Here is a 143,005-nt window from a genome sequence, read left to right on the forward strand (position 1 = left end):
GGACTTCAAGCTCTATTACAAAGCTGTCATCATCAAAACAGCATGGTACTGGCACAAAAACAGACACATAGATCAGTGGAACAGAATAGAGAGCCCAGAAATCGACCCTCGACTCTATGGTCAACTAATCTTCGACAAAGCAGGAAAGAATGTCCAATGGAACAAAGACAGCCTCTTCAATAAATGGTGCTGGGAAAATTGGACAGCCACATGCAGAAAAATGAAATTGGACCACTTCCTTACACCACACACGAAAAGAGACTCCAAACGGATGAAGGACCTCAATGTGAGAAAGGAATCCATCAAAATCCTTGAGGAGAATGCAGGCAGCAACCTCTTCGACCTCAGCCGTAGCAACATCTTCCTAGGAACAACGGCAAAGGCAAGGGAAGCAAGGGCAAAAATGAACTATTGGGATTTCATCAAGATCAAAAGCTTTTGCACAGCAAAGGAAACAGTTAACAAAACCAAAAGACAACTGACAGAATGGGAGAAGATATTTGCAAACGACATATCAGATAAAGGGCTAGTATCCAAAATCTATAAGGAACTTAGCAAACTCAACACCCAAAGAACAAACAAATCCAATCAATAAATGGGCAGAGGACATGAACAGACATTTCTGCAAAGAAGACATCCAGATGGCCAACAGACACATGAAAAAGTGCTCCACGTCACTCGGCATCAGGGAAATACAAATCAAAACCACAATGAGATATCACCTCACACCAGTCAGGATGGCTAAAATTAACAAGTCAGGAAATGACAGATGCTGGAGAGGATGTGGAGAAAGGGGAACCCTCCTCCACTGTTGGTGGGAATGCAAGCTGGTCCAACCACTCTGGAAAACAGCATGGAGGTTCCTCAAAATGTTGAAAATAGAACTACCCTATGACCCAGCAATTGCACTACTGGGTATTTACCCTAAAGATACAAACATAGTGATCCAAAGGGGCACGTGTACCCGAATGTTTATAGCAGCAATGTCTATAATAGCCAAACTATGGAAAGAACCTAGATGTCCATCAACAGATGAATGGATAAAGAAGATGTGGTATATATACACAATGGAATACTATGCAGCCATCAAAAGAAATGAAATCATGCCATTTGCGACGACGTGGATGGAACTAGAGCGTATCATGCTTAGTGAAATAAGTCAATCGGAGAAAGACAACTATCATATGATCTCCCTGATATGAGGACATGGAGAAGCAACATGGGGGGGTAGGGGGATAGGAGAAGAATAAATGAAACAAGATGGGATTGGGAGGGAGACAAACCATAAATGACTCTTAATCTCACAAAACAAACTGGGGGTTGCTGGGGGGAGGTGGGATTGGGAGAGGGGGAGGGGGCTATGGACATTGGGGAGGGTAAGTGCTATCGTGAGTGCTGTGAAGTGTGTAAACCTGGCGATTCACAGACCTGTACCCCTGGGGATAAAATACATTATATGTTTATTAAAAAAAAAAATTTGGAAGGGGAGGCGAACCATAAGAGACTATGGACTCTGAAAAACAACCTGAGGGTTTTGAAGGGTCAGGGGTGGGAGGTTGGGGGAACAGGTGGTGGGTAATGGGGAGGGCACGTTTTGCATGGAGCACTGGGTGTTGTGCAAAAAGAATGAATACTGTTACGCTGAAAAAATAAATAAAATGGGAAAAAATAGTAAATGCTTAATAAATGGTGGCTATTACTACTTTCTGGATTATTATTATTTGATAAGTCAAGCAAATTGAAAATTTCCCCATCTTTACTTAAGTTTATGTGGACTGAGTAAGAGGAGAATGGTATTATGAAAAAAATATTAAATGTGGTTATTTTATAGCCCCAGAATAATAACCAGTGACTATTAAGAATTGCTGGCCCAACTTGTTTAGACCTCTTTATATGGACTTTATTCATATTTATTTTGCCACATGGGCCAATTATTAAATAAGTAGTAGCTTCCAAGCGTTTTTTTTTAAGATTTTATATATTTATTTTTTTGTCAGAGAGAGAGAGAGAGAAAGCACACAAGCAGGCAGAGAGGCAGGTGGAGGCAGAGAGAGAGGCAGGCTCCCCCCTAAACAAGGAGCCTGAGGCGGGACTCGATTCCAGGACCTCGGGATCATGACCTGAGCCGAAGGCAGCAGCTTAACCCACTGAGCCACCCAGGCATCCCTAAAAATTTTTTTTAAATAAAAAGTTGGGGAAACCTTTACTGAAACATTAAATTAAAATTAACTAAATTGAAAAATGTAAAATTCATATTGAAAGGACATACCAAATGTTGGAAAAATTTGCCTGGAATGGCCACACAAAAACATATTCTATTAGTTCTATCAAACTTTAAACAAAAATAAAAGAAGACATGTTTTAGATATTCAAATAAAAAGACTAAGTCCCTGATAGGGGAAAGAAAATCAAATTATCATGTATTTTTGTCAGTAATATGACATACCAGAAAATAATACAGTAAAAGTTTACATATTCAAGAAAATAAAATATAAGCCAAAGATTTTATATCTGGCCAAACTGACCTCAAGAATAGAGGACACAGTGTCCTGCCCCTGGCTAGCTCAGTTGGTAAAGCATGCAACTCTTGATCTTGGGGTTGTAAGTTCAAGCTCTGTATAGAGCTTACCTTAAAAAAAAAAAAAAAAGAATACAGGACATAGAAATTTTAACTTTTTATTTTGAAATCATTTTACAGTTGCAGAACAGTTGCAAAAAAAAAAAAATACTAAAAGAGTTCCTGTATGTTGTTCACCCTGGTTGCTCTAAGAGAATATGTCTGTGTCCTTATAAGAAGAAGAAGAGACATCAGAAATGCACATGGACAGAGAAAAACCATGTGAGGACATAACACAAGGCAGTCATCTTCAAGCCTATGAGAGAGGTCTCTGGAGAAACCAATCCTGCCAGTACCATAGACTTGAACTTCCAGCCTCCAGATCTCTGAGAAAATAAGGTCCTGTTGTTTGAGCCACCATCTGTCTGGTGTTCCGAGCAGACACACAAGGAGTGATATGGTCTGACCTCCATTTTTCAGATAACAAGTCATTTATTTTACTATATGTCTGCCAGAATCTTCACCTCTCACATGCTAGGCTCTTAGGTTCCTTGGAAGGGTCCACACATGAACTAATTCTTGTTGTCTTCTTTCAAGCTGGTATTTAAATACTGCATACATTCCTTCGTGTTTCTGGCATGGAAAGCCATCATCTCCAACTTCTAGTACTGCTATATTTTTGCTCGATTTTATATTCAAATAGCCATTTCACTGAGAATCTGCAAATATGGTATTATAGACACATACTTCTTACTCCAGCTCTCCAGGAAATCTGATGAACGGTCTTCCTAAGTGAATATTGGTTAGAGTAACAGATTTGCTAAAGATTTCTTGATGTAGCAAGGTTATGTATTTAATAGTCTTTCAAGTTTATGAAAATCTTCTAACCTACCTGGTAATGAAGCAGCAGACAAACAACATCTGGGCAGATATTTATCTTGTTAAGTTAAACATGCACCTGGCCCCTTAATTATCAACTATAATTGACAACTTCATCATTGCAGAGCACTTTTCTGTCCATGCCACAGTGGTGCAAGTAATTAGGTAATAATTAATGATTCTTTAAGTGCATTATTTCCTAAGAGTTCAATTTGCACTGTATGTATATTTAAAGAGCAAAAACTCTGTTTATTTTGTCCATACAGACAAATGTTAGAATAAATGAAAATTGCCATGCTTATCATGGGTAAGTCAAAGTATCATCTATAATCATTCTTAACCTTTTTCTACTCCATAGAGTGCTTATTTTCATTCAGCCTTACCAAATAACCATAAAGTTTTAGAGCTAATTATAGAATCCAAATGAATACACATTCACGAAGATACTCAACCCCATGTTACACATAATAAGGAAACATATAAATATATAAATGACCAACACTGGGGAAAGGATTAGTAAATTATGGTACATGAACTAAACAAAATATCATGCTAATTTGAAGATAATTTTGAACATTATGAAAATATGAAAATTTGTATTTAAAAATAACAAAATTCTGGTTATAATTATATAAAATATGTATATTAGTAGAAAAATAATGGAAGGTAATAGGTAGTATAATAATGTCCACAAATGAAGATTTTAGAGTATAGTAAAGTGAATGTTTCCATCTAAAAATATTTTATTTCCATTATTGAATAGGTTACACATGCCCACGGTACAATATTCAATAGATAAAGAGTGATATGCATTGAAAATTTAATGTCCATCTGAGACCTATCTCCTAGCAGCCTCATCCCACTCCCTAGGAGTAACTTTTTCTAGAAAGTAGCAAATTTTACAAATTTTTGTATATTATTTCAAAGTAAATATTCCAAAAAATATATTTTGTATATTATTCCAAAGTAATTTAATTACTTACAAAAAAATGCATAAACATTTTTCCCACACAGATAGTAGCAGTAATAGCACACACATTGTTCCCCATCTTGGTTTTCTCACTTAATACCTCTTGGAATAATTCCATATCATTACATAGAAAGCTACCTAATTATTTTTAATGGTTATATTTCATTATATGATTTTATCACAATTTATTTAGCCATCTTGCATTCATGTACATTCAGGTTCATGCCAATCTTTTACTATTTGAAATAATGTTCCAGACAATAGCCAGAGTGATACATCTAAAATGAAAATGAGATCAGACTTCCAATGTGAAGACAGCATTATAAAGTTAGAATTTTTCCTTCATTTCCCTTAAAGTCTTTGTAAAGTAAAAGGAAAAGTGAGAAACATAAACACAGAAACCATAAATATTTTCTTTGAGTGAAGAAAAAGAAAAATCCCATACACGTTTACCCAGTTCACAGAAAGGAAATAAAAGTTAAATGAGCTTATATACCAAACCCTGCATCATAAGAAAAATTTCACCTCGCTTCACACGGAACACTTACCATTCTTCTACCTCTTATAAAAGCTCCTCTGGGAAAACTGTGCATACTATAAAGATAAGTAATCAGAAATGAATCCTTCTGGTAACGACAGAGTAGCTGGTTGCAGAACAACTGTCTCACTGAAATCACCTAGACATGCTCAGGAATATATTTTTAAATATGTATTTGAAGACATTGGAGAACTACAAAGGCAGTGAGAACTTGAAGAAACAAGATTCTGGAGATAAGGAACTTACAAAGGGGTGAGCTGGGCATTAATTTCAAACTACTCTTCTGATCAAGGAATTTGATGATTCACCAGTGGTTATGAAGATACAGAGAAGCTAAGCAAGGATTTCCTGTATTCTTACAAGTCTTAAGGGAAATAAGTGGAGGAGGAGCCCTGGTAAACACCCAAGGATTTCCTTTGAGAGACCTAAATGACCTACATGGCAGGAATGGAGATAAACCAGAAATAAAGCCTCCCTTACAAAGACTGAAGCCTGACTTCAAATTAACTCAATATCTGATTGGATTAAAATGATTGTATCTTACTCTAATTTCCTTACAGAGGTGAAACTAAACCATCTCTAGGCCTAGATAACACCATCCAGAGCATCTCCAAAGTATTGTGTTCAATAAAGGAATTTAAATTATTATCAAAAATTGTAACATCAGGAAATAAAACCAGATGATTTTTATCATGAGAAAGAAAGAAAGAAAAACAGGGTGCCTGGGTGGCTCAGTTGTTAAGTGTCTGCCTTTGGCCTAGGTTATGATCCCAGGGTCCTGGCATCAAGTCCTTCATCAGGCTCCCCCCTCATGGGGAGTCTGCTTCTCCCTCTGCCCCTCCCCACCGCTTGTATGCTCACTTGCTCGCTCTCTCTCACAAAAATAAATAAAATCTTCTTTAAAAATCAAAAAAAAAAAAAAAAAAAAAAGAGGGGCACCTGGGTGGCGCTGTGGGTTAAGCCTCCGCCTTCAGCTCAGGTCATGATCTCAAGGTCCTGGGATCGAGCCCCGCATTGGGCTCTCTGCTTGGCAGGGAGCCTGCTTTCCCCCTCTCTCTCTGTCTGCCTCTCTGCCTACTTGTGATCTCTCTCTCTGTGTCAAATAAATAAATTAAATTTTAAAAAAAAGAAAAAAATCAAAAAAAGAAAGAAAGAAACAGATAATAACCCCTGAGCCACAGGTGATTCAATATTGGTTTATCAGATATGGTCTTTAAAATAACTGATTACTGTTGTTCAAGAAATTAGACGACAAGATGGTAGATTTTGTTAGAGAATATAAATTGCACAATAGAAAAATAGAATTAAAAATGCAAAACTGAAATTAAAAATCTCAACTAATGTGTCTAACAGCACATATATAGAGAGAGGTCTAGGTCTATATCTAAAATAGATGGAGACAGAGATGGGGGAGGGGGAGAAAAATTAGTTAGCTGGCAGTAGATAAGCTGGAAATATCAAAAGTGAAGCCTGAAAAAGAAGGAAGGATGGAGTGAGACAGGTAAGACATGGCAAAAATATATGTAGTCTGGGAGGGAATGTAGAGAACAAAAGGCACTGAAGCAATATGTAAAGTAATACCAGATATAAATTATCTTCAACTGATGAAAGACATCAAGTCACAGGTTTGAGAAATATTATGAGCCTCAACCAGAAAATTCCCCAACCAGGAAAATATAAAAAAACAAAACAAACAAAAAACCCCACACCTAGATTTATCACAGTAAAACTGCTGAAAACAAACAAACAAAAAATGTGTTGAAAGTAACTAGAGGAAAAAGAAGACATTTTCTTCAAAGAAACAAAATAAGAATGACAGCCTACTTCTCAATTTCCATAATGGAATACAGAAGACGATGGAGTGACATCTTCAGGTACCGAAAGAAAATAACTGCTGAACTTGAATTCTTCCCCAGAAAAAACATCCTTAAAAAAATAAGACAGTTCAGACCATGGAAAACAGAAAATTCATCAGCAGATCTACAGTAAACAGAATGCCAAAGACATAAGGAAAATAATTCCAGATTAATCCTGGTAATACAGAAAAAGATAAAGAGCAAAAATAAGAAAGGTCCATATGAGAGTGAATCTAAATAAATATTGATATTGATTGTATAAAAATAATATTTGTTTATAGACATTAATAGGTATGTAAATTCAAATATGTAATTCTAGGGGGTTTTTGCATTAACAGAAGTGTGGTAAAAGTACTACTTTATGTTGCATTTTATTAAATCAGGATTTACAGACAATATGATTGTGTGCAGAAATGTTTTTAAAATACAGATAATGTATAATGCTTAATAAATAAATTTAACAAGGTTATTTTATGCAAAAAATTAACTATTTCTTTAGACATGCAATGAAAGATGGAAAATAAAATTTTTAAATAAAATGCCGTTTTCAAAAAAATAAAAAAGTTAATCACCAGAATCACCACAATAGCTTTTTAAGAAGATGTTATTTCTTCACAGAAAACTATGATACATTACTGAAAAATATTAAAAAAAAAAAACAAATGGATGAACATTACCACATTCATTGACTGGATGACTTGATACTGTTGAAGACATCAGTTAGCTCCTACATGGATTTTTAGATGCAAAGGAATTTCAGTCAAAAAAATCCTAGCCCCAGTTTTTGACAAGCTGATTCTAGAATTTATCAAGAAAAGTAAAAGGGGGAAAAGAAGCCAAGACAACCCTGGAACAATAAAAAGAATTACCAAAAGACACCATCAGATGTCAAGATATATAATAAAATCAGTATAAAATAAGATCACCATAATGTGATAACAGCACAAAGAGAGACAAATGGATCAGTGGAATAAAACACAAAGTCCAGACACATATATATGAATACCTGATTTATGATGGTTGGTGACTCTACTAGGCTGAAATTTGTACCCCCAAAGATAGCAAATCTTAGTCTCTAGAACCTGTGAATGCTACTTTACATGGTAAAGTTTTTGCAGATGTGATTAAGAACACCGAAATGAGGAAATGATCCTGGGTCATCCAGATGGGCCCTAAAAGCCATCACAATGTCTTTATATGAGACAGGCAAAAGGAGGCTACACACACACACACACAGGAGGTCATATGAAGATGGAGGCAAAACTGCAGTGATATGTCCACCAACAGGAATGCTGGGGCGAGGAATCCTTCTCCCTTGGAGTCTCTGGAGGGAGGGCCGCCCTGCCAACATATTGATCTCAGCCCCGCAGTAGTGATTTTGAATTTCTGGCCTCCAGAACTGTGAGAGAATAAATTTCTGTCTTGGTGCCTGAACTCACCAAGTCTGTGGGAATTTGTTACAGTAGCCATAGGAAATGAATACAGAAGTACCATGGAACACTGGGGAAAGGATGGTCTTATCAATAAATGGTGCCAGGTCAACTAAATAGCCATATGGAAAAAAATGAATGTAGCCCTTGACTTCACCCTTTACACAAGTATAAACTTGAGACAAATCAAAAACTTAAATGTAAATGATTTTTAAAAGAACATCAAAAATATAACATAGGGAAACATTTTCATGAACTTGAGAAAGACTATTTCTTAACTAGAACCTCAATAGAACTAACTATAGGAGAAAAGACTGGCAAGTTGGGCTACGTTAACATTAAGGACTTCTATTCATGAAAAGACTGTATCATGAGAATAAAATTAAAAATCAGGTAGTAGAAGAGGATATTATCATATATCTATATAACTTTTTAGAATAGCCAAAATTAGCAAGACAGGAAACAACGTGTGTTGGAGAGGATGTGGAGAAAGGGGAACCCTCTTACGCTGTTGGTGGGAATGCAAGTTGGTGCAGCCACTTTGGAGAAAAGTGTGGAGATTCCTCAAGAATTTAAAAATAGAGCTTCCCTATGACCTTGCAATTGCACTACTGGGTATTTACCCCAAAGATACAGATGTAGTGAAAAGAAGGGCCATCTGTACCCCAATGTTTATAGCAGCAATGGCCATGGTCGCCAAACTGTGGAAAGAACCAAGATGCCCTTCAACGGATGAATGGATAAGAAGATGTGGTCCATATACACTATGGAGTATTATGCTTCCATCAGAAAGGATGAACACCCAACTTTTGTATCAACATGGATGGGACTGGAAGAGATTATGCTGAGTGAAATAAGTCAAGCAGAGAGAGTCAAGTATCATATGGTTTCACTTATTTGTGGAGCATAACAAAGAACATGGAGGACATGGGGAGATGGAGAGGAGAAGGGAGTTGGGGGAAACTGGAGGGGAAAATGAATCATGAGAGACTGTGGACTCTAAGAAACATACCTGAGGGTTTTGGAGGGGAGAGGGGTGAGAGGTTGGGTAAGCCTGGTGGTGGGTAATATGAGGGCATGTATTGCATGGAGCATTGGGTGTGGTACATAAACAATGAATTCTGGAACACTGAAAAGAAATTTAAAAAGTAAATAAAAATTAAATAAAAAAACCTATATAACATTCAAGAGATTTGTATACAGAAAATATTTTTAAAACATTTCCAAATCAACGCAAAAAAAGACTGTCAACTCAATGGAAAAACGGACAAGAAATTTTAGCAGGCACTTGACAAAAGAGAATATCCGAATGTCCTAGTAAACCTGTAAGATGCTCAGTGTCATTATTTAATAGAGGAATAAATACTGAAACCATAATGTAATACACGGTTCCACATCCACAAGAATGACTAAAATTTAAGAGATTGATAGTACCCACTCTTGGTGAGGAAACAAAGCAGTTTTAAATTTCATATAATACCAGGGGAAGCATAAAGTTATATAATAAGCACCTCTGGAAAAGCTTTTGGCCCCATCTCCTAAAGCTTAACATAATAAAGACCAACTGTCTGAGCACTGTGGTCCAGCCATGTTGATGCATTAATCATCACACTTCCTACTTGTAAAAAAGAATCCTAACATTTTTGGAATAAATCTGTATTAGTTGTTGAATATTAGTTGCATTAATCTACTACTGAATTCTCTTTACTCTTTTGTTTCCCAATATTCGAAATAAAAATCGGTCTATAATTTTCACTTTTATCTTTGACAGTCTTGATAACAAACTTTTCACATCATAAAATAAATGTGGAGATTTTCTTGTTTCCTATTCTAGAAGTTTAAACAACATGGGAGCTTCAAGTTCTTCATAGATACAGTAAACTATTTCCATGAACCCATCTGGGTCTGGAGCTTTTTGTGGGAACTGATAGTACCTCTTTGGGAAATTTCTCTATTTCTTCTATTGTACTTGAGCTATATATTCTCCTTCTAGGATTGGCTTTGTTACTAGATATGTTTCTAGAATATCAACTAATTTCATATCACTGCTCAAATGTAGTTCCATAATATTAAGCAAAAATAGTATTCTTCTGATTCTTTTAATTTCCTCTGGTTTTGCAATTAGTACTACCTTATCTTTTCTAATATGTGATTTTATGTTCTCCTTTTTAAAAATTAGATTGTTTAACAGTTTATCTATGTCTCTAGTTTTTCAAATAACAAAATTTAGAATTTCCAAAGATTTTTGTTTTCCAATTTATTAATTTCTGCTTTTAATTCTTTTTTTCTGCTTTTCTTGGGTTCTATCATTTCCTAACTTTTGAAACAATGCCTAACTCATTTGTTCTCATCATTTATTTTTGAAGACCATAAGTGTTTGGGGTATGTGAAATTTTTTCCCCATTCTTTTAAGATATTAATGGATTATAGTATTTAAAAATAAATACACATATGCAAAGTTGTCCAGGAAAGGACATGAAACCTGTGTGTTATTTTTCAAGACTACTGGAAATATACAAAAGGTGAATGACTACTGACTTCTCATTTCTCTTTGGAAATATGGCAAAATCGTCCAATGACAACATGGCTTCTGGTTAAGAACCTGAGCTGTGTCTTGCAGCTCTGGGTGAAAATCTTGAACTTACTACCAACCTGCTCTGTGACGTTTGGAAGGTGATTTATCCTCTCACTGCTTCTGTGTCCCCGTCTGAAAAAAAGCAAGGATTTAAAAGCAAAATTTACAAGGTCCCTATTGTATAAGGGTGTTGGGAGGATAAAAGGTAAAAACCTTTATGAAACTTAGAACAGGGCTTTAATATATAAATTCAATTAATCTGTTTGTTTAGTGAAATAAATGAATATAATTACGTCCAGTTTACTTCAGAAGGATCATGGCATTCCTATACTTGATCTACAGAGGTCTGGACAAGGATGCCTTGTTGACGCCAGTGACTGAAACTGTGCCTTTTCATTCACTATTTCTAAGGCTCCAGTGGCTCTCAATGATCCTTAGAATAAAGTGTGTGGCTCCAATAGCTGTAGGGGGTCTCTGGTGACCTGAGGACAGAGTCTACACTCCTGAGTGCAACTCTGCACACTCGGGTCACTAGCTATATCTCCCCACCATGCCTTCCCACCATAACAAGGCTATCTAGTTCCTCAAAAAACAAGCCATGTTCCCTCAACCCTGTGCTGCTTTCTCTGGGAGCTCCTCAACCCAGGACTACTGACATTTGGGGCCAAATAATTCTTCACTGTGGGGGTTGTCCTGGGTGTTGCGGGATATTTAGCAGCCTTCCTGGAGTCTACCCACTGGATCCCAGTACACGTACCCCTGGTTGTAACAACCAAAAAATGTCTACAGACATTGCCAGAAGTCCCCTGCGGGGCAAAAATCCAGGAGTGCCGGGTTAGGAACCACTGTTCTATGGAGAATGTTGTTACCTGGCTACTCAGGTCAACTCACCCTACATTTTTTTCTTTCTTTCTTTCTTTCTTTTTTTTTTAAGATTTTATTTATTTATTTGACAGAAAGAGATCACCAGTAGGCAGAGAGGCAGACAGAGAGAGGGAGAAGCAGGCTGCCTGCTAAGCAGAGAGCCGGATGTGGGGCTCGATTCCAGAACCCTGGGATCATGACCTGAGCCAAAGGCTGAGCCACCCAGGCGCCCACCCTTAAGATTTCGGGTTAAACGTCGCTGCTGTGGCCCCAGTGTCAACACCACGGCTATGTTCTAACGCGCCGCTGTGTTGGGGCACAGGGACGAGAACGTTAGGACGGCACAGGTGGCCGTCCAGTGGGACCGCGTTAACCGGGGACAGGTTGGATGGGACTGGGACAGCTAGATAGGTCGCTGGACGGCTTTTCGGGGCAATGACTGGGTTGCAAGGCTGTAATGAAGGAGAAGAGGACTCCACAAAGAAAGAGTAGGCTGGGGTGCGACAGGAGGGAGAGAAGGAAGGAATGGGTTCAGACTTTGAAATGGTAGTAGGCTAAGGTGCCTGCGGGGCAGCCCCAGGGGGACACTCCAGAGAGAAGAGGAAGCAGTTGCCATACCTTCTTTCTCGCCCGGAGTTAAAGCTGTGCCTTCAGAGAGGCCGTCCAAAGATCTGGTGGTCCCCGCAAATCTCCCCTCCCTCCCCACTCAGCGCCATTCCACGCCATACACGCGCGCACGCGCGCGCACGCGCTTGTTTCCTCTGCTTCGAAATCACGCGTGCACTAGCTGCTGCCGGGAGAAAGAATTTTCTCCATGGGGTGGGGAATAGGTGAGAAGGTGGAGAGAGGGGAAGTGGGAGATAGGGCAGTGGCAGAGCAGAGAAGCCACCCTCAGACCTTGCGTTCTCTGCGAGGACCTGCGGAGCTAGCGAAGGAAAGCACTGGAATCTGAGCATCTGGCGCCATCTAGTGGCTGATTCTTATAACGCGTGGAACTATGGTCTGCGGTAAGGACCAAAGCCAGCACAGGCAGACAAAGGGGAGGAGTGAGGGAGTTAGGGAAGCAAGGGAAGGAGAGAGATAATGATTGAAAAGGCACATGCAAGCTGTCCTTCTGAGACCTAGGAATCACAAATCCGGCTTGGAACAGGGCACCTGAACTACATTCAGGCTGCCCGTTGGTGGTCCTCCATCTGCAGCAGGCCCTCTCCTGGGAGGCTGGATTCTCAGAACCACATCATTCCTCCTACAATCCTCTCCAGATCCCTGGTCCCTTTCTTGGGCTGACCAGAAGATCCCTCAGGTCTGGTTAATGTCGTCCCTTGCTGACGTTTTTCTCCTAATTATTAGCAGTCTTTATTGCTAGTGCTGGGATATAGTATTTCTTATTTGGAAATCCAACAAGCTTTTAATTAGAGAAGCAACAGGAAGAGATATTAAGCTGTATTAATGCATCTGAAAACCCAGCACAGTTAAAAGAAAGACAATCTCATAGATAACAGCACTATTGAAAATTACAGGAACAGCTTCCAGTAAATAACTAAATGGAAAATCCCAGAGAGGGTCAATTGTTGTTAGTTAATATTTGTAGCAAAGTACAGCACTTAATAATGCGACTGTTTCTTATCCTTATGGGAGGCAAATAACAAGAATTGGGATTTCCACATTAGATTGTAATTCTGGCACATTTTTAAGGGCCCCAGATTTTGCAATAATGAATCCAATGAAAGTTGGTCTTAGAAATAATCCCTTCACCATCAACTCTCAGGGAAAGGGTCTCTAAAAATGCTTTCCTTTCCAAAAAAAATTCACAAGATGACCTTAGGCCAGGTCAGAAGACAGATCTTGCAATAGCTTGTAAAAACGGCCACAATTATTCTCCTTCCTGCATTTACTCCTTGAATCCCGCCTGGGTTTGACTTGTTTTTCTTTTTTGTTTTTGTTTTTTGTTTTTTCCCCTGATAAAATGCAATGGAAAACACTTACCAATTCTGAGCCTGGATCCCAAGAGACCTTGCGTACTTCAATTCAATCTCTTGGAACACTGCCAGCTGCCAACAACCCTAAGCAAACAACCCCAAACCAGCCTTGTGGAACATGCAAGGACATATGGAGCAGAGACACCATTGTAGCAAGGCACTGAGAGATGAGGGAGAGCCCAACCGAGATGAGCAAAGCCAGCAACAGAGGTGTGAGAGGACCCAACAGGAACCGCAAGAACCACCCAGCTGATCCCAGCCCATATTGCTGGTCTTCCCAATCATGAGCTAAATAAAATCTAAGTTTCGGGTTGGCTTGTGATACAGTAATAGGTAACTGATATAAACATCATGGCTAAAATTGCATATAGAAAATATATTTCCTGACTGCATAGGAAATCACTATACAAAAAAAGGGGGAGGAGGGGGAGTACATTTGAGGGACAAGTCTGATGGAATTAAGGACATTGATCCTTCTCATGTTGCCAGTCAGAGAACTCTTGATCTCCTTCTGGATGATCTAACCTGGACTGAAACTAACTCTGTTCCATCATTAGTACATTCTAGTTAAGCAGAGATGAAATTTTAATAAACTGCAATTCCTGTTGTTACCACATTGCTTAAGTCCTCATTTATTTCACACCTAACTTATTATAACAGCTGATTTTTCTTACTCTAAATTTATTTCTACTCCAATTCATATTGTTGTCTTCAATTAGAAGACAAGTGGGTTTTTTAATCTTTTTCTATATGTTGCTCCCCTTCTCGAAATGCTTCAAAATCTTTCTGTTTCTTATTGCATAAAATGTCTCTGAAAACAGAAGTAGCAAAATTAATTTTGCAAAATTAAAAAAATGATAAATCGAAACTTATAAAATTTTTAAAAGTCTGTTCTTCTAATGATGCTGTTAAGAAAATGAAGATGAGCTGCAGACTAGGAGAACATACGTGTCAAACACACATCTGGTGGGGCGCCTGGGTGGCTCAGTGGATTAAGCCGCTGCCTTCGGCTCAGGTCATGATCTCAGGGTCCTGGGATCGAGCCCCGCATCAGGCTCTCTGCTCCACAGGGAGCCTGCTTCATCCTCTCTCTCTGGCTGCCTCTCTGCCTACTTGTGATCTCTCTCTCTCTGTCAAATAAATAAATAAAATCTTTAAAAAAAAAAAAAACACACATCTGGTGAAGAAATTGTATGAAGATTTTTTTCAAGAAACTCTCAGAACTCAATAGGAAGGAAAAAAATCACCCAATTGTTTTTGAAAAATGGGTTACATGAGCAGACATTTAACCTAAGCAATGATACGAGTGGCAAATAAACACATGAAAAAATAGTCATCAGCATAATTCATTAGGAAAATGCAGATTAAAACTGCAACTTCAGTTGCACTACGTGCCTATTAGAAAGACTTAAAGAAGAAAAAAAAACTATCACGTGCTGGTGAGGATGGAGGGCAACTAGAACTCCCATCGGTTCCCACTGGCTATGCGAAAGGGCACAGAGCCTTTGGAAAAGAGTTTGATGCTTTCTTACTAAGGGTAGGGAGAATTATGACCTAACCTTCAGCATATTTGCACCTTAAAATTTCACACAGCTTTTTAAAAAAACTAATCACGAAAGCTAATATGAAATATTTTTTAAATGCTGAAAACAGATCAAGCATAAAAATCTATGATCATATTTATTTACACAGAACAAGTACAGCTTAAGTTGAGTAAAGTTAAGAAAATCTAAGCTTCTACTATTTACATTTATTGGTAGTAGTAGTAGTTAAGCCTGAATTTACAGATCCACCCAAATATGTCTGATCAAATGTAGTTAAAGCTACTTAGAGTAATGTTTCTCTTTTATAGTGGTGTTTCATTTTTTAACTTTAAAAAAAAAGGTTTTATTGAGACGTAAGGCATATACCAAGCAATTCACCTATTTAAAGTGTACCATTCAGTGATTTTTTTTTTTTAGGGTATTGACAGACATTTGCAACTATCACTACAGTTTTAGAACATTTGCCTCATTTCAAATAAACAAACAAACACCTCCGAGTGTTTTCACTATCGTCCCTCTGTGCTCGCAATCCTCCCCCAGCCCCAAAAGTAAGCATCATCTCCTTTATGTCTCCATAGATTTCTGTGTTCTGGACATTTCATATGAATGGAGCCAGGTAATCTGGGCCTTTTGTGATTGGCTTCTTTCTCTGGGCATGTTTTCAAGGTCTATCCACATTGTAGCATGTATCAGTACTTCATTCCTTTCTAAGGCCAAATAAGATCCCATTACATGGCTATACCACATTTTGTTTACCTATTCATCAGTTGCTGAACATTTGAGGGGGGGATGTCCATCTTTTTGTGGTTGTAAATAACATTGCTAGAAACAATCATGTATAAGGTTTTTAAAATCTTTGTTCTTTCTCAATATAGAAATTTATAGCGATAAGTTCTCAAGCCTTGGTTTAGCTGCATAATATAAGGTTTTGGTATTTTGTTTCTTCGTTTTCATTCATCTCGAAGTAGTTTCTGACTTCTTTTGTTTTCTTCTTTGACCCATAGGTTATCTAGGAGTATGCTGTTGAATTTCCACAAATTTGTGAGTTTGCCAATTGTTTTCCTGCTATTGATTTCTGATTTCATTCCACCAGTGGCTGGAGAGCACACTTTGTACTATTTCTCTCCTTTTACATTTATTGAGGTATATTTGATGGCCTAACAGTTGGTGTCCTGTGCACTTGAAGAGAATATATATTCTCTTGTGGGGTGGAAGGTCCTATACATGTTAGGTCTAATTTGGTTTATTGTGTCATTCAAGGCTTCCATTCCCTTATTGATCTTCTGTCTAGTTGCTCTGTCCATTATTGAAAGTAGGGGTGGCTCAGATAGTTAAGTAAGGAAAGTTGGTGGCTCAGTGGGTTAAAGCCTCTGCCTTCGACTCGGATCATGATCCCAGAGTCCTGGGATCCAGCCCCGCATCCGGCTCTCTGCTCAGTGGGGAGCCTGCTTCCCTTCCTCTCTCTCTGCCTGCCACTCTGCCTACTTGTGATCTCTCTCTGTCAAATAAATAAATAAAATCTTAAAAAAAAAAAAGAAAGAAAAGTAGGGGTATTGACGTCTCCAACTATTGTTGAAATATTTCTCTCTGCATTTCGGTCCATTCTACCTCAGGCCCTTTAGTGCTCTGCTGTTAGAGGCACATCTTCTTGATCGATAGACCCTTGTATCATTATAAAACCTTTATGTCTATGTTGTCTGATATCAACAGAGCCACTCCAGCTTTCCCGTGGTAGCTGCTCACATGATGTCCCTTTGCTCACTGTTTACTTCCCATCTACTTATTGCCTAGAATCTGAAGTGTCTCCAGGAGGCAGAATAGAGCTGAATCATGTTTTTTAATCCAATCTGTTAATCTCTGCCTTTTGATGGAATTGTTTATTCTGACCTTTTTATTGTAAGATAAATGCAGATACAGAAACGATACAAAAATTACAAATCAGGGGCGCCTGGGTGGCTCAGTGGGTTAAAGCCTCTGCCTTCAGCTCAGGTCATGATCCCAGAGTCCTGGGATCGAGCCCCACATAGGGCTCTCTGCTCTGCAGGGAGACTGCTTCCCCCCTCTCTCTGCCTGTCTCTCTGCCTGCTTGTGATCTCTGTCTGTCAAATAAATAAATAAAATCTTTAAAAAAAAAATTACAAATCATAAGATGAAAACTCTCATTGCCAGCACCCAGAACTTTCCTTAGCTGCTTCAGAAGCCCCCCCCCCCCCACCATGTCGCATTCCAATCACGGTCTTGTCCCTGCCCCCCAAATTAATGACTATCCTGACTTTTATAGTAATCGTTTCCCTGATTCTTTAAAGTTTTATTACACCAATGTATACCCACAGATACTATAGTTTAGCTTCTCCTGTTTCTTTTCATCTAGTAAGTTTCTTCTTGAAACCTATGCTCTTTGGTTCAAGCCGGCCTATCTGAATGAGAATGGAAGCAGGATTCAGCCTTGTTGAGAAGAATCAGAGAATCAAACACCTTGTAGAACCACAAAAGCTAAATGTCTGCCACGTGTATACTAAATCCTGTTTGAACAGAGGCAGGAAATTGAAAAGTGGCAGAAGGAAAGATTCAGGCCAGGGAAGAATCCAAGAAATGGGGGACACGATATTCTCAGTCCCCTCCTGCCCCCTGCTGTCCGCCTGAGGTAATGCCTGTTGCCATCTGGGAGCACCAGCTGGAAATGGGGTCTGGAGGCTGGAACAGATGGGTTCTACTCTCCCCCACAACACTCAAACATATTTCCTAACCTTTGGAGGCAGAGGTCAGGAAAGTAGCCACCAAGATGAGACCTAACACAGAGCGAGAGCCTGTGCTGGGAGATAGGAACCCGACAAGATGCTGAGTGGCCACTGTCCATGATTTAGGACATTGGAGAGCAGAGCACAGCCTTTCCAAGAATCAGATGTGCAATCAGCCTTTTATCAATTCCCCAAAACTGGTAAATGGGGGTCAGGGATTACTAATCCCCAAGACCATCAGACTAAGCATTTACTATCTAATTACAGTGGAAGGACAAAAGGTGCATCTCCTATTCCCCCTTTCCTTCTTTTGGCTCCCTCTCTTCCTACTGACACCCAGCAACCCTGGCAGAGGAGAATCCTCCCAGAGCTTGCTTTCCAAGGTAGCTATGGAAAGCAAGGCAGGAGGGAAATCCCTCCGGGGTGAAGATGAGGACAGCTGGGAATGGTGAATGGTGGGTCGGGAAAGGAGGGCACAGAGAACCGCAAGAATCTGGGAGCACCATAATTTCCAGAAGAGCTGAGAGCATGTGCTGCCTGCAGTGGATGTGAATAGCTCGTTTCTGCTCCGCCGATCCCGCCCAAGTGCTACTATCTCCTGCACCAAGTCTGAACCGTTCAATACTGGGAAGGCACTGGAATGGGGTAAAAATGCCAGACAGCCTCCTGGGAGGTGTGGAAATGACTTGTATGATGAACTCTAACAACCAAATGAGTAAAAGGTGCGGATGTTCCAGAAACGTCCCTGGCATTTGGCGGTGCTGGCCAGGAAGTTATGGCATACACAGCCCTCTGGGCAGCAGTGTGCTGCCCTATGTCCCCGTTCCTAGTGCCAGAGACAGAGTCCTGGAGGGTCTGGCCCTGGGAGCAGTCCTTCAGTATGTGCTAAGAAGAAAAACTCAGTTTAATAGAATCAGTTTTAGAAAATCAACTCAACGGAGTCAGAAAGCTACCATTGATCTATCTCAGTGCTGGGTGGTATTAGGTAACCCGAAGAAGGGTAGAGCAGCATCCTTCTTTAGAAAGACAGGAGAGCTTTCAAGGAAGGAAAAACCCAGTCTTGAAGTCTACTTTGGAAATTTTGGGGGGCGTTTCTGATGATCACGATGATGAGAGCTGGAGTACAACTGGCATCCCTTGAGCAGGGGCCAAGAACAGCGGACATCCTGAGGTATACAGGGCCGGTCCACACCCTGAACCCCTGCCCCACACCCTGCAGAGCTTTCCAACATCCTAACAGACCTTTGTGTAGGCAAAACATGCAGGTTTTTACTGAAAACCTAGGCCAAAATAGTTTGACATCTAAACCTGGACTGAGAACACAACTCCTGTTTATATTTATATTTAAATGAAAAGTATTAGGGGTATAGTTTTAAAATACGTTGCATTTCCTGGAAACTTTTTTAATCAAGGGAGAAGTAAACCCTTGTCAAAAACTCTACTGAAACTGGGGCACCTGGGTGGCTCAGTCATTTAAGCGTCTGACTCTTGAGCTCAGCTCAGGTCACAATCTTGGGGCCCTGGGAAGAGCCCCCAGTCAGGCTCTGTGCTCAGCTGGGAGTCTGCTTGATGATTTCTCTTCCTCTGCCCCTTCCCCTGCTTGTGCTTGTCAAGCACACAATCTCTCTCTAAAATAAAGCAAAACAAAACAAAACAAAAACCCTACCGAGATGCGTTCCTAATCTTAGATAATCTTGCAATGGCGCTACTTTTGTACGACTGCTAGTGTTGTTAGGTAAGGGCATTTGCTTATTGAATATATATCATTACACTTCAATGCCCTTTTCTTTCTTCTCTATATAGCAGTTAGACCATTCTATTGCTTCTTAAAAATGTAAGTAAATATAGATGCATGTACATATAGACACATACATACTATGGATTTCATTTTAGGAAAATAAACTGCATCCATCAGTCATAACGCACTTATTAGGCCACAGAAATCAACAACGCTGTGCTAATCTCTGTGATTTAAAATAACCAAGGTTTCTTTCTGGCACAAAGGGTGTTTCCACACTGATCTTTGCTCCATCAGAGGGAATAAGAACATGACAAATCCCCCACAGCTCTTGAATGCTTCAGGAGCAAAGTGGCCCAGCTCAGTTGTGTTCATGGGTCGTTGGCTAGAGCGTGTCACATGGCCATGCCTGATGTCAAGCCATCCAATTTCTTTTCCATAAAGAGAAAGATCAAAATATTTAGGAAAGCCTTAATAGCCCCCCAAAGCATGATGAGAAAAAAAGTTGGATTTCATAGGATTGGTAACCGCTGCATTAGGGAGATCCTATCCCATGCAAATTATAGAAGACGAGAAAACAATTAGCTCTAAGCCATCCCAACAACCACGAGAACCTCTGTGGAAGAGGAGGCACTGGAAAGGTGAGTGCCTTTTGGTTATTGGGAACAGAGGAGAATATTTCAAAAGCAGACTGGGTGGAAGATGGGAGCTGGAGAAAGAAATATGTCAAGATCTACTCCGTACAGACAATACTGGGACACTCTATGTAAGATTCCTGTGTAGAGGGGCGCCTGGGTGGCTCAGTGGGTTAAGCCGCTGCCTTCGGCTCAGGTCATGATCTCAGGGTCCTGGGATCGAGCCCCGCATCGGGCTCTCTGCTCAGCAGGAGGCCTGCTTCCTCCTCTCTCTCTCTGCCTGCCTCTCTGCCTACTTGTGATCTCTCTCTGTGTGTCAGATAAATAAATAAAATCTTAAAAAAAAAAAAAAAAAAAAGGCTGCTACTGAGCTCCAGCCAGTTATAGCCATAGAGGAATGCAGCCTCAAGATTGCCTGATCTTTGAATTAAAAAAAAAAAAAGATTCCTGTGTAGAAGCCATTTTCCCTAAGTCACATGCTCTGGGATTCCAGTGCAGGCCAGAGGTACTTCCCCAGGCAGCCACTGACCAGGAGAACAGGCTGAGCAAAGGCATGGTGCTGGAAAGGCCATGGGACTTGTCAAATGGAGAAAGGACTGTAATCTGGCCTTTGAGAATCATGAGTCAGGCAGGCAAGCAGGGATTAAAAAGTGTCCTGGAAGTCACTTATTTCCACGAATGTCAGTAGTTAACTCCTGTGCAGTAAGATTTGTTTTGTGCCCATCAGGCGTAGAAACACACATTGAAACACACCCTGCCTGGGAGAGCTTCCAAGCCAGTAGGAGATTTTACCTCCTAAGTCTGTATGTGTTTGTGGAATGAACGGTCATCTCTAACGTGCTTGACTTTAACCTAACCTTCCAGGCACGTTTTCCTGATCCAGAGAATAGACATCGTCTTTCCTGAGCCTTTATGATGGCCTCTGTTTTTGTCTGGATTCTATAAAAGCAGAGCCTAAAATGGAGAATCTGGAGCAGGTAACTTATCAAGGGGTACCCTCAGAGAAATCATAGGGGAATGAGGAAAGCAGGGAGCGGCAGAGGAAGGGGCTGGGCAGAGATGTCTTTTCAGCTGAATTGGTCTCCTCCCACCCCTGCAGGGAGCTCTGGCATGTACCTCATCCCACGGAGCTTGTCCCACCCAGGGGTTAGGGGCCCGGGCTCTCCTACCATAGGCCACCCCAGATGGGAAGTGTGGAGGGAGGGTGGTGTTACCCCTTGGGTATCCCTCAGCGATCATCTGGAGAAGGGGGCAGATGAGCGCCACGAATACCCCACACCTGCAGCCACTGAACCTGGGTAGGGAGAAATAGCACCCGCCAGGGCATGTCTCCCTGCGTGCCTTCCTCCCGCAGATTTATTCACTTCCTCACAACCAGCAAGCTCCTAGCAGTCAGTCCTTATCTCTTTCACGTTGGTGTCCCTGAGGGAGGACGTAGCAAACACCTCAGTGGCAATCCGAGAAACGGAACGGATGAATGAGTAAATGAGTACATTCATGTTTACGATTGAGTGTGAAAACCTTCATCCCATATTCACTTCCTAAGGGACACAAAACATATGTTTCTTATATTTATGTGGTTTTCAGAAATAAACTTTCTGTATGATGGGGAGTGGGTGGGGGGTTGGGGGGGAGACGGGGGCGTGGGGAGTACTCTAATACTTCACAACTGAAAATGCAAAGGGTGAAACCCACTGCCAAATCTTCTTTGGGCTACATTCTCTCCACAGGCGATTTGAGATGTAAGTTTTTCCTCCTGATGTTAATTATAGTAAATATTTTAGCTTGCTCTTGCCCCTCATTATCTCATTTATGAGTCACTGTGTGGAAACAAGCCCGGATGGTTGAGAAACAGGCGCTGGGAAGGGTTCCTGCAAGTTCCAAAAGGGAGCAGCACCGTGCTGCCTTGTTGATAATTAAGAGACCAGCAGGGGGCAGTGCAGGCCCACGCACTGATTTTCCTCTCGCCATTTTGGCTGGAAGAGTTGGTTCTCAGTGCCTGGACTTTTTATATTTGCTGTTGCCTCACCTGCTCATTCAGGAAATGACAGGTTGGGTCATGACTTGTTTTAAGTATTTCTCTACTCGAGATGCAGACGTATGAGGAGGCAGGGCCACCCACGGGGCCATTTGCAGAGCCCAGGACACCTATCTTCTGCACTCTGTGCTTCCATGTTGCCCGCTCTGTGGGACAGCGCCCAGTCTTGGATTCTGTTGTTGCTGGGGGGCTCAGTCCAGCCTGGATCTCACTCTTCCAGCCTTTCCAATGGTTCTGTGAGGCCCTAGTGCCCCCTATTAAAACTCCTCATGCTTGGAATACCCACAATAGCTTCTCTTTTCCTGACTCCTTAATGATGGCCAGTGACATTAAAAGTTGACCTTTCTGTACGAGAACTCTTCAAGACTCCTCCTCAGTCTGCCCACCTGTCCTCCTCATCTCCATGAATGGCACCCCCACCCCAGCCATTGCTCCAGCCAAGAACCTGATCATTGTCTTTCCCTCATCATTCCCAACCCGAAAGCAGCTCCTGTCGGTTTGAGCTCGAAATGCCCCTCGATTCAGTCGTTCCTCACCATCTCCAGCGCTACAGCTCCACTCCAAGCTATAAGATCATCCTTTGCATCTGGACAATGGCAGCAAGACTCCGGATCAGCCTACATTCCGTTCTCTACAAGGCATCCAGAGTGATTTGAACATATAAACTGCATGACCTAACTCTCCAGCTTAAAACTTTCTCAAGACAATCCATTGCACTTGAGAAATATTCCAGATTTCTTTTTTTTTTTTTTTTTTAAATCATGGCCTACAAGATGCTACTTGACCTGGTCACTGCCTGCTTCTCAAACAGCATGACCCTCCCCCTCACTTGCTGCATTTATTGCTTTATCTTTTAGATCTCTCCTTATTTCCATCACCTGGAGATCTCATCTTTTTCTTTTTTTTTTATTTATTTTCAGCATAACAGAATTTATTGTTTATGCACCACACCCAGTGCTCCATGCAATACGTGCCCTCCATAATACCCACCACCTGGCTCCCCCAACCTCCCGCACTCCGCCCCTTCAAAACCCTAAGATTGTTTTTCAGAGTCCATAGTCTCTCATGGTTCATCTGAGATCTCCTTTTCTTATATTGGTACTGCTAGATTTCTAAACATATACGTGTGTGTGTGTGTGTGTGTGTGTGTGTGTGTGTGCGCGCGCACGCCCTCACGTGTATAACACAATTCATTCAGAATATCTATGTATTTGAAATTGAAGTTTGCTTAACAGTCTTTTTGACCAGACATTCTAGCCACACGGTCTTTTTTCTGTTTCTAGAAACACCGCTTAGTCTGCACCTACATCAGGATTTTTGCACCTTTCAGAATATTATTCTTTTAATCTTTGAATGCCTATATCCTTGTCTTTTAGGTCTCAACTCAATTGCCACCTTCTTGAGAGAGCTATCTGGAGCATCCTATTAAAATCTTCTCTATCCCATTACCTTCTTTTGCTTTCTATATAGTACTATCTAAAATTATTTTATTATTTGTTGGCCTATATACTTTCTGCTTTCCTGATTAGAATGTATTCCCTGAAAGAAAAAAACAAATCTTCTTCTTCACTCGTGGTTTTATCCCAGGCATCTAAAGCACATAGAACTTAACACTGACTTGCCATTAATATTTCTGGCATGAGGGGCACCTGGGTGGCTCAGTGGGTTAAGCCGCTGCCTTCAGCTCAGGTCATGATCTCGGGGTCCTGGGATCGAGTCCCGCATCGGGCTCTCTGCTCAGCAGGGAGCCTGCTTCCCTTCCTCTCTCTGCCTGCCTCTCTGCCTACTTGTGATCTCTCTCTCTGTGTCAAATAAATAGATAAAATCTTAAAAAAATATATATATTTCTGGCATGAGTGCTCAAAGTCAGTGTGACTTCAGTACAAAATTCTATGAGAAAACATCAGAGAGGCATTTCACCAGATTTGGGATCATGGAAAGCTTTTCAGAAGAAAGTGAAGCAGTCTTTGCTAATACTATTTTCTCTGCTTCTAATGCCCCCCTCCCTTTATAGCCATTTGCTCATCAATACTTGGGCTCAAGAGCATTCTTTTGGAAAAGTTTACTGACCAAACCCCTCCCCCAGCTATTATCAGGTGCCTCTAACAGTAAAGATACTATATGTTACAAGAGACTGAAAACCTGACACCATCTCACATATTGGGGAGACCGTGAGAATTTGGGGGATCTAGCTAAGGTCAAGTTAGAGATACTTTCAGTTTGGCTTACAGTTAAGTACCATATTGTTGCTTCATTATATAGATTATTACTAAGTCATCTAGGAATACTCCTATATTTCATTCAGCATTACATGCAAAAACGGGACTAGAGATCACATCATAATATGAAAGCGTCTGGCATTGTGAATAATTGTGAAGAAACAAAGTTTGACATATATGGAGCCAGGCACTAGTCTATGAAAGTCATCTTCCAATTTATCAGGTATGTAAAATTTTAAGTGGGAGATTCTGTTCTCATTGGTACTGAGTCCAAATTATCAACACTAAAACACAAATTTTGATGAACCATGTGACTGAATTATATTTCAATTATCTGTATAGAGAATGATAGAAAAATTACTATCTAATAAAGACAGAATCAAAGAGTGAATCACCAAAAAATTAAAAAAATAAGACAGAAGGGTCAGAGTAATTAATATATACGTTATAAAAATTTTTTTGGATTTTGAAACATTTGTGATAGTTTCAACTTTTCCCATTCTCAAATGAGAAATTAAAAAGTCTCAAATGAAATGAAAAAGTCATTTTTATATCAGTTTTAATTTAAATCTTTGCATTTTTTTTCTTTTATTTTTTTAATTAACTTATAATGTATTATTTGCCCCAGGGGTACAGGTCTGTGAATCATCAAAAAATCTTTGCATTTTTTATTAAAGAGGACCCCCTCTCCCAAATTTTGTGTGCTTCACACCCTCTAAATCCTAGATCTGCCTTTGTTCAAGTCGGATAAATTGAACACACAAAGATTTGGCTTTCAAGTAGGTATAGTATCTTGGAACTGTCTGTGGTGTTGGACCTGAGGTTCACTCAGCTTTCCCCATGGTACTTATAGCAGAAGTCCCACCCCCCTCCCCTGCCCCCCACAGGCCTATGCCAATAGATTGTTGGAAATGAAGAATCAGGACTATCAACTGAGGTCATGGTTAATGAATATGAATGAGTGCTTTTGCCCATGGGGAGAGTGTCTAAAAACAAGAGGGTTGAGGAGGAAACCACTGATGACTCTCAAGTGTCGGGGAAACACAAAGAACCAAAGGACAGGGACACCAAGAGGGTATCAGGTCAAAGAAAACACTGAGCACCAGGCCATGCCTGAATCCAGATCAAGGGCAGAGAGGAGGGACCCAGAGTGAAGGAAAGTAAGTAAAGAGAATAGAATAAATCAGGGGTTGGACTATCTGGAAGGGGAACAAAGAGAGAATGACTGAGAGGGGTGGGCTGAGAGAAAGCCTGGAGGGCCAGAACAAAGACCTTTTCCAATGAGTTGGTGGGACTTCACTCCCAAATCCCCATGTGAATGTCTGTATGAGTTGGAATAGATGTAAATGATGGTTTTGTACAAGTATTCTGGCATCCATGAGTACGTGTAGCTGACTATACGAATATTTTTTCAGTTTGCCTTTGCTTCTGCTTTGGAAAGGAGACTCAGTGTCTTTGGATTCTGGGGTTATTTGGAGAATGAAAGAAGGTCAGTGTCTAGCCTTCCTCAATGGATTTCATCCAGCTTCACCTGCTGAGACTGGGCTCCCTAAGCATTTGGATGCTGCTGTGGGAATTGTGATCTGGAAGGCAGTGGAATCCTAGAAGCCTGCCAATTTCCATGGGAAACATGAGAAATGTTCAACAAAGGACCAGACCAGGGCTGGCTGGGCCAGCCCTGGTGCACATTTATTACAGTGGCCTTGGAAGAAAAGACAATGGCCAGGGAAGAAAAGTCAATTAAAGTTTATGGTGCTGATGTCTGTGCTTGTCCTCCCTCTCTTAGGAAGTTAATCATTGTCCAGGTCCAAGGTTCACAAAAAGGGACTGCGATGTCCCGCCAATGTCCTCAGTAGAATATCCAGAACAGTGGTTCCTGTTGTCTCCAGACCAAAAACAGCAATAGCAGCAGCACCTGGGAACTTTTTAGAAATGCAAATTACCAGGCAGGCCTTACCTCAGACCCACTGGACCAGAAATTTTGCATCCTAATGCTTGCGAACCACAGGGAACCTGGGAGGGATTGCTCACACTACCATCAGCAAAGAGCATCATCAGGAGTAACCAGGGTTGAAGGCATTCTTTTAGGAGGCTTGGGAGAAAAGGGGACTGGAATAGTTGAGAGATGTGGCAGAAGGGATAAGATAGGATTTAGTAAGTGTTCATAGACTGAGTAGTTTGATAACCTTCACAGCTGCAGGTGCCAAGAAATTCAAGTCTAATACAGAATGCAAGGTTTTCAGCTTGCTTTTGGCTCCTTATCTTTGCTACTTGAATGTGACCTCCCTCTAAGAATGAAACCTATGGAACCTCAATGTATCATGGTCAAACCAGTGAGGATATTTTTCTAGACACTAGAGAAGTCTTCTGCCTGAGTGGTCAGCCATCTGACACGCAAAGAGATCGATTTCCCCCTATTGAGGGTGGGTTCCATTTTGGAAGCAGCTCAATGTACCTGCTGATTGGTTGAGTGATATAGCTGGTAATAGCCTTTAGGGCTCAAAGAAGAGATGGACCTGGAGAGGAAAGAGCAGGGGCAATCTCAGGAAACAGAAACACCTGGGGAACAGCCCCACGAGACACCTGGTGCCTTTAGCAAGTGGTCTATCAAGTTGTAGGGCTCCCATGTTATCTAGTTGGGATGTATCTTTTCATTGGCTTAACTTTGTCCTCGCAGCCCACTGATCACTGGCGGAAGCTGGCTCTGCAACAGGCCTGCTGGAATGGGCATTTGTTATTTTAAGGCTTTCTAATACTATTGTTAAGTTCCAAACATCTCCAGATTTAGGAGCCTGAGTTCCCCAACGTAGAATCTGGAAACGTCAAATTTGCAGCCTCCTTGGCAACCAGAACACAGATAACCTAACAGACTCGTGTGGGCTCCTGGCCGCAGCAGACAACAGCTTCATCACCAGCCCTGCAGCATGCTCGGGCTCGAGCCACCTTTGCTGGTTTCTGCAGCCCTGAGAGAGTTCTAGGAGATGCCCAGGGACTTTCCCCTAAACCCCATCTTTGCTCTGTCAGCCAAAATTACCTTCTGTTGCTAGCAATTGTAAATTCCAATGAATACAAGAATGGGCACTGGAGGTTATGACCATCAGTAGAAACTTGAGGAAATTGAGGTTACCTGGAATTGGTTAACTGGGCTGGCATGGGCTGATGGCTCAGAATATCCAGATGACGGGGTGGGATTCTGGCAGCCAAGATGCATCTGTGCTTACCTGGGATGAAGTTCTCACTGCAGACCAGCTCCGAGATATCCGGTAACCACACTCATAAACAACATCAGGCCATAGGGCATCAAAAACCTGGGATGAGCTACGTCCATTTCTAGGAACTCAAAACATCCAACAGGCCTTGTTTCCACTCAGTTTGCACGATGCTTGGAGGTCCTTTTGAGGCCATGACTTTGCTTTCCCAAGCCCATAGTTCTAAGCTCATTCGTGCTTGTTCTCACACCTCTCCCTTGGAATCCAGAAGGCCACAGGACTGTGTGGACTGGATCACTCGGGGTGATCAGATTTCCTCCCCTTCCACCTCCTCTCCTCCCTGCCCACCACTTCTGCCAAGTTACAGCCACCAGGAAAAATGATAAGACATTTATTGACATTTATCTACAGCACGGTGACATCCTTAAAATCCTGGACAAGATCGTGAGCACAGCGTTAACAGCGGCAGCAGTCGCAGTGAGGTCTTCGGGGCTTATCTTTATTGTGGGAGATGAAATATGGGAGCGGGGGTCTGGTTCCATAAGTGAGCCTAGAGCCACGTCTGGGATGCTGGGGACTGGCCCACTTCAGCCCTCCGCAGGGGCAAACCACACAACACAGACATAAGACAAGACACAAATAGCCAAGCACAGACACATCCCAGGACCTCACATTTAGGGAAAGAATAAAAGAGCCCATAGTCCACTTGAGGAATTCCCAGATCCTTGAAGGATTCCCATGGAGGTGACAGGGAAATCACCACCCACGTGCAATTCTCCCCATCCTAAGCCCAAGAGCAAACTGAATCCACTGACAGAGATAAGCCTGGAACCCTGTGTCCCTCACAGCCCACTGGCCTCCCTCTTGCCCCCAGTGCTGGTGGTTTTACAAATGGGGCAAAGGTTAACCCAGGATGGCTCAAAGCAGTTGATAAATAGCACAGGGTCCCTTTCAGGGGTCTTCACCCCAGTACCAGCCCATACCTGTGTAGTTTCCAAAGCCCTTTTACACACAAGGATGTCGCACTTCAACCTCATCTCTGGACTGGGGAGCAGACTGCAAATCATGTCCTCCCATTTCTCAGGAAGGGAAGCAGAGGCTCAGAGAGGCTGAGTATTGGGTCACAAGACTCCAAGAAAACCCCAGGCTAGAACACAATTCTCCCCATCCCACAGACTCTATTGCTCTTCCTACAATTTGAAATCCTAAACACTTTGGTAGCCAGAGCCACTTTCTTGCACGTGACTGAAAGTTTTCTGTATGGATGCTCTCGTTGGGCTCACATGCAGGGCTGGGCTCATGCTGGTGGGCTCCTTGCCTCATTCAGGCTTGTGAAGCATCTTGGATCCCAGCACAGTACAGGCACTGTGCTAAGCCTGCCAGTAAGGGATTTCTCATCAGCCCAATGGGGAGGTTTGACCTGCAGATGTCTGTTTTTCTTCCCAGCTCTAGTGCTTTGTGAGTCTCCCTAAAGAAATATGGGGAAGGGGTCAAGGCCAAACAGCAGGTCACTGGCAAAGCTGAGAGAAGTCCGGGTTCCCCACTCTCTGCTCAGAGACCTCTTGGCAGGCTTCCATGGTCACTGAGCTCAAGGAGGAATTTATGATGGCAAAGCACTCACTGCTCTCACTTTGGAGTGGTCTTGAGGGGATCAAGGGTACTCACAGAATCACAAAGGAAGCTTCTGCTAGCTTTCCTTTCAGGAAGGGCAATGGTCAGAGGGAGGAGGTGAGTCAGAACACTTGGTGGGTGATGATGTGTATTTCAAGCCTTGGGCCCGGCTCCAGCTCTCTGGCCCTGTTCCCCGAAGAAGCTGGTTTGGGGAGGGGTGAGGGTAAGAAGAGGAATCACTGCAGACCACTGGACAGGTCAAGGAGAGTCACAGGGCCACCCACTGAGACAGAAAACGTGGCCTAGCCTCACGTATGGTAGGGAGTTAAGAAGCCCCCAGTGCGGGGACCACCAAGAAGCTACTGAACCCCCTCCCACCCCCAAATCGCACACTCTGTCCTCTCACAGGTTCCTTGGCAGCCTCAGCATCCCTAACTTGGATTCCCACTTCCCCCGGGGTTGGAGACTCTCTTCTAACATGGCCTGTCCCATGGTGGAGCATTCATAAAAGAATCTGAAAAAATCTCTTCATTCCAAGAAGAACTCAGCCTGGGTGACCGTTGACCTTTAGGATTGCATAAAACTAGAAAAACCCCCTCCTGGTAATGATCTTCTAGAGTCATGAAGATGGAGAACTCCGCTCCTCTCCAGCATGACCATTCCCGAAGACCTCAAACCCCTCCCAGCTCACAACTCTTTCTTACCCCTTCCCAGGGAGGCAAATGTAACTCTGCCTGGGGCCCATTCCCATTAAGTAGATGGCTGGTGTTTAGACAGAGAATTCCAGAGATGCAATGGGCTCTACAGATCACCTAGTCCTACTGCCCATTTTACAGATTTGAAAACAAAGACTCAGAGAGGGAAAGGTTTTGTCCAGACCTTATGCTATCCATCCCCCCACCCCCACTGCCTATGACCCTGCAGGCCAGCTGCTTAACCTTCTGGAACATTCAAAATACATGGGGTATATCTGTTCACAAGATGGACAATTTTGTTCAGATAGAAAAATAAACCAACAAACCAATAGGAACCTGGAACCTCTACAAGGATGCACCCCAGGGCTCAGGTGGCAACACAGCCCATAGGATTCTAAGCTGATGATGTCTTTGCTATTTTGTGAGGATATCTGTATAAAATCAAAGTCTCTTTTTCCACAGTGAAGCAGAGCTGCTGGTGGGGACTGGGACGAAGAAATGAGGTCCACTCAGGGCACCGCTCGTAGGATCTGGAGGTAGCCACTGTCCAAGCAGCCTTGGCACCCTGCCCAGGCTAGGGACACAGCTGGATCTACACATCATGCCCGAGGCCTCTGTCCAACTGTCCCTGGCATGATCCCTCCCTCCAGCCCACCAGCTTCCACTATGGTGTCCCAGTGGAAGAGAGAGATACTTCCTAAGAAAGGGAAAATAAATGGCGTTCTCCCCTCCCACCACATATACACGAACACATACACTTCAAAGCCTTAGATGATACATATTAACAATGATGCATGCCCTTTTATCTGCTTAGCTTTGAAAGCAACAATTGCTGAAGTGCAGAGCTTGGAGAAGCTTTCGAAGCCACTGCATCTCACATATGGAACAACTGAGATCCCGAACAGGGAGCTCTGTGTCCATAGTCTGAGCAGTAGAGGCCCAATGGGGGGCAGATTCTAGGTTTGCCAAAGACCCAGGGGTCTACAGCACTTCACTGGCCAAGGACACAGGGCTCATCTCTAAACCATGCAAATAAGTCCTTCTCCAGTCATCTAGAGGATCTCTCTAAACACGGACCCCCCAGGTCCCCCAGGCCCTGTGCTCTTTATAAAAACAAGCTAAGCAACATTCCCTCTCCACCCAAGTTCCCCAAGCATTCCAGAACATGATCACGAAACAAGTCTGCAAACACACTTGGACAGGAACAACACCAAAAGTTGACATGGAATGAAATGGGCCCCCCACATGGGCCACGGCACTCTAGCACTTTCTCCCACCTTCCCTCACAATCTGGTTCTACACCATTTTGAATTCTTAGACTGTGGCCAAGCAACTTGCAACTGGAGAACCACAACGGGAGCTGGGGAACTGCCATGCCTTCCATCTGTGGCTTCTTCTAATAGGCATGGTGGGTGTGGTTCTCCTCCCAACATCCTAGGCCACTCTAGCATCTGTGGTGATTCAATGTCAAGAACACACAGAGAGCAGTCTTTGCAAAGGTCTCAGAAATAGTTCAGTAGCTGAGCCCAAACCCAAGGAGCTGGTGGCCGGGGCTCCTCATTGTTCATGAGGGTGGGGGGAAGGGGAGTTATGAGGGCCCTGACTCGGGCGCAAGGAAGTAAGGTGATTCGGGATTCATTGACATCACAGGAAGGCGGCTGGTTCATCCTATTCATGGCTTTGACTCGTGGAGAAATGAGGAGGGGGAGGGCTTAGGGGTTCCTTGTGGTAGGTAGGAGTGGGGAGCAGTCTCTCTGAGGCATGAGTCTCTCACCTCCCGCAGCTGATGCCTAGGGATGGGAAGTGTAGAAGGGAGGCTACCCGAGGAACCCCCGCCCACCTCGAGTTGGGAGCGAAGCAATGGAGCCAGTGAAGGTCGTCTTCCACGGGCCCCCAAACTCTCTCCATCTCCTTTCCAATCACATCCACATTGCTGGATCTTGGCAATTTTTCTTCTACCAAATGAAGAGCACCAGAACATGCCGGGACCCTGAGCCCCACACCCAAAATGAAGTCTCTGACTGGAAGAGCCCTGGAGCTCTCCACTGCCCTGACACCCAGGAGCTGGGCAGCTGGACACACCGAGATGCTGGGGGCGGGGGATGGGGGAGTCTCGGCTCAGGTCTCACCTCCACTAAAGGATGCTCAGAGCACCCAAGCCGGATCTCTGGCAGGCCTCAGGGGCTGGGCCAGGCCTGAGAAGGGCCTCAGGTGGTGAGCAGATTCAAGGAGTCCACACTGAAAGTCAGACACTGTGGGGGCTCTCGGGCAGGCCCCTTCCCAATCCCCTCCCAAAGCAAGGTCGTCAGCCTCAGCTCACAAGGCCTCATTCACAAGGGCAAGGAGATCACTAAGGCTGGTGGAAACAGGATAGGGTGAAGCTGGGGACTTGCCTGAGGTGAGCAGGTACGGGGGTCAAGGGGTGGGGATAAGACGACTTTTCAAAATTGGTGGAGTATTTACAGGTTGGAATCAGGGCCCAGGGGCCCATGGGGGTGGGGGGACAGTGCCAGATGGGGGGGGGCAATACCCGGGTTCACCCTGCATCCTTCTCCCACCTCGGGGAGCCCGGCCTCCAGCCCAGGGCCTGCCCGAAGTGAGAAAAGAAGCTGAACATGCGTGGGCCGGCGCCCGCCTGCGGCCCCAGCCTGTGTACGGAGGAGAGAAGGAGGGGAGGACGGGCTCAGGTGGCCAGGTTGTCAGCTGGGAGTCCGGACATGCGGATCTGGGAGCTGCTCTTGCTCAGGATGGAGAGTTGGGTGCCCCCGTTCACCCCACTGCTGGCCAGGGACGGGTGCCGGTGCTTGAAGTCCACGGCGAAGTAGCGGTTCACCTTCCAGCTCCGCCACTTACGCTTGATCTCCGCCTGCACCTGCAGGGAGCAACTGGGATGGTCACTTCCAGACAGCCTCTTCTACCTGACTGCTCTGCTGGGGCCCCTCCCCGGCACCCACTGCCACCTCCTACAATACCCACAGACTCAGACGAAGGCTTGCAGCCCTCCAGGCCACCAGTGGGGAAAGGAATGCCTCTGAGGAGCTGACTTGAGCTCCTTTCCCAGGGCACTGTCTGAGCAAGGCGCCCAAATGGCTCCTTGTTCTCTGCGGGCTTCTAGTCCTGGACCTTGGCATTCCCCAGGCCGTCGCAGGCTCACAGGATCTTTCCGGGAATCTTAAAAAGCAGTCGCTTGGGGCAGACAGACCAGGGAAGGAGCCCCTCTCTCCCAGACCACTAACAGTGGGCTGCGCATCAGAATTACCTGGAGAGCTTTACAAATCCAGATGCCGCCACCACAGCCCAAGACAATGACATCAAAATCTCTGGGGTAAGGCATCCGTATGTTGTAAAGTTCCCCAGGGATTCCAATATGCAGTCAGGCTCGAGAACCGCTAACTAAGGTGCTTTCTGAGTGAACATCCCCCCGCCCATGTTGCCCTTCCCCTGGTATGCACAGGGCATGGCCAGCTTCAGCCTCTCTACGCCCTCCCCAGTTCAGTACCTCTGTGTGGAGCACAGACTGCATGCCTGCAAGTGAGTGGTCCCAGCACCCAGACCTCCAGTTCCAGCTCCCACCTTCCCCACCGGTCTCCTGGCCAGCTCCCTGTGCCCCACCCCCTGCCTACCCAGCTGCTCCCTGCCCAACGCTGTTGCCTCTCATCTGACCTTGCCAGAGGCTGTCTTGGCAATCTCCGAACCTAATCTTCTTGTTTCTCAGATGCAAGAAGGGGAAGAGCCTGCTGTGCTGAGCCAAGACCCAAGCACAGGTACAATGACTCCTGGTCACTCTGCACACACCCATCCCACCCATTCAGCCCCCACTCCTGTCCCAGCACCTCTGTTCTAGGCTCTGTTCAAAAGCATCACCTTAACAGACTGGAGCAGGAGGCCCTGAAACCAGAGCTCTGGAAATGACACGCTCTGAGAAGTTTCCAGGCCTCTCCCAGGGTTTCTCCCGAGTTCGGAGTCCCCACTCTACAGGGGATGGGTTTGGGCAGGCAGACAGGCCTGCGGGGGGCAGTGCTGAACTTTGGGTAGCTCCACACTCAGCATCCCTGTCTAGCACAGCCTCATAAACTATAGGTGCCATTTTTTTGTGCCTTCCTCTTTCCATTTCTCTTTACTAAGGTGTGTCTTATAAGCAGGGTTGTGCTCAGCAGAGGACGCCTTTACAAGTCCAGATCATGCCTTGCACAGCAGACGAAGTGAGAGATTCCGGCCCAGGACAGAGGCTTCCAGGAGACTCTAGCACCACTGCCTTCCCCCTCCTCCAGGTGCTGGGAGCCTGGTGCGGCCCTGGCCAGGAGCATCAGCTCTGGTGGGCAGCAGGCTATGCCCCTGTCTGCTCCCCAGCAATTCCCACCTCCACTGCTAAGAAGCCAGAGGGCCAGAATCTTACCTCCCCATTCAGAAAACAGTAGAGAACAGCCACCACAAAGCCCTACGGAGAGAAAGCAAAAATAACCTGAGAATGCTAGCAAGGGACCTTGGGCACAGCGAGCAAAGGAGGCAGCAGAAATGTGGAATGACCCCAGGAATCAGAAACATACAATGACCTCGATGGGGGGCCCTTGCCCAGGAATCTGCGGTAAGATGGGAGAGGTTCTGCTCCACCACGATGGCCATGCCCAGGAGGCCAAGTGGCTACAACCTGGCTTTGGATCTCACATTCGCTAGGCAGATCCTTCACATTCCCAGAGGCCAGCTCCATCCCATGTGCTGCAAGAAGCCTTTCATGCATGTCCCTGGGATGTTCTCGGGCTCCCTAACCAGCCTGCAGGACCCTGAGGGCGGCAGCCATCCGGGATAGAATGGACCCATGTCTTTATCCCCACCCCCTCCCCATCCCACACTTCCTTGGCCAGATACTCTTAACAGCACACAAAACACCATGACCAACTGCCTGACACAGAGGAGGCAGCCGGCTACCCTGCATATCGCCTTTACATGTACTCTTTGCATTTAGAATTCCTGTGCTAAGACGGGTACCCTGGGCTCTGACTCCTAGGCTGGGGCTGCGGCCACACAGCTCCCACCCACGCCAGGCTAAGAACCATTAACAGGGAAAATGTCCTTGAATTAAAACTGGGGGAGGGAGAGATTAAGTCAGATGCACAGAGTAAGCTCCTGACCCTCAAGAAGCTGTGGCAAACAGCTGGGTTAGGGCAAGGTGCCCTACCGGGGGACACTCAACTTTGCCCTGGCACACCTTCACGGACCCACTTGTGCAGCCGTCCATTAATTTACTCACTAGGCATCCTCACGCCCACTCGCTCACTCCTTCACTCACATGTTGACAACCCTATCCACTTATGCCTGCAGGGATGGAGCTGTGGTCCCTCTCTCACTATTCTCTGGATCATCTGTATCTCTCTTTGCTCATCCACCTCTTTGGTTCTCTTTGGCCAGGTCCTGTGCTGGGGACACCAGAGTAGGTAAGACTGAGTTCCAGGGCTCCTAAGAGGCGTGGTCTACAGGCTGGAGTCAGGGTGTGGACACAGAGGTCTCCGGAGAGCACCCTGCTCCCCCACCCAGGCTGAAGGGGAGGGATAGGATACCCAAGGGAGGCCTTGCTCAGAACCCCCAGATGCAGCCACAGGAAGATACCAGCACCTGTTCTCACAGGAGCCCACGGTAGACAGCAGAACGGGCTCTCCCAGCTCCCTTCTTTCTACTGCTATTCCAGACATGGAAACACAAGGCTGAATCTAGGTTAGAGAACTTAGAACCACCAGCAGATTAGAGACCGGGGCCCTGGCTCCCCACAAGCCCCCACCTGCCCTACCCACCACACCTACCTGGAAGGAGCCCAGCCCCAGCTCAAATACAAGTCTCTCCCTCTTGCTGACATTCTCCGGGGAGAAGGCGAATACCGTGTAGTGGATTCCAAACAGTGGGATGAGCAGCAAGGTGGACCGGGCTAGCCGTCTGTCAGGAGAGAGCGAGAGAGAGCTTGCTCTTAGGGTGGCCAGGTCTTGACGCTGGAGCCATGGAAGGCAGAGACGCTAAGTCCCAGCTCCCCGCTCCCCCCTGAGCTGGGGCTCCTGTCCACAGACTCTCTCAGGATTCTCTCCAGGGCATGGGGGCTGGGGGAGAGGGTGGCCAACCCAACAGGGATTCCAGAACCCCCTGGGAGGTTCTGGGTGGACATCCCATTCCTCTAGGCCATGTCAGTGTCCTGTAGAACCACTAAATGTGAGTGTGGGTTTTACAGACACCCCTTGTGAGAGGTACAAAACCCTTAGCAAAAGGGAGATGGGGACCAATGTGGGACTCGAAAGGTTTGTGACGTCATGGACCCTCAAGCAAAGCAAACTGTCCTCTGCTCTGGATGGAAGTTCCACATGCTTGGAAAGAGCAGCCCCTGGGGGGCCACGGAGGCAGCCGGCTTTTCTGAGCCTGGGGTTGCCACACACATGGGGAGTGATGGGGAAGTGCTGATGAGGGAGGGGGTGGGGGGCACCGGGGGTGGACCACAGAAGGAGAGACCCAGGAGGGATCCAAGGAAAGACTGACTGCCTCTGGGAATAACAAGCACCGGCTAAGTGGGAGGAATCCACCACCTGGGGAACAGTCAAGGGAGAGGAGGCTGCCTACTTGGAACTTGCAAGTTCTTGGAAGAGAGTGATGGAGCCAAAGGGCCCTCATTGCATCCTGAGGCTGCTCTTCTGGGATTCCTCTGTTAACCTCTGGTTACTAGGCCCAGCAAGGTGGGGCTCTGCCCTGAGGGACAAGGGCACAGAAGCCACAATATGACATCCCAAGGGTCCACACTGCATGTGCTTGCGGGTCGATTTCTGTCAGAAGGGGTGTTCCCAGAGGGTCTCCAAGTGGGACTCCAGCTTTGACCACCGCAGGGTTCTGGATCTCCTGGAAGACCCAGCCCTGCCCCCTGAGCCATCAAAATGGGGGCGGTAAGTGAGAGGTCCGGCTCCCGTCCCTCTCAGTTCCTGTCCATGGGGGAGGACATTGGGGGGTGAGGGTAGCCCTTTGATTTGGGGGCATTGCATGTACCCTGCCCTCTTCCCCATCCCAGACTTTCTGGGAGAAAATGTTCTGTTGAATGTGGGGGCTCCAGATTTCAGGAGGTGAATCCATGGGGTCTGCGTGAGGCCCTTGGCTTCCCAAATGAGAGAGAAGGAAAAAGAGAGAAGGAAGGGAAGAAAGAGAAGCAGAGAAGGAGACACAGAGGAAGGGGGAGGAGTACCCTGGGAAAACCTTCAGGTGGACAAAGGCTGAGCCATGGAAGCAAGAAGCCCCACGCGTGCAGATGCCCAACGCTTCCACCCCTGGAATGGCCACAGGCAGGCAGTTCTGCAGGGCCCCGGTGCCCTGAACCAGAGCTGGCACCAACAGGATGGGAGTAGGTCCCACCCTGAGCCCAGGTGTTCTCGAGTGGGCTGTCCTCTCTCAGACTGTGGATCCTTGAAGATGCTCTTGGTGCTTCCCTTATCGGTTAGCTTCCCTGGTCAGCCTGTGCCAGGCTGGGGGCTCACACTCAGAAAGTTCCTGCCCAGGAAGGGACAAATGAACACACAGGCTATGGGAAAGCCTCAGAGTTCTGAAACCTGAACATGAGCTGGGGCTCGGGTCCTGCTCATCTCTGTGTCCCCCCTGGTAAGGGGCGACGGCTAAAGGACGAAAGCCTGAAAAGAAGTGGCAGGTAGCCTGGAAACTCAGGCATGTGGGCACTTGTGGGCTCCTTTATGACCCTGCCCAAAGGGGAGGTACCCCACAAGCAAAGTTTAAGTGAAGGGGCTTGGGAGGAAAGGTGGCCCTCAGATACACCTGTGGTTTGTGCCCTCTTTCTCCCTCCCTCCCTGGGCCTGTTTGCAGGGATTCATCCCTGCAGTTTGAAAGTTCTTAGAAACCAAAAGGCCAAATCTCTTCAGCTTTCACATGGCAGTGGTTGGATGGTTCCGTGTGTGAGAAGCAGGGACCTTCCAGACGTGAGCTCGGGCCCTTCCCAGTCCCTGGCCAGGTGGCAAATGGCAGCAAGGGTGACCTTGATGGCCCAGCAGCACCCCTGGAATGGTTGGGGACTTCTGCCAGGGCAGATGGTCACCCTTTTGGTAGACAGAGAAGTGGGGCACAGACAAGGAGGGCACGAGGGCCCAAAGTTCTGGGACCTCTACATTTCAGAGCTGACCAGAGGCCTTGGAATGGGGATGCATGGTGTGAGCCTAGGGAACCCTCTGAAGACAGTCGCAGAATCACCCTATCTGATTAAGCCACAGAGACTGTGACACAAGCTTTAGCCTCTGTCCTTCTGCCCCCAATGGGGCATCAATGGACAGAAGAGCCCTAAAAAAACACAAGGAGGAATTTCCAATGGTCAGAGCCGCCCAAATTACGGTGGGCTCCCCCACATCAAGGGATTTCCAAAAGAGGACTGATCTTCGGTTAGAAATGCCCTAGGGCCTTCGTGCTGAGGACTCCCTGGGTTCAAACCCTCACCCTGCCAGGGATGGGACCTTGAGTATTTCCCCTCTCTGTGTTCAGTTCTCTTATCTGTAAAATGAGGTTATTACAAGGACCCACCTCATAGGGTCACTGTGGGAATTAAGCCTCTTAGCACAGGAAGTGTGAGCAAGGTTCCTTGGGGGTGAGGGTCCAGTGTATAGGAACTCAGGCTCTAAGACTCTTAGAACTAATTTGGTGGGTGCAAAGACTGAAGCCCAGAAGAGTAAGGGATTCAAGGGAAAACCACGCACCATGACAGCAGCAAGGAGGCTGCTCCCACAGGGCCCACAGCTCCGTCCCCACAGCACCCCCCCTCCCGCCCCGATGGCTTGAGGTTGCGGAGAATTCACAAGACACACAGACACCAACATGCAACAGCGGAGAAACCGCTGGGCTGGAGGCACAGGCTCGCTCTCTGCCCTCAGCCAGCGAGCAGTGCAAAGCTCCGGGCGGCAGCGGCAGCATGCGGCCCCCTCCCCTCCGGGACCCCCGGCCGCAGCCACGCCGCGCACACTTACAGAGTTATGGTGGACAGTTCTGACATCTTGCAGGAGTGCTGCTGAGCCCGCTGTGGCTTGCAGTAGCATTTCTGCACGCAGCTGCTGGGTGTGACAAGATCAGCACTTCTGTCAGCTGGGGGCATCAGGCAATGAAGGAACTGAGGGGAACCTAGAGCGACGCGTGGCTCAAGGGAGGGCAGAGGAGCCCAGGTGCAGAGCCAGGGCGGGGGCAGTGACACAGAAGAGAATGAGGAAGCCAGGGGTCAAGATGTGGTCAGCTCTGGACATAGAAAGGCATGCCCAGACGTGGACAGGTGTGTGCACGGAGACATACGCACACAACGAGCACTCACACTGGGTCCGCAGCAGGTGAGGGGAGCTGGAGGCCATGGGTGTTCTGAAGGTGGGGGCAGGTCTGGGTCTCAAGCAGGGCCCCCCACCCTGGAAGCTGTCTGTTCAGTCAGCGCCAGGCCCGGAGCACGGCCTTGCCAGAGGTCACGCAACAAGACGGACAGCTAGAAACCCATGCCGTGGACCTCGTGCCACCCAGACTGGGCCGACCCAGCCCAAATCAGGCCGGTTCTGGGCTTGGGTGTCCACTGGTCTTCTTCCTCTATACCTCTCCCTCTTCTGCCTGGACCTCCTCCTCTCTGAGCTCTCAGGCAGCTCGACGTGGGCATACAGGGGCAACAGGAGTGGGGTGGATGGAAGAGACAGCTAATTAACCTAACTGCACTATCCAACAGGACAGCCATGACCCATCTGCAGCTATTTGAATTAAAATTAAATCAAGCTAGAAATCTACCTTCCTCAGTTACCCTAGCCACCTCACAAGGGCTCAACAGCCACACGTAGCTAGTGCCTCCCATATTGCACAGCACAGTCCAGGGCATGTCCATCCCTGCTGAGGGTTCCATGGTACAGTGCTGGGCTGGGCTTCCTGATCAAAGTTCCACAGGCAGGGGCTGAAGGCTGGAGGGGCATCTTTTGGGCGCTTGCCCACGGCCTGCAGAAACAAGCCATCTTAAAGGGGCATCCATAGGGGAGCCCCGGGGGTCAGGCTCGCTCTACATTCTGCTGGGTAGGGCACAGAATTTCCACCTTCTCAGAGAGGTCAGGCTGAATTTCCATCTGTCCCAGCTCTTTACGGTCCCACTTGCACTTGGGTGGGGACAAGCCTTAGACACTTCTTTTCCTTCTCTGATAAACATATAAGGCCCAGGTCAAGCACTCTGTCACCTCATCAGACAGCAAAAGAGTGGCCTCCTCCACAAACCCTCCTCGGGCACCACATGGCACGGAGCCCCTAGTACCTGCCAGTGACCTGAGCTGAGGGGCTCTGATGCACATGAGAACAGAGACACACGATGAGACCAGACCTTGGGCATTCACCGATTCATAATTTGTGATTCCAGCTCTTTGAGAGGAAGGCTAAAGGTCCTTGACCTGGGCAGACATGTCATTTTGCTGAGGCAAGAATCAGAGTCACATACTTAAAAGATGAGGCAAGCCGGGATCGCCCCAGGACCCTTGCCCCCATCAGGTGCGTGGTTCTCATTTAATAACCAGCACCTCGCGGTCTGCACCACATGGCAGGGTGGGAACCACCACTGGCCCACCTGACAGACGTGGGAAGTGAGGGACAGGACAATGCTCGGTGCTGCCCAGACCAGTGGCATCAGCACCGCCTGCAAGCTCCTTAGAGATGCAGAATCTTAGGTGCCCATCTCCCCCCCTCCCAGCACTGCTGGCTTAGAATCTGCCTTTTCACAAGACCCGGAGGTGATCCACAGACAGCTCAAAGCCTGAGAACCACTGTCGTGAGGAAGTCATGTATTTGAGAAGTTTCTTCGTGTGTCCTCATGAATGTCAAAGGTCTGCTTCATATACATACAAAGAGATGGATAGATACACAGAGGTATGTTTTTCTCACAACTTAAAAGAGCTTAATTGGACATTCAGGAATGGGAGCCCTCCTCATCTCTAGATTTATATCTGCCTGGCCCAGATTGGAAGGCTGGCTACTTTCTCCTACAGCCAGTGGCCTGGTTGGTGCCCAGGAGCCTGAGAACCCAAACCTCAGATGTGGCCCCCTACCGTGCCTGTCTTAAGCCCTCACCCCGAATTCTAAAGCTCCAGCTGCTTTCCTCTGAGACCACTCCTCCTTGAACTCCCAAAGGGTTATCCCTGCCCTTCCTGGGCCCTGGCCACAGTAAATACAGACTCCTCTGATTTCTCCTCCTCTGATTTCTTACACTAGAGGCCACTTAGTGGCAAGTTAGCTGGGAGTTCAGACCCCTGGTCAAGATGTGGGTCTCTGCTGGGAGGGGCAGAACAAAGTGGGGGGGGTCTGATGCCTGGGAGGGCTCTCTGGAAAAGGATCTAGGGACAAAACTAAGTGTCTTTCTTCCCAAACACCACTTCTCCCAAAACCTCCCTGGCTCTGCACAAAAGGACCCATGGAAAAGCATACAAAAGGGTGGCAGAAAAGCCAGAGACCGGTGTGAGAAAGGAAGAGATGTCGCAACCTCTCAGGAGTTTCTACAGTTGGTGAAAAAGGGGAAAGGAATCAAGAGGACGACATAACCCCAGACTGGATGGTGAGCTCAGTTCTGATTTGGACCTGAAGGAAGATAAGAGACAGGCCAAGGTGCTGGGTAGGAATGGATCAGAAGGCTGGAGAGCCCCATAGCAGGTACAGGGTCCACGCCTCCTTCTGGAAACCAGGGAGCCCTGGCCTATAACTCAGGGAGGCAGCACATGGATTTTCGAGGCCTGCTTTGGTCACAGGCTAACCTCCATGGAAGTTCTGGTGCCTTTGTGTGCGGCGTGCCTTGGGCTATGCGGCCCCAGGGAACACCCCACAGAAGGCTGGAGCCCCCCTCCCCCTCCGCCCGCCCCAGAGGGCAGCACTGTGTCTATTCCACCCTGCTCCTGGCCAGCAGTGTGGTGCTGGGTCACTGGGCAGGCCCGTGGAACATCTCAGCCTGAGCCAAACACTCTCCATAGGGTCCCTCGTGGCCCTGAGATGCCATATCCCCCCAGAACCCTGGCCCAGCACCTGGGGAAGCACTGCACACCATGCCAGCACTCCAGCTAGAAGCTCAGCTCAGTAGATCTTGGAGCTCCTCTGCCCGCTCCTACCTCCTCCCCCACCACTGAGGACAAGCTCAGGCTCTGTGCCCCTCCCCAGCCTTGGCAACAGGCAGGGAGTGAGGGCTTCTGAGCTCAAGGCTTTGTCTAGACAGTGACTTGCTGGGTGGTCTCAGGCCTCAGTTTCTCACATCTGCAAAATGCGAGTAACCATTCCCCGCTGCTGATCCTTAACAAGAGTTATGAGGACGGGGTGCTCCCCAATAGGGTAGGGGTGCTTTGGAAATGGAAAATGGACCTCCATGTGAACTGGGAGCCTTAGGCTGTGGGCTGAGTTCCTGGGCTGACAGCTTCCTGGTTGCATTTCTGCCATGACAGAGCCTGTCTTTAGAGTCAATGCCATCCTTCAGACACTGGGTATGACACAGCCCTGCTGACTAGCGACATCACTAGCGACAACCTCCTTCCTTTACCCCAAGAAGCCATGCAGACTGGCTCTGCGAGGTCCCCAGGGAAGTACGTGTGGGGTTTCCCTCCCCCACCTCAGACCTGAGAGGCAGCTTCCAACACCCGCTGGGAGCAGACCTGGGGAGCCCGCTGGGAGGACAGCCAGCTCCTGGAGGCGGTCTCAGCACAACTGGTGCCTGTGCGGGGACCTCACCCTTCCCTTTCTGAGCCAGCTGGCGCCTCACAGAGCTCAGGGCAGGCAAGGGCAGACTAACCCTGACCCTAGCCTCAGGCTGAGCCCTAACCCCAACCCCAGACCAAAGGGAACCAGAGCACATGCCAAGCCTGATCCAGGCCCACACTCCATGCCTGGCCACTGCCCAAGGCCTGAGGCCAGCCCCTCATTCCATCAGAAGCCTCAGGTGAGAGTGTGGGTGGCTCAGTGTTGCCGCCCCCTGAGGGCCTCCAAGCCCCCAACAGAAGCCATGTCTCAAACCCTTATCATCTGAGCAGCTGGAACCAACCTACAGGAAAGGGAGTGAATGCTGGTCTGAGGGCACAGGCAGGGGGTCCTCTTGGGCTTTCTTGGGGACTCCCAGGCTTAAATTTTTTCTGGAAACAGAGGAAAAAACCGGAAAGCTGTTGTGGGCAGATCGGAAGGGGCTTCTCAGCCCCACACATACCTCTGGTGGACCAAGGGGACTCGGGCACAGCCCTGAAATCTCCTCTCCCACCAGGTCTTGGCCCTTACCCTCCCTCTGCCACCCCTGTAGTCTCCCCTCCCCTCTGTAGCAGACACCTCCCGGGCCCAAAGCACTCCAGGTGGGGGTGTTCTCTACAAGGCCGGATCCCACTGGGGCCTCTTCTTCCAGGAAGCCTTGTTTATCCCCTTATTTAGGGATCATCTCTCGTCTGTAACTTCCTGGAGGACAGGAAAGACAGTGCAGTCAAGCTTAGAGCCAAGGGCCCCTGCTGTCCCAGAGCTGTGGCTTCACTCGTTCCTACTGGATTCATTTCACTTCACTGACAACTTGTTCCCTCAGCTGTAAAATGTGGATTATCCTGAGCAGTTGGCAACTCAGCCCATCAGATTCACTGGGTGTCTGTAAGCATGAATTGTGCATAGTCAGAGCGGCAAGTGTTGCTAGGAACTCTGCAGTCCCCAGCAGCACCGTCACTTTGATTGTCCCTCCCTGGGTCTCCCTGACCCTGCCAATGCTCAGAAATGTTGCTAAATTTCATAGGATCAAACTGATCCCTCATCCTGCGTTAGCCCTCCCCACTGGCTTGCAGACCACATCTGAGTGTTCCATCTCTGGGGCTGGAGACGAGTACAGGTTTTCTCTAAGAAGAGTATGTATGGAGATAACAAGAGGATTTTTTTTTCCCCCAGAACTGAAGCAAACCAACCAGCTGGTTCTTTCAACATGGGCACTTAAATGTAGAAACCACTGTGAGAAACGGTCATCTACACGTCCGGAAGGCCCAAAGACTACAGCTCCTAGTCGGTGGTAACTTGAAAGCCCCCAGCCCCACACTTCCTTCTCTCCACCAGCCCCTGGGGCTTCCTACTGCCTGGGACAAGATGTCTGAGCTGAAGTGCGGGGTTAGGCTCCGTGGAGTGTTCTTATTTAGGCTGCAGCTGGGTCCCTGTGTGCGTTCCTGCACAAGCAGCGTGAGGGGAAGTGGGGAGAGCCTCCCAGAGAAGAGATCCCAGGAACCGAAGAAGGGAAAACACTTCCTATCAGGAAGCAAAGAGTTGGGGGGAATGAAAGCTATAGCTCAAAGGAGAGAAGAGGCCCCCTTCACTAATGCTAGCCTCCTATGTCTGAAATAACCATCTGGGTGCAGACACGAGGGCATGAGTGCCGACAGCAGAGGGGAGGGGAGGGGAGCAGGAAGGCCCTGTTTTGTGGGTCCTGGAGACTAAGACAGGGATGACTCCTCAAGGGCACTTAGTTGCAGGGAGCCAGCCCCACGGACGACCCCCCAGTACAAGGCCTCAGAAACTTTATGATTTATGTATAATTTTTGACGACATAATACATACACATAAGCATGGGTTGGCAAAAACATGAAAAAAAAAAGACAGTAAATGCATAGCAAAAAAAAAAAAAAAAAAAAAAGAGGGTCTTTTCTAATGTAATGTAATCATCCTAAATGCAGGGAAAACAAGGCTGACCAACCCAGGCCCTGGGCAGAGACTCCACCCCCACAAGAAGGACTTCCACAAGCCAAAGTGCCCAAGTTAAACCTATAGACCAAGGGCAAGCTCCACCCCCTGGGGAAGCCCCAAGGAGTGGAAGGATCTGGGGCTGGTCTCTGGGTAGTTCCTGCCCCCCTTTCTATGCAGGACAATGGTCAGCTCTGGAGAACCCTCTGGTGGGTCTCTCTGTGCTGTCCTATTTGTCCACTGGTAGCCATCAGGGTTCTGAGCTTGGGGTTGGAGTGGCTGATGAAGGCAGGACCAATCCCCCACCGATGCCGTGAGAAGACCTCAGCTCCTTCTAACCTGTCCTCTTCTTGAAAAACTGAGGAGGCAACACATTTTCTACCTTGCCTGTGGACAGACCACTAGACTGCCCTCCAATGTTCTGTGCCCATCTGACCCTTCCAGCCAGCCACAGGGGATCGACCTTCCTCATCAGCATCAGAAATGTCCCCAAACCCCATACACCCAGCTTGTCAGTCTCAGGATCATCAGGCAAGACGGGTGAAATAGAAGATGCTTAGACTCAGAACAGGTGGAAGGCTGGGGGAAGGCTGACAGAACGAGTGGGACAAGCTGTTAGTGACTCCAAAAATACTTGTAGAAAGCAAGCCAAATGGCCATGGAAGTAGAGAAAACCCATGCTCAATGGTAAGGGTTGCCCCCAAACCCCCGAATCTCAAACATATCAGTGTACCTTTGCTCAGGGAGGAGGAGGGGGGAGCAGAGTAGCAGCTGGGTTGGCTGAAGGATAGGCAGGCAACTACATTTTAATGGCACTTTAATCAGAAAGAAATCTTGCAAATACCCTGTCAGCGAAACCTAGGCCTTCTCCTGTGACTCGAGTGCAGGGCCTGCACAGATGTTGGAAGTGACAATGGCATTCACATGAAGGTACTTACAAGTAGATGCTGGACTCATTGCCTCCCATGTCCGGAGACTGAAGTTTCTGCACAAGGATAACGATGATGCCAATGAAGAGAACAAAGTTAACCTGAAGAGCAAAGAAAAATAGAACTGATTCCGGGCCAAGACTTTCCACAGCCCTGCCACTGCATGGCCTGTTACAGCCCCAACCCTCCCCAATCCACTCAAAATCCCATCTAGACTTATAATTCAAGATGGTGGCAGGAGAACACGCGTTTGCCTCACCACTTACTAGTGCTAAAATGACAGAAAAGACCAAAGAACAAGAATTTCATAGGAATCATGAGGAATAGGAAAGATTATCCGGAGTGAGCCAGAAAAGCAGGCAATTTCTGGTAGAGAAAGAGCAAACAGGATCAGGGTGATGGAAAACAACGCCCAACAGATAGAGAAGAGGCTCCCGCAGAGGTGGGAACTGTCCTCTGGAGAAACTCCAAGTTCAAAGAATGGAACATGGGGAACCAGAATGGATGGCCATAAGCATTATTAATTAAAGGGATGCCCGGGAATAGCAATAATAGCCTTTACCTTCAGAGAAAGATCAGGGACAAAAATCTCTCTAAACAGTGAGAAAGTGGGGGGAGGGGGATGGGGAGCAAATAAATGGAAACAAGGCACAAGGAGAGGATCACACGGCAACAGCCTCTGAAAGTAGCCAAAGCAGCTACAGCCAGAGGAAAAAAAATGTAGAGCTTGACACTAAAAAATGTAGAGCTTGACACTAACTTAACAATAACTTGACACTAAAAATAATAAATACTGAAGATAAAATAATTAAGCATTCAAATCAAAAGCTAAGGGGAAAGTGCCACACATTTAACTTATACAACAAGGAAATTAATAAAGATAAAAATTCATTATAAAAAGTTGGGAAAAAGTAGACTTGATCAATAAAAACTTTATTTGGGGGTCTGGCTTTGTTGGTTTGTTTCCACATTCTCCACGAAGGGCGTTCTCTCAGTCTTCTCCCCCACTCCAAGCCCAGTGCCCCAATAGTCCCGGGAATTCAGCACAGAACCTGCTGCTCCCTGCAGAGGTTAGTCAGTCCAGAAGGAGAAAATACAAGTATACAAAATTAGGGATGAGAAGGAGAACAAGACAATAGATGTATAGAATATTTTGAATCATAAGAGAGAATCAAACAAAATGGGAAAGCAGAAAATAACAAAATCAAATCAAGGAGGTATAGAAAATCTAAGTAGACAAATGACCTCAGGAGAAATTTTAAAAAGTAATCAAAGACATAAGCATTCAAAGGCTTCGGGGCCAGTTAACTTTACAGACCAGTTTCATAACACCTTTAGGGAAGATGTCATTTACAGACTATGTCATTGTTTAAAAGCAAATAAAAAGACAACCTCACAAGTTGCTTATTAGGCTAACAAAACTCCACTACAAATCCCAGACAATGGGGCACCTCAGTGGCTCAGTAGTCAAGCATCTGACTTCAGCTCAGGTCATGATCTCAGGATCCCGGGATTGAGCCCCGCATCAGGCTCCCTGCTAAACGGGAAGCCTGCTTCTCCCTCTCCTATTCCCCCTGTTGTGTTCCCTCTCTCGCTGTGTCTTCTTCTATCAAATACATAAAATCTTTAAAAAACAAAACAAAAAAGCAAATCCCAGACAAGAAAGAAAGCATACAGATACACACACACACACACAGACCCAGAGAACTTACAAAGAGTAATGCAAAAACTATAAATAAGATACAAACAAATAGAATTTATCATTGCATTAAAAGAACAAACAGATCATGGCCTAAAGGTTTTATACCAGAAATGCCAAAAAAACTCAAAAAACAAAACCAAAAAAGTCAAAATCTACTAATACTTCTTACATTAACAGATTAAAACAATAAGCTACCCTTATCCGCCGTAAGACTGGTCAATAGTTCAATGATCAAAACATCAACAAAGACATGAGAAATGAGCACTCTTGGATTCTGCTCATTTAAGATTGATTTATTTATTTAATTATTTATTTATTTGAGAGAGAGAGAGATCACAAGTAGGCAGAGAGGCAGGCAGAGAGAGGGAGAAGCAGGCTCCCTGCCAAGCCCAATGTGGGGCTCAATCCCAGGACCCTGGGACCATGACCTGAACCGAAGGCAGAAGCTTAACACACTGAGCCACCCAGGTGCCCCATCTATGAAAATGTTAAATATATATACCCTTTGTCCCAGAAATTCCACTCCTAGAGATTTATTCTAAAGACATAAAGACACACTCAGATATGCACAAATATATCCATCATGGCATTGTTCATAAGAAGAAAAACTGGAATATTGTAAAACTCCATCACTAAGGAAAGGGACCACTTTAAAAAATGTTTCCAAAACACATTTGATTTCCTGATTTTTTAAAAATACACACTAAAATGAGCCAGAAATAGAAACTTCCCTAATTCAATGAAGAATAACTGCTCAAAACTATATAGCAAACACCATCCTCGTCCAGACCAAGGAACAGGGGTGCCTGCATGGCTCAGTTGGTTAAGCATCTATCTGCCTTTGGCTTAGGTCATGATCTCAGGGACATGGGATCGAGCCTTGCATCAGGCTCCTTGCTCGGCAGGAGGCCTGCTTTCCCTCTCTCACTCACCCGGCTTGTGTTCCTGCTCTCTCTCTGTCAAATAAATAAATGAAATCTTAAAAAAAAAAAAAAAAAGAAAGAAAAGTAACCAAGAAAAGAAAAAATACACAAAAACAAACTGCTTCCCTACGCACCAGCTGTAACCCACTAGAACATTCGATGACAGAACGAGTCCAGACACAATACAAACCCAAACTGGAAAACACTCTAAGATTTTATTTATTTATTTGACAGACAGAGATCACAAGTAGGCAGAAAGGCAGGCAGAGAGAGAGGAGGAAGCAGGTTCCCTGCTGAGCAGAGAGCTGATGTGGGGCTCGATCCCAGGACCCTGGGATCATGACCTGAGCTGAAGGCAGAGGCTTTAACCCACTGAGCCACCCAGGCACCCCTGGAAAACACTCTAGAGCTAAACTGAACAAGACAATAGAAAAGCTGTTAATAGAAAAATGACTCCATGGGAAAGACTGAATCAATGGAGAAGGATCAGGCCATGTTCTTGGAGAAGAAGACTCCATATTTTAAGAAAATTACTTCTCCAAATTAATTTATAGATTTAATGCAATTTCTCTAAACATCTCCACCACACTCTTTTTTAAAGCTTGACAAGGATATTTGACAGTTCACCTAAAGGGTGAATGTGTAAGAAAATTTTGAAGGAAAAAAAGAATGAAGAAGAGAATATTCTAACATATTTGATTTAGACATCAAAACCTGCTACCAGGTTATAATAACTACCACAAGGAGGCATTCACTGCAGAAACAGCCAAATAGATTAGTAACATAGCACTGAATACCAGTAGAATATACTGAATATTCATGATAGAAGGACATTTCAACATAATTGAAAAACAATGGTCTATTTAATAAAAAGAATTGAGAGGGTAGAATATCTATCCACTGGGAGAAAAAAAAAACTAAAGATGATTAGATATCATTTCAGATCAAAGAAATAAAAATTCAGCTAGATTTGGGACAAATATATAAAAATCTAACCTATAAAAATGTTATAAAACAACTAAGAATACTTCTATGTCTTAGGATGGGAAAAGGCTCCCATAATAAGATACCAGTTTCAGAACTTATGAAGACAAATCTTGTCAGTTTGTATAAAATTATGCAGACTTGGAAATATACTTACAACATACTTAACAAATAAAGACAATTAGGAAGACAACTGAGCAAAGCAACCAAAAGAGAAATGAGCAAGAGAAATAAACAGGTAATGACCAGAATAAAAGCAAATTGTCAATAAATGTCTGGGGAAAAGTACCTCACTGCACTAGCAATATGGAGAAATTCACATTAAAACAATGAGCTACCATTATTCCCCAGGACCCTGTGCAAAAATTTAAATGATTGATATTGTAAGCACTGACAAAGATAAGAGGTACTCTTTCCAACCCAACAATTCCATTTCTAGAGATTTAGTCTAAAGAAATACTCATGTTCAAAATTATGCACAGAATTGCTCCTAGTAGCATTTTTTCATTATGAGGAAAAAATGAGAAAATATAAATGTCCAACACTAGTGGACTAGCTATATAACTAGTGTCTCCATGTTGCCAAATATAATGTAGCCAGGAAAAAGGAGAAGGCTGGCTTGTGCAGTGGCCTCTGTATTTGTCCCCTTCTCCTGCTTTCTGTCCAGGCCGCTGTCTCTTTCCCATCCTTGCCCAAGGATACTCACCATTATGGAGCCAACCACAGGGCCTTTGATCACCCACCACAGAGCTGTGTTGTCATTCATATCCCAGCAGCTGAAAGACAGAAAGATGAGAGATTAAGCTCAGTGCTGGGATGCCTAGCCAATGGTGACAGCCCCACTGTGGCCCTTTTCCCCTGCAGCTCTCTGAGGACAGGCTGGCTGGAAAAAGAGTTTTCAGGCATGCTGCAGACTGGAGCCCAGCTCTGGTTCTTCCAGTGTCCTGGTCCTTCCCTCTTAGAATCACCAGTGGGCTCCTGGGCAAGGGCCGTGTTCCCACTTCAGGATTGTGAAGGTGCGACCTCACCCTCAACAGCCTTCCTCCCCTCCCTGAAAGGCAAACAGGACACTCAGAGCTGGACCCAGCCATGGAGAGGGCCTCTGAAACCTTGCACATTCTCACTAGGATCCGGCTGAGATGTGGCTGGGTAGGTCCACCCGTGGAGTGATCAGGATACAGTTGGGGGCAGGGGATTGGGGTGCAGTCAGGGTCTATTAACGTGAAGTCAGGGGAGCCACAGAGGCGCATCTGTAAGAACCTTCTTGGGGTTCTGGGCCCTGGCTCTTGGGCACGTACTCACCCTGTGTCATCAAAGTAGAGCCTCAGCATAGCCCACACAGACACACACACAGTTGGGGTCCCTGGGAGAACAAGAAAAGAAGCCTGGTGACAACAAGAAAACCAACAGGCCCTGGGGTCCCCTCAGATTTGGGCTCCCAGGGGGTTTCTGACCCATGGGGCAGGCCTCTCTTTCAGACCTGGAGTCTTGGGGACCCTAACTGTCCCTCACACCTCTGCCTCTGTGGATCCATGTATCCCTCAGACCTTTGTCTATCTCACTTCTCAGAAGGACTCCTGTGCATACCATGTCTTTCAGACAGTGGGCTTTCAACGGGCAGGAAGAGCAAGAAAGTGTCCAAGAACCAGAGATGCCATCAGCTGAGGACAGGGCAGCGCCTCCCTTCCCTGATCTAAAATTCCCTGACAGCAGGACCAAGGACACACCTGGCCATGAGGCCTGAGCTTGTCCAGGCAAGTCAGTGACCTACCCCAGCCTATGATGGTGTACCAGTAGAAGTATCTCCTCTCAGGAAAGAAGGTCTCCACTAGCAGGGTGAAGAGGTACAGACCCTCGATGAACAGCCAGAAGTAGTTCGACACGACACAGTAGTGGAAGAAAACCATTATAGCCTTGCATTCCACCTGCAAAGAGGGTGGGGAGGGTGAGGGCGGCATGAAGCCCCCACTGCTGGTTCCCACCCAGCCCTGAAAACCCAGCCCAGCAGGAGCACGGAGAATCCTGGGGGTCCTTCTGCTCAGGCATGCTTGGGCTCAAGCATCCCACAGATCTGCAAGACTCAACCAACGTTCCTGGATTTCAAGAGTTAAAAATGGCAGCATCCTATGATTCTGAGTTCAAGCTGTCCACAGAGGCAACTCTAGGCATGTCAGAAAAGGATGGGGGGAGGGCGAGCAGGGGGCCCGCTCCTCTCCTCAGGTTCATTCTCCCCCAACTTTCCTGCTCCTTGTCCAGCCCCTCTGCTTTTCCAACCCTGCATCTCGTCAGTAGGGGAGTACAGAGGACCCTGCAGGAGGCTTCTTAGTCAAATGAAGTTTTTAGTCATCAGTGGGGAGACTCCTGGTCCCCAGAAATCTTGGACAGAGGGGCTCCCCCGGCCCCTCCAAGTGTGCTCTCTTGGGTCAAGCCCCTATGCCCTGGGATGTTCTTTCCATCTTATTCCACCAAAACCTATATCCTCTGCTTACCTCCAAAGGTATGAGAACTGGGGAGACGGTCCGGAGAGATCCCAACCAAGCAGTCCCTCGGCTCTGTCACCAGTTAGTGAAATGACCAGAGGCCAGGCAAACCCTCTCTCCTTGGGCCACCGAGACTCAGTGTTTCGACCCGACCCTCCACATCGGCTCTGCCATGTGTGCCAAGTGCACTGTGTGTCAAGTACACACCCAGACTGAGGGACAGGAAATGACATCGAGCTGGGGTCTCGCTGGTTGCTAGCAACTCACGGTCCTTCCTGGATTTCTGCGTTCCCTGGGGACAGTCACTGTCCCAGCAGGAAAGCACCTGGATGGCAGAGTGGGTGGGGGTGGGGGAGGGTCACAGGGAAGGGAGCCCTGGAAGGGCTTTCCTGCCAGGGTTCCACACACTCACAGTGGAGATGAAGCAGTGGTTGCTGTCCTGCTCTGCATAGAGGATCCAGTCTTTGATGAAGACAGAGATGGCCCTCAGCATGAACGACACGAACAGGTTCATGTGGATGAAATTGCGGGTGCAGTGCAGCTTCCTACACCAGCAGGCCAGGGGAAGAAGAGGCCTTGAGGTGAGGAGACCCATGGCACCCCCTCCTCCACTCCAAGCTCTGCTCTGGAGAGCTCTGACGAGCCACTCCACGGCTCTGACTCGGGGGCTCCCCACCTTTCCACCTCTCTACATCCTCCCTCACAGCCAGACCCTTGTTGCCTCGCTCCATGACTCTGAGACACCAGACTTTCCCCTCCTGTGGCCTCTGTCCCTTTGGACCAGGAAGATAAAAGTGAGGCATGGGGGTCTCCTGCCCAGGCTCCCCTTGCTGCGTGGCCCTGGACACATTAGTTGCCCTCTCTTGGATGGAGTTTCCCACCTGTTAGCATAGGGGTCAGGGAAACACCTTCTAAGGTCCCTCCGGGGCTGACATCCAGGGGAGAGGGTAGGGGTGGGTGGGACAGAGCCAGGGCTCTGAGCTATGGTGCTGCTACTCTGAATGCTGCTGGTGAAGGTGGTGGGGGGTTGGAATCTTACCGGAAACGACAAAGGATGACCATGGCAGTGGTGAGGGTGACAAGGGATGTGCTGTAGCCAACTGTGTACAGGGCCTTGACCGACAAGTAGTAATAATCCTGGAGCAAAGCACAAAACATCCAGGGCTCCTCATGGAAGCTGCCCCAGCCACCAGCTCCCTCAGGCCAGGGCCTGCCTACCCTGGGGGCCCACCACTCAGCGCCACCTTCCTTTCTTCACCTCTAGCTGATCTCACCTCCTCCTCTTCTCCCCCCACTCCGGCAGGGCCTCGACTACCCTGTCCTCCACCCTCTCCCCCACAAGCTTCCTCCTCCCCTCTAAAGGGTCTCTACTCTGACAATGCTCAGTAAATTCTTGCTAAGTGCAAGGGCACTGACCCCCCAGAACCGGCATCAACCTTGGCCTGGAGAAGTGTCCAGGAGGCCCCCTGCTGGGCCCAGCTTCAACCCTTCGGTTGCTGGGCCACAGGAAGGATGAGCGGCCTGAAAGAGTAGCCAGGGAGGTAGGAGACATGTGGTGGGGGTTGGGGGGACTCAGGAAGAAAAGCAGATGCTTCTTGGCCCAGAATGAATGAACAAAGGCCTTGCCCTCTGTGTGTCTGGCTTGGGTATGCAGCAGGTGCTCCTGCGCTGCCTAGGGAGAAACCTGTAGGCCCAACAGGAGCCAAGGTCTTTGGTGCGGACACCCGGTCATCAGCCTCCGCCTCCCGACCCCTGCCACCTCCACATGGGGACAGCCACTCACCTGGTCCCCGGGCTCATACTCATCATAGTCATCAAACCCACACGCATCTACGTAATGAGGGAAGGGCTCCGACCATCCATCCTCTGTGCAGTTCCGGCTCACCACCCTCATGTCTGCAGCAGAAGAAACACTCAGCGAGGCACGGGAATGATTAAGAAGACCCTGCAATTCTTACTTAAAAATTACTTCTTAAGTGGGAATTTCTAGAAACCGCATATGCACATCTGGGAAGCATGATGGTTGAAGGTTCATGAAATTTTCCACTATCTGAGGGAACATAGTGCTTGCTAGTGACCTCTAGCTCAGCCTGGACATGAAGGACACTGGGGAGGACAAGGCACAGCTGCTCTCTTAGCAAGGGCCAAGAGGACCGAGCCTCCCTCTCTTCTGGACCTGGGAAGTGCCCCTGGCCCCTTCCCCAGGTCATGGGTCAGCACTCGTCAAACGTCAGCGAACAGAAAAAGAATGACGTGAGATCACCATTGAAGAAGACTCCAGCAGGACTGCCCTCCAACCCTGGAATTCTGGTCCAGGAATCAGCTCAAGTGACCTTGGGGCAGCAGTGCCCCTCAGACATTGGGAGCTCTGTGCCTTACAGTACCGCCAGAGCTCCCACACCAAGCCATGTACGGCTTGCTTGATTAACAAGGACCAGACTTCCATTAACCTAGCGCCAGATCTTATTAAGATATGTATTCAGGTTTTAAAAAAAAACAACTTTTGTCTTCCCAGGTTTAGAGGTCTGTTTCCTCTCACTAATGTACTTTAATTTCCTTTTGATAGACTTTAAAGGCCATTTTGTAGGACACCAAAGGGGAAAGAGCCATTTATGGTCTGCAGGGTGGAATTTAGATTGGTTTTTGCCCCGCCTGGGGCCTTTTAGCATTTAATGATTGCTCATCTTCCCCTCTCCCGATTGTCTGCAAGGGTGAACCACAGATGTTCCGTGGAGGGGAGAAGGCCAACAGCCCCTATTCCTCCAGCCCTGGACTCTGGCCCCAACCAACCCCAGTTCCCAGACTGGCTTCCTGGGAGTTTACTTGGTATATTACGACACGTGGCAATGGTTCTTTTTTCACAGGATTCAGGGGCCAGGAACTTGTGTACAAGACACTTCCACAGAAGAGGGGCTCCAGCACCCATGTTGCTGGACAGTTCCCCCTGCTGGGGCCAAGGCCACCTCTGGGGAGGTCAGGAAGGAGGCAAGGGCAGAGGCCAAGACAGGAAACCCCTCTGCTTTTCCAACCCTGCATCCTCGCCAGTAGAGTTGGAAGAAATGAGGCCAATTCTTTTTTGCCAAGAGAGTCAAAAACACACTTGCTGGGACTCTGGGAAGAAGCAGAGGGTGAGTGACCCTGCCACAGAAGACAGTTCTGCCCAGAGTGGGGAGACTACGGGTCTCCATCGCTTCTCGAATTCGGAGTCCTATGACATAGGACAAGGAGGATGCCTGGCAGGCCCAGGGAGAGGAGTTGTTTCCGTCCCCCATTTTGATGCCAAATTCCCCCTTCTTCCAGCAAATCCATGTCAAGCTGTTACTGGCGACCTCTTTCCAAGTCCTCTGAAAGTCTTCATGCCCCAGGGGAGTCATGGCCTTGGCCATGGGCCTCCTCTCCTCTGTGCTTTGCCCACAGCAAGGTGGTGGGAAGAGGAAAGGGAAGCTGCTTTGAAAAATCAATTATTTAAAAGTGTCCCAGAGATAGACACATTTCCTTTCTTTTATTTTTCTCCTTTCTCCGTTTCTTTTTATAAGATAGTGTGGGCACAGAACCTTTTTGTTCAGAACTATTCCACAAATTTGTCATACTATTGTTCTGATGGAAATCTCTAGAAGATGGAGTACTCTCTAGATTGTCAAAAGCACCCACTTCACTAGACCATTTTACCCCAGCAATTTCATAGGAGCACAGAATTTTAGGGCACTGGTTCTCAAAATGGGCACCCTAGCCAGACAGGCCCCTCAGCAGCACTGGGAAGAGGCTGGAAATGCATTCTCAGCACCTCCCTGCCCCAGGCCAGCTAAATCCGAGACTCTAGGGGCAGGGAATCAGAGTTTTAATGAGCCCCCTAGGTGACTGAGGTCACGGGTGAAGTTGGAGAACCACCGTTGCCCCTGAGGGAGTTCCAAACTATCAGGGGCCATTGAATCGAGGGTGTCTGTATTTGGAGTCCATAGTGTGGCTTTGAGAGATCTGTGTTCCCAGAAGTCATACACACAATGCTCTGTCTGGGCCCACGAGTGCAAGTTTCCATGGAGAAAATCCACACCTTCTACAGGGAAGGAAAAGGACCCACTAAAGATCCCACAGCCACAGAAGTCCCCACCTGCCCTGGACCTGGGACCCTCAAGCTCCGTGCCAGCACGTGCCCTCCCTCCAGCCAGCCTGTGGTGGGCCCCGGTTGATGCCCTCACCTGAGAGATCCAAGGAGTTACTGTCAGGGAAATCGAACTCTCCTGCAAAGCACAGAAGTGGGCATGAGTCAGCACGCGCGGCCCTCCGTGTGCTAGAGCTGTGCGTGGCACACTCTCCACCCTGGAAGGTCAAGGCCATCCCTGGTCTGAAGGACAGAGGTGGGGTCTTGGCCAAAAGGCTGCAGCGCACACAGCAGCCGCACCCCTCTCCGACACAGCGTGCCCTCCAGCATCAATCCCATTTGCTTTGTACTGCAGTGATGCTAAGGATGGCCCATGACTCAGTTCTCCCCACTGGGCCACAGGAAGTGGAAGCAGAATAGAGTCAGGGAGGTGGGAGGGCCTCCGGACTGGGAGAGGAATGGAAAAGGATGACTGGGTCTTTTCCAGAAAAAAGCAGGAACAGCAACACGGGTCCTGGGCTTGGGTTTCTTCTTGGGTCCACAAGCCTCCATCTCAGCCCCAAACCTGTCTCATCCAAGGGGCCCAGGACTTCATCCATGGACATTTTTTCCCCTCTCTCCTGACTCTTTATTCCACCTCCATCCTTTTCTCATGACAAAGCCCCTGCAAGCAAAGAACGCTGGTTTCCATTCCACTTCTGAAAACCCTATTTCCAACACATCGCTGACCTGCCACTCCCTACCCCCAGGAAGCCTCTCCTGACCTTTCATTATCCTGCCTACATGCTGCACAGCTAGGTATCTCCTGTTCTCAAGCTTGCCCTCCTTCCTACATCAAGGCCACTGAGGATGTCTGCATCTACATGGGCTCATACACACATTCAGGGCTGTACCGTGCCCATTTTCTATCCCCGCCACGAGTGTGTCTCATCCTCCCAAATCAGTGCTGAGCGCCCCGAGACCAAGGGCTGTGTCTTCCGTGTGCCTGTGTCCCCCACCTCCTTGGATGGTTAAGGGCCTGGGGTGGGGGTGGGGGGAATCTGGTCTCTGAGGAGCCTCTCATCCCACCCCCACCCATTCCCAGCAGTCAGAACTGGGCTCCCACTGGATGGACGGATGGACAGATGATCAGCAGTCTCTCCTCTCCAAGGTTCCTCTTACCAAAGGTTTCTAGCTTCCACACTGAAACAGAGAAAGAGAGAGAACCCATAGGTGAACCAGGGAGCTAATGTTGGGTCTGCTCTCACTGGGTCCTGCTGATTTCCGCCCTCCCCCACTCCCCACGCCCAAGCTCTGCTGGGGACCCAGGGGCATGAGGACTGTAGGCTGTGGGTGGGCCAGACACAGGAGACTTCTACCTCTCCCTCCGGAATGGGACCCAGCGAAGAAGAGATGAGCCTAGGCGTTTGAGAGAAGGAGGGATCAGTTCCCTCCTATCTTCAGTAGCCTAGGAAGCAACAACTACTACAGTGAGCAGATTCAGCCCTGGGAGCCATGAGCTAGAATAAGAAATGCCATTCTCAACTTTCTAAGCAAGTCTCACTAATCCAGCTTTGTGAACAGAGACGCTAAAGGGCCCTGCCTTAATGAGCCATTAAGAATCAGGTGTAAATAACACATTCACGGTGCAATTGTCAGAGGGAGGGGACACAGTGTGAAGGGAAGTTTTCCTTGGCATCTTTGTTCACCACTGATTCATTCTGCCTTTTTGTTGTTGTTGAAAAGCAGCCGTCTCGCCATGGTACCTGACCCAAAGTAGACGTTCAAGAGACCTCAGGTAAATGATGAATGAGAGGAGTACATGAACAAAGGAAGTGAGGAAGGCGGTTTCCACAGGAATGCAGCAGCGATGTGGCTGAGTCACCAGCTGCCACCGCACCAATGTCCCCTGTGCACACTCTACCCCCACTCCTGTACCACTTTGCCTCTAATTCCAAATTCACTTCCTGTCCGGCTCTAGGGCCCACCCAGTCCCCCAGCTGTCAGGATGGGAGAGCCCGGGGCGTCCTCCTTCTGGGTTGGGGGTTCTGGAGGCGGGAGGAGTGGCTGAACACTCCAGAAGGGGAAGTAACAGGGAAGGGGAGCTAAACCCTGCCTCCCTTGGTCTTCGGATGTGGCACCACACCCCAGCATACGGCCCCTCTCCTCTCTGTCCCCTCCCACAAGCACCTGCCCCTCCAGGCAGGGTCACAGTTGCAGGTGTTCCAGAAGTGAAATAGAATGTGCCTCTGCCTCTCATGCCTCTCTGACCTCTGATGGGTCAGAGGTTGGAGGTAGGCAGGACCCCATAATGGAGTGGAGCTCAGAGGTTCTCCAGTTGTAGAAGGACCCTGGCCTAAGCCTTAGGCAGACAGCCTCAGGAAGCTGAGGGCCAGGTGGCAAGGTCATGTGCATGAGCACACAGGTGACTCAGATGCCTCTAACCCCCTCAAGAGGCCCTGCCCTCCATCCTCCCCAAACAAGGCCCCATCCCTGGGATCAGCAGTCAGTGGGCATGTTCTCAGGACAACACCTGCCTAGGGCCCAGCCCTGTCTAACTTGGTGTCCTGCTTCCCTCCACAGCCACAGAAGTGGGGTGGGGGACCAGGGCAGGGATCTAGGCCCTTCCCTGAGCTCGGGCGGCCTGGCTAGAGAGCAACCTTTCTCAGGAGTCTCAAGGTCCCAGCTGAAAGGTGGAACTAGCCTAGAGAGCCTCGTGGACTCACACCCAAAGAAGAGATCTGCATGAATCCATCTTAGTCAGACCCCTCCCCTTGGAGATGAGGTCAGTAAAGCCTTGTGCCTTTGTGAGGAGCACCGCCCCCCTCTCTTGTGCCCCCGTCCCTACATCCTGAGTCACACAGCTCAGCCACTGCCCAACCCTAGGACCCTCAAATGGGTCTGGGGCCCCTGAATATCTCCACAGCTCATCAATGCTCCACCCCCCCCAAGACCTCAAACACAGGCACGTCCCAAGCAGAGCTCTTCATGATACCATACCTAGTTTCAAAGTGGGTATGTGAGTGTGGACATGGGGGAGTGTCTTGTGTCCAACTGCCAGAGAGCATCTCACTGTGTGTCCATCTCCGGGTGTCTCTCTGGGCCTCTGAGCATCCCTATATGTGTGCTATGGACAGTAACACCAGCTACACTACTGACCACTGCAATGTGCCTAGGTCTGGGCTGCCATGTGCATTTCTCCACACAACTCCCCAGTCACTATGCCACACTGCCATTTGACAGACCAGAGAATGGGGAGCAGGGGACAGAGGGGTGAACTGCCTCACTCAAGGTCCGAGTTGGGTAAGAGTCGGAGCCCACATCCAAGAGTACAGCCTGGCCTCACTCACAAGGCCGCATCTCCAGGGCACCCTGGGAGTCGTGTCTGCGGGCGCTTCCATGTCCCTGTGCGGACCAGGCTCTGTACTCTCATGTTCTTGCTAGCATGGGAGCTCTGGAACAGGGAACATGGCTGCAGGGGGTCTCAGGTCCTAGGTACTTGCGTCCCAGGAAGGCCTGGGGCCAAGTGTGGGGAGAAGGCTAGACCAATCATGGCCTAGGGAAGCCCCAAGGGGAAACTCACCTTGGTCTGGGTTGAAGATTCGGAAGAATTCAGGGCAGCTGACCAGGACCATCTCACCCACGTGGGCAGGCTTCCAACACGTGAGGTTGTCCCACATCCCAGGGCAGCCTATGGAGGAGAGAACCATAGTGAGAGGGGGCCCAGCCCCACCACACCAACCACACTCACCACACTCATGCAGGCAGGCACACACATACACCCTGGTGAGCCAGGCCCCTGCAGGGGGAGGAAACAGTTTCAGGGAGAGAAGGTGAGGCTCACTGTGTGAGGCAGGGCTCAGCCTCATCCCTGGAAGACCCCTCAAAGAGGAGCTGGGACATTTCAGAGGCTCCTGGGGTGGAGAGGGAGCTCTCACCTGATTTTCCATCTCTCACAGCCCCACGGTGCTGGGAGGACTATGGGGAAGGGAGAAGCAGGCCCATAGCAGGCCAGGGCGGGATCACCAAGCACGAGATGCTGGGGGGGTCCTTGGAGCACCCCACTATCTCTTCACACCAGCTGCCCTAGTGCTCCCAGCCTCCAGCATCACGATGGGGTCCCGCTTTAGCTCAGCCTCCTCGGTGGGCCCTCCCTGCCTCTAGGGGAGTTCCAGGAACTGGCTGGCCTCAGGGTGCTACTCCAGGCCTGCCCCTGCCTTCCAGAGATAGAGGCTCTGAGACTCGGAGGGGGTGCGGCAAGCGGTCTGACGAGGAAGACGGCAAAGCTGGCCAGGCAGAGGCCTGCGTGGCCAAGGCCTGGGACTGTGAAGGGACTCAGAGCCCAAAGACAGAAGAGGCCAGTGCAGTAGTGGCACAGGCCCAACTCAGGCGAATGCTGAGGGCTGGAGGGGGAGCAAGGGCAGACCAAGGGGTATTTAGGAATCATCCAGACTTGGTGCGTCGCCAGACACATGCTGCCAGGAACAAGAGAAAGATGGCAAGCTTGATGACCAGGTACTAACTTGGGGGCTCAGCGGACCCTCCTGCCCCTCTTCCCACCCTGTACTCTCTGTCTCTCTCTCCTTCCACCCCTGCCAGCCTTTCCTGGGAGGTCTCTGCAACCCCATGGCTGCTCCCTCACCAACCTTCATGCTCCACCCCTTCTTCAGACGCTATCCCTCCTCTCTGCTGATGTGCCTCTGGCCACCAGCTGCCCACGTCTTCACCCTCCTGATGGGGTCCACTTTGCCCACCTTAACTGAACGCAAATATACCAGTGGCCACCCTTCCCCCGGAGCCTCACTCCTCCCACCTGGGACAAGATCACTGGCTCATGGATTTAGGGACAGAGCTACACACAGACAACCCCGGATCCTGAGACCTGCACTCCCTGAAAACAGGCTGGATATCCCCACCATGAAAGGCCCCAGGTAATCCAAACCCAGCCTGTCCAAGACTCCACTCAGCATCTCCCACCACAGCCCTGTTTCCTGTCTCAGCCCCAGCTAGACAGACTTGAAGCCACTTCAGCCCGTCTGGCCAACCTAGTCATCTTCAGACTTTAGCAAGCACCCTTAACCCACGTGATTAACTAAGCCTTTCTTTGTACGCCTAGAGATGATGCATTCTTTCCTAGCAAAGAACACAGCCCTTCTGCACCAGTCACCAGACCCTGGTGTATGACCTGTGGGCACCCCGATAATGTCTGCAGCTGGCTTCTGCACGCAATCAAGAAATGTTACAGACCACTGCCCTCCCTTAACTGCCCTAAACCCCTTTCAATAAATCTCTGGGCCGAGCAATAACCTAGGAGTTGGCTTTTGGACAAGGCTGCCTTCTTCCCAAGTGGCAGGTATCCTGAATAAAGCTCGTATTGCTTTCCAATCAAAACTCATCTGTCGAGTGTTGGCTGTTCAAACAAAGGGCCGCCGCAGTTGGGTTTCGGTAACAGACTGCCCTCGCTATGTCCCCTTCTCCTTCTTGTGCCATATCCAGAGAGCCACCATGTCCGGTTGGTCTGACTGCCAAATATTTGTGGACACTCGTGTCCTATTCTCCATCCCCCCAGCCCCACCGAGTTAAGGGGTAAGCTACCTTTCACTGACACCATGTTCTCCTCACTCGACCCCACAAGGCTGTGACAGTGACCTTTTCGAAAGGAAGATCTGGTCCGCACATCCAGCGCCCCCGCAGTTGTGCACACCTTTCAGAGGACCTACCACCTCAAGTCCTCAGCATGGCCCCCAAGGCGCAGCCCTTGCTTCCCCCTCTGGCACACAGGGAGAGGGTGAGACCCTGGAACCGCAGTTCCCCCAGGGAAAGGGCATGAAGTGCAAAGGGCGTGGAGAAGGGAGCCCCAGGGAACCGCACATTTATCAGGCGGGCAGAGAAGTGTGAGTGGTGATGTACGTAATTCCCAAGATGGGGAGCAGAGGTGGAGGAGGGAAGCGGCCACATGGAGGGTCTCACAGCAGAGTATAATTTCAGGGAGGGACCCACATCCTGCCAAGGGGTCTGGAAATGTGGGCTTTGGAGAGGGCTTCTTTACCAGATCAAGGACAGTCAGAGGGTGACTGACAGTGTCCCACCGCCCAGAGCTGTCGTGAGGATTAATGAATTCATCCATGTAAAGCTCCCGGAGCTCCAGGCCCACTCAATGCATGTTCATTGCTGTTACTAGCATTAATTTCATTATTTCAATTAGGTGTCCCTGAGAAGCATTCCCCTGGGAGAGGCCCAGGCAAGGAGATGAAGCAGAGCCCCGCAAGGTGAGGAGAAATTCCAGTGCAGTGTCACGGAGGACGCCTGGGCAGGCACTAGGCCGGGCAAGGGGGCCTAGGGCAGGTCTCATGGGCTCCCAGCCTCTCTGGTGGGGTCCACAACAGACTTAACCTTTGGACAAGAAGGCACCCAAAGCTTCCAAATGCAGAAAACCTGGTCTCTCAGAATCTAAACCTGGCCACTTTGGAATTCACACCCAGTCACATTGGCCTGTGGCCTCCTGGCTCCTGGGATGACCGAGTTTGGGAGCTGGAAGCCCCACAGAAAATTCTGAGGGAAACAAACCAGAAAGACTAGGTCACTGGGGCCACGTGAGGGGAGCAGGGTCCCAGGTCTCATAGCAGTAGCCAGTTATTGCTGATTCCTGCCCACCCTTCACAGCAGGAAACCAGCCGGCGCGGCTGGTTATGACGTCATGTCCTTGAAAGAGACCCAGCAGCGTATCTTTGGCTGCCATGGCCCACGCGGATCACAGAACGGCCGTGGAGCACGGCTGTGTCTGGCCCATGCCCTAGCAGCCCCAGCCAACAGATGTTCCCTTAATGTGGAACATTAGGCCCTGGCCCAGCCAGCTGCCGCAGCCAGCTGATGCTCCTGAGGTCTCAGGGCCCTTCGGATAAACAGCATGCTCCTGAGGGTTGAGGAGCAGGGAAAGATGCAGAGCCCCAGGCAGCAATGCCATGAGGGGCGGTGGGGGCTCCCAGGATGGAGGTCAGAGGCCTAGAGGCCTGGTTGGGGAATTCGTCCTGCCCCACCTCCCACACCCATCAGGCCCAGGGCCACAGCCGAGCAGGAAACAAATTTGAGAAGGTTGCATGGGAGGGCAGAGGAAGCGGAAAGGCCCCTGCAAGGCAGCCTTAAGACTCGAGTTTGGTTGACCTCTGCCAAGGGCTCCCTTCATGACGCTGGCAAGTCTCTACCCACTCCACCCGGACTCAATTTCCCTGTGTGCACTGCCACTCTGGATGACCAGATCTCAAATTAGGAACAGAGATTCACTCACGACCTGCTGGTGCCCAGAAGGGTGGCTGAGGAGGCCGGGGCTGCCCTCTGGGGCCCCACTGCCAGGGCAAGCATCTGCCAGAATCTGCGGGCCATGGTGCCCCACCCTACCCCATGGCCTACCACACTATCGAAGCCTTCCCGGTGCCCTCCTTAGGTTCCTGGCCTGGTTCCCCTCCAGGGACTAAGGATCCCAGTGGCAATTCCTACAGCACCAGGGCAGGTGGAAAGACTAGAATGGAAATCCATAACTCGAGGGCCCAATCCCAGTGTCTGGGTTTAGGGAACCGTAATATCACCACATGGTAAGAATTAGGTATTTGGTGTTAGTCCCAGCCTCCAGGCAAAGCATATAAACCTGTGGAGTTTCTGATAAGGATAAGGGGAGTGTCTTCAGTTATTCATAAGGCGCCGACCACACCTGAATTTATGCTAATGAGGAGACACTGGGGCAATTATGGCTGGTTGCCAGCGGGTACTTTCAGCCTCACCCACCCACATGGGCTGGGAGCTAGAAATTGGGCTAATCACCAAAGGTTAATGATTTAGGGGATCATACCTACGTAACAGAACTTCCATAAAAAACCCTAAACAATGGGGTTCAAAGAGTTTCTAGGTGGGTGAACACATCCACATACTAGCAGAGAGGTGAACCCTGAACTGCATAAGGACAGAAGCTCCTGTGCTCCTTCTGGACCTCACTCTATGACCCCCTTCATCTGGCTGTTCATTATATCCTTTATAGTAAACTGGTGAACGTGTTTCCCTGAATTCTGGGAGCCATTACTGCAAATTATTGAAACTGAGGAGAAGGTAGGACATGGGAACCTCCAATTTGTAGTCAAGTCAGACAGAAGCGTGGATAACATGGGGACCCATGATTTGCAATTGGCATCTGAAGTGGGGGAGAGGAGAGTCTTCAGACGGAGCTCTTAGCCAAAGGGTCTGTGCTAACTGCCGACAGTTAGTGTCAGAAGTGAATTAAATTGTAGGGACACCAGTCGAGTGTTCACAGAAGCCTGGAAAACCCACACATTCGATGCCAGAAATGCTGTGAGTAGAAAAATAGCTTTTCTTTAGGGGACAATGTCCCTGACCCCACTGGGAGCTCACAGCCCTCTGCCCACCCTCCTGCCCTGCATCACAGGGTTTGCAGGAGACCCAGAGGGCCACCTTGGGGCTTCCCAGGATGCTCCACCTCTCAGAGGTGGTGTGGGCTCTAGCTTGTCTCCCCTCCTTGATGGGGCCTGTTCTGAATCCCCCAAGAAACCCCTTCCAGGAAGATGAGAAGGACAGGGAAGAGCCTTGGGTTTCTCTAACTGAGGATAGCAACTCATTTTCCTTCCACCTCCACAGAACACATCCAGTCCTCTATCCCCATCTGTTTCAGACTCTAGTCCCAACAAAGCTTAGTGTTGTTGGGACTGGAGGATTTCAAGACGCCTTTTCTCCTTCTCCTCCCCCTCCTCCTTTTACCTTATTTTTCTCACTCTCCCTTCCCCTCCCTCTTATTCACACATTTATTCAAGAAATTCTGTGTCAGTTATAAGTCCAATTGCAGAGCAATACAGGAGTGAAGAAAACAACCCCAGTCTCTGCCTGTACGGCGCTTATAGCCCGGTGGTCTAGGGAAAGATCTTGCTCTTTAGGCTAAATGCTAAGAGAAGCCCTTAGATGATGAATTACCTTCCTATTGCTATTGCCACAAAGCCAACTCGTGGCTTAAATGCCACAATGTCTCATTTTGCAGTTCTGGAGGTCAGAAAGTTGAAACTGACCTCCCTGGGCTTAAATCCAGACATTTGCTGGCCTGCATTTCTTCTGGAGGATCTAGCGTGAATCCATTTCCTTATCTCTTCCAGATTCAAGACATTCCTTGCCAGTGGCCCCTTTCACCACCTTCAAAGCCAAGAGCATAGTGTCCTCAACTCTGACCCTCCTGCCTCCATCCTTCCCTTATGAGGACCCTTGTGATTACACTGGATTCACCTGAATAATCCAGGGTCCTCTCCCCATCTTAAGATCCTTAACCCAATTACACCTGCCAAGAACATTTTGCCATGTAAGGTAACACATTCTCGGGTTTGGGGGATGAGGATAGGGCCACCACTGCTTTGCCTCCCTTAGATGCATTTCAAGACGAGGTGTCCCCTAATCCTCCTACACTGTTCGTGGGAGTGCAAGCTGAGGCAGCCACTCTGGAAAACAGTATGGAGGTTCCTCAAAAAGTTGAAAATAGAGCTACCCTATGAGCGAGCAATTGCACTACTGGGTATTAAGATAAAAATGTAAGTGATCTGAAAGGGCATGTGCACCCAAACGTTTATAGCAGCAATGTCCATAATAGCCAAACTATGGAAAGAACCTAGATGTCCATCGACAGATGAATGGATAAGGAAGATGTGGTGTATATATATACAATGGAATATTACACAGCCATCAAAAGAAATGAAATCTTGCCATTCGCAATGGCATGCATGGAACTAGAGGGTATTATGTTGAGCGAAGTAAGTCAATTAGAGAAAGACAATTGTCATATGATCTCTCTGATATGAGGAATTTGAGAGGCAGGGCAGAGGGTCTGGGGGTAGGGAAGGAAAAAATGAAACAGGATCGGGAGGGAGACAAACCATAAGAGACTCTTAATCTCACGAAACAAACTAAGGATTGTTGGGGGGTGGGGGGTAGGGAGAGGGTGGTGGGGTTATAGACATTGGGGAGGGTATGTGCTATGGTGAGTGCTGTGAAGTGTGTAAGCCTGACGATTCACAGACCTGTATCCCTGGGGCAAAAAATACATTATACGTTAATAAAAATAATTTAAAAAAAACCAGGAGTCCCCTGATCTGATTCCATAGGAATTCCATAGGAATCAGATCACATGTGGGAAGGTAGAACATTTCAAGAACAGTCAATCAAACACAGAGACGTATCTGTTAAGATAGGGCAGAAGTGCAGGGGAGGGCGGAGGGGCTGGATTTGGAGCCAGGACAGCCAGGAAGGAAAGGTATGTTGTGTAGGGAGGTCTGGAGGCAGGACTGAAGGGCCCGGCAACAGAACAGCTGTGGCCGGCAAGCCTGCCAGCGACTATTGGGGGCTCACCGATATCACATGACTGAGTTCACACAAATGTAAGTGGAGGTTATGGACTGCTCTCAGAGGCATCCCTCACAGTCTCCATGCCCTTTCGCTCCCTCTCCCCTCTCTGCAGCATCCTTGGAGGCACCAAGGTGAGACTGGCAGTGTTCTAAGATGGAAGGAGCCTGGGGCTCTGAATGATGGTGCAGAGTCAAGCTCTGAGTCCCGCGTCTGCCAACCACACTGCCCTGTGACCTGCGTAAGCAATAAAGGCTGCTGGCCTACATCTCTGAAACGTTAAGGTCTTTTGTTGTTGTTACTGCAGCGAAATCTTAAGCTGCCTGACTGACGCAGTGAAAGGGAGGCCGGTACCAGAGATGGCACCTGGGTTTCTGGCTTGAAATGTTGGTATGGCTGGAAAGGTCAGCCATTCCCCACAGTGGGAAGAACCTGGATGAGAAGCAAATGGTGGTGGGCACGAGGCAGGCCGGAGCTCAAGGGTTTCGTCTGGAGTGTGTTCAGTTTGAGATGGTGCCAAGAGCCAAGTGGAGGTGGATTTCCCACAGGCAGTTAGACGGAGTGCAGACGGGGAGTGGGAAACTGGGGCAGGAGAACAGTTCTCCTGTGCTCAGCACAGGGAACAAGGAGTGCTCAGCACAGGGATGCTAGGTAGGGCCCCGGACCTGGACAATGGGTCTAGAGAGAGGGTGTACGCCAAAGAGAAGAGAAGAGGATACGGCCTGGTCCCAACAGAAGAAGGAATGCAGCATCAGAAGAGGGGCTGGCAAAGAAGGCTGAGGAGGGGTGGCCAGAAACCAGGGACACCCAGGCCAGGTTAGCAACACAGCAGACAGGAAAGCATGCTTCAAGGAAGACATCGTCAAGTACATCAGTCCCTGTTCCCCTCCTCTCTGCGAGTCAAAAATCAGAATGTCCTCTCTCCCCTGGGAGAACTCTCTGCTTGGACATCCCCAAACACCTCTCCTCTAGTTCCCCAGTTCTACATGAGGCCTGTCTCTGCCCTCCTGGCTCAGTCTGTTCCCCACCCCCACCCCCCCAGAAACCTGAAAGGCTCTATGGAACCTGGTCCAAGGAATCCAGGTGCTTCAGGGATCCTGCTCGGGCCAGAGCGCTGAGCACACTCGGCATTGGGGGGTTGGGGTGGGTGCTGCTCATACCAAGACACTAAGACACAAAGCAGCCAAGGAGAAGCAGTGCCTTGTGACAGCAGGAGGGGAAAAGACCATTTGGGCACACTGAACAGCGAGAGAATACAAGGACCATTAGCCTCGACTGGAACAAAATAAGGAGCTAATCGCAGGTTGTCATGGTGATGATTTTGTCCAGTTCCACACAGTGTTCAAAACCCACGAGACCAGGGGCACCAAAGGGACTCAGACAAAGACGCAGTCCTCCCTTTGAGGATGCTCGGGTAGTGTTGGAACAAGCCCCTCATTTTAGCACAATTCAAGGGTAAAAAAAATGATTCCATTTACTGTAATTGACTTTCCAGCCAATATTTCTGATCCATAAAATGGGAACCAGCCGTGGGCTCAGTGCTGGGTGGTGGGGAGGTTGTTGGGGAAGGAAGAAGATGCAGTCCTCCCCTCTGGAAGTCAGTGGTCCTCAAAGCGGGGACCCCGGACCAGGAACACCACAGGGAACTTGCCAGAGATGCAGCTGTTCAGGCCCCACCCAGACCCACTGAGTCAGAAATTCTGGGGCTGGGTCCAGGAATTCTGCATTTTAACAGCCTTCCAGAAGGTTCTGAGGCAGGCTGGAGTCTGAGAACTATGGGGCCAAAGGAAACCAGTTTGAACAGAAATGGGACATTTTGTCAGAAGTGAGGGTCCCCGTGGACCCCCTCCCCATCCCATGTTGAATGCCTGTTCCATCTCAGAGCAGCTGGGAAATGTGGTCAAGAAGGGCTGGGGAGCCTGGGCCTGGCCCCCCCTCCAGGCCTCTCCTTGTGTGGTGAGAATGGAGGTGGGAGCTGGGGCTAAGCACTCGGCACCCAGGACAGGCCTCAGAGGCTGGGGCAGAATAGCAATGAGCAGGCTTCCTCATCTTCCTGCCAAATCTCCCTCCTGCCCCAGCCAAAGCCACCGCAGGCCTCTTTCATCTTTTCCAGAATGGGGGACCCCCAAGGAGACCACACCCAAACAGCCCCACTGAAACGCGGGGAAGACCTCCAGGCTGATGGAAGCCCACAGCCCCGCAAAGCGGAGGGGCTGACCGGACCCACCTCGCACAGGCAGGCCCCTCCGGCTGAGCACAGGGAACAAAGCGGGCCGTGCCTGTGACTTGTGGGCCCGGCACCTCTTCAGAGTGGAGATCCCGTTCCCACGCACAGGACTCCTTTCTCCTCTCTGGGCACAAGAGCACTGCCACACAAAAGCACCCCCCGGCTGGGATGGCAGACCTGGGTCCTGTCCCAGAGCTGGCTCCGGCGCTCCGTGTGACTGAGCCAGTGACGGCCACCTCCAGCCTCAACCTCTCTCTGGGTCACATGACAGAGCTGGACTCGGTGTTGTCTCAAGTCCCATTTAGCATTCAGGGGCTTGGGATGAGGTTCAAAACCGCCAAACAGATCGCCTCAGTAACAGTCCCGAGAAACATCTTTAAAACACCCAGGATGTTGTGAACAAACCCTGCAGTCAGCAAGCCTGCTTTCACTCTGCCGGCCTCACCTGGCTTTTCTACCCTCTTCAGCTGGCTGCCAAGCGCTGGCCCCACTCCCTACCCCCATCCGGCATCTCCCTGCCCCTTGGCTTCCACCCCGAAGGCCATTCTGAGCATTACCATCCCATGTTCTCTTTGGGGTGTTCCAGTGACAGATAAGGGTTGGGAAGGAAGCAATTACCTTCCTGGGAGCCCTCCCCCCCAGCCTGCCCCCGCCACACACACTGTAGCATGGACAAACCTCAACCCAGCAGATCGGTGTCCGCATTCCAACGCACTTGCTTCACTGGACTTAAAAGATTATAGGAAATATACAAAATACATAGAAATACATTTTTCAAATAAAGCAAAGCATGACTGTGAGTTCATAACTCATGGTTACTAGAGCAAGAAGAGAGTTTTCCTTTTTTCTCTTTTAAGTGCACTTCGGGGACATCAGCCGACCTCTGGCCAGAGTTCCATGCGTGGTGCATGTGCTTAGGGGCAGAAGGGGCAGGAGAGGGGCAAAGAAGGGGTGCAGGGGGAGGACTGGCCCCCCAGGTCACTCCAGCGCAGACCGGCAACACCATGCCAGCTGCCAATTTTCCGTGACATTGATATTTGACTCTTGGCTAGGAACGAGCCCCCAGCCTGGCTTACCTGAATGCTGGGGGCTGCTCTCCTGTCCAAGATGGCACGAGCATCAGTGGCTGCTGTCCTCTGGCCACAACAATGGCTCTCAAACTTGGATATACTTTAGAATCATCTGAAGGCTTTTACCACAGACCTCCCCACCAAATGCTGATTGCATTCGTCTGGGAAGGGCCTGGCTATGAGAATCTCTAAGTGCTCCTGGAGGTTCTAAGATGCCTCGCAGAGCAAGATCAACTGTTGCCTGGATTTCACAAGCAGGTTTAATACAAAGCCAAGAAGCCTGGCTTGATGGCAATGACAAGGACCTGAGGCTCATATGGAGCATGTGGGGAAAACAAAGGCCCTAGAAAACTCTCCCCTGTCTGCTGACAGCAAGATCAGTGCTCCCCCAGAACTTGGCACTGGAAAGATGCCCAGAGACCACCTCCTCTGAGACCCCCAAGGGGTTCTTCTAACCTCAGCTTGTACAGAAAAGTCCCTGCTGACCAATGGACACTCCCAGGCCTCCCCCTGCCCAGCCCTGCCTCCTTCCACAGTGCTGGAGCTTGGGCCTCACACCCTTAGAAACACAGATGCCCTTTAGCCTTTCCGTAGCCAAGTGAAGTGCAGGCTTCTGGGGGATGCACTGAAGGCTCCCCGCTCCTACTTATCTCTCCAGACTCATTGCAACTTCCTCTGCCTAGTGATATTTCACTACACAAGCGGGAAGGGTGCAGTGGATGGTCTCACTCTGCTCCTCCTCTGAGCTACAGTGCAGTGGTCAGCAGCAAGGGTTATGGAACCACCAAACGCATGTCCCAGCTCCTCCCTCCCCGGCTGTGTGACTTATCAGGTAATGGGCTCGCAATCTGATTTCTGTGAGTCTGAGAAGCGGCAGCTATAAAATGGAAGGGAAAACTCTGCCCAGCCCGTAGGTCGGTGAGGTTTCATGAGCCACCCTGGGCAGCTCCGTGGAGGGGAAGATTCAGAAACTGTCCGTAGCGAGCTGCTATGGTCCCCGTCTCCCATACTCAAGGCTCCCTTCCTCCCTCTATCAGGTCGTCCCCCACCTGGAGCTCTTGCTCCCCTTCCCATGCTTTTCCATCTGCCCTCTGCAGCCTGGATCTGGTTCTCAGCCCTTCCTCGGGTCTTCCAGAAAGCCCTTCCAGATTGTCCCAAAATGCAGTTTCCTGCAGAGAACTCCAGTTCCCCAGAGCTCTGATCTAATGGAAGACAGAGACCCTAGAGGCACTCCATGCCCTAACACGACAACTCTAAGTTACTCTAACACCTTTGTTGAGTACTTAGCAAATGCCACATAACACCCTTAACCTTTCCCACGATTGGAATTTAATGCAATAATCCTACATGGTAGATATTATTTTTTAATCCTCCATTTTGCAGACAGAATAAATGAAGGGATTAAGTGCCCTTTGCAAGGTCATATAGCAGGTGAGGGGGGCTAGGGGCTCAGTGTCTCATATCCTTCTTCCAAGGCAGTGAATCCCAGGAGTTGAGGGTACAGAGTACCCAAATACAAGTTTCATCTCTGCATATTATTTAACTGTCTCTAAGCAAGGAGCATAACCTCTGTGGGCATCAGTTTCCTCATCTACAAAATAAGAGTGATAATAGACCCACACCTAAGGAGCTGCAGTGGGAGAAAAAAGCACTAGCACAGTGCCTGGCACATGGTAAATCCATATAAATATTGACTATTAATATGATCCATCTCACCTGCTTAATTAATAGAGAAGGCTCTGAGGCACAGAGAAAGAAAGGGCCATGGAGGTGGCAATCCAGCTAGGCCCTCAGTCTCCTCTGCTTTTCCACCTGCTGGTTGCCTTTTGGCTCTGCTTTGTCCTACAGAGGTAACATCTCAGCTTTTTCCTATAGAGCCCCACCCCATGACTCAGAGTAAGAAGATAGGAAGAGGTAGGAGAACCTCTCTTTAGGCAGACCATGGGAGGGTGGAGACTCCTCTCTCCTCTGGGCACTCAGAGTTAGAGGAAAGCTTGCTTCCACGAGACCCCTCCATACCCTGCCTCTTGCATGCCTGGCCTGAATGCCCCTTCCTCCTTGAAGCCCTCCCTGATTCCACCACGTCCACTCACCCTACCCAGCACAAAGTACTTTCTCCTTCCACTGAATTCCCACAGCATCAGCTCCACCTCTGCCACTGGCATGACCTCTCTGAAGCAGCCAGGGCTAGCAGGGTGCAAACCTCTGTCTCTATAGTCCCCTACCTGTGGCCTTGCCCTATTCTACCCAGGCCAGACACTAAGATTCCAACTTGTCATATGAGTGAGTGAGCAAATGAGTGGGTGAGTGAATGAATGAGAGTGACTGAGAGTGCATGAATGGGTAAGTGACTGAGTGAGTGAGTGGGTAAGTGAATGAGTGACTAAGTGAGCGAATAAGTAAATGTGTGAATGCATGAGTGAATGAATGAATGCGTGAGTGAATGAATGAATGCATGAGTGAATGAATGAATGCATGAGTGAATGAATAAATGGGTGAATGAATGAATGAGTGAGTGAATGAATGAATGAGTGAATGAATGAGTATGTCGGTAGATGAGTGAATTTGTACCATAGGCCTGGGGTCCCTCACCCAAATCCAGGTCTGAGGGGGACCTGTGGTCAGCCTTGACTCACAGGGCCCCTGGGACCCTCAGCCAGACCCTCATTATAGCCCACCCCAACCCACCCTAATTCAAGGTTCCAGACACAGGGAGGTACCCAATCCGCTCCCTACCGCTTACTGCTGAGGTTCCCTCAGCCTAGAATGTTCTCCCTGCTCGTCCATCCTTCAGCTCTCATCTGCCAGCAAGTGCCTGCTTATCCCTAAGTTTCGCTCAGGGGTTTCAGCCTAGCTTCTCACTGGAATGGCCTGGGGAGACAAAAGATCCTGACTACAACGGACCATGGTGCTGATTTAATGGGTTTGGATTGTGGCTTCAGCACATTTTTCTAAAAGCTCCTGGTGATTCTAATGTGTAGCCAGGTTTGAGAACCAAGAATCTGGTTTAAATGCCACCTTTTCCGTGAATCCTCGCCCACCTTCCCCAAAGAGAACTCCTTTCTTCCTCTTCTGAGCATTACCTGGCAGTGAGGACCCCCTCCCACCCGCACTGTCCTGCCCCCTCCTGAGAGGGTGTCCAACCTTACATCAATCTCGCTCATGCCTCTGAGAGGACACCCCTGTGGCCAGGCCCTTGTGTCCTCTCCCAACCCAGGGCTCCCCAAACTGCTGTGCAATTAACCCATATGCAGCTCCCCAGGTCTGGTCCCCACCCCACCTCTACCCTTCCTTTCTGGATGCTTCTCACTACACAACCCCAAGTGTATCTGAGACCGTGATGAAAGAGCCACGGCCCTGGGCTGGGAGGCAGGACACCTCAACCTGCTACTCACTCCAACCCCTATGTGGTCTAACGAGTCACTGCTACCCAAGCTCCCCTCCTCCCATCCCCTCGACTAGAGGTTTGGACCAGGAACCCTTTTGGTCTCCTGCCACTGTGTGCCCATCTGAGCCCCCTGCTTCAGCTTCCTTGGGTGGCGGGACCTAGAATCCACTTTCGGCCTCAGTTAGGACCGAGCCAGAGCTTGGCCCGGAGGGAGAGACCAGCATGACCAGGAGCTTCATTACCAGTTAATGCTCACTGACTGTACAGGGAGCTCAGCCCGCAGGGACCATTACATTTAACTGGGCTGCCGATTAATCAAGTATTTAAACAGATGGTGCTCAGAAGAGCTCCTCAGAAATGGGGAGGATCCAGAGGGAAAAGTCGAACCCTCCAGTCAGGAAAGGGAGCCCCACCCTCCAGCAACTCAGGCACGGGTGAGGTTGGCAAGGCCACCAGGGAGGCCCCGACCCCAAATCTGCAAGCTCCCATACACCCCACTCTGTGGGTCTGAGCAGCTCATCTGCCCAGCGGGGAGTCCGCAGGAGAGGCCTTACACAGCCCCCAGGTTCTTAGCCAGGGTCCCTGCCATGCCCTTGGGACACTTGGAAAAGGTGCAAAGGATGTGAGGTCATCAATGGGATTGGGGGTGTTCTGGACATCTAGTAGGGAGAGCTGTGATTGCTATATGTGCTGCCGCGCATGGCCCCATCCAGCTCCAGGAAGCAGTATCCTCCCCTCTCCGAGTGCTAACAGCAGCCCCAGGAGAACATTGCACCCAGCAGGCTTAGGAATGGGGTTCCTGCTGCAGCCTTGTTCTCTGGCTTCTGGTGGAGCGAGCACAGGAAGAGGGAAATGACCCTGCAGTGCCTGCCCTGGGTTAACCAGGTGCTCTCCAACTCGGCCACTGGCGACAGCTGTGTCCCTGTTGCCACCAGGCCCAGGCTGCTTGCTAACAAGCTCTCTAATAGCCACTCCCCAGCCCAGACACCAGCCCGATCCCAGCCCCCAGGGGATCAGAGGCGGCCACGTCCAGCTGCCCAGAACAGCCTCCTCCAGAATGAGGCATCTGGGGTAGGATGTCCCCGAGGAGGGCAACCCCAAGGTCACTGCCCAGAGCAGATCCAGGACTCCGTCACCTTGCAAGGTTTTCAGAAGGACCCAGGTACCTGTACCCTCCACCACTCTCTACAAAATGGCCAGAGGCCCGGACGCCAGTTTCGAAAACCTGACCAGGCTGTGCTGGGAACTTGCTGACCTCTTCAGCACCCCACTCACCTGGGGAGGAGTCGTTCAAGCCCATCAGGTCGTTCGCCCTCTGGATCTTCTCCAGGCACAATGCTTGCTCCTTCTTGAAGATGCAGTCAGAGTGCATGGCGGTGGCCTGCGAGGGACACATGGGACACATGGGATGGATGGGAGGAGCGAGCAGGAGGTTCACAGACAAACCCTGCTACCTAAGCCCCGGAGCGATGTGGGTTGTGGGGGTGGGGCAGAATAAGGGAGAGGATAGTGCCAGAGAGATTTTGGGGCCAACAGAGGCCCCAAATATCATGAGGGCTCTTCTCCTTCACCAATTCAACATGTGGCTGTCAGTGGCTTCCAGCCTTCCCTGGGTCTCAGTTTCCATGTGTTACAATAATATTAGCAAACACACACGCAGCACCGTCCTGTGCGTGTGCATTATTCTGTCATATATATATATATATATATATACACACTTATAGCTCAGGAGCTCTACAAAGTAGGTGCTATTTTCATCATTCTCCATTCAACAGATGTGAACCCTAAGCACAGAGACGTTAGGTAACTTTCTCAAGATCACTTAGCTTAGCAGACTGTACGGCGAGGACCAGAACCTAGGCAGTCTGGCTCCAGAGACCAGGGGACTAGCACTGTACTTCAGGGGAGTAAGCAGGGGGTGGGAGAGAGAAGGGGCTAAAGGAGCTCATCCTCTCTCCCCTCTGGGGGCTCAGGAGGAGTGCACCCCCAGGGGCTGCGGGCAGAGGAGCACTGGTTGCATTCAGTGGGACCTACAAGCTGCTCTCATTCCCTCCTGCCCCCATTTTACAAAAGCGGAAACCAAGACTTGGGAAAATCACATGTTCCTGCCCAAGGTCACACAGCTGACTAGTGGTGGGCACTGGATTTAAGCGTAGGACTAAGTAACTTCAGAGTCCACGAGAGCTGCGTTCTCGTGCTGGGGCAGGGATGGTTCCTCGAGGGGACGTCTGCAAGCATGCCTGGAGGGGAGAGTCCTGGGCCCTTACCATAGGCAGCAGGAGGAAAGCAGTCAGGGAGGCCTGCAAGATGCTGGCCATGATGCTTCTCAGTCCGGATGGAGACTCAGGCCAGCACTGCTTGCCTCCCACTCAGAGCAGCCGCTCGCCAGCCCCACAGTGTCTATGGGCTGGAGAGAAAGGAAGGCATGAGTCCTGTGGGTCCCCTGGCAGGGACAGGTCTTCCTCCTGACACCCCCCCCCCCCCTTACCTGTAGCAAGGCTCTCAGCCTATCAGGGTAAGCCCCTCCCTGCTTTGGTCTATGCGTTCCTTACTCCTCTAGCAAACAAATATCTGCTAAACACCTACGCAGCGCTAGGCACTGGGGATACAATGCAGGGCACAGGGGCTCAGGCCCCCATCAGGCCACCAGAAGGGTCTGCATGGTTTTCCTCTCTGTAGCAGACCACTGTCTCCCCCCGCTCCCTTCACTGTGACAGAGTTTTCGCCAGCATGCCCACCTAGAGAGGACATTCCTTGGTCGTTCCCGCTTGCAGGTGCGGGCTTGTGACACAGGCCCCACCTATGGAATACAGATGGGAGGGACAGGAGCCACCTGCAGACCCCCTGTCCACGAGGCAGCACCCATTCTCCACTTCTGCTCTTTCGCCTGCCCGAATGCCAGAGCCAACCCCTGGGCCGTGGGAAGCCCCACACTAAGAGGAATGGGATCGCCGCGAGCGCCCCACCAGCCTGGGAGACCTCCCTGACTCCCAACTGCTGCGTGAGAAAGAACTGCTCCTTGACTCGCATGATCACCACAGAGCATTGCTTCATTCCAGCTGCCGGGCCAGGGCTGCTTAGACGTAACCTCCTTTCACCCTGCCTCGGCCCACTGGGCCTCCAGGAGAAAGCAGTGGTTGCTGAAGAGCATGCTCCAAGGAGGGCAGGTCCCTGAGGACGGGGGCTGCCGGTGGGGACCGGAGTCCAGCGGGGAGGGTGTGGGGGCCCTGGCACATTCCCGAGGGGGAGAGTCTGGTCTGCTTCTAAAATCGATTGTTAGCACACATTCCCTTCACCCCAGCAATTCCGCATCTGAGTATTTACCGAGAAATACTTGCACTTGTCCGAAAAAAAGCACGTGCAACGGCAGTCACTGCAGCATCACTTAAAATAGCATCCACAGCAGAAAAGGAAGCAACCCAGCATCCATCAAGCAGGCCCTGTTAACAGGCCCCAGCAGCCATGCAAGGGAATACCACACAGTGATTTAAAAATTACTATTTGCATTCCTATTAAATTATTATTAAAAGGATTCAGTCGACCGGTGTCAGAGTCCCCACCACAGGTGCCTGGGCTCAGTGACCCATGGCAGGGGGTGCACCCCAGCCATTAGTCTCCACATACCCCCCCTTCCCTGGGCAGAGCTGCCGTGATCCTCATTCCTTTTGTGCCCCTGGCTTTTTGCCACCCGTGTGTCCTCCCTCCCTCTCCCCTAGCTTCTCTAAGCTCCCTTTGGTGACCAGCAAGTACCCCAAAAGGGGAAAGCAAACGAGCCGCAGGATAGCTCCACCAAAAGGGGACCCTGTCTTACCCACCTGATGCTCTACTCCTCAGGGCCACTCAGAGATGTGGAGGGAGGCCTTGGGTGTCCCCAAGAAATGCTCTGAGAAGCCCAGGGGTCCCTGAGGATGCTGAGGCAGGCTTTCCTCTGTGGGTCAGGAAGGATGGGCAGGCTGGGGGAGGTCTGGCCCCAGCATCCCAGCACCCCGAGGCACCAGCTGTGCGAGACTCTCAGGCCTGGGTTTCTACACAGGACCCTCCACAACTCTACTGGTCATGGGCTGCTTCTGGCATGACCAGGCACTGCTGGTCCCCAGAGGGCTTGGTCAACCCCACTCTCCCTGAGGAGCCTAAAATCCTGTGTGCTGAGGCCAGAGCTGACCCTCTGACCCACCTGGCTGGAGCAGAGGTATGCCCGGCCCCCTGCCCGCAGCAGAACCTGCAGGCTGTCTCTCTCGGCCAACGGGGGGCTTAGAGAAGCCACTGCAAGGCCTCGAAAGCCTAAGATCCGCAGCTGACTCCTCCCCACCTGGGACAATATCAGGCCAAAGGCCAGTGAGATGTGAAGTCAGGTGGGCCCCCACCCACGACCATGCTGGGTGGCTCTGGAACCTCCGTCAGCCCATCTGGCAGGGCCACCAGCAGCCTCAGCCCGCAGGCGACGCCTGGGCTCCGACCCCCGCACCCAGCCACGGTCTAGACCCTTGACCTGTGTGGGTCTCAGTTGTCTTAGCCAGGAGGAAACTGATTCCTCCTCTCAGCTCCCTCCTGGCCAGCAGGGCCCAAACAAGAGCCAGAGAAGGAAAATGGGTACACAGCCTGTGTCACCAAGTAGACACAGTGCTCCTTCCTCAGGGGCCACCTCTCTTGTGCTCCCAGCAAGGCGCCACCAGAAATAGGGCCAGCGGCTGTCTCTGTCCCTTGGGGGAGAACTCTGCCCTGGGGCACAGAGCAAGGTTCCTGGAGAGGACATGTGGCAAGAGCACTCAGCCATGAAATCGGGACTCCCTGCTCTCAGCAACACCCTGAGATGGCAATGGCACTACCTGCCTCCTTCAGGACAGGGACCCTGCAAATGGAGACTTGCCGCCCCTCTCTGGCCCCTCTTAGCCCACACTCAGCCCGGACCACCCATGAGAATCACTGAGGAGCGTTTAAAAATACCCCCGCCCAACTGAGTCACTACCTCTGGGGTGGGGGCCTGGATATCAATGCTGGGTTTGGCTCTCCAGGAGACTCTGACGGAGAGTGGGATTTTAAAGTCCCTGTTTTGACCTTTATTGGAACTCAGAGAGCTGGCCCGGGAGATCAAGCAGCTTCCACTCCTCTGGTTGCTCTAGGGGCAAGTGGGGGCACCAAGCAGGCAGAGAATGAATCTGTGTTTGAGAGCTGACTGATTTCTGATTATCTCCTCTCTCTCATTCTCTCTCTCTCTCTCACACACACACACACACTCCTCTCTCTCATTCTCTCTCTCTCTCTCTCTCACACACACACACACACACACAAATACACAAATACATAGAAACGGGTCCACAGAGAAGAGCACAAACATATGTCAACCCCACAGAGTCAAAGAGAGACATTTATCCCCAGGGGGCATCAGTGCCCTGCCGGGCATGGAATACACAAAGGTAGAGACCCCTTCAGGGGCCAACAGACAACTCCGCACACACTCACACACACGGCCCTTCGCGGAAGCACAGACACACACGCAAAACACAGAATAAAGACACGTACAGATGCAATCAGACAGTGGTGCCGGGATTCACCTGCGTTTGTCCGATCCCCGATCTATGTAGTAACATACACCCGAAGCTGCAAAGGCATTCAGACACACAGAGGCAATGAGATACGTCTGGACTCAGGCCCAGGCACCCACACACACATACGCACATACCCACGCGAGCACGCACACGCTCACGCACTCGCACGGGGACGCCAGACTCGCGGGATGCCCCTGCCTGCTCCCAGCAGGCCCGCTGCTCTGATGAAAAACAAGACGAAACAGAGGCCCCCGCCCAACCATCCCCCAGCTCTGCTTTGTCACTAGGCTGCTTGGGCCATGAGGGGAAGCAGCCCAGTGACGCAGGGTGGAGGGGCCGGGGTAGGATCAGCTCAGGGTCTCATCTGGAGCTAGACTCGGGCTCCCCATGCCCACCGTTGCCCTCTTTTTTTTTTTTTTTAAATTAAGATATAATTGACATATAAGGTTACCTTAGTTCCAGGCACACAATGTAAGGATTTGGTATTTGTATATATCATCACCACTATAAGTCAAGTTAACATCGTCCCCACACGGTAACGTGATTATCAACATGAGAATTCTTAAGATCTAGTCCCTTAGCCCACTCTTGCCTCTTGTTTGCTCTCCCCACCACTCCCCGGCCCACTGGACTCACCCGCGCGAGAGAGCACGGGAGCTCTGGGGCCTTGATCTTTCCACGCCCCCACCCTAGCTAGGGACCTCAGGGGTCACCTTCTCTAGCTTCCCCAAGACGATAGTCTCCTCAGCCCCTTCTGGCACTTCTGCCCGCCCCCACTGTCCACGCTCTGACACCTCCCGGCCCCATCCTAGTTGGACAGTGCTCAGAGTTTATGGCTGGAGGCCACCTGCCCTGGAACCTGCTCCATTTGTGAACCACAGGCATGTGCCCTGAATGCGTCCCCAGGACCTGCTGCCTGAAGCCCAGTTGGTGGCTCCTCCTCCCCCTGGCTGCCTTCCTCCTCAGCACTCCCCCGAAACACCCAATGACCCTCGCACAGGACAAGGCTAGGCATGGCCACTGCAGCCTGCGGTTGGGCTCTCGCCTGCCTGAGGATGAACACCCGGCCCTTTCAGCCCAGCCACGCAGCTGGCGCAGGACGACCTGGTCGCCAATATCCTTAGGCTCACTGTCTTGGGTCCAGGCTCTGTGGGGGCAACTGGCTTTTACAACTGATCTGAGAACAATTAAACTCGACTCCCCAGCATTTACGGTGATGGGCATGGAGACCAGTCCGCTAGAGTTTTAAGCCTTAGCCCTTCAGACAAGCCAGTTTTTCCTGTGCCTCAATTTGACTGTCTGTAAAATGGAAATAACAGGAATGCCTTTGTCGTGGAAGTAAACTACAGAGCACACAGCACAGCCTGGTTCCTAGTAGGGCCGTGTGGGGATTAACTGTTATGATTTTCTTACTACTGTGTTCAGGTTTTTGTACCTCTTGCTGTCACTTCCATCCCCATAGCCCTGTATCCCTTTCAAAATGGCAGCAGCAGGACCGCTGCGCCTTTATTTGCTCATGACTAACATTTATTAGACACTCAGTATGTGCCAGGCATTCTTCCAAGCGACCAATTTGCATTAACTCCTTTCACCTGCCCAAAACCTTGAAGCAATTACTAGCATTATCCTCATTCTATAGCTAAGGTAACTAAGGCACAGAGAGCCCAAGTAACTTCTCCAAGGTCACACAGCAAATATGTGGGAGAGCTAGGAAGGGAACCCAAGCAGGCTGGCTCCAAAGCTTATACACTCCATCCTTAGACTCCTGCCATTCTCTGTCTCTCATAAAAGGAAGATCAGCTCAGAACTCATTGTATGTTATAAGTGATCCTTCTCACACCTTTGGGGATTGGTCAGACCTTCTGGTACCCCCTGCCCATACTTCTACATCTGAAATATCTTCCTTGGAAAGAGTTCATTATAGACACACCATTTCAAACCTGAGACAGACTTTTAAGGCCATCTTCCATTATTACTACTGAGTTCCCTGTGGGGAGACTGAGGCCAGAGAGGGGAAGACAGATCCCAAAGTCACACAGCCCAGAGGACTGGAGCCCTGCCTGGCAGGAAGGGATGTGTGACAGATACTTGGTCTAGAGGGGAGTCTGCTCCCCTGTTTACACTCAGGAGGCCCTCTTCGGGCCACACCAGCCCAGTGACTGATGGCAGCAGGAACAGACAAGAGCAGCCGTGTCCTCCCGTGAGCCACTGCACCAAGCAGACAGGAAGACAGCATCATCAGTCAGCACACTGGAGCCAGCGGTGACTCACTGGGCTCCCAACTTTCCCCATGGAGTGGGAAGGGACTCTGACACCCTCCAGCCACTCCCCCTGCCCCACAACCTGCAGGACCCTTTCTGCTGCACCCCAGCTAGGGATGGTCCCGCCCCTGGGATGGGGTGTCATCCCCCTCCAGCGGCTGGTCCAGGGCCCTCAAGGGAAAGCTCTGATATCTTTCCACCATGTCCTTCCAGGCCAGCTTTTGCTGGATGCCCCTGCAGTGAGAGGGTAGCGCTCCACCTTCCCTTTCCCTTGGGCCACATAGCTCTAGGTGCTTCTTCTGCCCTCATGAGGCTGAGGCCAGCCAGGCCACCCCCTACTGAGCTCCTCAGGCTACCCAGCATCCCTCCCTGTCACCAGGCAGTGCCAAGCCTAACACGAGACAGATGACCCATGAGAAATGGATCACCAGCTTCCCTTGCTCACCACATACTCCTTTTCAATGCACCTAAGCAGGCTTGCCCCCCACTTCCTCCTCTCCCTCCCAGGGCAGGAAACCAGGGAGGGAGACGGAAAGATAAAATGTTACCCACCCACCCCACCCCCACCAAGTTTACTCCTCAAAGAAAGGGAATTATACTTTTTGGGGGGGGGGGGGGAAGGAACAGGGAAACCTCTAGAACCTCTTTCCTCCTCAACAGGGTCAGAGCTGATGAAGGACAGAGCCTAATGCCTATGTAAAGGGCATCCTATCAGTGGCAGGATTAATCATTAACACTGATGTGCCTCTGGGTGTTCAAACCTTCCCCTTCCAGAGCCTGCCACTGGGGTCCTGTGCACATTGGGTGACAAAACCCAGGTCCCTGGAAGGATCCCTCATAATTCCACCCACAACCTCCACTGGGACATGTGGGAAACCGGGGCTCAGGGCAGGGAAGGGGGGCTGGAACTCAAGAGTACATGCTGGCAGGGTTACCCCATCTCCCCTGTGAGGATCTGAGGTCCTGAGAAACCAGGAGGCTTTCCCAAGGTCATGCTGCAGAAGCCTTCCAGATGACTGGTCCAGGCAGCTCAGCTGACCTGGAAGGGGTGCTGGGAGTTCAATGCCAGGGAGAGACCCGCCCCCCTCCACCCCTCAAGAGTGAGAGGCCATTTTCTCATTCAGGGTAGAGGTGATGGTGGCTTGGGCAGGGAAGGGCAGCTGGAATGGAAATAAGGGAACAGAATCTAAAAACACAGGGAAAATGGGAGAGGAAATTCTCCTTGGCCCACCTCAGGGAAAACGGCAGGAAGGAAATGTCAAAAGGGAACAGGAGAGGGAGGAAGAAAACAAAGGCAAGACCTAGTTCACCACACAGCCTTAAATCAGAAGCTGGGAAATGTGGAGAAGCCTACAAAGGAGCTATGTTGTTTTTGTTTGTTTGTTTGTTTGTTTGTTTTTTTCTCAGCCAAGCCTCTGCAGTGCCCATTTGTCAGGGCAGGGTGGGGGTGAGGAGATATGGGGGGAAGTTGAGGACAGTGAAGGCAATGCATTGCCCTGGGATGAGAACATCCAGGTATTTCTCAAGGTCAACCTCCCACCACGATCTCCAGGAAGCCAACCCTGTTCTGCATCTGCTTCCACTGATCTCACCCTTGTCTGAGAGCCACCAGCCCCAGATAAGGAGACCCTCCCTCCTGCTGGGGCCGTTTTGGGTCCCGTTCTGCTCACTGTGAGTTTCAAATCTTGCTGGAAACATGAGACATGTCCAGGGGTCCCTGCATCTCCCTCCTGGTGGAGGTGGGCACGGACCTGGACACAGAGGCTGAATGGGAAAGGGAACGCAGGACCTGTTTGGTGAGTTGAAGGGACATGATGTCACTTCATGTTCGTGAATGTTATCTCCAGGTGTCCTTAGAGCAGATTCACCACACAGACACAGCGAAGGCCTGTCTGGGTGGGGTACTGAGGCTAGGCAGGGAGCCTCTCCTGGCACTGACCCACTAAACAGATGGGCACTCCGAGCTCCAGGCAGAGTGCAGGGAAGCATCCAAGGCCCCCTAGGACAGCACGGGCTCCCAGGACCAAGGCCTCTCTCCCTTTAACTGTTAAACCACTTTTCTTCTCTAACCTTCCCGCCTAGAGTTTGGCAAACACTTCGAGCAGGTCAGACCCAGCCTGTCACCTACTTCTGGCCAGCCAGTGAGCTAAGAATCATTTTTACATTTTTAAATGGTCAGAAAAAAATTAAAATACTCATATTTCATGCCACATAAAAACTATATGAAATTCAAATGGCAGTGGCCCCAAGCAGTTTATCAGAACTAGGTGTGCTCACCTGTTTTCGTATCATCTACGGTTCTTTCCCACCAGGACAGCAGAACGGAGAAGGTGCCACAGGCGGAACAGCCCGCAAAGCCCAAGTGTTTACTAGCTAGCCCTTTACAGAGAAAGTGTGTCAGCCCTCCATCGAATCTCAGGCCACACATGCACTTTCTCCATGCAAGTCCACGTGCCTCTAGACTTTCATTACGGGAGACTTCCGTAATCTCCCTCGGGCAAGTGTCTGAGTCCCCAGGTGTGCCCAGATCTAGGTGAGACACTGTGTCCCAAGGTCCCTATGTCTTTCTGCTGTTGCGTATCCCGCCCAGCTCTCTGGCACGTGTCATTGGAAACCTCCATGTCTTCTCGGCGGTGTGTCACTCCCTCTTTGTGTGTCACTGTGGGGGTGGCTGTCACCATGTGCCTCTGACAGCATCCAGGGCTCAGCACAAATGTCGCCGCTGAGGAGTTTCCAAGCCTGTAGGTTACCACGCATCTGGACCACTAGGCCCAGCACGTTCAGTCTCTGGACTCAGATTCCTCTGTTCAGAGGCAGCGAAGGTTTCCAGGGCCTTTGGCCCTAGCAGTGTAGAAAGCCCCCAGGCAGCCCTGTTTGGGATATCAGACCTCTGCTCACATACCTCCGAAGACAGGAAACCCATTGTCACTCCCAGTGTGGGCTCCACGCTGGGTGGCTCTCAGGGAGGCGAGGCCTTCCTGGCATTGAGCGGAGCTCCTGTTTGTGCGTGGCACTCCTCGGTTCTGCCCTCTGGCAGACAGCACAAAGTGTCCTCCACTGAATCAGCGCCAGCCCTCAGTCAGTGAAGGCTTCATCCCTGGGAGGCCAGAGGCCTGGGACACTCAGTCTGAGGCCACTTCCCTGGGAAGAAAGCCACTCTGTGGCCTGAGCTCTTATTCTTCCTGGACTCTTAGCTGCACATACTAATCTGTAAATACTCATTTTGTGTGTTTTGGTTAACTCCCGAACACAAGTTAAGAGAGTGTCCCAGTGTAGGGGCATGGTAGGGAGAGGTGACCACATGAAAAAAGGGGGGGGGGGGCAAAGTATTTCTCCAATCAACCCCCTGTCACCCTGAGCTTTACACCAAAGGAGAATTCCATGGAGGCTCGAGCCTGATGAGCCCTCAGTATGCAGGGAAGGGTCCCTTGAGAGGCTCCCCACAGACACCTATCCTCATTGCACACAGGGCCAAACAGACTAGAGGGAGCCTGGCCCAGATACAGACCCACCAATGAATCATCCACAGAGGACGGGACCGGGTCCACATCCCTGGTCACCCCATCACCTGTTGATGGATTAGCTGGAAGGTTTGGCCCTGGGCCCACCCCAGTGTGTTCTGTCTCTGAGCTGTATGTTCCAACTGCGGTTTGTATCCAGACAGGCCCCTCTGCTTGCCCTCCCCAAGGTCAGTGGGGAACAGGAGCCCCATATTCAGCAGGGCATGGGGGGTGGGCTCTGCCTAGCCCACCTGCAGCCAGCACCAAACTGAGATTGGGGCCTCCTGAGAAAATCTGGGTGCTGCTGCTCCCCACCCCCCCAAGCTCATAGTTTTCCACCCCCTTCATTAGTTCACATCCACTCAAAAGCCTCTAGGCCGACCTGATGCTTGTCTCTCTCTGCCCAACAGCAGTCCCAAGGCAAGTGACCGCCCAAAGACCCTGTGTATTGCCATCCCATTCCCCAGCCACACCACACACACAGGACTGTTCACCAGAAAAGCTAAACACTGTCTTTCTTTTTTTAAGGGTGGAGGGCATTGCTTTATGGGACAGTGTAAGGCAGGGGTAAAGTCAGGGAGACTGCAATAAAAGCATGGAAATGGTCTGGAGAAGTCACAGGGGTCCACCACCCCTCCACCAGCAGCTTCCTAAGGGGGCCTGAACTCCTTCCAGTGGTGAGGTTCCATTCCCCAGCAACGTGTGAAATGCAATCAGCTTCTGGCCCGGCTCCCTCCTGAGCGGCTAGCTCCATCCACTGGAGCCCTGGCCCCCTCTTCTGACCTGATCAAAGCGCCAATGTCCTGCCCAGGATGTGGCCCCTGCCTCCCGCAGCTGCAGCAAGAGCATGTGCCTTTAAGGCGGCGGGCAGGGGTCTCGGGCTGGCCCACTTCGTCCCGCAGGCCAAAGCTTTTCTCCCACAGGTCCCCTTAGGCGTTTCCTTCGAGACCACGTAAGCCCAGGCATCAAGCCCCCATCCCATATGCTCCGCGAGAAACCAAGAGACGATGCTCTCTTGAACAATCCCGAATGTGTCACTAGAGGCGGACATTCTAGGCTGGCCCCTACCCCCACCCACCCAGCACATCGATTGCCCACCCCTGAGACCCCGTGAGGACCGCAGCACCCAAAGACCCTCCAGGATTGCCTTCCCGATCCGCGTAGGCGCGTGCGCGGGCCTTGGGAGTAGGGAGACAAGTCCCTCTGGCCGCAATGCCTTTCCTGCCCCTGGTCCTCCCTCTGGCACGGGGAGGGGCGAGAGATAGCCCCCTGGGGGCTGCAAGGATCGACTGCCCCAAGTCTAGCCCAGATATTGGGGGGGTGGGGGGGTGGGGGAGGGGGCGTTGTCAGACTGTCGCGCAGGAAGGGAGCAGCGGCGGGAGGGGGCTTCATTTCGATTTCGGCAGGTTGGCCCGCGCTGGCCCCGGCCCCCTATCTGTCCGTGGAGGACGAGGCTCGCGGGGATCACCGAGCTGGAGGAAGGGGTCCCCTGTCCTCTCGGGGTGGGGGGGAAGGCGGCGGACGAGGGATCTGGATCGGGAGAGGGCGCGGGGGGGTGGGGGGCGTGGAGGTGCAGGGGCGGCTGGGCGGCCCTTACCTGCTCACAGCCGGGCCTCGCCGCGGGGCTGCGGGCTGCGGGGCGGCCCGGGGCACACTCCGCAGGGAGGGCGCACAGCGGAGAGTCCGCGCCCCGCGCCGCCCGAGGATGGGGAGCGTGTGCGCCGAGGAGCGAGCGCCGAGCCCGCCTCTCCGCGTCCGTGTGTCCGCCGGCGGCCGGTGTCCGCGGTCCCTGCGCGGCGGCGTGTGCGTGTGCGCACGCGGGAACCGCGCTCGCCTGGAGCCGCCACCACGGCCGCCGCCGCCGTCCGTCACCGCCCGGGCCCCCGAGCGCGGCGCCCCCCGCCTGCCCTCTCCCGCCCCGCACGGCGCGCCGCCCAGGCGGCTCTGTCCTGCGGGAGAGGCGCCGCCTCCTCCGCGAAGCCAGGCCTGGGGCGGGAGGGAGGCGACCGACCACCGCCTCAGCGGCGCACTTCGCAGAGTTGGGGGCGGGTGTAGACCAATGGGCGCCCGGGGGAGGGGTTAGGCCGGGGGTGTGCGGGGGAGCGGGACCCCGCCCGCCGCGTTCACCAGGCCTGGAGACAGACACCAGCCAGAGCTTTGGCGGAGACCCCTAGGCGGACGGTGCGGAGGCGACGACCCCCTCTGTCGCCCGGCCTTCCGCAGCTCAGAGTCCGGTCTTCCCTGGGACTCACTGCCCTCCTTTCCACCCTCCCCAAGATATCTAGAATGAGAAAGCCCTCTACCTTCTTCCTTCCGCGTCCTCAGGAGTCCGTCTGAGATTGTGCTTCCTCCTCCGGGAAGCCTTCCTTACTTAGGGGCAAGTCCAGACTCTGATTGGGTTACTCTTTTGCCCCGAAAGCCTGGGCCTGGGAAGGGCAGCCAACTTTAGCCTTGCTGGATGAACTTAAGTATGACCCCCTGGAGAACATCCCTATGGCTAGAAAGGGGCAGGGGGCTTACAACAACTGAACAGGGACGCTGCTCTGGAGTCAGACTGCCTGTGCTCCAGTCCCCGCCGAATCAGGGATAGCTGTGAGAGCTTGGGTGAGTGCCTTGACTTCTCTGCGCCTCAGCTTCTTCACCAGTACGTGGGAACACCTACCCATCTTGAGAGCAGCATTAGATAAGAATGGTACATAGACCCCATACCAGGTTTTCACTGATTTTATTTACTCATTAATGAATAAACTAATATTGCTACTGTTATTGTAGTCCTACACCACCTCTTCCTAGTACAGGTGGTTAAATGAGGCTTAATGAGGGGAACTGAACTGGTCAAGGTCATGTCACAAGTCAATAGTGGAGCCAAAGCCTAACTGAAAACAGTTACCCACTCCCAAAGTACTTTACCCCTGCCCACTCACAGGGTCCCAAACCCCTCCCCCACTCCTCCCCACCCCAGACTCCTGCCTGCCCCTGCTCTGGTCACACCCCAGGCCTGATCATCCCAAGAGCTCCCTCCATACCCCCATCCACAGTCCTGCGACCAGACTGACCTTCCTCAGTAAGTTACTGTCCGGCCTGCCCTGGGCCAAGCCTTGGGTATGGCTGCCTTGTTAAGGAAGCCTCAAGGAGAGAGGAGGAGGAGGGAAAGAGGAGGAGGAGGAAGAGATGAGTCTTTCCTTGGGGATTCCAGTCCAATAGAGGAGAAGAGGAATCCACAATGGAGACTTATAGGAAGTAGCTGAGGCCCTAGAAAGAGGCAAGGAGCTCCTAGACTCTCTTTCCTTCCAGTCCAGGAAAACTTCCTGGAGGAAGAGAATGTCAGTCCTTCTCTGTGTCAATAAAGAGGGAGACCTCCCTAGAGAGAAAAGGGTCAGGTGCTGTGCCAGAGTTTGACAGACAGACAGACAGGACCTCCCCTTCTAGACCTGGCTACCCTCCTGCCTAGCTCATTGCCCCAAACCCTGGGATCCTCCTTTCTTTGCTGTGAAGATCAAATGAGATGCTGTGTATGAAGGTGCTCTGTAAACTGAAATGTCAGCAGAGGGAAGGAAAGGCTGCCTGGAGTCTCCGAGTCAGGAGGGAAGCAGGAAGTTCAGGATGCCGGCGGCCTGGGAGTGCGGGGAAGGGGGGAAATCAAGAGAAACCTACAGCAGGCCGGCTCAGCCTGGAAATGTCAATGGCCAGGGTCCCAGAAAAGGTCCCTTTGTCTCTGAGCTTCTTCATTCTGTTCCAGGTTTATTCCCTTTTCTATACCTAGTGCTCTAGGTCCCACTCAAGTTTCTGTATCCCCTGCTGTCTCTTCTGTGTCCCCACATGTATGTCTTTTTGTGGGCAGTGAGCACTTTTGTTAATTGGTCCTGGAGGAGGTACCTCTCCAATTCTCTCCAAAGTGCTGTAGGGACCGGTCGGCCTTGCAGATGGACTCTAATCCCAGCCCTACTAAGGATCATCAGCCTGGGTGAGGCATGGAAGTAACCATCAGAGCTCAGATCCAGGAAGGTTGTCCAGTCCCCTTCCCTGTGAATGAAGTGCCTGAGGCCAGAGGGACAAGAATATTAGGATGAGGACACACAGGCAACTTTTCCATCAGACTGGGGACCACAGCCTGTGTCCCAGTGTTCGCCTCAGTGGTGTTCCACCTGGTGGGTGGCCTCCATGATGCTGGGGGCCCAGGCTGGGCTCTCACAGTCCTGAACTCTTCTCTTCTTGTCGGGGCAGAGGCTCTAGTCTCTCCCAACAAACATGGTTCTCCTTGAGCAGCAGCTATACCAATTGTTTCCCCAGATGGCAACTCCCCAAGGACAGAGCCAGAGTCTCCCCCCTTCTTCTGAGGCAGCCAGCCCATTCCCACCCTACCTGCCGGGCTTTGGGAAGATTGGAGGCTGAGGACCTCTACCCTTGGGAATGGTCTCTCCCAAAGGACCCCTTCAGTTGCCTTGTCTCTCCTCCAGAAGGAAGCTGGGGGTCTTCCCACAGCCTTTTTCCTACCCTGAGGGGCTCACTGCCTCAGCTCCCTTCCACATGCCAGCCAGCCAGGCGGGCGGTGGCTGAAAAATACGGCTTTTAATTCAATTTTCTGAGACATGGCTGAGGGAGATGGATGCCAGGCTGCCCTACCCAGCATTCATCTCTCCCGAGCAGCAGTACCCTCCATGACTCCTGACCCCCCAGCCCAGCCCAGCCTGCCCTTCTGCTGCCACTCAGTCAAGGAGAACAGCACATTGGAGGACACGGTGGCGTTTTCATTATAGGGAGCTGACATGTGCCAAACGCTCACCTTGCCTTGGGCCAGTGTTTCTCAGCTCTCCTGGTGCTCCTGAGTCCCTGGGGAGCATTAAAAATATACTCATGCCCCGGCTTCACCACCCGAAATCATTAGAGGGTTGGTATTTTAAAGCTCATTCTCATGTACAGCTAAGGTTCACAACCACTGTCACAGGCCCTCTGCTAACGCTTTACATACAAGCATCCCAAGGTGGCATGCTTGTGTGTCTGGCCCTGGTTAACGTGTGTCCTGCGATACTGTCCCTCAGCCTGCCAGGCAGCCCAGAAGTATATACATGGTTTTGTTTTCTATGTGCTCCAAGACATGAAAAGGATGGGGAATAACCGCCTTATGTTAATTAACCCAATTAACTCATATTTGGGGAATGGGCCCTGAATGCCAGGCCCTAGAGTCCGTGTTTCTTTTTGTGGAGGAGAAAATACTGATCCTGGGTCCATCCTCACTCAGGCCAGTGGGAACCAAGAGACTAGATTACACAGGCTGGGGGAAAGCTTGATTCCGAAGGCCCTCTGATCACTCCTGCACCTGTGCAGGACCCAGACAGCCCCAGGGGCACCAGGGAATGCCTGCTGGAAGGCCTGGAAGCACAGCAGGGCAAAGCAGCAGGGAAGCTCTGGAATGTTTGGCCCCATGCAGTGTATGGAAGCCATTCCCATTGCCCCATAAAGGTCCTCTCTTCCACAGATACACAGGCTCTGGGGACACTGTAGGCGTTAGGGCTTGGGCTCCCCTGAGGTGGTAGCCATTCCACGAGCAGATCCCGCGGGTCAGGGGCACGCTGACCCCTGCCCTCCCATCTGAGGTCAGCATCTTCACCTGACAAGCCAGTGCCACCAGGCACCTTTTCAGTTACCCTGTGGACACTAGGTCCTCAGGACCCTGGGGGTTCTCTGAGAAACCAAAGCAATGAATGTTAAGGCTGCTTAGATCCATGGTTTTCACACCAGGCTCCAGGAGAAAATCCTGCCTCACTGCAAGCCTGCAGTACAAGAGGAAAGGAGACCCATCTTCAGAGCTAAGCAGTCCAGAGTCCTCTCTGTCCTACCCACAGAGCATGGCAGGGGATAAGGAGGAGCAAGGGGAGGACTGTCTGGAGTAGGGGGAGGTGGGACCAGGGAATCAGAGATTTGGAGCCCTGAATTCTAAGTGCCGATGTGAACAGTTGGCAATCCATTTCACAGACAGAGCAAATGAGGTTCAGGGAGCAGAAATGACTGGCTTAAAGTGACAAGGCTAGCTAGTGGCAGAGTTGGGCCACAAACCAGCTCTCTGAAATTTCAATACCAAGCTCTCTCCACTCAAGCATGACAACTCTTAGAAAGGGAAGTAGAAAATGTGGGTGCGTGGGAAGGCCAGTGGCCAAAGAAGTAATCTGTTAAAGCTCAGAGTAAAGTGAAAGATATAGTCTCCTTCCCCCATGTTCACAAATACTCAGATGTATTTGTGCTCAGATGTGCAGACTCCTGAATACACATACTTGTGACGCGTAAGTGTAATTTGCACACATACACATGTGCATTTCCATCCAATCCCTGCCCAGAAGGGCAGGCACAGAGCGTCCAAGCATGTGCACACGCACACACCAGGGACCCAGCCACAGACGTGTGGTATCAAAGTACTTCTTCTCTACCAAGATAGACATGCTTTCTCTCCTGCAGAATTGCATGGAGGCAGTGGACCTCTCCGCGGGTGGGATGGGGGGTGGGTGTAGCTTCTTCGCTGTCAGACGGTGGTGTTTCTCACTCACCTCCAAAGCCCCCTCCCCTAGGAACTCAGCTGTTCAACCATGGAGCCGAATACCCATCAGGGGACGGGATTGAAGGCAAATGCACTATCCTCATCTCCAACTCCCCTCTGTCTGCAGGGCTTTTCTTTCCTAATCCCTACCCCCATTCCCTCCTCCCTCTTTGGCACACTCTGAAGTTGGTGTGTAGTCCTCTTCTGCTGCAGTAAGGACCCCTCCTGGGCATCCTACAAATGGGCCATATTGTGTGTGTTCAAGAGCCCTGTGGTGCTTGCCCTGCCCTCTGATGGCTAGGGGCTCGGTCACTGCCCTCAGTCTGGCTCTGGCTCCTATGGGGACGGGCACCCGCTCCCCTCTGCCTGCTCTCCCCGCCCCATTGTAGATCCCACAGTCCAAGCCAGGTCCCACTCTCTCCGGCTGCCATTTCCTCGGAGCCAGCTTGGCTGCCTTGAAAATAACAGCGCACTAAGCCCGCCCCAAGTCCTGGCTTTAACGCAGGCCCTCGGTGTACATGGAGGTGTGGAAATTGCAGATAATTCGTGTGGGAGGCAGCAGCACGCATGAGGCTTGGATACAGCTGTTCCCAGAAAAGCAACTCAGGATAATAGGGGCCTGTGACAGGCTGAGCCCTGACTTGGTGTTGTGCGAACGATGCTGATAATTATATTAAAAGTAGGGCAAATAGAATGTTCTTTGATGACCAACTTTGGGAGCAGGTTGGCAGCTGATGAAACAACCATTTGCCATGGCAGAGGAGAGCACTGTCTGCAAGGAACTCCCTGGGGCACTGGGAGCCCCAGGCCCTGAGCGGGGTGGGGGTGGGTAGGGAAGCTAGTGGCTGCCAGCAGGATGGGGCTGATCTAAGGCTTCACATACATTCAAGGGCACGGTTTGTGTATCAGTCTTCTATTGCTGTGTAACAAGTTACCACAGACTTAGAGGCTTCAAAAAAATCACATTCATTATGTCAGTTTCGTCGGGGGGCAGGAGCACAGGCAGGATCCCTGCTTGGAGTACCACAAGTCTGCAGTCAGAGTATCACCCAGGCCTGGGTCTCATCTGAGGCTGGGAGTCTTCTCCCAAAGCTGTAGGCAGTCTGTTCCTCATGGATGTGGGGCAGGGCCCTCAGCTTCTAGAAGGTTCCTACCATCCCCCCCCATGTGGTCCTCTCTACAACATGGCACTTTGCTACTTCCAGACCAACAGAAGAGAGACTCTGCCTCTCTGTCTTTGACTTCTAGACCCTCTTGGAAAGGGCTCACATGATTAGCTCAGGCCCTCTCACAGTGATCTCCCTTCTGACAAATTTAAAGTCAACTTATTAGGGACTTTAACAACACCAGAAAAATCCTGCCCATTTTACCACATAACTAGCCTAACCAGGAAAGTAGAATTCCATTATATCTATAGGTCCTGCTCACATTCAAGAGGAGGGGCTTGTATGGGCTTGTATACCAGAAGCAGCAATCTTGGGGACCTCACAATTCTGTCTACCATAATTCCCATCACCTAGAGCCTGGAGTGTGAGGAACTGGGTTGGGACAAGCCATTGACCAAAGCTGAGCTCGGATCCTGGGTCGGTCCTGTTCCATCTCCAGGGCTTGGCATGAAGTCAGTACTCAGGAAATACTTTTTCAGCTGGATAAGCAAGTCACCAACTCCCAACTCCATTATACAGCTGTGGAAACCAAGGCCCACAGAAAATAAAGAACTCTTCCAAGTCATCCAGGGCAACAGAGGAGGAATGTGAACCAATGATGAGCACTACCACTTGCTGAGCCTCTCCTACATGCCAGGCTCCGTGTTCACTTATTTCATTAGCTCCTCGAATTGCCCTAAAGCTGTATGATTAGGAATTATGATTACCCCAGGATTATAGACGAAGAGAACAAACCTCAGGAAGGCAAAGCAACTTGTCCAAAGACACTATTAGCACAATCATAAAGCTAGAACTCAAGCTCACTTGGCTTGATCCTACTGTCCCTGATGCCCTCCACCCCCCGCCTTTCTATGCTGCCTTGCCTGTGTCTCCAGGCAGGACGAACTGAGAACAGCATCAGGAGGCCAGGTGTATGGGAATGGTCAAGGATGCCTGGCCACCTACCCCCACTTCCTGCTTCTCACCATCACTCCCTCTCCCCCACCCCAACTTCCTTCTCAGGGGGATTTAGTCCTCATGGTATCACTCAGTTTCACTGTGAGCCACCCAAGGTGGTGGGAAAGGGTTTCTAATTACTCATAACGAGCCAAGCTGATCAGTCCTGTCATGAGGGGATTGTCTCTTTTAGTTCTTTCTTTTGTGTTCCAAGGACACTTCTCTGGATAGGAAGGGACTCAGCTGCATGACCGGGAAAGAAAGGACATAAGGGAATGTGAGCAGGGTGAGCAAAGGGGCCTTTTCTGATCACAAAGACAAGCACTTCTCTGAGCCTGACCCCTTGCACCAGATTCCCACGAGAAGCCTTTTTCCAGCCCTGGAGCGCAGAGAACACAGGTCCTCCATATTGCAAGAAGAGATCTGGCTTACTCCCAGACAGGCACCTGCATTGCCCCCTTGCCTTCTGGAAAGTTTCAGGTCAAATGTCCCCATCCTCCCTGAGTGACAGCACCCTCCCTCTAACACCCTCCACCCTCTTACTCTGCATTACAATGCAGTGGATATGAAAAGACTCTGGAGTCAGACTGCTGGGTTCAAAACCCAGCTCTGCCACTCGGACAAATTATGTAACCTTCTGTGCCTTGATTCTCTCTAAAGTGGGACTAAACAATAGCATCTACTTTTGCACAGTATTATAACATTTGAATAAGATGTGTAAAGCATTTGAACAGTGTCTAGCACGGGGTAGGTACAATAAAGTATTAATTATTCCCTCGTTTGCTCTCTTTCTTTATAGCACTTAGCACTAACTGACATATTGCATGTTATTTGTCTATTTGTTCAATATTCCTCTCCTCTAAGAGAGTGAAAGCTGCTCGAAGGCAGGGTCTTTCTTTGCTCATTACTCTGTTTCAGCACCTAGAGGGTTTGGACAGTGTCAATTCCAGGAGTGAGTCCCACCCTCTTTTTTCCCAGGCCCTAGTTTCCTTGTTCTCTGTGCTCTTGGAAGTTCCTACTTAAAGAGACTAAAAATGTGGCTCTGGGGCCCTCATCGTCTTCTAACCTCTGTCACCCTGGTTCATGAGTCCAGTCTGGAACCGCAGACGCCTCTGTAATACAAAAGCCATTTTCTAGAATACAAGTGGTATTCTGAGACCCATGTCATAACATTCAGGAATTCTAGAATTCATGGATTCCTAGAATGGACTCCAGGATTTGGAGAATTCCAGAATGGAGCTCTGGAATCTCAGGTTGTCATCTGAGAATTGCTGATAGGACCTAGGAATCTTGGAAAGGAGGCCCAGCATTTCAGAAGACTCTTGGAATCGGGTCATTGGGAGAATCTGGTGAGACCGGCTGGCTCTGCTTCGCTGGCTTCTTTGCAGCAATGAAAACACAAGTGGTGCCGGTGCTCAGAGTGGAGGGGCAGGGCGGGGGGCCAGGACAGTGGTGGGAAAGGGCTCCGCTGTGAGGGTTGCTAGGCACTGGCATTGGCTGAGACAATGAGGCTGGCAGGGTAGGTAGAGCCGATGGCTGCATCGCTGCATCGTAATCAGGATACAGGGGGAGGGTGGGAGGGAGAGGTTTGGGGCGGAGTACAAGGGGGCGGGCACAGCCAGCCCTAATCCCATTACAACTGGTCATCCCAGCTGCCAGGGCTGGCTAGGCACCAGGCCTGGCTGTGCCCTCTCCTCCAATTACAGCTCAGGCTGCAAAGGGCTTTGAATTCACAATGGTCTCTATCTTATTCTGAAGTCCCTACCCCAGAGCAGGAGTGTGGCTGCATCTTGAGCCCCAGGGAACTAAGAGCTAAAAGGGGGATGGTGGCAAGGGAACTAGAGGGTGAAGGAATCCCTCAAGGAAATGGATTGACCCAGAATAAAATGGTGGTACTTTGTAAAACATTTTGCGTATAAGACAGAGATTCAATTAATGGACACCTGATACTACTTCTACCCTAAGAACTGGTTCAGCCCCCGCCAGCACTTTGACCCATCTGGACACTGAACCTGACCTTGTCTCAAGTTAGCCTCTTATCCCAGTCTCAAAGGAAGCCCCTGCCCTGGTCGCAGCCTGATTTGTAACCCATTGCCCTAATCTGAGACCAGTCCCTAATCCCAGCTATGGATTCCTCTTTTGTGAGCACACAGATCTATGAAAATAGGCTTCACCTCAAAGAACCCAGAAGACCAATAAGGTTCGTTAAAACAGTAAAATCGAGTCCCCTGAGACACATTGGCTTTTGGAAACACAACTACAAAGACCTGAGCTGAACTCCCGCTCTAAGTCCAGAGCAAGCTGGTCCTCACCCTCCCTGCGTGGAAGGGTCTTCCATCCAGAAGAAGCCCTGCCCCACCTTGGCCTCTTTCCAACATGAGAAAGAGAATGTGGAAGAAGGTCAACGGGGCAGGGTTTAAACTGACCCAGGGGGTGGAGGTGGAGACACTGACCATGGCAAGATTTTGGGTGGAGTGACAGAGGGGGTGGTCCTGCTGGTGGCGGAGGTGCAGTGGCTGTGGGGATGCTGACCTTGACAATGGCAAGCCAGGCAAATGTCCCAGCAACGGCCACCAAACCATACATGTCTCCCAGCTTTCCTTCCTCAACTGCACTCTTTCCTCTTCTCTGCCCCCCTGTCTTGGATTCAGTGTATCTGGTTTTAGCGTCTTGCAAGAGGTCATTGCTTTTCCTTAACGAGCCTGGTGCTTTTCAAGGAGGAAGTCTATACCAATTCAAGTACGGAATAAATTTGAATCTCTGCACGCTCCCTGCTCTTCCGTCGCATCTCCAAGCGGGGGATGACTGTCTTCTTCCATCAGTAGGCTGCACAGGAGAACCGGAGGCTTCCCCCTTGAGCACTGAACTTGTCTGACACATGCACACACCGCTTACTCCCAGGAAGGTCAAGGGAGTCCTGCCTGGACGAGATGGATGGTCCCCCAGACACGGCAGTTGCAATCATGGGGACGGAGGAGGGAGAGACTGTAGGCCACAGGAAGGGTGCTCTGCCAGCAACTCCATGCAGAGGCCGTGTGGCCAGGGTGGGCGGGCCACAGGGAAAAACCCTCTACCCGCTCCACAACTGGCCTTGTGCAGCGCCTCGCCCAATCTCCCCACTGGGACTCAGTCTGTTTTGGTGAGAAGTGGGAATGTGCAGCACGGAGCGCTCCTGTCTGGTGGGGAGAAGCCCGCCTGCTAATCTGGGTCACAGCACGGCTTCTCACCGACGCTTCTGCCACCTAACCCCGTCCGTGTTCATTTCTCCAAAGGCCACTTTGGTTAGGACACGTCCTCGTCCCCAAGCTGCGAATAGTGCGAATCCTTTGGCATCCTGAGTCCAGTCCTAAATGCTAGTGGCATTGTCCAGCCACTGCGACATCAAAAACATTCCTATGCAGGGGGCACCTGGGTGGCGCAGTCGGTTAGGCTTCTGCCTCCGGCTCAGGTCATGATCCCGGGGGCCTGGGATATAGCTCCATGTTGGGCCCCCTGCTCAGTGGGAAGCCTGCTTTTCTCTCTCCCTCTGCCCTTCCTTCCCACTCATGTTCTCTCCCACTCTCAAATACATCTTTTTTTAAAAATTCCTATGCATTTCCAACGGTCCACTCTTACCCGCTTGAGAACCATTTCAGGAGATTGTCTATGCAAGGCTGGCAAGGGGAATGGCCTCAAAACTGTTTTGCCAACATCAGCCCACCACCAGCCTCTTGGCTTTATGAAAGAAGGCAAGAAGTTTAAGTGAAAACCACTGAGGATATACATGGGGGGTGAATATGTGCTGATCAGAAACATTATAGTCCCCAGAAACCCCTCCATGGACCTATCTAGCCAATGGGAGTGACAGTAGCCATCGCCACTATTACAAGGAGACAGTCCCACCCCTCCAAGCTAGCTTAAGCAAAAGGATCTTTCTTCTTTTAGCCACTCAGTCGCTGTGGTCTTATTTCTAATTTTTGGTTGCCTCCGTTTTCCCAGATGTAGAATGTGAAGACTAACGAACGGCGTGTTATTAGGGCCATAATGCGGTCACGAAGATGAAATGTGCGTGAAGAGCTCACGCCGAGGGTGGTGGCTGGTGCGCGTGGGTCCCCAGAAAGCAGCAGCTAGCACCACTTCTGCTTCCCTGCCCCTCCCACTGCTGTCATGACTGATCCCCCACGGGGCCTGGCATTCCGTAGATGCTCCATCTGTGTTTGCTGAGCTAGACTGCTTGTGGGTGTGGAGCGTGGGGAGAGGTGTGTGCTGCTGCCGGGCGGGTGGACACTGGCTCCAGACTTCCCGGGCTCATGCTGTGTGCTACCCAGAGCCTCAGCCTCCCTGCCAGGCCAGAGGGCTCTAAGCAAGCCCTCCCAAAAGCAGAACTTCAGGAGGGAGTTCTTTTGGTCTTTCCCTCCCTTTTTCTTCCCCTCTAAAGTTGAACACATTGCCAGGATGCCCTCTCACATCTTACCCCAAACAACTGCCTTTCTGTGGTCTTGATTTAGGATAACCTTGGGTCAGGTGGAGAATCCCATGTCCACTGACTCAAGAAGATCATCTCCCCAGAGTCCGTGTCCCTATGCCCAACAGCCTACTTGACATCCCAGTCCAGCATTTCCAACACTAAATGTAAGACCCTGCTCCCATCGCACCCCCTCCTGGTGCCCTAGCTCCACAGATGGTACCATATTCATCTCCTTGATGAACCAAAAACCTGAGAATCACTCTGCATACTTCTACAATCCTCAGGGTTCACTGGGGCAACCACCAGTTAGCAAGGGATGACATCCTGTGGGCCAGGCACCATGCTAGGCTTTGGGGGCACAATGGTCATGCCCTCCTGGAGTCTATAGCCGGATGGGTACACACACCTAAGTAATGATCACACAAATATTATAATCCAACCCATGATGATGAACCAAAAGAATAAGGTGTCATCAACCTGGGGACCAGGTGGCCTGATCTCATTTGAAGGGAGAGGAGGGGTTTTCCAGGGCAACTGTCAGTTTATCTTAGATCAGAGGTACAAGAACAGGGGAGTAGGAGCGGTCTGGAAGGGGTGCAAAGGGGAGAAGCCTACAGCAGTCAAAGCAGTAAGAACAAAGGCCGTGAATAGAGATGGGGCTGTCCACACTCAACCCATGGGACTTGGGCCAATGTGGCTGGAGAGAGGTTTCATTTGAGGCCAGAGGGCAGGTCACATTGTGAAGGTCTTGGGGGCTAATCAAGGCCCAATAAAGGCTGTGGGGTTTTATCCTAAGAGCAGTGAGAATTTGCTGAACAGATGATCAGGTCTCCTTTGCACTGAAATGAAGTCACCCAGGATGCAAAGGAAAAACCAGGCTGGAGGCTATGGGGAGACCAATGAGGAGGCTGTCGCAGAGGACGGGGAAGGAGACTGTGGTTTGGACTAAGGGAATGCTGGGAGAAGGACATCGAAGCGAGAGGCGACTGGAGATCATCTGCGGAGACGAACTCAGTAAGATAACGCTTCCCCGATTCTCTTGCAGCCAAGTGTGAGCCTGTGACTAAACCCTACTCAGTGGGACATGAGCAGAAGGGATGTGAACAACATCCAGTGTGTGCCCCATGGGAGAGGCATGACCTCTCCTTCCCCTTTGCCCTTTCCCACTGGTTGGAAGGAGGACATGGTGGTCAGAATGAGAGCACTATGTAGGGTGAGGAGAAGAAGGCTGCTTACAAAGGAGAGCCAATGCACCCGATCGAGGATGAGCTCAGGCCCCCAGTGGTTATAGAGATGTCACACCAACCTGAACTGGGCACCTAAACTTTTATATGAGAAAGAGGGAAACTTCTATTCTGTCTGGACACCGCTTTTGGGGGGCTCTCTGTCCTAGGTGCTGAATCAGGTCCCCACAGAACAGCAATTAGACACTAAGCACATGGACAAGGGAGGCAGGGCTGTCCTCAAGTGTCTGGCTTGTGCGGCCGGCTGGAGCTGGTCAAGCTCCCCAAGACAGGGAGCCCCAAGGGAGAAACAGTCTTCACAGTGGGGTGAGACAGCGTGTACAGATGACGAACTCAAACTTGGGCAAGCTGAGCGGGAGGCATCCTAAGAGGAGACAAGAAAAGGAATGAAGGGAGTAGGTGGAGAGCTTTGAGGACAGGTGGCCGCTGGAAGAAAGTGTGACCAGAGAGGGTGGCTCCCAAACCTGACTGCCTAAGAAGGAGCGACCAATTCAGATAGTCTGGCCCATCCTCAACATTCTGATTTAGTAGGTCTGGGAAAGAGCCAACATCCGCATGGGTTAAAAGCTCCCCAGGGATCCTTGCAGTGAAGGGTGGGGTGCAGGAAGCATGGCCATGGGGTGACTGAAACCACAGGAAAGGATGAGACAGACGCCTAAGGAAGGAGTGAGGTTGGGAAGGGGATCAACCTGCAGGCCTTCCCTTGCCTCCTGGGCCGGAGGAGAGGACAGAGCAGATGACCCAGAGGAGCCACCCAGCTAAGGATTGATGGAGCTTTGGAACAACAAAACTGGTTCTTTTCCCTGCTTCTCTCCCTTCCTCTGTCCCTCTTTTCCGGGGCTCCCCACATGTCACTCATTAGTCGCTTAGGAAGCTGTGCTGGCCGGAACCTGCTACTGATGGGCTCCCCCTTCCCTCCCAGGAGGGAGCCCCCCTGCCCAGGATGACCCTAGCTGCTGTTACTGCAACCAGGTGCCCTCTCTGCAAGCGTCAGTCCCACCTGCACTGGGAGCACATGCGCACACATGAGGGAACCGTGGGGACATCGGCCCCTTCCTCTCTTTCTGCCCATTTTATTCCTCTGGACCTCAAATTGCTAACTGTAAAACAGGAGAGCTATCCCATACTCAATGCTAGCGATGCACCAAGTTTTGTAGTGAGTACCTAGGTGGTCATTAATGCAACTATAAGAATTTACGAAGCACATTTTATCTGCCCAACCTCTCTTGTTCGGGTCAGGTGCAAGGAAAAGCCAGGGAGGGAGGCAGAGAAAAGAAACCCATAAATCCCTTACAGGAGAACATGCCTGACATAAGTGAAAACCCAGAAGGAGAAAAGCTCCGTAGCATTTGTGTCAGGAGGAGTCCACAGTTTATGAGGGCAGAGGTCAGCGGGAATGGGAGGGCACAGGAAGGCATCCTGGAGGAGGGTCCTAGCCCCAGCATTTCCTTGAGAACAATCATTTTCTGCCCCCCCCCCCCCCCCGCCGGGTCCGCACAGCACAGGACCAATGTCTGTTCTGGGAGGTCAAAGTGGAAAGTGGTAGGGATCAGCCAGATCTGGCTTGAATGTCCACACTGCCACACTCTGGTTACGTGACCCTGAGTGAATTGTGAAGAAGCTCTTATCCTTTCTGAGCCCATGTCTTCATTACTTAGCATAAAACCTAGAACAGAGCAGTAGTTAATAATAAATATTAGCTATTTTGCTGTTGGCAAGATTTTACCAAATTCAGATGGTTGTGAGCTAATACGGAAAGTGCCTGACCTAGAGGATGTATTCAGTGCGTACTGCTTCCCTTTCTTCCTTCAAGTTTAATCCAGTAAAGCTTCAGTGCGTTGCAAGTGTAGAGGGTGAGGATAGCCAATGCTTTGCAGGGGTGAGGTCTCTGCCCCTGTTACACGGGCTGGCAGGGGGAAAGGGCTTTGAGAACCGGCACCTCTCGTGACCATCTACAAAGTGGGATGCCAGTTACTCTGCCTGGGGTTACTCAGGTCAGGAGCAGACACACAAGGTCAGACACAGGGCCAGGGAGTGATATGCACAGCCTGCAGCTGGAAGAGGAACCCCAAGGCAAGAGGTCAGTGGCAATGGGGTTGGGGCAGGGGGACAAAAGAAAGCCTGCCATAAAAGGTTTCTTGGATGGGTGGGTAGATAAATGGATGGAATCTGAGAGCTCCTGGCTGGGAATATTAGACATGGTGAACTGGATAATCTGATGCTGAGCCCCTACCCTGAGGCTAACAGATCCTCCTGCCCCGCCTCCGGGACTGCTGTTCTTGCCCGGGTCTGCCACACACGCGCCGCCCATGCGGGGAGTTGTTCTCCCAAGGCTCAGCATGTGGCCACTTCCCAGAGCGCTGAGTTGGAGGGTTTTCCCAGGGCTGGCTGCAACCTCAGCCCACAGGCCCACACTGGGACATGCTGGCAGGGCCCGAGTACTTGAATGAGCCCTCCGTGTATCCTACCCTGAAGCTCTGCTCTTCCCACCTTCTCCTTGTATTCCTTCACTTTCTGTTCCCTCCAACAGTAAAGTTGGGCCCCAGATCGAGGCCATGGCTTCCCACACTCTGCCACTCCTCCAGAACACTCCCCGCCTTTCTTCCCCCAGCACCTAGCCTGCCTTCCTAGTGGCCCCATGGTGCAGAGCTCAGCCATGGTGTTGAAGTGCCCTTGGTGGAACCTTGGGGTTCTCAAAGGAGAAGACACCAGGCAGAGAGCAGCATTCCAGAGGCCCTCGGTGGCAAGATGGCTTCCAAAGATCCTGGCCAGGGGATCCCATAGGGCTGAAGGCTGAGCCTGGTCTCAGTAGTGGCCAAGGGAGGTAAGGGGGCATAACTGCTGCCTGGTGCAATTGGGGCTCTGAGCATTAGTAATTGAGGCTTCAGAAAGTTCTGGCACATAGACAGAGCTCTACTAATGTTTATGGAATAAATTATACCCAGAAGGGAATTTAAAACCATCAATCCAACCCCCCTCAATTTGAGACTAAGCCGTGCAGCCATAGGGAAAAGACCATGGCTCCATCCATCCCTGAATTAGTCAGTCCTCTTCCCACATTACACTCAGGGTCACAAAGCTCAGCTGGTCTTGCCAACCTCTCCTTCGGCTGGACACGAACTTCTCAGCTGGCTGTCAACAAATCCACTCTAGGTGTTAGCTTCTGCCCCGAAGTCTCCCTCCTGCCAAGGATAGCCCGGTGGTCTAGTGGCCAGCCTCACAGCCCCAAAAGTAGGAACTGTGGTCGGCAACATCTCAGACAGAGGCCCTCCTTGTTAATGTCAAGCCCCCACCCTGCCCCTGCCCCACCGGCAGCCCCTGTGAGTGTGAGCAACACCATGATATCCCAGCCACTCAGGAGAGGCTAACACAATCGGATTGCAGAAATCCATGAGAAAGAATGGATTTTCTTACTGCGCTCTGAGGCTTTAATTTCCTGTGTTTGCCCCCAAAGGGCTTTTTCATTGACAAAGCACTTGGTTCTGTGGGCAGTGCGGTTGAAGAAAAGCTGCTGATGGAGAGATTAGCGATGGGGACACGCAGGGGCTGGTACACTGTGATGACAGCTCTGAGGATGCTGTAGGAGAGCCAAGACCTGGCCTAGGCGAGGGGCGGGGGTACCCCAAACGGCCAAGAGTGAACAGACTGAGAACAGAAGCCAGGTTGGGCTGCAGTCGGGACCCAGGTGGCAGAGAGCAAGTTGCCAAACCAGAAACAAGTGCTGTTGGGAACAGATTCCTGGAGAAAGAGACCTTTCAAATCAGCTGAAAGAAACAGTGGAGGTTAAGGATGGGGGCCAGCTGGAAGCTGCTAGAGCGAGGCAGGACCCAAGAAGCAGATCAGAGTTTCTACCTATCCCTCCCCATGTGTCCTGAACTGCCCAAGCCTAAGCTGAATTTGTGGACTGTTGCAAGGAGAAACGCGTCTCTAGGTGAAGGAAGAAGGAAGAGCCTGGGGAAGATGGGGCTGCTGGGATTGGGGGAGGGGTAGGGAGGGTGAAGCATTTTCTGTCTTCAGCCATAGGAAGGATATCTATGAGGGGTCTGCTCCACTTAGCTACAAAGAACTATAGTCTCACTTTGAGGCCCTTAGGATTACAGTCAGACCTAGGGAAGGACTTCCTGACTATCAGATGAAATAAGCCACCCACATCCCTGAGCCTTCCTCTCACCTAGCTGGGGCTGCTCGACACGGCCCTTGCCCCATCTTTTGGGAACCAGAGATGCCTAGTTCTAAGGTCTGGGCATGCATCTGGGCAACCTGCAAGACTCCATCCAGCCCAGATGTCCTTCCTTGGACCAGAGAGTTCTCCTATCTGGCTCCAAACAGCCAGAGCTCGCAGGCTGATCCAATGAGCCTGAAAACTGACCCCACTCTCCTTCCTAAGACATCTTCTCTTGCCTTGTTTTTCTTTTGTGCTATTGGACCACTGGCTTCTCTCTGAGCGCCCACTTCAGTTTCCTTCTCCACAGCTCACCCTCTAAATATTGGTGTGCTTCAGGGCTCCACCCTAAGCAACCTTCTCTTCAACACCTGTACTCTCCGTGGGAGGTAAAATCACCCCCATGTCCTTAAATTTGATCTGCTATGGACCCTGAAGTGTCCATCTCCACCCCCAAAGGCCTCTCTGCAAACCCCAACACCTTCTTGATGTCTTTGTAGTTGGAGGTCTACAGTCACCTTGAACTTGGCAAGACCAGCACGAAACACTTGGGCTTCCTCCTCTGGCTTCCTCATTTCCATGAAAGGCACCCTCCACCTGCCATTCAAAGCAAAGCCTACTGAACATTCTTGATTCTCTCCCTTCTTCCCCATGTCCACCCACCAGGGAGTCCTGTGGAGCCCATGGGGAGGAGGGTCCTGAATCATTCCACTTCTGTCCAACTCCATCCTTTCCACCAAAACTCAGCCATCATCTTCATGGGGCCTGGTTAAGCACCCAGGTTCTGGAGCCAGCTCTGCCCTTACTCCCGGTGTGGCCTTGGGCAAGTTACTTAACCTCTCTGGGCCACAGCTTCCTCACATTAAAGGGGAGATAACAGTATCACCTTTATGAAGTTGTGGTGGAAATTAAGTCAAATGATGTGTATAGAAGAAGAGCAGTACTCAGCACGTAGGAAGCTCCTGATCAACATTATCACTGCCCACCTAAGCCTCATCCAATGGGAACATAACAGGAGCTACGAATGAAAGCTGTCTGTGTGACTCAAATTTTTCTAGTAGTCACATTTAAAAAAAAAATAAAAAGCAGCAAGTGGAGTTTATTTTAATGAAACATTTTATCTCACTGAATAAATCACAATTATTAACAATCTTAACATGCAGTCAATATAAAATATGAATATTTTACATCATTGGTATTCTCCTGAGTCTGGACTGTGGTGTGCGGTTTAAGCTCACATCATCTCTCAACTGAGACTAGTCACGTTTGGATGTCCAGAAGCCCCCTGAGGCCAGTGGTCACCGCATTGGCCAGTGCAGGTCTAAGCAGTCTCAATGCTTCCATTCTTCCTCTGCAGCGGAGTTTCTTAACCTCTGCACCACTGACATTTTGGGCAAGTGCTGGAAACCGAATTTGAACCCAGAGTATATATAGAGCTAGATGTGAGTACAGTGTGACCCTGGGTTATTCAAAAAGAACAGCAGCCCTGGGGAATGCCGACATAGAAACTAAGGTTTCACAACCCCACCCACCACTGACATTTTGGGCCAGATCATTCTTCATTGTGGGGCTGTCCTGCAGATGGGAAGACATCTAGCAACGTCCCTGGCCTCTCCCCTCTGGGTTCCAGTAGCACCCACCTCTACCCCCAGTCAGAATTGTCAAATATCCTGTGATGGGGGGGGGGGGACACTCCTGTTGAAAATCACTGTCCTTGAGTGTCTTCTGTCTAGATTCCGCTCTTGGCTTCTCACTGCACTGAGGACAAAGTCCAAACTCCTCACCATGGTTGGCAGGGTCCCCAGATCTGGCCTCTGTCTGCTAAGTGCTTCTCCTCCTCTCTCCTCAGCGCCACCAACACTCCCATCTTCCCAGCCTCCTTGAACTTTCTGAACAGGCCAAATTCCTTCCCTCCGTGGGGCCTTGGCCCAGCTGTTCCCTCTACTTGCCATGCTTTTCCCCTTGACCTTCACTCTGCTGATTCCTTCTCACTCAGGTCTCAGCGGAAGGCTTAGTGGGGCCTGCCAGACTTACCCGCCCAGCCCCGATTTATCATAACCCTTCGCTCACTATCCCACTGCATCATGGAAGCCTCTGCATGCCCCCTGATTTTTTTTTAAGTTACCCTTGACTGTCTCTCCCCTGCAAAACATAAGCTCTAGGACCGCAGAGACCTTGTCTATCTTGAGGATTCCAACATCCAGAAGAGTGCCAGGCAGCGAGGAGGTGTTCTCAATTAGTGCCTGCTGAAGGCATCCATGCCCTTCCTGCCCTGGCATCAAAGCTTCCCCCACCTGCTGTGCCAACCAGCCATCTCCCTTGGTTCTCCAGTGCGTCAGTCTGAGTGGCTGCCTCTCCAATCTCTGCTCGGCAGGCCTCGATGGCCACCAAGTTAAGTCAGCCCCGTGCAACGGCGGTCTGCGAAGGAGGTGAGGGACTGAAATCCATGCGCTGTGGGGCCATGTCTGCCCAGAGGGGGTATCTTTTTCCAGTTCACACAGGAGGGTCACAGGGGGTGATGGCATCCTTGTCAATGTGGCTGCATGATGCAGCCAACAGCCCAGTCTCAGTGGAACTCCCCACCGTGGCAATGGTCCCTTCTGGTGCCCCAAGCCTGGGGGGCATGTGAGGACCCATTCTGGATGGGGAATGCCTGGATCTTTCCTCCAGACGTGGGAATATCTTGGAGGCGGGACAGTGCCCCATCCCAAGCATCCCTGGGAGCTCTCCCTGTATCTCAGCTCTTTACATAAGCAAGCAATGCCCAGGATCTATCCTCTCGGCACACCCCCTTGGCCACCTCTCGGGGCCAGCTCCAGCTTCCACATCTCTCAGGACACAAGAGGAATGCATAAGGGCCTTGGTGCACGAGTGACTATAATTTAGGACCGAACTGCCCAGCCACCAGAGCCTGCAAATCCTAGGAGTGGCAGAGGGAAAGGCTAACAGAGCAAAGCCAGCCTGGAGAAGTCTCAGAACCTGGAGGGATGCAGGTCACCCCCCATGCCTTTGCTATAAGGAGAAACTGAGGCTCAGGGTGGTGAGATTCCACACGGAGTGTTCTGAAAGCAGGGGTCACTGAGAGGGCAGCCCTAAGGGGGTGAGGTGGGGCGGGGGGGCTGCACAGCCAGGGCCTCTGAGCTTTTTTTCCCAGGACCCCTGGCTCCAGCACTCCCTCCTCCTGACCCCACTCAGCTTTTATCTGATTTGCTCCCTGTGACAGCTGGGGAGGCTGGGCCTTGCCCCCGCTCCTGCCATCAGCCATCTCGGCATGGCACTAAAGATGTGCTCAGGAGCCAGGCCTCGGCAGCGAGCTTGGCAGGCACTCGGCGTTGCCTGGGAGACCATGGAAGAGGAAAGCAGCTCCACAAGACAACCGAGGGCCAGACGGCTAGTGGTCCCAGAGGTGCCTCTCCTGGGGGCCACCCCTTGTACGCATCTTGCTAGGGTCTTCTAGACACCCACAAGGCAGATTGGGAAAACTGAGGTGCCGAGCCAGGGAGGGCCTGCCTCCTTGGCACACGGAGGATCAGTGGCAAGGAACCAAGGATGGAGCCAGAGCCCAGAAGCTACAACCCAGGCACACACAGCCAGGGGGCATCTTGTCTCCAGGGCTGGGTCTCCCCCAAGCCCCCTGGAAAGACCTCAGGCTCTGGAAAGCTCACTACTACACCTTGCTCTCTGGAAGAGCTGGAACCTACAGCCGCAGTCAGAGGAAATCTCCAGGCCCTGTTGCACTGGAAGAGAATAAGCAAACCCTGGGACCAGAGCTGTACTCTCTCCTGGGCTCTGGCTATGGGGCGGGGGCGGGGGGTGGCAGAAAAGGGGAGCTGAGCTGGGGGAAGTGGGGTCTAAGAGCTAGGGGGTCCCAACCTCTTCCTTCCACGCAGGAGGAAATCAAAATGCATGTTGGTTGGGGAAAGAGTGCAAGTCATCCAGAAAGGCTATCCAGGAGGAGAAGAGGAACCTGGAAGGAGGGGAAGCTTGAAGCTGGGGGAAGCAGGTCAGGGGCCTCCAGAGACACACAGGGTAGGGGACCCACCATTCTCAAGGTGGATATGGCTGTATTACCCATTCCTCAGCCCTGCCGTGTTCCATTCCCAAGCCTTCTGGCCACATACGTAGTGACGCTGAGCTGGACAAGGCCCTGGGTGCTGACCCTGGAGCCCAACAGCTTACCAATGGCCTGCCCACAGAGACCTCCAGGGGGGAGGGCACATCCCCCCCGCCCCCAGATGGTGAGTGGGTGAGGCATGCATATTTGGCCCGGAGTCTGAGGTTGGGCCTGTCAGGGCTGTGGGATGGGGGAGCCATGGATGTTTTCCCAGAGAAGGGGAGGGAGCTCGGAGCACAGCTCTTGCCTGGTCTCTTGTGAAGCAAGGGGACGGCTGGATAATTTTCAGCACCGACATCAGGCATGAATTAAATGGGGAGACAGCCAGGTGGGCTCTTAGGGTTCCCATAACTGAGCTAAATTGCCCCACAGCCCTCTCCTCCGTAGCACAAATGGAAAAGCCCAGCTGCTGGGGTTGTCACCCAGGCAGCCAGCAGCGTCTGTTCCCCGAGAGCTGCCTGCAGCCCCGGGGCCTCCCGCCCCCAGGCCCCCGCCCCGCCCGCTGCCTAAGCTGTCAGCCTGACTACCAAACAGCCTGATTATCCCCATCTGGGGAAAACAAAACATGTCAGCAGTCGTGCCTGAGAAGAGGCCTGTCTTATTAGCGAGAAGGAATCTGAGGAAAACTCCCCGTTCTGATCTGCAATAGAAGTGAATGAATGCGTGTAGCTTTCTTCGCCTGGCTTTCTCCTGACACCCAAGCAGCCTTCCACCAACATCACCTCCTCAGAGAAGCCTGCCAGGCCTAGGAAGACCCTGCCCAGGCTCCCCTCCGGCTTCACTGGACCCTCCCGGGGACTGCGGTGACTTTTGAACCAACATGCCCCTGTGTAGTCCTAGAGCTTTTGTCAATATTGCAAAAGTGGACTCTTGGTCGTACCGTTTTTGGTTATGTAGGAGTTTGGAAATAATTCTGTGCTTCAAGACTTGCCGACTCCTCCGGGGGGGTTCCTGTTCCTGCCTGAATGGGGCGACCTAGGTGGGAGGTAGGGGCGTAGCAGGGTTCCAGACCCACTTGCCTATGATTCCTGCCACAACACTGGCCTATGGGTGTCCTCCACCTGGGACGCTTTTCCACCTGAACTTCTATCCTAACTGTCCTTCAAGTCTAGCCAAACAAAACCCAATCCAACCCTAACCGTCCCTAGCTTAAAGAGCCCTCAGCCCCCCGGCCAGCCTTTGTACTTCCACCTGGCTCAGGGTTCATCTGAGCCTACATCTTCATCCCGCTACCTGCACAGCTAGGAGCTCCTGTGAGCACAGTTTATGTGACCATGTCTGTCTGCCTGCCTGGGACCCAGCCTAGGGGCCAGACACAGTGAACATCTGGGAAATGAGCTGAGTTGAATGAAAATACACATTTCCTCTGTCCCAATGTGGCTTCCCTACCTGCTTCTGTGTTCACTGCCAGCAGCTGCTCCCACCAGCTTCTCATTCTAGCAGGATCCGCATGTGTTACATTACTCTGCTTTCCTCTCACTGGCGGGGGCAGGGGCAGGGAGCTAACTTCCTCTGAATGCCTCCAACTTGTGAGGTCAAGTGATAGCAATTACACACATTCATCTGAGCTAACTCTCAGCATCACGGTGTGGTCCCTGTAACATTCCTCCCTTCACAGATGCAGCAACAGCGGCTCAGAACAGACACAGGCCTGTCCCTAGGTACTTAGCGGCAGAGCAAGGATCCGAGTTCCCAGTCTCATGGTCCCAGGCCAGGGGCTGTGTCCTCTGCAACAGACTGTTCCATTCAAGCAGGGGGCAGTGACCAAGCCTCAAGCAAGAGGCACTACTCCTGGGAGAGCTCCTACCACAGCCCCCACTCCCAGGGTAGACACCCCGCCAGAGCCCATTTCAACACAGCCACATATATCTTCATTATCCCTGGCTAACTGCTCAGGGGCATTTACCCTGTGCCAGGGGCAATGCTGTGTTTCTCTTTGGGGTTTGTAATTTACAATCTCCACATTGCAGATGAGGAAACTGAGGCAGACACAGGGTAGCAAAGTAGCCAATGGTCACAGCTATCAAGCGATCGAGTCCATATTCTTAACAACTTGCAGGCCAGAGCCAGAGGAAATCACGTGCCTCTGCCCTGTGGCTAACCAGGAGGGTGCCCTGACCGCGAGCTCCTCAAAGGTGGCGGCCAGATCGACCCTATTTTCTTTCTTCCTATAGGGAAGCAGAGAGCAGAGCTGAACAAAAGGAAACAACGATTTTACATGTGCATTTGCGACGCTTTCTCTGCCGGCTTCCAAAGCAGGCGTAAGGTGGCTTAGAGTATGGAGATGCACAATTAGTTCAATACAATTATTCTTTAAAACAGAGCTGTTGGAATGAGATCAGCAGTCTGAGAAGAGAGTTCTATCGGGCAGCTTGGAGGCCCCAGGCTGGGACGCAGGAATCTGGATTCCTGTCCCACCTCTGTCGCAAAAAACGTTATGCAAGTCACTCCTCCTCCTTAATTAAGTCTCAGTGTACCCATCTGTAAAACAGGTACTCCGAGAATAACATGCAGCAAGTGAAGCTGGCCGGCAGTTTTTGAAACTGGGCTACCCGGCACAACTACGAGTTAATCAAGGACACTCCAGTGGCTGCTGGGGGTGAGCTTCAAGGATAGGAGGCTATAGGTGGCCCCCAGCCCACCATCACCACTTCAATCAGTGACTACCGTCATGTATTTTAGTCATGGAACTTCTGCTAAAAATGTTTGAAACCCCACACCGGACAAGACGTTCTCTAAAAGTCCTTCCATATTTAAAGTCCTCTCCCTCCACTCTATGTTGCTGGCCCACCTCCCAAAGCAAGCTTCTGTTCTGGGCATTAGCTGGGCATTCCTGATCTCAAGGGACATTTGAGCCCAGTGGGTGAGATACAGGTGCCTGTCATCAGGGGCCTATAGAGTACGGGCTCACACGTGGCAGCGGTCGCTAAAAAGAAGCCAGCGTTCCTTATCTCTCTGGACCGGAGCTTATCTGGTGCCTCCGAGACCCAAGACTTGGCCCTTCCCCGCCAACAGCCAGGGGCTTCCTGAGGGCAGGACCCAGCATTGGTGCAAGGGCCATGGACTTGGGGACTTTTCTCGACCCTTTCTTAGCCCAGCTCTGCAGGACCGCCGCACTGCAGGCCAGCGCTGAGGACACTGTCTCCTCACAGAGATCACATCAGACAGGCAGGCGGGTGGCCCAGATAAACTCCTGTCCACCAGCAGGGACTGGATGTTCCAGCCACAGCAGCTTCGGGAATGACTCAGCCACCGCTAGGCCGCCTGGTGCACCCCTATGTGGCCCTCACATCTGGGCTATCAGCTTGCCGACATCCAGGCTTCCCTCAGTCATGGGCATGGCTGTGGGCACTGACCTTGGATCACTGCAGCAGGGCCGGGGGTGGGGGGTGGCAGAGAGCCATCCACGCTCCCTGAAGCGTCCCTCTGGCCAGCTTGCTGGTGTACTTTGTCACCGCATCATCTGGTCCTGGCCTGAGCCTTCCCCGGCGTCTAACCCCCAAGCCCCACCATGGGTTATTCGTGTAAGAGTTCTGAACAGCAGCATACACTTCAGGTTCCATCGCACGGCACTCCTGCACCCCCAGAAAGGGAGTCCTGGGTCCTGCGAGCAGGGTGCAGGAAGTGGTAACACACTTGGGCCTGGAATGGTGTAGGCCTCTGGCTCCAACTTTGGGAGGAAGACAGGAAAAGGGGTAGAAGGCCAAGAGGACAGATGGTCAAGACATAAGACCAATGGGCTGGGAAAGGGTGCAGATGCCAAATGGTGAGCTCCTCCACTCCATGACCACAAGACGGGGGGCCTCCCTGGGGCTTTGTGGGTCCAGAGTAGTACACCCCCACATTGCTTCCAAGACAGCTTGAAGAACCCAGCCTACCCAATAGGTACCAGCAACAACAGACTGGACTTGACTTCTGGCCTCTGAGCTTTTCCTTCAGTTGACCCCATGCTGTGACCCCAGAGGCCCCATGAACTCCTGCTAGCCTCATGCCTCGTCACACTCCCCTCTGCAACACCAGACACCTGTGGCCATGCCCCTCGGCTTCCTTGACTCCACCCACTGCCATTCCTCCTCTGCCTCCCCGTAAATGACGGGGGTCCCCAGGTTTGGGTTCTGACCCTCTTCTCACTCTTAGCAGAAACTCTCAGGCAACACTTAGAATGGGGTCATAGCACAGTGTCTGTGGGAGGGGGTCAAGATGTTCCCTACGGGCTTTGCTATTCACAGTCACCCAGCTGAGCACTGCATTCTACCCCCTCATCCATCTGCCATCCCCCATTTTGGTCCCCATCCCTCATTTGTGCTCTGCTCCTATCTATCCAACCATCCACAGTGTGGACTATCTCCACACTGATGCCTCACGGAGGCTTGGTAGTCAGCCAGTCCAAAGTCAAGTTCATCATTGTGTTCTCAGTCTTTGCAAATGGCAGCCCATCCCCCTAAATGCCAAAACCAGAAACCTAGGCAGAAATTAACCTCTTCTGTATAGATGAATCCCATTCCTATCTAATCTACTCTAGTCTATCCCACATCTATATCACAAAGGTATTTAGTCCCTACTTTCCAACCACAGGGAATTGCCCAAACCAGGGCACCCCTGCCTTTTACCAGTTACAATATTCTTCCAACTGGTTACCAAGCTTCTGCTCTCACCCACTGTCCAGCCAGGGGAAGAGTGAGTTTTGCCCCTGCTAATCTGACCAAGCCATTCCTTTGCTCTAGAACCCTCAGTGGTTCCCTTTTTCCCGCTATACCATGTCTAACACCCCCAGCCCAACTCTCTCTGCAACTGGCTTCCAGGTCTGTGTTTTCCCTTTCCTGACTTACTGGCCACACCACCCTTCCTTGATCCAACTGGGCGGAGTTTTCCGTCACCTCTCCCATCTCGTCATCTTTCACTGCTAACTCTGCCCCAGCCAGGGCAAGACAACACCTACACCTGAGGGCTCTTCTTCCTTAATCCCCATGTCCACATCCTGAAGAGCCAGCCCAATTCCCTCTCCCCTGACCCGCCCCACCACAGGACCCTCCCCAGCTGCCTCAACACCCACCCACCTCCCTTTCCTGAACTTCCTTGTCCAGGCTGGCTGAGCCCTACCCTGAAGCCAGAGCTCACACCACAGCCTGGGCTCTTCTCTGGCTGACCTGGGCTGAGTTTCGTCCCCCCACCAGCCAGGGGCTTCCTGAGGGGAGGAGCCAAGTCTTCTATCCCAGTCTTTCCAGTAGGCCAAGCAAACGAAGACCCGGATGCAAGGGAGGGAGCACAAAGCAAGGCCTCCTTCAGTATCTGGAGTGACCACTCATACCCTCCACTCTTACCTTCATTTTCATTTTTCTCGGGGGAAAAACCTTGGGGCCCAGTGGTCCTGGGTGAGTTTTGTATCCTGTCTTTTTGTGGAAGAGGGGTTTAAGAGCCTCCATCTTGTAGCAGGGAGGCCAGGATCTAGGACCCTGAAGACTGACATTTACCTCCTCCCCAGGCATCCACTGGGCCTGGGGTGGCCGCTTCCTGAGGTCCTGGCAGTGATAACACCCTCAGAGGCTGAAGCCACGTTCTTCCTCGCTGCCCAGTGTGCAGCTCATTGCCCTCCCTTCTCCTGAATTGTAGCCTGAAAGCTCTAGGCCATTTGAGTCCAATTTTCTGCTCAAATAGACAGGTGCTTGAGGCATTAAGATGTGGTGTCCGCTGTTCAGAATCAGCAGTACACGGGACAAATAATGACAGAGACGATGCAAGAGCGCTTCCTCCTCCTGTCCCTACCCTTCGACACCCCTAACCCTCTCCCCAGAGCCCAAATCGGGAGAAGCCCTGCCTGGCACAGGCACTCCCACGTGACCCCGGACAAAACACCTCCTCCTGCTTCCATCCCTTCACAACAGGCGTTAACATTTTCTTCAAAGGATTAGACGGAAATTAGAAATGTTGTTAAAAGCCAAGGAAGAGGCCAGTCATTGTAAACAGTTGCTGTTCCTGTCTAATATTGGCTTGGATTCCCTTTCCATCCTTGGCAGGTTGTCCGAGCCAGGATCACTCCCCTTTTAGTAGGTAAAAACACAGGTGTGCAGAAGTTGGTGTTGCCATCTTGCTGCATCCATTCACAGAACCCCAAGTAATAATAACCACATAGTTCTGGAGATCGTGTGATGTCCCAGGCTCAGGCCTCCTCTTGGATTATCTCATTCAAAACTCCTAACACTTCCATGAAATGGTCCGATTATTATCCCCAGTTTACAGATGGGCAAACTGAGGCGGGGAGCACTTAAGCAACTGACCCATAGAGATATTTAGTGAGCAGCTCTCACAGTGTCATTTTCCTTCATTACCAAATCCCCTGAATCCAAGGACTGAGGAGAGAGCCTGGTTGGCTCTGGTCAGCCATGACCCCGGAGTTGAGTTGGAGCTCCTGCCTCCCCGGGAGCTCCACTCATTTTGAGAGGAGTAGGCCAGAGTCAGGAACCAGGATGCAAACAGGTGAATTCTCCTTTGTTAGGCCAAGAACCCTCTCAGATTCTCCATCCCTGCTTTTGTCCTTTGATCTCTTTCCTTCTGCATGTCTCCATCTCCACTTTTTTCCTCTCTTGTTCTCTTCCTCCTGTTTCTGCCTCTGGTTCTCCCCAAATCTCTGTGCCTGCCTGCCCTTACCATCCCCAAAGCCACTCCCAGGCCCAGAGAGGGCAGGATGGGAGGAGTGTGGGCTAAGCTGCTCACTGCCCGCCCTGGCTGAGAGCTGGCAGGCAGCAGCATGCCACCTCCTCCCACCCCACGCAAGTAAGCGGGCAGAAGGTCATTTTCTTAAGTGTCCTCCACCACACCCCCGCATTTCCTGCTAAGAGGCAAAAATGAACCCAGCAGCCAGAGCAGGCATCCACACCCAGACTTTCCTCCAATACTCCCACCCCTCTCTCTCTCCTCCCCTTTTTGCGTACCCCCTTCTTCCTGGATGCATTCAGTCATTCACTCAGCAAACGCTGGTCAGATACTTCCTCTGTGCCAGGTATGAGGCCCAGGGCAGAGGTCCAGAGGTGAACAGAACACAGTCCAAGCCCTGGCCTAGAAGAAGCGGGTGGGCACAGTGATCAGCTCCCCACAGTAGGTGAAGGTCTGTGACTGGGGCATTAGCAGGGAGGCCTGTGGGAGCCTGAGCAATGGGGCTCTTTTCTGGGAGTGAGGACAAATCTGTTAGAGGCCCATTGCTAGACATTTCTGGGTTAACCTGAACTGCCCCATCTCATCTGAAAATCAGAGTGACTTCCCAACCTGAAGGACATAGACACCGAGGCCTGAAGGAGAAACAGGAACTCTTGGTAATGAACGCGTGCCCTTATGAAGTCTTGGCCCTGCCCCACAGCCCTGTCCCCCAGCCAGCCGGAGGTCAGGGCCCTGCCTTCCCAGAATTTTGATTAGGGAGGAAAGGAAGCACCGGGTCCCTGGACTTGAGCCCCTTCCCAGGTGGGAGGCCTACACCCACTGCTCTTGTCTCATAGCAAATTCTCCCTCCCCCCAAGAGCAGCAGCACGCTCCAGCTGCACTCCCGCCCGCCTCCCCTGCACCCCACACTCTAGCACTGATTTGGCCCCCTGCGGTCCTCACCTTCCTCCATGGTCAGTTCGCTATCAGCAGGGCCTTGTGCTGGGTGAGAGCCAGGGGTCTGGGGATGGAGGACAAGGAGGAGGAGAAAGTCCAGGGACCCTCCCTGTGTCAAATCCTCCCCATTCATCACATCCCCCAGGCCGTCCCTACCCTCACATGGTCCTGGGGAAGAAGGAGGATCATAAGGGCAGGAGGGGGACATTCTGACCTTTCTCCCAATACACAGAGGGGAGACTTCAGAGACTTGGTGGGGGAGCGTCCCCAGCAGGCAGCAGGGCTCCTAAAGTCTCTGATGGGGACATGAACTCAGAATCTTCGAGCAGCTGGGGAGTGGCTTTGCTCTTCTGCTTGGGGCCCACATGGGAGCCAGGTGAAAAGAGGGCCTGCCTCCTCCGGGTCAGCAGGAAGACAGCCTTATGAAAAAGTATGTAACCTCTTTATTCCACAGAGGAGGACAACTAAGACCAAGAGAGTCTTGAACAAGGTCTTTAACAAGGTCACACAGCAGGCAAGAAGCCATTATAAGGCATCCGACACTAGTCCATCTCCTGGGATGGTCTAGTTGATGAGAGGCCCCTGTGGCTGCGTGGTAGGCTGTGGGGTGGGCATTGCCACCCATGAGGAGCGCCATTTCCTTCCCTGGACTACCAGAACAAAGACAGCCCCCTCCCAGGTATAACAGAGAAAGAGCCAGCTTTACCCACCTGCCAGGCTCAGAACATGAAGCCAGCTCGTGATGGTGCCAGCTCTCCCTTCCCAGCTCCCTCCTGCCCCCGCCGCACCCAGGAGGGGTCAGAAACTGGCTGGAGAGCTGGACATGGACTAGAAAAGGGAAGAAGCACAAAGAAGTCTGCCATGTGCTCTCTTCCTACTGCAGACCCAAGCCAGGAAAGAAAAAAGGCTGTTAAGTCAATTTCAGACTTATAATTAACATCTCCTTTGTAGCCTCAGAGTGAGCAGAAAAGACATGGGATCTGCCCAAGTTCTCATCTCATAAAGCAAGACTCAAGTTCCCCCAATAATACATTTTTCAAGGGGCTCTGGGATATAAAGATAAACCTACATTTTCAGTAGACACAGGCTCTGTTTGTTGGACACATACGTGTAAAGCACCAAGACTGACACCTGTCCCAGTAAATGGTAGCTAAGATGATTATACTTCCCAGGGCCTCAGCCCTATCTGACCTTGATGGGGCAAGGTGCTCGCCATGGGGCACAGCAGTCCACCAAGGCTTGAGTTGTCCTTCTCTTTATCTGTCCTGGGTAGCTCCAGCTGCTGCCCTGCCCTAAACCCACACAGTGTCCTTGGCCAGACAGGTCCCAACCCTCTCTGGGTCCCAGTGTTCCTAACTGGCCCAGGATGAGGCCCATGAGATCATTTCTAAAGGCTTGGTCTTGATCTTGAGAAGTCCTACATCTAGGTGGGCATGGGACTGCTGTGAGGAGAAAGGTAAAATTCAGGACACTTCCCAGAATCAGGATTTCTGGCTTCTCCTGAACGAGTGAGCCAGCATGTCCACATGGCAACAGTCAACTAGAGTGAGTAGGCACAGTGCCCGTCATGCAGAAAAGAAGCGCTCCACTTGGCCACAGTCCCTACCACTCCCCATCGCCCCCATGCCTAATGCCAGCCGCCATTTAGCACTGGCCATGTGCTGTTGTTTTAGCAGAAAACTATTTGTCACTGTCAAAGTGGAAGATGGAACTGGAGGGACAGGTGTTGTAAGAACCAATAGCAAAGGGAGACTACTGCCTTGGAAAAGTGATCAACCATCAAAGGCTGGGCCCTGTGCTCTTATGTAGCCACCCAGCCTGAGGCGTTTGTGTCTCCGGCCACCAGAAGGACTCCCTAGCCCTGCGTCACCCCCTGCTGGCTGCCCTAGGAAGACCAAGGAGTCAGCACAGGGGCCCCCCAGCCACCGGACATTCCTTCTGGGGGCTGTCCCTCACCATGCTTCACCCACACTAAGACATCCTTCTCTAGACCCAGAACTTGACGCAGCAGCAGGGGGAGGCCCATGTCTCCCTCAGCAGGAAAAGGGTTTGCATGGTGCTGAAGCCAGCTTGGAGCCGGGTCAGGCAGGAAATGGGGTTGGGGGCTCACAGGGCCTGCCAAGGCCAAGGCTTTCCTCTGGACCCTCGGTCTTTGTCCTCAGCACATCCCCACGTAGAGAACCAGCTGACAGTGGGATAAATTCACCCCACTCGGGCCCTCTCCCTGCTTCCCTCTGCTGGAGTTGCCATGACAACCAGAGTTCACCCTCTATGCCAAAAACACCACAAAACAACAACAAAAGCTCCACCCTCCGCTGGAAGGAAAGGAGGTAATGGCCAGGCGTCGGTGGCAGGGGAAGGAAGGCACGTGGTTCGCTACCCTACTTTTCTCCCACAGCTCCCCCTCCCGAAAAAAGTACATAGCTGGGAATGGGGGAATCTTCAACTAGCCAGAGGCAGAGAGGGGGGGGCGGGTTATGGTCTGAAGGGACGTCTCATCTTCCCTCATCTTTGCATACCCGCTCACCACCTCCATCTGTCCCGCAGCTTCTCTGCAGTACCCATGCAGTCTCCCTCTGGCAGAGGACAGAGGGAGCAGCGCGAGTGCCCAGAGGACCAGCTGTGGCTCTGGGAAGTACGTTCCCCATGAGACCAGGCTCCCTCTCTCTGCCTGGCCCGTGCTGTGTGACTTCAGACAAAGGCATTTCCCTCTCCAGCGCCCTGAATCTGTTCTTAACTCCCATTGTTAAAAGCCAACATGGGAGGGAGTCCGGATCTCATTCACCCTGCGGTGTACAGGACTGATAGGCTAGGCCTTGGGGAGCGTTTCGAGAAGCCACGTTAACCCAGCAGCACTCCCAGAGCACGCGGGCCACAGGTACAGCCCCGCTGGTTCAGTGGTGCCATTGGTGCCATCTCGTTAGGACGGACCAGGCTGGGAAGGGTGCTTGGCCACAGAAGGGGGCTGCAATTTGCAGAGGGAGGAAGGGCAGGGAACGACAGGGAATGGGAGAAGGGCAGAGGCCAGCCTCACAGACCTAGTATTTGTACGTATGCACACAAGAGACGCACAGTCTGGTAGAAGCCCTACCCTCAGCTCACAACATGTCCTTTAACAAACTCTTCCCCTCCCTGCGCCTTGGGCTCCCGGTTCCGAGGGGGCTTGGAAGGGACCGCCATAGAGAGCACAGTTTTGTGATGTTCCATAAGCCTGGGAGCTTGATAGGGCAGGACAGCTCCGCTTCGCTTCTGACCTCCCAGGCACTCAACACTGGAGTGTGGAAGGAAGAAAGGGCTAGAAGGATGGTGGCTGTGAAGGTGGTGAGCAGAGGCAGGCATGGTCCTGGCCCCTGACCCCCAAAGACAGCTAACACCGCACCCCCTGGGGGCAGGCAAAAGAACTTCTTCTGCTGTGGGATCCCGCAGCCCCTGTACCCGGGGGGGTTTACCCCCATCCTTGATGCCAGAGTGGAGGAGACGCACAGGCAAGCAATTACAATTCCACGCAGCCTCTCTGAGGATGGAGGGCTCCTTAGGAAGCTGTCAGGGGGAGGAACAAGGTAGGGAAGTGTGAGGTGGGCACACATATACCTGAGTTTGAGGTAGCTGAGCACAAGATGTTTCCCGAAGAAGGCGAGAACAGCCCAAGGCCACGCGAGGACTTCCTGGGGCAGCAGGAGCAGAAGTTCGGAGGCAGAGAGCCTTGTGAGCAGAAGTCTGGAGGTGCACAGGGCACCCAGAGGCAGAGGAGAGTGTGTGCGCATGCACGTTTTGGCAGAGGCAGAGGAGTAGGTGGAGCCCAGCCCTGGTAGGCCCACAGTACAAAGGCAGAGGGGAAGGGGTCTTCCGGGAGGCAGGGAGACCAGCAAGGAGGCGACGGTGGTCCCGAGAGCAGAGGACAGCCCCCTCTCCGGCATCCCTGACACAGTCCTACACCGCACACTTCCCCAAGCACCTACGCAGCAGAATGAGCTTCACTTTTGCAAGGCTTACGCTTGCCCGGCACCGTTCCAAGTACTTTACACGTGTCGGCTGCTTTCATCTTACAACAGTACGATGAGCTAGTGCTGTGTTCACACACAATCTACAGATGAGAGAAGTGAGACCCCGAGCCATGAAGTCTCGGAGCGTTTCCATCCCTGGGCAGCCCAGCTCCAGAGTCTCTGGCTGTGACCATCCCAGGCTCCTGTGTCATGCCCACCCGAGCGGGCAGGGTGCCAGGTATTGGGAACAAATAAAATCTGGTCCCCATAAGACACCAGGCCAGAGGAGATGAAGACTGATCTAAGGCAGTCCAAGTGGTGGGGTTAGAGGAGGGTGGGCTGAGAGACGGGGGGTAATGTTTAGTTGAAGAGTGGAGAGGAGCAGGAGGAAGGAGGCAGGAAGTGGTGACTGGGGTGGGAGAAGGGTGGGGTTGGGACACTGGCCAGGGACTCTGACTCCCCTGAAGTGGCCCCACCTCTCCCCATCCTGCCTTGGAAGCTGCTCCCGAGGAGGAGCTGGCACATAGCCCCCCAAGCACCGAGGCTTGGATCTGTTTCCAGCAACACCCCCACCCCCCCAACCCCAGTTCTCTATTCTAGCTGCAATGAAAGCAGTGCTGTGGTCCAGGGAAAATGAAGAGGAGGAAAAGCCCCCACTCACTAGGGAGAGGTGAGGGCTTCTTAAGCCACCTTCTCTTGGCTGAAACCGCGCCCCCCACCCCCAGACCTGGGTGTCACTGAGGCAAACATAGAGTGATTTACACACACTCCTCCAAGGGTGTCTCACTAAGTTCCTGAAAATACCTGACACGGATCTCCTCCTCGGATGAAAGACAGACCCCCGCTCTAACCATGGCAGACTTCACTGGTTCATGGATTGACTCATTAATAATGTCACAAATACAACAGTAGGGGGCACCTCATCAATCTTGGTCGGGGGGAGGGGGGTGGGTGCAGTCAAGGAAGGCTTCCTGGAGGCAGTAACATTTAAGCTGACGCTTGATAAATAAGAGATCAAAGAATGAGCAAGAGGCAGGGAGAAGAGAGGAGCCAGAAGAGACAGGGGAAGGAGCAAGGGGAACAGATAGGCTGAACTCTAAGTCTTGGCAGGGAGAAAACACATCATGCCACATGTGGAGTATAGAGTCCTCAGGGTTAGAAGCAGGGGATCGGGCTGCAGAAGTTGTCTGGGGACAGACAGCTAAACTCACAGGCCAAGTGACAGGTTAGATTATCTGAAGGGCAGTGAGAACCTCCTGGGCATGATCAGATCGAGAGAGGCGTCTGAGCCCCAGCAGTGAAAAGGAGAGCAGCCAAGGGCTGTTGCCATCCAGGTGGGAAATGATGCATGGCCTAGACTGGTCACGGTGGACACAGAGAGATCAGCTCACGAGCTGATCAGGAGGTAGAACAGACCGTGGGTGATGGGTGACTCTCTCCCAGGCAAGCCACAGGACCCAGTCCCTGGAATGCAGGTGAACGGTGGGACCATTAACTCCTGAAGAACACAGGAGGAAGAGGTGACGGAGGTGACGGAGGTGTGGAGGGAGTGACGAGTTCAGCTGGAGGTATGCTGTGTTTGAGGGGCCTGGGAATCCCCGGGGGATAGTGCCAGGACACAGCTGAATGCAGGGGTTTGGGCTCTGGGGAGAAAGCTGGGCTGGAGAGCAGAAGCAGCAACCCCTGCCCCCCAGGACACAGATGTGCCCGGAGGTGACATAGCCCTGTCGCAGCACCCCAACAAGTAAACCCCGTGGGTTGGCCCCACTCCCACAAAGCCCAACTGAAATGACAGAAAAAGACAACCAGAGAAGAAACAATAGGACACAATGAAATTCTGCAAAAGGGAAAGTGAACAGAGGAGTGGTAAGTGCTTTGGCAGAGCTAGGAAAGCAGAAACCTAAGTGCCGGTGGAGGCGGAAGCAGCAAGCAGCAAGCAGCAAGCCAGATCTGTCTTGATGCCTGGAAAGCCTCTGGAAGGAGAGCTGCCAGATCCCTACGAGAGCAGGAGTGGGCTGGAAATGGAAGGAGCAGTGTGAACGCGGTTAGAGCCACCCTCCCCATCCCCCTGCAAATTCTCTTCCCACTAACTGAGAAGGAAAAGCTTCCTTTTCAGAGAAACTAAACTTTGGTGACACTTTTGGTGACACAGTCCCCAAAAGGGACTGTGAAGCAGAGGGTGGGGACAAGGCACCATACGCAAGTGGGGACCGAATACAGAATTGTGGGCCTCTACCTGCTGTTCCCCCTGCAGAAGACTGAAGACCCCTAATAGAAATCAGAGATCTCCTCTCAGGGGGAGAAACTACCCAGTTCAAGAACAAAGACCTAGAGATGGTGGCATTTGGGTTTACCACCGGGTCACCTACAGGGAAGCCTCTTCAAGGACAAGCTGTGTCTATGCACACAGAGCTTGTTCTCAGACTAGTGGTGCTTCTTTCTTAAGTAAGAACTGCTGGCGAGGGTCCCTGGACATTTTAGAAAGCCCTCTGACATGAAAACCATGAGACAGGGAGGGGGAACCAAGAGAGGGGCTTGGCAGACAGAGAAAGAAACTTACATGAAACAGAGACAAGTAGGGAGGGAAAAATTAAAAATACAGCTTAAAAATATCCTCAGAAAATTAACAAAATGTATTATATACCTAGGGAAGGGGGAAATGACCAGATTTCTATTTTTAAAGAAATATCCAAAGAATATCATGAATGGATGTTGTACTTTGTACTTTGTCAAATGCTTTTTCTGCATCTTTTGAGAGGATCATATGGTTTTTTCCTTTCTTGTATTAATGTGGAGTATCACATTGATAGATTTGTGACTATTGAACCACCCTTGAAACCCAGGAACCAATCCCACTGGATCATGGTGAATGATTCTCTTAATGTGCTGTTGGATTCAATTAGCTAATATTTTGTTGAGAATGTTTGCATCCTTGTTTGTCAGAGATATTTACCTGTAGGTCTCTTTTTCAGTGGTGTCTTTGTCTGGTTTTGGTATCAGGGTCATGCTGGTCTCATAGAATGAGCCTGGAAGTTTTCCTTCCATTTCTTGGAATAGTTCGAGAAGAATAGGTAGTAATTTTTCTTTAAATATTTTGTAAAGGGTATATGGGAGGCTCAGTTACATTACAAAGCTATAGTAATCAAAACAATATGGTACTAACAGAAAAACAGACACATAGATCAATGGAACAGAATAGAAAACCCAGAAACAGACCCACAACTACATGGTCAACTAATCTTCAACAAAGCTGGAGATAATATCCAATTGGAAAAAGAGAGTCTTTTCAACAAGTGGTATTGAAAAACTGGACAGTAACATGCAAAAGAATGAAACTCGACCACTTTCTTTCACCATACACAAAAATAAATTCAAAATGAATGAAGACCTAAATGTGAGACAGAAAATCCTAGAAAAGGGCACAAGCAGAAACTTCTTTGAACTCGGCCACAGCAACTTCTTACTAGACACATCTCCAGAGGCAAGGGAAACAAAAGCAAAAAGGAACTATTGGGACTTCATCAAGATAAAAAGCTTCTGCACAAAAGGAAACAATCAACAAAACCAAAAGGCAATCTTCAGAATGGGAGAGGATATTATGACCTATCTGATAAAGGGTTAGTAAAAACCTATAAAGAACTTACCAAACTCAACACCCAAAACGCAAATAATCCAGTTAAGAAATGGGCAGAAGACACGAACAGAGATTTTTCCAGAGAAGACATCCAGATGGCTAACAGATGCATGAAATGGTGCTCAACATCACTCATCATCAGAGAAATACAGATCAAAACCATGATGAGATACCACCTCACAATTGTCAGAATGGCTGAAATTAACAACACAGGAAACAACAGGTGTTGGTGAGGATGCAGAGAAAGGGGAACCCTCTCGAACTGTTTGTGGGAATGCAAACTGGTGCAGCCACTCTGGAAAACAGTATGGAGGTTCCTCAAAAAGCTAAAAATAAAACTACCCTACAACCCAGCAACTGCACTACTAAGTATTTACCCAAAGGATACAAAATTACAGATTCAAAGCAGGTATATTTGATATTTTTAAAAAGATTTTACTTATTTATTTGACAGACAGAGATCACAAGTAGGCAGAGAGGCAGGCAGAGAGAGAGAGGAGGAAGCAGGCTTCCTACTAAGCAGAGAGGACCCTGGGATCATGACCTGAGCCGAAGGCAGAGGCTTTAACCTGCTGAGCCACCCAGGCACCCCTATATTTGATATTTTTTGCAGCATTATCAAAACAATGGCAAAATTATAGAAAGAGCCCAGTTGTCCATAAACTAATGAACAGATAAAGAAGATGTGGTGTATACATGCACGTGTGTATACATGCACACACACACACACACACAGTAGAATATTACTCAGCCATGAAAATGAATGAAATCTTACCACTTGCTACATGGATGGAGCTACAGAATATTATGTTAAGTGAAATAAGTCAGTCAGAGAATGACAAATACCATATGATTTCACTCATATGTGGAATTTAAGAAACAGAACAGATGAACATGTGGGGGTGGCAAAAGAGAGAGGCAAACCAGAAAAACAGACTCTTAACTATAAAGAACAAACTGAGGATTACTGGAGGGGTGGTGGGCAGAGGTGTGGGGCTGGGTTACACAGGTGATGGGTATTAAGGAGGGCACTTGCTATGATGAGCATGGGTATTGTAAGTGAAAAAAATATTAAAAAAATAAGCAAAAGAAGTCAGAAAGTAAAAAGAAAAATATTATAGCTGAAATTGAAAAATCAGTTAAAGGGCTGAAAGATTAAGTTGAAAACATCTTTTGGAAAATAGAACAAAATGGCAGGTCAGAAAATAGGAGAGAAAAGTTAAGAAATTGAAGGCTCAAATAATAAGTTCTAATGTCCTGCTAATAGGAGTTCTGTAAAGTGCAAATAGAGAGAATAGAGAAGAGAAATTTTCCAAAGAAATCAAGCAAGAAGATTCTCTAGAACTGAAGGATGTGAGTCTCTACTTGGAAAGCACTCATAAGCACCTAGCAACAATTAATCAAAAATGATCTATACCAAAGCATGTTATCATGAAATTCAGAGCATCAGAGACAAAGAAAAAACCAGAAAAGGAGAAATTGAGAGGCTAGCTCATATATAAGGATAAAAACTTACAATGGCTTCAGACTTCTCAACAACAAAACTGGAAAATAGAAAACAACCGAGCAATCAAAAATCTTTTGAGATTTCAAAATCTTTAAAAGAAAGGTATTTCCTAGCTAGAATTTCATACCTTGCCAAACTATCCTTTGTGTAAATAAAATATAGGTTCTTTTAAAAAAAAAAAAAAACAAACAGGGGCGCCTTGGTGGCTCAGTGGGTTAAACCCCTGCCTTGCCTCAAGTCATGATCTCAGGGTCCTGGGATCGAGCCCCGCATCAGGCTCTCTGCTCAGCAGGGAGCCTGCTTCCCCACCTTTCTCTCTGCCTGCCTCTCTGCCTACTTATGATCTCTGTCTGTCAAATAAATAAATAAAATCTTTAAAACAAACAAAAAAAATATTCAGAACATGTAAAATAAATACATATTCAGACATGCAAGGATTCACAAAATTTACCTCCTTTGTACAATTCTTGGGAAATTCCTGGAGAATGTGCTACACCAAACAAGGAAGTTAGCCAAGAAATAGGAAGGCTCTGGGTCCAGGACACAGTGGGTCAACTAATGAGAAGGAGAGGGAACGCCTCAGGCAGACGGAGAAGGACAGTTCTAGAATGACAGCTGGGGAAGGGACATGACTTGTATGTACAGGTTCTCTGAGGAGGTTGGTCGAATTGAGAGAAGTTATAGGTTTTCTTGGAGAGTTTGGAAAGAATCATGGAACGTACATGAAAACTCAGTAAGCAACATACAGAAAAATAATAACTTTGGCAAAAATATTCCTCCTATGGATACCACTTCCAAAACATCTCTCAGCTGTTTCCCTGCTATTCCTAGATTCCAGAATATTTAAAAATATTTAAATTAATTTAACCAAGCTAGTTGTAACCATTTCACAACATCTACTTAAAGCAAATCATTATGTTGTACACCGAAAACTACTATAATGTTATGTGTCAGTTATATCTCAATATTTTTTTTAATTTTAAAAAAAGTCCATGATGAACAAAACATCACACTTTTAAATCCTGCAGGATCTGCAGCTGGCCCTGTGGGACCCTGAGAGTGAGATCCTCGCTGACCTCACCCTAGTCCCAGCATGGAAGCGAGTCTCCCTTCCTAGCCCAGTAGGGTCAGGCTCTCTGGGAAGTGGGTCCAGACAGAGGGGATCTTTGGGAACAGTTCCATAGGTCATTCTGCTGTACAGAGGAGGGAAGGGATGCCTGCCACTGTGGAACGGTTAGGTGCACACAGTCAGACAGTGTCCCATCTGCCAGGGACACTGAGATTCTGCTTTTCCCCCTCCTTCCCCTTGGAGCTTTCTCCATGGGCTTTCCTTAAGCATTCAGAAACTCAGAATGATTAAGCAATGCCAGAAATCAATTTGCTCCTCCTTTCAGGACCCTGTGCTCCTCTCCAGGTGACTGGGGTCCCTCTCTCTCTGCTTATCCGAATCCTCTGCAGACTCCAGCCCACTTTGGCCCTCTTTCCCCTTCCAGGAAGACCTTGAAACCCCTTCGGTTCTGGGCTCTCTCCCTCTATTTATTCCATAAGTACATGCTGGAGAACCTGCTATGTGATGGGCTGGGTTGTAGAGACATGAGGACTGAATTGTTTGTTTGTTTGTTTTTTTATTAAGCTTGGGGAACTCAAAAACAATACCACATACTTAAAGTGAAATTGTGCTTAAAGTTTAGAAGGAAAGACACAATCTCTTCTCTGCCTTCTCCAAGTTCAGCACCACCTCTAGGTTCTAATCACCTTTAAAATCCTTTGGGGTGTGTTGTCCAATATTTAGCTCCATTTTTCAAAACTATATGAGTACACAGTATTTCTTGACATTTCAGTGTGGGCATTAGCTCTTGACTTCCTGCCGCGGTAAATAAGGACTTAAATCTCCCATCGATTCCCTGCTTCCTCTCCTCCCATCCACCCAATAGGGTCACGTCCAACTTTTCATTGAGCAAAAGCACTTCTGAGCCCAGTATTCTTTTTGAATGAGCCCTGCATTCTTTTTGGGTACTAGCCCTGCCTAGTATCTATTCTTAACTGGTCCTAAGTGCTCACCATCTCTGCCACTCACTCATCAACAGTAGTTTCTGTTCAAACACCTCAGGTTCATTTTTCCTCCATCCTCTTGTTTGCATCTAGCCGTGTTGCTTGCTGACCCTGAGACTCAGATGTCCTCTTAGGCCACTCCTCATCTTGGCGCTGAGACATGCCTTCACTGTACTTCCTGTGTTCAAGTCCTCATTTCTAGAATCTTCTTTCTTTCTCTTCCTGGGCTTCTTCCCCTGTTTTGGCGGTGTGCATCCTCCAATAGCTTCCTGAGAACAGGGGCATAGGAGGCAAGAAATTAAAACATGATAGACCTCGATAACTGAGTTTGGGGTCCCCCTTCAATTGTGCATCATTCCCCTGGGTCATTCCCAGGGTCATTCTGGCCTGATGAGTGTCAGTGTTGCCCCTTCTGCCCCGCCAGTGCCTGAGCTGTGGGGTATCACCTCTGCACAGAGGCACAGCTGGAGACACACTGCTCAGGGGAGGGTGGGCTATAGCCAGGACAGTCCTGAGTATCCGGAGAGCTTCCAGAAGAGACCCGGCAGCATCCTGACTTTGCTGGCTCCCTCTGCTTCCTGGGTGCAGCCTCAGGACGAGTGGAATGGCTATGGTTCCCCTGCTGTGTGCTGGGAAACTTCCGTGAAGGGAAAAATGACATCCGTGAAACCTTCACTTTCTGGAAAAGCCATCCGAAGAGTCCCCTACCACAGAACCCTTCAGTGTTCTTGGGAGTAAATCGAATGCCTGTTGATTGCTTGAATAGCTAAGGCTCATTATGGTTCACTCTGGTTTTAGGGACATTTGCAGAGCAGTGGAGCTCAACGTTGCCTGAGAGCTAATGATCCCTCGCCACGTGCCAGATGCTACGCCAGGGCTTTGGGCGGCTGATCTCAGCACATGCTCCTGCCACCTCGGGAGCCAGACAGCCTTGTTATCCCCGTTTCACAGATAAGGAAACTGATGGCCAGAGAGGCTGTGTGACTGCCTGGAGGTCACACAGCTGATAGAGGGGGGAGCTGGAATTGACACCCTGTCATCTTGACCCCCATGCTTGGAAGCCAGCACCCCGTCACTCTGACTCCACTAGCAGAAATGTCTAGAGCCCCATCTGGAGGCAGGAAGCCAGGGTCTCAGGATGGCGTCAGAGCGTGAGCCAGGGCAAACACACCCTCCCACCTGCTGTCTCTGGGCCTCAATTTCCTCCTCTGAGCGGAGGAGTCAGGCAGCTGTGCCCTTTCTAACCCTGATATGCAGGGATCCCGTGACTGGACCATCTGGGCCAATGTTACCTGCAGTCACAGGTCCTGTGGGATGCCATAGGGGAGAGGGATCTTCAGCTCAGCAGGTCGGAAGGGTTGGCTCTGAATTCTGAAGGCAAGGATAATGACGGGCTGCTAGGCTTCGGAAGCGACCCTGTCACCTTCCTCAGGACCTCCTGGTCAGGGGATTTAGCACCTATCCTAAGCCCTGAGATTGCCCTCCCCTTGCCTAAGGATCTCCTGGCCCAGCAGGGGAAGGGGGAACAGGAGCAGGTCTTGGGGAGCAGCTGGGGTAGACTCAGAGAGAGCATCTGGGGTGGCCAGGCCAGGAAGGGATGGCAGTTTAAGCATCTCTCCTGTGTTCAGGAGAAAGGAGCCCTAGGAACATGCTGGAGGTGGGCCTTGCTCTAAGGCAAGAAGGAAAAGAAAGGAGAGAAGAGCACTCTGAGGTCCCCACCAGCCAGTGGCGAGGGGTGGTGGAGAAGAGGGATTCGGGGAGCTAAGGCACAGCAAAGCCTCTTACAGGGAATCAGGGCCAGTCTGCAGAGCTCAGACTCACCAGTGGTCGGGCACAGGAGCTCTGAGCTATGAGGACCCAGGCAGGGAGCCAAGAGGAAGAAATAGCCCTCCCCCCAGGAAATGGACTGGGTATCATGTTCTCTAGAGCCCAAGAGAACCTCAGAAGCTATGGGAAACCACAACTGAGGCTGGGTTGCAAGAGATCTGGGGACTAGTCTGGGGACTAGTGGTTCTTCCTAAAATTCTTCTCACCTCCTTGTGGCCAACTGCAAGGTCAGTGACAGGCTGGGGTCCTGCCCTTGACCCACTGTCTGGACTATGTGGTCTCTACATCTATCCTGTTTTGCCCAGTGTGTGTTGAGGGTGGGGTTGTGGCACAGATGGGCAGGACTGACTTCAAGTGGCTGCTACTGAGGGGATGGAAGAGGACCTTGAGCCTAACTGGCTCTAATGGCTCCTGGGGCCTCACTGGGATGTCAATACCCTTCCCCACCATGGGAGCACACCTTGGCTACCATGTTCCATGCAAGACTGGAAATCAAGAGTCCAGCACTCGTCACCAACCCTTCATTGCCTTGCTGGGAGACCAGGTACAGTCAGCAAACCAGGGGGCTACAGACAATCATCTCAAAAAGGTGCCTCAGATCCATGACTCTGTGGGGCTTGTGGGTGACTCTAGAGACTGAAGCAGCCCTCTTTCATGAGCAAGGTCAAGGAGGCTTATCAGGACCACTTCTCCATGGCCCCAGCTCTGGGGGATCCCATGATCTCCCTTACTATTTACAGTGAGACAGCACCCTTCCTCCTGTGTTCTCCTTGGTTCAGGAACACTAGCTCCTCTCACAACATCTCAGGATGCCAGTCACTAGGCAACATGAGAGATTCAGAGAAGTGACTGGCCCTGTAGAAATGGACCCGGTCAGGAGCACAGACCCGGCTCCCTTGGATCTGTAACCCCCTGAGCATGACAAAGTCCCAGCCCCTTGGCCTGCCTTCCTTCTCCCTCCTTCCTGGCCCCCTCCTTCCAGAACATCAGTCCCCAATTACTCAGAGCTACGGGAGGCCTGCCAGGGAAGAAATGAGAGCTACACATCAGCTCTTCTATATTTACCACCTGACGGCTGAGGAGGATCTATCTTCTGCACAATTAAATGAAAAGTGTTTTAATATCGGCAGGCAAAGGACTCAAGCATCAATGGGGAATTAGGTTAGAGCCAGCAATTGGATTAGCTCCCAGCTGCAAGTGAAATGAGGACTCGGACACGGGAGGGTCATCCCTCTCCTGGTGACAGGGCCTTCCTTGGTGGGGGGGGGGAAGGGGGGCGGGCCAGGAAGCTGGGTTCCTGAGACCTGCCCGACAGCGCCCCCCTCCCCGCCCTGCCAACCCATAGGACCAAAGACCAGGCGGGGCAGCCTTTCCCAGAACGCTCCATGAAGACGAAGCCCTTGGCCAGGCATGGTAGATGTGGGGAAAAGGAGTCCCCAGAGCCAGCCAGCCACCACACCCCGTCCTGAGGATCAGCCTCACCAGTGTCCCCTACTCACCCCTCCCTTTCCTGCCAACCCCCTGCTCCTTGCCTAGTTGAAGCCCGCACCTGCCTTCCCCAGAGCTGCTGCAGCTACCCTCAGCCTCTTCCCCCGCCTCCAGGCCAAGCCGTAAACACACACAAATCAGTCTGCCCTGAGCCAGCTTCCTTCCCTGAAGTGCGGCCCAGGGAGGCAGGGCCCCACACGTCCCCAGGTGAAGGCTGTTGAGGGCACAGCAAAGATGCAAGTCAAATCATTGTCCCTTTCCCTTTTGACTTTTCCAATTTCACACTGAGTTGCTTTCTTTATATTTATTAAATGTAAAACGCATGAAGGCACCCTAGTCTTGCCAGGTGTTGATTTGGTGGCAAATTCCAGCACAGCCTATAGATACCACGTGTCTGGCCCCCACCTACCTTCGTGGGCCCACAGCTGCAGTCCCGACAAAGCCCAAATCCTTGGCTGGGAGTTAATGCAAGTCCTTCTGGTCAGCTCCCTAGAGATGGGCGTCATGTTTCCCGTTGCAGACAGGACCTCAGAGACAGACCGGCCAGCCCCGTCCTGTCCGTGCTGGCCTCCAGCAAGACTCCACAACCAGCTGGGTCTCTTCCGGCTGCCTTGCTCCTTTCTCGCCAACAGCAAGTTCTTCCTTCCTCTTTCCTCAAGTCTCTCTGGGAAGAGTCCAAGTGTGCTGGCACTATTTCAGGGGAAGACAGAAATTGGCTGGTGAGTTCAAGAGAAGGCCTGTCCTTCTCCCCCAGACTCCTCAATCACGTAGTTCTGTGTGAACTGGGGGTCTCAGCCTGTTCTTCCCCCATCGCAGGGGTAAAACTGAGGCCTCAGGAAGGAAACGGCCACAGAGAATGAGGTATGGAACAAGGCTTTCCTGAGAGTCCCTGACCCCAAGACCAGTGAGCGAAAAGTATGCATGCTCGCTGATCATCGGCCCAGTGCAGGGCCGGTCCCGTGCCGACCTGAGGCTGGGGGAGTCAAGAACGGTGCCTGGTCTGGTCTTCTACATTTTTTTTTTTTAATTTGGCAAAGAGAGAGAGATCACAATTAGGCAGAGAGAGGGGGAGAAGCAGGCTCCCCGCCGAGCAGAGAGCCCAATGCAAGGCTCGATCCCAGGACCCTGAGATCATGACCTGAGCTGAAGGTCCTGAGATCAGGACCCACTGAGCCACCAGGTGTCCCTTCTCCTACATTCTTAAAGGCAATTACAACTCACCACTAGTCTCTATGTCTGTTCTCTATGAAGAACACCAGCTTCTCCTGCTGCCCCAGTTTTGACCCTAATCCACAGGCAAACAAACCAGGAGTACGACCCCAAAGTGTACGTGCCTCTTCCCGGCCTGAGTGTCTGGAACACAGGGCCTCTGTGGGAACCGAAAGTGCCCTTGCTTCAGACAATGGCAGCACCATATTCTGATAGCTTCTCGCCTGGGTTAGGTTGCTGGGGCTGCGGTAATAAACACCACAGGCCAGGGAAGGCCTAAACAGCAGAAGTTATTTCCTCACGGGCCTGGAGGCTGGAAGTCCAAGATCAAGATGTGGGCAGGACTGGTTTCCCCTGAGGCCCCTCTCTTTGGCTTGCCAATGGCCATCCCCTCCCTAGGTCTTCACGTGGTCTTCCCTCTGAACCTGCCTGGGTCCTAAGTCCCTCTCCTTACTAAGACATTAGTCTATTGGATTGGGGCCACCCGCAAGGACCTCATTTTAAGGTAATCTCCTCTTTAAAGGCCCTGTCTCCAAATACAGTCACGTTCTGAGGTACTCGGTGTTAGGACTGGGATGTGTGAATTTTGGGGGGACACAATTCCCTAACTCCCATAATACCTCCTCTAGTTTCAGCCCCCATAGCAGGAGCAGAGGACGTCCACATCCAGCTCAGCCTGTGGCACCCATCACCAGTTGTCTCATCCACCAGTTTTCTCTCAACCACCCCGCTCCCTGACCACTACCGTCCCCACTGCAGACTCCGACCTCCCACAGCCCTGCTCCTGCGGGCCCACCCCACAACCCTGCCGCTGCCCCTCGGCCTGGGGCCACCACGTGAGAGCAGACATCGTCCCGGCACCCTGCATAGGCCGTGCACTGAGAGGACTTGGCTCACTCTGAGAGGCCAGAGGCAGCAGGAGGGAAGAGAAGAGTCTTGTGATGGGCTGGGGAGGCGCCAGTCCGCCCTGGCCCTGGAAGAGCTGTTTGGGGATTTGGATGCAGAAGGAGGCCTGCAAGGCCTCTCACAGGACCTGCTTGTCCTTCCCTACACCCCCAACCCTGGCCCAGTCTCCCTCAGTGGGAGAGGACAGCTAGCAGATGTTCCACATGTTCCCAAGGGACCTTCAGCCTCCAAGTCCAGAAGAGGGTCAAAGGGCAGCCTAGCAATTTCCTGGCAGAGGAACAACAGCTAACCACGGGGGCCTGTGGTTCTGTCCAGTTTCCATGTGCCTTATTGCCCTTCCATGCTGAGCACTTTTTCTGTACATCTGTGCTCTTATTGCCCTAACAGTCTGCCCTTCTGTCCATTAGTCACACAGCTGCACGAGGCTCTGTAATGGGGAGGAAATGTCTAAGTCAGGGACTGTTCGGGGCTCTTTTTGGTATTTTTTTTTAACTGATAGCTTTTCTTGTTTTTATTAGTGTATCATCAGTGCCTGAAACAGCACGGGGTACATATTAGGACATATGTTCAAGGAGGATTTTTCAACAAAGGAGTGAAAAAGGATGAGCAAACCTTGTCTCAGGCAGCTGGTTTGCAGAGTAGAGTAGACAAGCGGTAGCAGAAGGAAGTCTCTATATAAACATGGTTGGACAAAAAGCATGTGAGGGTTCTTAGGAGCACCCGCTGGGAGGACAAGGGAGGGTCAGGAGCAGGAAATTTGACCTCTAAAGCCTGAGTCCAGAGGTCAGAAGAACAAAAATGAAGAAAGACCAAGAGAAAGCACACAGCAGTAGTGAGTCCCCTGTCATTTGAGGCATGCAAGTTTAGCTAGACACCAGAAGTGCAGGATGCTGCCCAGAGGTACACACCTGAGGTCTTGAGAGAGCAGATATTCTCAGACTGGGACCTGGGTGGTCCCTTCGCCTTCCCTGGCCCTCAGTTTCCTTCTCTGTATGATGGCAGGAAGAGGTACGATCTTGAATCTCATGACCGCTCCTCTGGCCTCAAAGATCAGTGTTCTTGAGGCTCGGGAAAGTCTGCCCCCAAAGAAAGCTCTCCAGAGAGAGCAGGCGAGAAAGAGGGCAGTGGGGAGCCTTGGTGGAGGCACGCAAAGGCCTCAGTGAGAACTGGCTTTGCCCTGACTCCCACGCTTCCAGGCAGTCCCAACAGGCCCTCGGCCCTGAGTTTGGTGGCCCCAGGGGTGCTGGAGAAATCAGTGAGGGCTCAGCAGGGTCATGAGCCACGGCATCCTCCACGGAAACCAGACTAGAGTCAGGGATCCCAAGAACACAGGTCTGGCGGCGGGAGGGGCAGGGGCGGGGACCCAGACAAGGAGACAAGAGAAGCAGACAGGGTCCCAGGCTGCAGGAACCCTCAATGTGACTGAAATTTAGGGAAGAAGGAGGAAGCAACACACGGGAAAAGATCAACATGGCAAAATCTGTAAAATGGGTTCACTAATCCCTGCCCTGCCTTTCCGCCTCCATGGAAGAGGTGTGTCACTTTCCGTACTGGAGTGCCTCCCACTCCACCATGCCATTTGATCTGCAAGTTGACCCACCATGAGAAAATAGGCTCTAAGCTGTTAAGTGATCCCCCCTACACAAACACACACTCTGCTCTGACACCCAGGCAGTTCTCTCTGTCTGCACCACTCTCCCTTCCTGTGGATGCCCACAACTTCCCCATCACACAGCTGTCATTGTTGTCTGTTTCCCCCAGAGCCAGTGAGTTGTAGGAGGACATCTGTATTTACCTGGCCTAGCATGTGGCCTGGCACCCAGGAGGGCTGTGGTTGCGCCAGGCCCCAAAGCAGAGCTGGATTCTGCCCAAGGAAAGGTCTAGAGTCAAGCAGGGATGCCAAAGAAAGACTTCGTTAATGACTTTGGTTTTTAAGAATTTGATATGGAAGCTTGAGGGAAGTCATGGCAGAAATCAGAATTCTGGACCTCTTGATACGTGTTAGTTCTATTTCCGTTCACTTCTACAAACATCTTTCTAATGCCTTCTCTGTGTTAGGCCCTGTTGAACAAATGAAACAAAAAACCCCACCCTCAGGGAGCTTATATTCTAATATAGAGAGATAGGCAATAAACAAGGTAAGTAAGTCATAACTGGATTTTAGTCCTAGGTGCCATAGAGAAGGCTGTAAAGCAAGGAAGTGGCAGAAGGCACGCTGTGGGCTGCCACTGGAATTGCTGAGTGCCATTTGGTCTGAAGTAAAGGAATAGCTATGTGGGTACCCGAGGGGAAATTGCTCCATGCGAAGGAATAACAAGTGCAAAGGCCCTGGGGCAGGACTACAAGGAGGCCAGTGTGGCTGGAGCCAGGTGAAGGAAAGAAAGACAAAAAGGAGATGAGTCCAAAGAGGCAGAACCTGGAAGCCTTGGTATCCCTGTATGGGCCCTCTGAAGGCTTTTGGCATTTGACTTTGAGGGCGCAGGAGAGCTACTGGAGGGGCTGGCAGATAATGGGGTTTATTTTGTATCACAGTGTTTTTTCTTCTCTGAATCCAGCTCTGGCATGAGCCCAGGTTTAACAACTCCAGATTCACGCCCACTCTGGTACCCCAGAAGGACCTATTAGCTTTGAGAGTGGAGGCCTGGGCTGGGGACTTGGGCAAGGCTGAGGGAGGGAAGCCAGACACCCAAGAGGCAGCCTGGTGAGGCTCCAGGCAGCTCTGTGAAGGTGTGGCTCCCACACTTCCATGGGAGAATTCGCCCTCCAGGCCACCAGCAATGTGGCCTCTGCCCTTGGGCCACCTGCCGGGACTTGCCTGGGAAAGGAGAAAGAAGAAATGAACCAGGCAGCTGGGCTGGGCTACTGGCCCCAGGATTGCCCAACACGCTCAGCAGGAGTCTGGACCCTCCCCACTCCCCCAGCATACCTCCTGGGAGCCTCTCTGCCTCGGGGTCAAAGGATTAATAAGCTGCTTCTCATCAGACCCACGGAATCCCTCAAGCCCTCAGGAGAGGCAGCCTCAGAGAACTTGGCTGGAGCCACCACTTGGGGTATGGGAGGGAGGAGGAGGGGACCACTACGGAGGTGCGGTGTGAGACTCAGGGTGCATTCTGGTCACTGCCTACCTGAGTCCCAGAGGGGCCCAGGGGAGGCACTGCAATCACGCGGAGAGCCTCAGTCCAGCCTGGATTTGAACCCACGTAGGATATGCAAGAGCAGCATGACTTTGGGCAGCAGATGAAGCTGTCTGAGCCTCAGTTTCCTTATCTGTGAAATGGAAAGCCTATGCTGCTTGCTTCCCAAGGCTTAAGAGATGTTACATGTCAAGTGCTTCGCAGAGAGGTTGACCTGTGGTGAGCAGGACTGCATAGTGGTCCCTTCTAGCTCTGACCCATCATGAATCAGGGGGCTTCTCTCCCTGCGTGCCCCTACCCCTGGCCAGGCTGGGCGCAGCGGTCAGGGGAGCAGAGGGGCCTCCGGGCTTGGCCCTGTAGGCTGCTGCAGCTGCTGCGGGAAACTCAACAGAACACAAAACCCAGAGGACTGTGTCCCAGACTCATTTCTACCTCATTTCTACCTCCGTGAGAAACACGTGTTTCCTTGTGATTCAGCTAAAACACGCACATATATGTAAAATATGTAAGATATGTTTCATGACACGGTGCTTACCCGCAGGAGGTGTGAGGTACTCTATCTTCTGTTCGCTTCCATTTCATTAAGAACACGAAATGCTGGTCGCCACCCAAACACGGAAAGGATGGAGGGGCTGGTGTGAAGTGACTGGGCTCGCCACCAGCCTGGTTGGGGCTGCGTGGGCTGCAGGTGCACGTGTCCACGGCCACGTGACTCTCCTCATTAGGTCCCTGCGGGGCCATCAAGAAGCCTGGCAAACACACCAAGGAGCCGGAGGCTCCTGAGAGCTGCTTCAGACCCTCTCAAGGTGGGCCCTTCCCCGAGCAGAGCTGCCTGCCGGGGACTCTGTGGGGGGGGGGGGGGCGGGGGGGGGGCGGGGGGGGGGCGGGGGGGGGGGGTTCCTCACACCAAATACCAAATGCTAAAACCCAGAGAATCAAACCCCCTAGGGGACCATGGGCCCTCCTATTCCTCCTTGGCCCACAGGCCACCCCTTTCCCTGCCCAGCTCTGCATTCAAACCCCAGCTCTGCTCAGCTTGCCAGTCCTGGCCTGAACCACCTCCGGGCAGGCCAGGTCTAGCATCCGTAGGACTGGGACCGACCCTGCCCGGGGCCCCAGGACTGCTGTTTGACACTTGGCAGGTGCAGGACAAAGGCAAGGGGCTGCCCTCCACTCTCCTCTCTCCCTCTGCTCTCCTCTCCGTGGTCTCTCCGCCCCACCCCCGCCCCACCCTCCCCAGAAGTCCCAGCTCCTCGCAGAGCTTCCCAAGGCGCTTCCCCGCTTCCGGGTGCCAGGCTGTGTAAACAGGTCTTGCGGCAGCAGCGGCAGCAGCCTTAATTTTAGTTCTGGGCTGGGTAATTTCCCGTGATTACAGGCCCTGTCAGTGCGGCAAGCTCGGCAGCTGCTGGGAAGCCAGCAGGCCTCGTTGGGGCAGGGCTGGAGCGCAAGCCTGCACACACGCCTCCGCAGGAGGGGGCTCGGAGCTCACGTGGGCATGCGCACAGGCACACGCGCGCTGCTCTGGCGCCACCGGGACCCAGAGGACCTCAGCCAGGCTGTGTGTGTCCGCACAGATTCCTGAAGGAGGGAGTTCACACCACTCGTACACACACGCGCCCTTTCCTGCAGCAGATGTCAGTTGGGCTGTCTGGACAGGACAGCGATAGGGAAAGTTTGAGGGCAAGAACTCTCCCCTACCGCCCTTTTTCAGAATCTTCCTTCTCTTCCTTGCCTGGGGGGCCCAAGGAGGAGCAGCAGGAAAAGAATTTGAGAGCCCCTAAGGACTCTGTGTGTGCATGTGTGTGTGTGTGTAAATGAATGCGTGCGTGTGTGGGTGTAAGCGTATAAGGCAGGTCCCCGTCATCTTTAGCAGATGCCTACTCTGAATCTTGACCTTGACTCTGGTGCTGGGAATGCGACATAGGGAAGCCTGGCCATAAATATAAAAACATAAATAACATACAGTTGACCCTGTTTTTTTAAAGATTCCAAGTGCGTGTGCACATTTGCCTGCCACTAATGCCGTCTGTACCCCAAAGTCAATACTCACCTGCTGTCAGTCATCTCAGAGGCGCAAAGAGCAGTGGAGAACTTGAGGGGCCCGAGGAACCGTTCCCAGCTGAGGTCCCGCGAGGAGACAACCTGCCCTGCCTTCTCTTCTCAGCTCACACACTGTAAACAAGTGTCTTTTTAATGCTCTGTTTAGTGGCATGTTTTCCACATTTCTGTGCTTTGGGTTGGTGATCCTGCTGTTTAAACTGGCCTTCCAGCACAGTGCAGAGGTCCTGGCCGGGGTTCCTCGGTGCGGGAGAGGGTTGATGGGCCTTACAGGGAAAGTACGTGTACTAGACAAGCTTCTTTTACTCACGAGTTATAGCACCATTGGCCTCGAGTTCAGTGTTAATGAGCCAACAATGCATATTAAATAAGGTGTCTGCAAACAGAAACACACAGAAAACAAGATTCCATATAGGTCTATGGATGAAAATGCTGTGCACCGAGGCTTTGCCCCGCCCTGCCGCTCTCCTGGGGGCAACAGTCTGTAGTTGCCACTTCTGTGTTCCCTGTGACTTTATGGAACCTAAGTACCGCGAATACGGAGAATTGACTGCAATTAGTACTGAGTGCCATGAAGAAAATAAAATGAGGACACGCAATGTGACAGTGAATGATGTCACCAGGGGGTCAGACCAGGCCTCCCGGAGGAGGTGACATGGACGCTGACCAGGGATTAAGTGGAAGGCAGCAGCCGTGGGCGGCGCCGGGGCAAGTGGCAGTTGCGCTGATCTGAGCACAGTCCCAGGACTCCTGGGGACTGAGAGAAGGCGGGCAAGGCCAGGACAGAGCAGCCAGGGAGGGGTGGAAGAGGACGAGGCGGGGAGCTGTGCCGGCCCCGACTGGGCTGTGGAAAGGAACTTCCCTTGTCACCTTGGGAAGAGGTTTCCAAACCTCCCAGCGGAGAGTCGGGAATTACTCCTGGTATCCAGAGGGAAATGGCGGGCCGAGGAGGCGAACGCTTCCAGAACTGGGAGACCCGCAGGAGGAGCTGTCCTGACACCTGCCAAGTGGGAGACTCCTCAGACACCCACAGAGTGGCCGAGGAGGCCGCCGGGCCCGAGCTCAGGGGCTGGAGGGGAAGCGGGCACAGGCACGTGGTCTCCCAGGCGCACTCCATGAAGATCTTCCCACCGAGGCTGTGCCGGGGCTTCTGCAAGCCTCCCTTTAAAGAGATCTCACGGGCCCTGCTAACCATCCCTCATCTGATCGTGCAGGACACGCCTGTGCTGCACCAACGCACAGCTAAACCCAGAGAAACCTCTACACACAGCACTAGCCTCTTTCTGAAAGACTGAATTTGATCAAATGGGTCATGTGCTCTGGGTCTCCCTACCTTCATGCCAGCGCTCCTCCTCCCAGGATCTTTCCCCTCTTCTAGTCCTACTCATCCTTTTGGACCCAACATATGACTGCTTCTCCCAGGAGGCCTCCTCTGATGGCTCTGACCCCCAACTGATCTCTGACCTTTGACCCCCAACTGTTGCCCGCCAGAGTCCCTCTCCCCTCTGTTCTCAGCAAGCCTACCTCTCCCCAAAAGCAGGCTTAGTTCTCCAGAACCTTCCCTCTTTTCTGCTTGATCCTCAAGGCGTAGCCCTAGTGGGAGTGTGCAGAAGACCAGAAGAGTAGTCTGCTCTTCTGATCTGGGAGCAGGGTCAAGTTCAAGATTTCAGCAGGGCCCAGGTGGTGGGCTGAGGCTGTGTTTCCTGAGGGCCCCCGTTTGGACTGAGGAAGGGGCTGCAGAAAGGATCTGGGCTGCAGACAGCCAAGGGCTGGCCTGGGGCAAGGCCAGGGCTCAGCATCGGGTCTGTGCTGAGCGGGCTGATGTGCTGTCATTCCCACAGCTGTCCACCCCCCACAGGGCCTCGGCCATGGGTTGAGAGGCTGAGCAGGCCTTCGGCCTTCCCAGAGGCTGCCCTGGGGACTGTTTGCCTTCCCCTGATTCCACAGGCCATGAGCTGCCTGGGAGGGGAGGAGGGGTGAGATCTGCCCAGTGAAGCCCAGAGCTGCTCCACGCTAGCACCATGCCCAGCAGAGCTGAGGGCCACGCCAGTGCCATGGCGATGCCACTGCAGCCGGCCCTTCCCAGCCCTGTAACCATGGGAATGTGCGCTAGGCTGCCGTGCTTCTGAGGCAAGGGAACAGCTGCCCGGCAGCCCCAGCAGCCTGACCTGCTCCCGGCGATGTCCACTGGGAGGGTCGGTGAACTTGGCTTGTGTCATCCCACCTGTCCTCCCACAGTACCCCGTACACACACACACACACACACACACACAGCGCTCCAGCTCTGGAAAGCATGCAGGGGTCAGAATGGTCTGGGGGGAAGACAGGGAGGAAAGAGAAAAGCAGTTGTGGGGGCTGGGCAGAGGGGAACAGAGAAGAACTCTGACAGATGCAGGCAGCTGGCCATCTGGATGCAGCCGAGAGCTCCAGCCACCTCCGGCCAGCCCCGGGGCCCAGAGAGCCAGGATCACAGACACAGGCCAGCTGCCCCATGCGCTGTTCCAGCTCTTCCCACAGCTGGAAGCTGAGGCCCCGTCAAGAGAAAGAAAGACATGGGGAGATGGAAACAGAGAGAAACAGACCAACAGGGACAGAGCGAGGGAGAGCCAGAGAGATAGAGACAGACGGAGAGAAAGGAGGTGGGGTGGGGGAGAGGAGGCACAGACCCAGAGTGGGAGCACTCTGGGAGAGAGGTAGCCACACAAGAGAGCACAGAGAGACAGAACAGACTCTCAAAAACCAAAGTCCCAAACATCACCAGTGGTTTGTGATTTCTTGGCTATACCTGGGCAGGCAGCTTTGTTCCTAAAGGCTCCAGGGCCTGGGCACCTGATAGTCCCAAAGCTGGGAGGGCAAGGCCATTGTAGGACTGCTGGCCGGACACATCAGGTTTCTAGAGGGTGAGGGCAAGTGCCTGGGTCTTTTGTGACCCCTGCCACATGCCCAGGGAGCCTCTGCACCTGTGGCCTTGTCTTGGATGTCTATCCAGCTTGCCCTGTGCTCCCTACTCCACTCCATGTCACCCTGCCCCTGCTTGGGCCCCCTTGTCATCATCAGACTTCATGCTGGGGACTCCATGCCCAGGGGATGCAGGGCCCCCCTCCCCGCCGCCGTTCCCTCCAGGGCCCTTTGCCCAGACTCCCAGCAATGTCGCCTTCCACTCCAGTGGGGGCCCGTCCATGGCTAGAAACCTCACCAGCAACCACACTCATCCCCGTCAACGCACCGCCGGTCCTGCCAGATCTCCCCCTCAACACCTCACCCAAACTACTGTCCCTTCCGCACCCTGACCTGCCGGTCTGCAGCACAGACCCTTGTCTGCAAATACAGTGAAGTCTTTCGGGCAAAACGCAAAAGAGAAGACTCTCTGCCAGACAGTGCTCCCCAGGAAAAGCAGTGTTATCCCAAATTCTCGCTCTCGGGCGGGAGCCAGGCCATCAACACTGCCTGACAATTTCATGTATTTCTCACCAATGGGTTCAACCCCCTCCTGCCACTGCTATTTCCAACGTTCTTTGTTCTCAAGGACCCCCCCCCTTTCCTCCACTACCACCCCCATCCCGGCAGACAGCCTCACCTTCATGGTGAATGCTACCGCCAGCAGACAACCTTTCCCCTGGTCACAAGCCTTGCTCTATATAACATACTTCCAACAGCTTTCAGGATTGAACCTCCCTAACCTGACTTTCCTGGCCCTACGTGACCCGTCTCAGTTCCTTTTCTCAATATATTCCTCTAGCTAGTGATATATTTCACTTTATTCCTATAGCTATACCTATACGGAATATAGCCATATTCTATAGCTAGAACCTTCAGCTCCTCCCAAACACCACACTCCTTCTTACCTCAGGGCCTTTGCACATTTTCCTCTACCTAGAAAGTGGATTTTAATCCATTTCTTCATCTGGCCAACTCATACTCATGGTTTTAATTTCACCTTAGATGTCACTTCCCCAGAAAACATTTTTTTTTTTAAACATTCCCAGACTAGATTTGGTCCTTGAGATATTTGTTCTTATGGTTCCCTACTTCTCCTGGCACACCTGCCGCCATTGTGAGGCAATAGTTTGAGTGGCCCGATCGCCTCCCAGCACGGGACATCGGTCAGGTTTGCAGCCAGCCAGCATACGCTGAACAGCCTTCCTATGTCTGAGGAGCTTGCCACGGTCTGCAGGCCCTTTCCAAAGGCAGAAGTCAGAACTGGCTGCCCCAGCTTCCCCACCATGTCACTGGTGGGCAGGGCCAGGACCTCACCTGTAGACTTAGTTTCGGAAGAGAAAAACAAGAGGAAGCCAGTGCCAGAAGGAGTCGAGTTTTTAGCAAGCAGGGCTGTGGAGGAGTTCGGCTTTTCAGAACAACCATGAATGTGTGTCTGGCATTCTGTCCACAGTATTCCTGGTGTGAACAGCTGCGTGTGCTAGCAAAAGGGGTACGGTGGGGAATTCGTCACAGTGATCCTCTGGTGTGGGCTGGGCGCTACTAATGGCTACGCTTCTGGAGACAAGTGAGCTCCCTCATGTCCCTGAATACACCGAGTTTCTGGCTCACCCAGCCCGAGGGGTCCTGTTGTTTGCAGTAGTGTGCTCAGTCATACCTGCTCTAACCAGACCCAAAGCCTCCTACGTAGAAACGTTCTGGGGTTGTTTGCCCCTATTTCCAGGCTCTAGCAAAGTGCCTGCTGCCTAAGCAAGTACTTTGGAAATCTTCACCAAGTGAACGAACAGGAAGCCCAGCAGGACCCAGAGCCCGAACAGGAGCGCTCATGAACATCCCTGGGGATGCCAAGCCTGGGTCTGATGGCCACATTCCCGTCCTTCCAGACCCGTCCTCCAAGCATTGCTCCCCAAGCTGAAATCAGCCACACTCTTGCTTCCTGCCCAGCAGATGGTGACACTTGGCCTGGTGAGGTTCTAAGGTCTATACAACTGACCCAACTCCTCTCCCCCAGGAGGCCTTCCCTGACCGCTCCAGCCCTCCCCCACACTCTGTCCTCTGAGCTCTCACAGCCCAGAGGATCTGAGTCTCTCCCATTCCTGTTCTTACATCCAGGTTAGGGCTCACCCCTGGGATCGCCCAAACATTTCTGGAGGCTCCCTACTGACAAGGAATGGCTAAACTCTCATTTTTATCCCTGCCTCTGCCCCACAGTGTAGAGAAGCACGGGCTGACCACAACAGGAGAGAAGTCGAATTTCTTCCTTCCCTTTCAGAAACTCCTTTCAGGGCCTGAGGAGCAGCTCGCTGGAAGGAAGATCAGGGTTGATGGCAAATCCTGCCCTCCCAGCCTGTACAAAACCAGGGGCCCAGGGCAGCCCCCTTCTGGTCTGAACTCCACATGGAGTCTTCAGCGAACACCAGTTCTCCTGTCTCTCCAAGTAGTCCCTCTTCTTCCCAGTTTCGTCCACCTCAAAACTGGAACCATCCTTGCTGGCCAGAGCAGAAGCACCTTCTTCCAGCAGTCCCATAGGCTCACTGCGCCCCAAGACCAGGCCCTGGGAGTCCCGAGCCCTGTTCCAGCGGTCAGTCCGCCCAGGGGCGCAGCATCAGCCCAGCCAGAGTTCCCAGCTGCGCTTATCCTGCCATCTGGTGGCCAAATAGGGAATTGCTCTTCTCAACTCCCTTCAATGTCCCTTCTGAGCCCTCAGAAGTCACCTGATAAACCTCTCTTTCCTGCCACGGATGTGCATGCTGAGCCCTGAGAAGGGGAGGGTTGGCCAGTCAAGGAATGGGCCCAGGAACCATGAGAACCGTCACTGTAGTCCCAGTCTAGGTCCCGTGATGGAAGAGACTAGAGAAGCCGCAGGAATTCGAGGTTCCAGCTGAAACGGGAAGGGAGCAAGGTGTAGACTTCCAGCCACAAATAAAGCTTCTAGCAAAGGGAAGGACAGTTCAGGGAATGAACTTCTGCTTCCACCACGGCTACCTGCACGAAGTAACCACGAAGGCTAACTGCCAACTAACTACTCATGCTAACCATGAACTAACCATTAACACAAACTGCTAACCAGTGGAACTCTGAGAGCCCACCATTTGACCCTCAGGCTGACAGAGCTGTTGATGATAGGAGATGAGACAGAGAAACCCTCGCACTCACCTCGTTTGTGCCAGAATGCACCAGGGCCAGCTGTCGGGGACACAGCTTGCCAGGAGGACTTAGAAGTCTTCTCCTGCGCATTGCATGGGGTCTAGGAGTTTGTTCTGAAGATTTTCTCTTGTTGAGAAGAATTGTCTGCAAGGAAGTTTGTCATCACAACTACTGATTTTTTTTTAAAGATTTTATTTATTTGACTGAGATCACAAATAGGCAGAAAGGCAGGCGGGCGGGTGGCAGGGGGAGCAGACTCCCAGCTGAGCAGAGAGCCCAATGTGGGGCTCGATCCCAGGACCCTGGGATCATGACCTGAGCGGAAGACAGAGGCTTTAACTCACTGAGCCACCCAGGCGCCCCGCAACTACTGATTTTTTTTTTAAATTGGGAGCAACCTACACCAATAGAAGATATGTCAAGTAGTTACTGGCTAAACAAAGAATATTCACTGTATCGAGAGATACTACTAATAATAATTCACATGTTGTACATGTCACCCTTTTCAACTATACAATTCAGTGGTTTCTAGCAAATTCTAGAACATTTCGTCACCCCTGAAAGAAACCCTGTAGCCACTAGGGGAGGAGGTTCAGTCCCCATTTTCCCCTTCTCCAGCCCCTGAAAACCTCGAACCTACTTTCTGTCTCTACAGATTTGCCTATTCTGGACATTTCACATAAATGGAATCCTACCATATGTAGCCTTCTGTGCCTAGCTTC

The 143,005-nt window shown here is 51.0% G+C and overlaps 1 protein-coding gene across 5 annotated transcripts; it reads right to left on the bottom strand.

The window, feature by feature from the left end:
• Positions 1-28,144: 28,144 nt before the first annotated feature.
• Positions 28,145-86,192, bottom strand: ADCYAP1R1 (ADCYAP receptor type I). 5 transcript variants are annotated; one of them, XM_046021179.1, is made up of 18 exons: positions 85,814-86,192; positions 76,234-76,349; positions 75,177-75,316; positions 74,185-74,290; positions 59,428-59,535; positions 57,027-57,047; positions 55,963-56,004; positions 53,550-53,662; positions 52,806-52,903; positions 52,179-52,311; positions 51,058-51,211; positions 50,589-50,649; positions 49,993-50,062; positions 45,687-45,778; positions 39,054-39,137; positions 35,871-36,000; positions 34,472-34,513; positions 28,145-32,947 (listed from the first exon to the last, which is right to left on the bottom strand). In XM_046021179.1, the coding sequence occupies exons 3-18, from the start codon at positions 75,225-75,227 to the stop codon at positions 32,759-32,761; spliced, it is 1,494 nt and encodes a 497-aa protein (XP_045877135.1). In that variant the 5' UTR covers positions 75,228-75,316; positions 76,234-76,349; positions 85,814-86,192; the 3' UTR covers positions 28,145-32,758. The 5 variants fall into 5 exon arrangements, with proteins under 5 accessions (XP_045877135.1, XP_045877136.1, XP_045877133.1 ...); XM_046021180.1 differs by lacking the exon at positions 76,234-76,349 and having other exon boundaries at positions 39,054-39,134; XM_046021177.1 differs by lacking the exon at positions 76,234-76,349 and having other exon boundaries at positions 85,814-86,191.
• Positions 86,193-143,005: the final 56,813 nt, after the last annotated feature.

Source organism: Meles meles, chromosome 10 (assembly GCF_922984935.1).
Source record: "Meles meles chromosome 10, mMelMel3.1 paternal haplotype, whole genome shotgun sequence".
Lineage (NCBI taxonomy): Eukaryota > Metazoa > Chordata > Mammalia > Carnivora > Mustelidae > Meles > Meles meles.

Bases quoted from the DNA above. Each gene is read 5' to 3' on its own strand.
- ADCYAP1R1 (XM_046021179.1), bottom strand. From the start codon at position 75,227: ATGGCCAGCATCTTGCAGGCCTCCCTGACTGCTTTCCTCCTGCTGCCT. The intron at 57,048-59,427 runs GTGAGTTTCCCC...TCTCTGTTTCAG, and splicing joins AATCTTCAACCCAGACCAAG to TGTGGAAGCTAGAAACCTTT. The intron at 50,650-51,057 runs GTAGGTCACTGA...TTGTTCTCCCAG, and splicing joins GTACACCATCATAGGCTGGG to GGACCCCAACTGTGTGTGTG.